This window comes from Arachis stenosperma, chromosome 1 (assembly GCF_014773155.1).
Source record: "Arachis stenosperma cultivar V10309 chromosome 1, arast.V10309.gnm1.PFL2, whole genome shotgun sequence".
NCBI classification, from domain to species: domain Eukaryota; kingdom Viridiplantae; phylum Streptophyta; class Magnoliopsida; order Fabales; family Fabaceae; genus Arachis; species Arachis stenosperma.
The window spans coordinates 75,477,491-75,621,669 of NC_080377.1; the positions used below are offsets into that span (position 1 = coordinate 75,477,491).

Consider the following 144,179-nt stretch of genomic DNA (forward strand, 5'->3'; position numbering starts at 1 on the left):
AAAATTTTCGTTTTTGCATGTTCTTAGTCCCTTTCTGATTCATAAAAATTCTAAGTTTGGTGTCCTCTTTGTGTTTTTCCTTTAAAATTTTCGAAAAATTAGTGTTTGATTTTCTAAAAATTTTAAGTTTGGTGTCTTTTTGTGTTTTTCTCTTTCCTCTTTTCAAAAATCAAATCTTTTTCATAAAAATTTTCAATCATATCTTTTTAATTGCTATTTTCAAAATCGTTTTAATTACTTAATTGATTCAGTTCTCAATTTGCTTTGATCTTATTTTCTTTTTGATTTTCGAATTTTTATTTTAATTTTCTTTTGTTTTATTTTATTTTTTTCGTTTAACTCAAAAAAAAAACAAACAAAATTTATCTCTTTGCAATCATTATCATTTCCCTTTTGTCCATTATGGACTTAAGTGGAATTAATCAGTCCAAAAGGACTCTGGGGTCATATGCTAACCCCATTACAGCTGCATATGGGAGTAGCATCTGTACACCTCCCATCAAAGCAAGCAGCTTTGAGCTAAATCCTCAACTCATTATCATAGTGCAGCAAAATTGCCAGTATTCCGGTCTTCCACAGGAAGAGCCTACTAAGTTTCTGGCACAGTTCTTACAAATTGCTGACACAGTACATGATAAAGAGGTAGATCAGGATGTCTACAGACTATTACTGTTTCTATTTGCTGTAAAAGATCAAGCTAAAAGGTGGTTGAATAACCAACCTACAGCAAGCATAAAGACATGGAAACAGTTGTCAGACAAATTCCTGAATCATTTTTACCCTCCAAAGAGGATGACACAGCTAAGGCTGGACATCCAAGGCTTTAAACAAGAGGATAATGAATCCCTTTATAATGCCTGGGAGAGGTATAGAGGTATGCTTAGAAAATGCCCCTCTGAAATGTTTTCAGAGTGGGTACAGTTAGACATCTTCTACTATGGGCTTACAGAAAAAGCTCAGATGTCTTTAGACCACTCAGCTGGTGGATCCATACACATGAGGAAGACAATTGAAGAAGCTCAAGAGCTTATAGACACAGTTGCTAGAAATCAATACTTATATTCTAGCAATGAATTCGTCCCAAAGGAGGAAGTCATGGCATTAGTCACTGACCCTAATCCTCAAGAACAGATAATTGAGCTTAATCAACAACTACTCCTGATGACAGAACAGTTAGCAGAATTTAAAGAGATGCTCTATGAAACTAAAGTTCCTAACAAGAGCATAGAACTACAATTGAATCAGGCAAAACAACAAATATCTAAACAGATAACAGAGGAGTGTCAAGCAGTTCAACTAAGGAGTGGGAAGACACTGAATACCACTGCTCAAAAGAGCAAAAAACCAAACAGGGAACGATTGACAGAGGACAACCAAACCACTGTTCAAAATCCCTCTGAGGACAGTAAGAGCCCAGAGAGGAATATTGTTGGCGTTCAAACGCCAGAAAGGGAAGGAAAGTTGGCGTTAAACGCCCATTCCTTGCCCAGTTCTGGCGTCTAAACGCCAGAAAGGGAAGGAAAGTTGGCGTTAAACGCCCATTCCTTGCCCAATTCAGGCGTTCAAACGCCAGAAAAGGAAGAGAAGTTGGCGTTTAACGCCCAAACTTCACCCATTCCTGGCGTTCAAACGCCAAGGGAGGATCAGACACCTGAGAGTGCTGACAGTAATCCCTCTAAAAAGGCTTCTTCAACCACTTCTGTAAGGAATAAACCTGCAGCATCTAAGGTTGAAGAATATCAAGCCAAGATGCCTTATCCTCAGAAACTCCGCAAAGCGGAACAGGATAAGCAATTTGCCCGCTTTGCAGACTATCTAAGGACTCTTGAAATAAAGATTCCGTTTGCAGAGGCACTTGAGCAAATACCTTCTTATGCTAAGTTCATGAAGGAAATCTTAAGTCATAAGAAGGATTGGAGAGAAACTGAAAAAGTGTTTCTCACTGAAGAATGCAGTGCAGTCATATTAAAGAGCTTACCAGAAAAGCTTCAAGATCCTGGAAGCTTTATGATACCCTGCACATTAGAGGGTGCTTGCACCAAGACAGCCCTATGTGATCTTGGAGCAAGCATCAATCTAATACCTGCATCCACTATTAGAAAGCTTGGGTTGGCTGGAGAAGTCAAACCAACCAGGATATGCCTCCAACTTGCTGATGGCTCCATTAAACACCCATCAGGCATAATAGAGGACATGATTGTCAAGGATGGACCCTTTGCTTTTCCAACTGACTTTGTGGTGCTGGAAATGGAAGAGCACAAGAGTGCAACTCTCATTCTAGGAAGACCTTTCCTAGCAACTGGACGAACTCTCATTGATGTACAAAGAGGGGAAGTAACCCTCAGAGTCAATGAGGATGAGTTCAAGTTGAAAGCTGTAAAAGCTATGCAGCATCCAGACACACCAAATGACTGCATGGGCGCTGACATTATTGACTCTCTGGTAGAAGAGATCAATATGGCTGAAAGCCTAGAATCAGAGCTTGAGGACATCTTCAAAGATGCTCAACCTGATCAAGAAGAACCAGAGGAGGCAAAGGAATTTTCGAAAATTCCTCAGGAGGAGGATAAGCCTCCTAAGCCTGAACTCAAACCACTACCACCATCCCTGAAATATGCATTTCTGGGAGAGGGTGACACTTTTCCAGTGATTATAAGCTCTGCTTTAAATTCACAGGAAGAGGAAGCACTGATTCAAGTGCTAAGGACACACAAGACAGCTCTTGGGTGGTCCATAAGTGATCTTAAGGGAATTAGCCCAGCTAGATGCATGCACAAGATCCTATTGGAGGATAATGCCAAACCAGTGGTCCAACCACAGAGGAGGCTAAATCCTGCCATGAAGGAGGTGGTGCAGAAAGAGGTCACTAAATTACTAGAGGCTGGGATTATTTATCCTATTTCTGATAGCCCCTGGGTGAGCCTTGTCCAAGTTGTTCCCAAAAAGGGAGGCATGACAGTGGTTCATAATGAAAAAAATGAACTGGTTCCTACAAGGACAGTCACAGGGTGGCGCATGTGTATTGACTACAGAAGGCTCAACACAGCCACCAGAAAGGATCATTTTCCTTTACCATTCATAGACCAAATGCTAGAAAGACTGGCTGGCCATGATTATTACTGCTTTTTGGATGGCTATTCAGGCTACAACCAAATTGCAGTAGATCCTCAGGACCAAGAGAAGACAGCATTTACCTGCCCTTCTGGCGTGTTTGCCTACAGGAGGATGCCTTTTGGTCTGTGCAATGCACCTGCAACCTTTCAGAGGTGCATGCTCTCTATCTTCTCAGATATGGTAGAGAAATTTCTGGAAGTCTTCATGGATGACTTTTCAGTATATGGAGACTTATTTAGCTCCTGTCTTAATCACCTAGCACTTGTCTTGAAAAGGTGCCAAGAGACTAACCTGGTTTTAAACTGGGAGAAATGTCACTTTATGGTGACTGAGGGAATCGTCATTGGGCACAAAATTTCAAGCAGGGGAATAGAGGTGGATAAGGCAAAGGTAGAGGTAATTGAGAAATTACCACCACCTGCCAATGTTAAGGGAATCAGAAGCTTTCTAGGGCATGCAGGATTCTACAGAAGGTTTATAAAGGATTTTTCGAAAATTGCAAAACCTTTAAGTAACCTGCTAGCTGCTGACACACCATTTGTGTTTGACACACAGTGTCTGCAGGCATTTGAGACCCTGAAAGCTAAGCTGGTCACAGCATCAGTCATCTCTGCACCAGATTGGACATTGCCATTTGAATTAATGTGTGATGCCAGTGATCATGCCATCGGTGCAGTGTTGGGACAGAGGCATAACAAACTTCTGCATGTCAATTACTATGCTAGCCGTGTTCTAAATGATGCACAGAAAAATTACACAACCACAGAAAAAGAATTACTTGCAGTGGTTTATGCCATTGACAAGTTTAGATCCTATCTAGTGGGATCCAAAGTGGTTGTGTACACTGACCATGCTGCTCTTAAATACTTACTCACAAAGCAGGATTCAAAACCCAGGCTTATAAGATGGGTGTTGCTTCTGCAAGAGTTTGATATAGAAATAAGAGACAGAAAAGGGACAGAGAACCAAGTGGCTGATCATCTGTCCCGAATAGAACCAGTAGCAGGGGCGTCCCTCCCTTCTACTGAGATTTCTGAGACTTTCCCAGATGAGCAACTCTTTGCCATTCAGGAAGCTCCATGGTTTGCAGATATTGCAAATTTTAAAGCTGTAAGGTTTATTCCCAAAGAGTACAGCTACGTGCAGAGAAAGAAATTAATTTCAGATGCCAAGTACTACCTCTGGGATGAACCATATCTCTTTAAGAGATGTGCTGACGGAGTGATCCGCAGATGTGTACCCAGAGAAGAAGCACAAAGGATCCTATGTCACTGCCATGGATCACAGTATGGAGGGCATTTTGGAAGTGAGCGAACAGCCACTAAAGTCCTCCAATGTACTGGCCTACTCTCTATAAAGATTCCCGAGAGTTTGTGCGTAACTGTGACAGTTGCCAAAGAGCTGGTAACCTGCCTCACGGATATGCCATGCCTCAACAAGGGATATTAGAGATTGAATTGTTTGATGTATGGGGAATTGACTTCATGGGGCCATTCCCACCATCATACTCAAACACTTACATTCTGGTGGCAATGGACTACGTATCTAAGTGGGTAGAAGCAATTGCTACACCCACTAATGATACCAAGACTGTACTGAAATTCCTCCAGAAAAATATCTTCAGCAGGTTTGGTGTTCCCAGAGTACTAATCAGTGATGGGGGCACTCATTTCTGCAATAAACAGCTATACTCTGCTATGGTTAGATATGGAATCAGCCATAAAGTGGCAACTCCGTATCATCCACAGACAAATGGGCAAGCTGAAGTCTCTAACAGAGAGCTAAAAAGAATCCTAGAACGGACTGTGATAGCCCGGAGAAAGGATTGGGCAAAGAGCTTGGATGATGCTCTGTGGGCATACAGAACAGCATTCAAGACTCCTATAGGAACCTCTCCATACCAACTGGTGTATGGGAAGGCCTGTCATTTGCCTGTGGAACTGGAACATAAAGCCTACTGGGCAACCAGATTCCTAAACATGGATGCACAGTTAGCTGGTGAAAAAAGATTGCTCCAGTTAAATGAGCTAGAGGAATTCAGACTCAATGCCTTTGAAAATGCAAAAATTTATAAGGAAAAGGCAAAGAAATGGCATGACAAGAAGTTGTCAACCAGAGTCTTTGAGCCAGGACAAAAGGTTCTGCTCTTTAACTCTAGGCTCAAATTGTTTCCAGGAAAACTCAAATCCCGGTGGAGGGGTCCGTATGTGATTACAGGAGTCTCACCATATGGGTATGTTGAGCTTCAGGATATTGATTCTGACAAAAAGTTCATTGTTAATGGACAGAGAATCAAGCATTATCTTGAAGGCAATTTTGAGCAGGAATGCTCAAAACTGAGACTTGAGTGATTCTCAGTGAAGGTCCAGCTAAAGACAGTAAAGAAGCGCTTGCTGGGAGGCAACCCAGTCATTAGGAGGTTGTATGAATTGTCCTTACAGAGGCAAGTATCAAAAATGAAGGAATTCACAGAGTTACAGAAGGATTCAGCTCAAAAAGCAGAGAAAATGAGCTTACTGGCGAAAAAACGCCAGTAAAGGGCATTTTGGGCGTTAAACGCCAGAATGGGTACCATTCTGGGCGTTTAACGCCAGTAATGGTACCATTTTGGGTGTTAAACGCCAGAATGGGCACCATTCTGGGCGTTTAACGCCAGGTGTGCAGCATCCTGGGCGTTTTGGAAAAACGCCCAGTAATAAAGGATTTCTGGCGTTTAACGCCAGCCAGGGCACCTGGCTGGACGTTAAATGCCCAAAAGGGGCAACAAATGGGCGTTAAACGCCAGAATGGATGCTATTCTGGGCGTTTAACGCCAGCAAGGTGGGGGGACCACAAATTTGTTTTCAAACCAAATTTTTTCAAACTTTCCTTTTCTTACCCATACTTTTCTACAAAATCACACTTCAACCGTTCATCATTCACTTTCAAATCTTCAAAAATCAAAACCATTCTTCAAATCTATTTCAAATCAATTCCAAATATTATTCAAAAAACTCACCCTTTTCTCAATTTCTTTCCATATCTTCTCAAATCTCCTTTCAAATCTCTCATTTTTTTTCGAAAACTTCCCTCCCCACCTTATAAATTCACGTTTGTCCCCATCATTCCATCACACCATTCGAATTTCCTCTTCCTCCCCCTCTCTTCTCTCTTCTCTTTTGCTTGAGGACAAGCAAACCTCTAAGTTTGGTGTGCTTTTCCGTGATCACTAAGCCAAGGTTTATCAAGATCATGGTTCCTAAGGGAAAATAAACCAATTTAAGAGGAAAGAAAGAGACTAATCCAAAGAATCTTTGGAATCAAGAGAAGTTCTTAACTAAAGAACATGAAGACCATTATCACAAAATAATGGGTCTGAGGTCAGTGATCCCGGAAGTTAAATTTGATCTGAAAGAAGATGAATATCCGGGGATCCAAGAGCAAATTCGAAACAGAGGATGGGAAGTTCTAACCAATCCTGAGATAAAGGTTGGAAGGAACATGGTTCAGGAATTCTACTCAAATCTGTGGCTAACAGATAAGCAGAGAATGACTGGAACTGCTTACCATACCTACAGAACTATGGTCAGAGGGAAAGTTATGTACTTCCATCTGGACAAAATAAGAGAAATCTTCAAACTACCTCAACTGCAAGATGATCCTGACTCCTTTAATAGGAGGATGGTGAGAGTAGATAAAGGGTTGGATCAAGTTCTAGAGGACATATGCCTCCCTGGAACTAAGTGGATAACCAATTCAAAGGGTGTCCCAAACCAACTCAAGAGGGGAGACCTCAAGCCAATTGCAAGAGGTTGGCTAGACTTTATTGGGCGTTCCATATTGCCCACTAGCAACCGTTCTGAGGTCACCATCAAGAGGGCAGTGATGATTCATTGCATTATGCTTGGAAAAGAAGTGGAGGTCCATCATGTGATTGCTTGTGAGATCTACACAATTGCAAATAAAAATTCCACTGAAGCCAAACTGGCTTACCCAAGCTTAATCTCCTTGCTCTGTAAAGAGGCTGGGGTGAAAATGGGAGTAGATGAATTCATACCCATTGAACATCCAATCACCAAGAAGTCAATGGAAGGACAAATGCAAGAAAACTCTATCAAAAGGAGGGCGCAGGAGTTCCTCCCTGAATTTCCTGAAATTGGCTACTGGGCCAGCCTAGAAGCATCTATCACCAAGTTGCAAGAAACTATGGAGCAACTGAAGGAAGAACAGCAGAATCAGAACTACATGCTCTGCAAATTGCTGAAAGAACAAGAGAAGCAGGGGCGTGAACTCCAAGAGATGAAACGCCAAAAGCTCTCCTCTCAAGCTGAGGGAGCATCCACTTCTCAAAATCAAGGTTGTTGAGTCCTAACTCTGTGAAAACCTCTATCATTAGGAGCCTATTTTTTTCGTTTTTCTTGTTTTGCTTTCTATTTTTATTTAGTCTCATCCTATATCTATTTTTGAGTCTTGTTCTTAATTCATAATTAATAAAACTTAAAGTTTATGCCTTAAAGCTATGAATGTCCTATGAATCCATCACCTCTCTTAAATGAAAAATGCTTTAATCACAAAAGAACAAGAAGTACAGGATTTCGAAATTTATCTCTGAAACTAGTTGAATTAGTTTGATGTGGTGACAATACTTTTTGTTTTCTGAATGAATGCTTGAACAGTGCATATGTCTCTTGAGTTTGTTGTTGTGAGAATGTTAAAATTGTTGGCTCTTAAAAGAATGAGGAGAAAGAGAACTGTTATTGAGGATCTGAAAAATCATCAAATTGATTCTTGAAGCAAGAAAAAGCAGTGAAAAAAAAATTTCGAAAAAAAAAAGAGAAGAAAAGAAAGAAAAAGAAAGAAATAAAGTTGTGAACCAAGGCAAAAAGAGTGTGCTTAAGAACCCTGGACACCTCTAATTGGGGACTCTAGCAAAGCTGAGTCACAATCTAAAAAGGTTCACCCGATTATGTGTCTGTGGCATGTATGTATCCGGTGGTAATACTGGAAGACAGAGTGCTTTGGGCCACAGCCAAGACTTATACACTAGCTATGTTCAAGAATCAATATACTTCACTAGGAGAATCAATAACACTATCTGAGTTCTAAGTTCTTATAGATGCCAATCATTCTGAACTTCAAAAGATAGAGTGAGATGCCAAAACTGTTCGGAGGCAAAAAGCTACTAGTCCCGCTCATCTAATTGGAGCTATGTTTCTTTGATATTTTGGAGTCTATAGTATATTCTCTTCTTTTTATCCTATTTTGATTTTCAGTTGCTTGGGGACAAGCAACAATTTAAGTTTGGTGTTGTGATGAGCGGATAATTTATACACTTTTTGGCATTGTTTTTACTATGTTTTTGGTAGTTTTAGTTGAGTTTTTAGTATATTTTTATTAGTTTTTAGTTAAAATTCACTTTTCTGGACTGTACTATGAGTTTGTGTGTTTTTCTGTGATTTCAGGTATTTTCTGGCTGAAATTGAGGGTCCTGAGCAAAAATCTGATCCAGAGACCGAAAAGGACTGCAGATGCTGTTGGATTCTGACCTCCCTGCACTCGAAGTGGATTTTCTGAAGCTACAGAAGCCCAATTGGCGCGCTCTCAACGGAGTTGGAAAGTAGACATCCTGGGCTTTCCAGCAATATATAATAGTCCATACTTTGCCCAAGATTTGATGGCCCAAACCGGCGTAGCAATTCGGCCTCAGAAATTCCAGCGTTAAACGCCGGAACTGGCATAAAACTTGGAGTTAAACGCCCAAACTGGCATGAAAGCTGGCGTTTAACTCCAGAAAAGGTCTCTACACGAAAATGCTTCATTGCTCAGCCCAAGCACACACCAAGTGGGCCCGGAAGTGGATTTTTCTGTCATTTACTCATTTCTGTAAACCTTAGGATACTAGTTTGCTATTAATAGGATCTTTTGACATTGTTCCTGTACCTCATGACACTTTACATGTTTTCTTTGTGTACCTTCCACAGCATGAGTCTCTAAACCCCATGGTTGGGGGTGAGGAGCTCTGCTGTGTCTTGATGGATTAATGCAATTACTACTGTTTCTTATTCAATCATGCTTGCTTCCATTCTAAGATAATACTTGTTCTTAACCCGGATGAATGTGATGATCCGTGACAATCATCATCATTCTCAACTATGAACGTGTGCTTGACAACCACCTCCGTTCTACCTTAGATTGAGTAGTTATCTCTTGGATTCTTTAATCGGAATCTTCGTGGTATAAGCTAGAACTGATGGCAGCATTCAAGAGAATCCGGAAGGTCTAAACCTTGTCTGTGGTATTCTGAGTAGGATTCAATGACTGAATGACTGTGACGTGCTTCAAACTCCTAGCAGGCGGGGTGTTAGTGACAGACGCAAAAGTATCAATGGATATTATTCCGGCCTGACCGAGAACCGACAGCTGAATTCCGCTATGCTGTGACAGAGCATATGCAATCGCTTTCACTGAGAGGATGGGAGGTAGCCATTGACAACGGTGAAACCCTACATACAGCTTGCCATGGAAGGAGCCTTGCGTGCTTGAAGAAGGAGACAGTAGGAAAGCAGAGATTCAGAGGATGGAGCATCTCCAAACCCCAACCTATTCTCCATTACTGCAATACAAGTAACCATTTCATGTTCTTCTGCTTTTTACAATTAATCCTGATAATTTCTGATATCCTGACTAAGATTTACAAGATAACCACAGCTTGCTTCAAGCCGACAATCTCCGTGGGATCGACCCTTGCTCACGCAAGGTATTACTTGGACGACCCAGTGCACTTGCTGGTTAGTTGTGCGAGATTGCAAAAGTGTGATTGCAATTTCGTGCACCAATGTTCAAACCTTCAAACAAAAAGATGGTGAATCCCTCTATGAAGCTTGGGAAAGATACAAGCAGCTGACCAAAAGATGTCCATCTGACATGTTTTCAGAATGGACCATATTAGATATATTCTATTATGGTCTCTCTGAATTTTCGAAAATGTCATTGGACCATTCTGCAGGTGGATCTAATCACCTGAAGAAAACGCCTGAAGAGGCTCAAGAACTCATTGACATGGTTGCAAACAACCAATTCATGTACACTTCTGAGAGGAATTCCGTGAATAATGGGATACCTCAGAAGAAAGGAGTTCTTGAAATTGATGCTCTGAATGCCATATTGGCTCAGAACAAAGTGTTGACTCAACAGGTCAACATGATCTCTCAAAATCTGAATGGATGGTAACATGCATCCAACAGTACTAGAGAGGCAGCTTCTGAAGAAGCTTATGATCCTGAGAACCCTGCCATGGCAGAGGTTAATTACATGGGTGAACCTTATGGAAACACCTATAACTCATCATGGAGAAATCATCCAAATTTCTCCTGGAAGGATCAACAAAAGCCTCAACAAGGCTTTAACAATGGTGGACGTAATAGGCTGGGCAATAGCAAGCCATATCCATCATCTTCTCAGCAACAGACAGAGAATTCTGAACAAAACACCTCTAATTTAGCCAATGTAGTCTCTGATCTGTCAAAGGCCACTTTCAGTTTCATGAGTGAAACAAGATCCTCCATTAGAAATCTAGAGGCACAAGTGGGCCAGCTGAGTAAAAAAGTCATTGAAACTCCTCCCAGTATTCTCCCAAGCAATACAGAAGAGAATCCAAAAGGAGAGTGCAAGGCCATTGACATAGTCAATATGGCCGAATGCACAAGGGAGGAGGAGGACGAAAATCCTAGTGAGGAAGACCTCCTGGGACGTCCCTCAAGCAAGAAGGAGTTTCCTATTAAGGATCCAAAGGAATCTGAGGCTCACATAGAGACCATAGAGATTCCATTAAATCTCCTTCTGCCATTCATGAGCTCTGAAGATTATTCATCCTCTGAAGAGGATGAAGATGTAACTGGAGAGCAAGTTGCTCAATACTTAGGAGCTATCATGAAGCTGAATGCCAAGTTGTTTGGTAATGAGACTCGGGAAAGTGAACCTCCCTTGCTCATTAATGAACTGGATACTTGGATTCAGAAAATTCTACCTCAAAAGAAACAAGATCCTGGCAAGTTCTTAATACCTTGTACCATAGGCACCATGATCTTTGAAAAAGCTCTGTGTGATCTGGGGTCAGGGATAAATCTTATGCCACTCTCTGTAATGGAGAAGCTGGGGATCATTGAGGTACAACCTGCCTTGTTCTCATTACAATTGGCAGACAAGTCATTGAGACAAGCTTATGGAATAGTAGAGGACGTGATAGTAAAGGTTGAAGGCCTTTACATCCCTGCTGATTTCATAATCTTAGACACTAGGAAGGAAGAGGATGATTGCATCATCCTTGGAAGACCTTTCCTAGCCACAGCAGGAGCTGTGATAGATGTCAACAGAGGTGAATTAGTCCTTCAATTGAATGGAGAATACCTTGCGTTTAAGGCACATGGCCATCCCTCTGTGACAGAAGAGAGTAAGCATGAAGAGCTTCTCTCAGTTTAGAGTCAAGAAGAGCCCACACAGTCAAACTCTAAGTTTGGTGTTGTGAGGCCACAACCAAACTCTAAGTTTGGTGTTAAGACCCCATATCCAAACTCTAAGTTTGGTGTTGGCAACTATACAACATTGACCTGATCACCTTGTGGCTCCATGAGAGCCACTGTCAAGCTATTGACATTAAAGAAGCGCTTGTTGGGAGGCAACCCAATTTTATTTATCTAATTTTTATTTTATTGTTATTTTGTGTTTTATTAGGTACATGATCATGAGGAGTCACGAAAAAATCATAAAAATTAAAAACAGAATCAAAAACAGCAGAAGAAAAAAATTTTCACCCTGGAGGACGCACAGGCTGGCGTTCAACGCCAGTAAGATGCATCTGGCTGGCGTTCAACGCCAGAACAGAGCATCATTCTGGTGCTGAACGCCAGAAACAAGCAACATTCTGGCGCTGAACGCCAGGAATGTGCCCAGAAAGGAAAAACTGGCACTGAACGCCAGTAACAAGCATGAAACTGGCGTTCAACGCCAGAAACATGCTTTACATGGGCGTTGAACGCCCAGAATGTGCACCAATGGGCGTTTAAACGCCAGAATGATGCACGAAGGCATTTTACATGCCTATTTGGTGCAGGGATGGAATTCCTTGACACCTCAGGATCTGTGGACCCCACAGGATCACCTCAGGATTTGTGGACCCCACAGGATCCCCACCTACCATATTCCCACCTTACCTTTTAATCCTAATCATACTCTCCTAATCCTATTTCACTCTTCCCCATATCACACTTCCCACTACCCCATTCACCACTCACATCCATCCACTCTTCCCCATAAACCCCACCTACCTTCAAAATTCAAAACCAATTTCCCACCCATTCCCACCCTAAAAGGCCGAATACACACTACCCCCTCTCCCTATAAATACCCTTCCATTCTACTTCATTTTCACACAACACAACCCCTTCTTCTCACCCTTGGCCGAACCATCACTCCCCCTTCTCTACCATATTTTCTTCTTCTTCTTCTTCTCTTCTTTCTTCTCTTGCTCGAGAGCGAGCAATATTTTAAGTTTGGTGTGGTAAAAGCATAGCTTTTTTGCTTCTCCATTACCATTAATGGCACCTAAGGCCAGAGAAACCTCAAAGGGAAGACAAAAGCTTCCACCTCTGAGTCTTGGGAGATGGAAAGACTCATATAAAGCCGTCATAGCTCAGTGGTAGAACATGTGGCTGCAAATCAAGAGATCCCTGAGATACCTCAGGGGATAAATTGTCCTCCACACAAATATTGGAAGCAACTAAGGGTAGAAACACCAAAATTATTAGGAATCATTCAACAGAAGCAAGGAAGAGACATAGAGGAGCTCAAAGAGCACCATTGGACCTTCAAGAAGGCGCCACCCTCACTCAGGTGGATTCATTCCTTGTTCTTATTTCTTTCTACTTTTCGGTTTTTATGTTGTGTTTATCTATGTTTTGTGTCTCTACTTCATGATCATTAGTATGTAGTAACTATGTCTTAAAGCTATGAATAAATTCCATTAATCCTTCACCTCTCTTAAAAGAAAAATGTTTTAATTCAAAAGAACAAGAAGTACATGAATTTCGAATTTATCCTTGAATTTAATTTAATTATATTGATGTGGTGACAATACTTTTTGTTTTCTGAATGAATGCTTGAACAGTGCATATTTTTTATCTTGTTGTTCATGAATGTTAAAACTGTTGGCTCTTGAAAGAATAATGAACAAAGAGAAATGTTATTGATGATCTGAAAAATCATGAAATTGATTCTTGAAGCAAGAAAAAGCAGTGAATGGCAAAAAAAAATAGAAAAAAGAAGGAGCAGTAGAAAAAGCCAATAGCCCTTAAAACCAAAAGGCAAGGGTAAAAAGGATCCAAGGCTTTGAGCATCAATGGATAGGAGGGCCCAAGGAAATTAAATCCAGGCCTAAGCGGCTAAATCAAAGCTGTCCCTAACCATGTGCTTGTGTCATGAAGGTCCAAGTGAAAAGCTTGAGACTGAGTGGTTAAAGTCGTGATCCAAAGCAAAAGAGTGTGCTTAAGAGCTCTGGACACCACTAACTGGGGACTCTAGCAAAGCTGAGTCACAATCTGAAAAGGTTCACCCAGTTATGTGTCTGTGGCATTTATGTATCCGGTGGTAATACTGGAAAACAAAGTGCTTAGGGCCACAGCCAAGACTCATAAGTAGCTGTGTTCAAGAATCAACATGCTTAACTAGGAAAGTCAATAACACTATCCAAAATTCTAAGTTCCTAGAGAAGCCAATCATTCTGAACTTCAAAGGAAAAAGTGAGATGCCAAAACTGTTCAGAAGCAAAAAGCTACAAGTCCCGCTCATTTAATTATAATTAATATTCTTTGATATTTTGGAATTTATAGTATATTCTCTTCTTTTTATCCTATTTTATTTTCAGTTGCTTGGGGACAAGCAACAATTTAAGTTTGGTGTTGTGATGAGCGGATAATTTATACGCTTTTTGGCATTGTTTTTAGGTAGTTTTTAGTAAGTTCAAGCTACTTTTAGGGATGTTTTCATTAGTTTTTATGTTAAATTCACATTTCTGGACTTTACTATGAGTTTGTGTGTTTTTCTGTGATTTCAGGTACTTTCTGGCTAAAATTGAGGGACTTGAGCAAAACTCTGAAAAAGGCTGACAAAAAGGACTGCTGATGCTGTTGGAATCTGACCTCCCTGCACTCAAAATGGATTTTCTGGAGCTACAGAACTCCAAATGGCGCGCTCTTAACGGCGTTGGAAAGTAGACATCCAGGGCTTTCCAGCAATATATAATAGTCCATACTTCATTCGGAAATTGACGACGTAACTTGGCGTTGAACGCCAAGTACATGCTGCTGTCTGGAGTTAAACGCCAGAAAAACGTCATGATCCGGAGTTGAACGCCCAAAACACGTCATAACTCGGAGTTCAACTCCAAGAGAAGCCTCAGCTCGTGGATTGATCAAGCTCAGCCCAAGCATACACCAAGTGGGCCCCGGAAGTGGATTTATGCATCAATTACTTACTCATGTAAACCCTAGGAGCTAGTTTATTATAAATAGAACATTTAACTATTGTATTAGATATCTTTGGTCTCAGTTTTGTTTTATTCTTCATCCTAAGAGGCTATTGATCACGTTTTGGGGGCTGGCCATTCGGCCATGCCTGAACCTTTTACTTATGTATTTTCAACGGTGGAGTTTCTGCACACCATAGATTAAGGGTGTGGAGCTCTGCTGTACCTCAAGTATTAATGCAATTCTATTTTCTTTTATTCAAATCTCTTTTATTCTTATTCCAAGATATTCATTCGCACCCAAGAACATGATGAATGTGATGATTATGTGACGCTCATCATCATTCTCACTTATGAACGCGCGTGATTGACAACCACTTTTCGTTCTACATGCAACCGAGCTTGAATGTGCATCTCTTAGATTCCCCAACAGAATCTTTGTGGTATAAGCTAGATAGATGGCGGCATTCATGAGGATCCGGAAAGTCTCACCTTGTCTGTGGTATTCCGAGTAGGATCCTGGGAATCCGGAAAGTCTAACCTTGTCTGTGGTATTCCGAGTAGAATTCCGGTAATGAATGACTGTGACGTGCTTCAGACTCGCAAGTGCTGGGCGTTAGTGACAGACGCAAAAGAATCAAGGGATTCTATTCCAGTAGGAGCGGGAACCAACCAGTGATTAGCCGTGCTGTGACAAAGCGCGTGAGCGTAGTTTTCACTGCGAGGATGGGATGTAGCCTTCGGCCAGTGTGATGCCTCCAGACGATTAGCCATGCGAGTGACAGCCGCAGAGGACCATTTTCCCGAGAGGATTCAAAGTAGCCATCGTCGAACGGTGAACCCCTATACACAGCTTGCCATGGAAAGGAGTAAGAAGGATTGGGTTGAAGCAGTGGGGAAGCAGGCGTTCTTGAGCCATACAGTATCTCCATTCACTTATCTGAAATTCCCACCAATGAATCTGCATAAGTATCCCTTTTATTATTTCTTTTTATTTATTTTCGAAACCATAAACAAATTTAATCTGCCTAACTGAGATTTACAAGGTGACCATAGCTTGCTTCATACCAACAATCTCTGTGGGATCGACCCTTACTCGCGTAAGGTTTATTACTTGGACGACCCAGTACACTTGCTGGTTAGTTGAACGGAGTTGTGAAAAGAAAGTGTTGAGTTAATAAATGCACATACCAAAGAGCCAATAGTGTTGATCACAATTTCGTCCACCACATTCGCATTTTATTTAAAAAAAAAAAAAGAGCTGCGCGACGCGACCGCATTAGCGACGCGTCCGCGTCGCAGGAAGAGGTGAGAAAATAAAAAAAATGTACAGAGAGTCACGCCGGAGCGTGGCTGGAGGCGTGCCAATGGCACAAATCATCCCACGCGACCGCGTCACTGACGCGTCCGCGTCACATGGGATTCCTGGCCTACCACGCGATCGCACGCCCCACGCGGCCGCGTGCTCTGGATTTCGACGTAAAAGGGTGCACAACCAATTATTGTGCTGGAATGGTGCTGAACGCACAATTCTACCCACGCGGCCGCATGCTCCACGCGACCGCATCACATTCCTCTAAAATCCCACTCACGCGATCGCATGCCCCACGCGATCGCGTCACCCCAATTTTGGCAAATTTATCAATTTGAACAGAGAGTTGTGCAGCCGCGAGGCTGTACTCGCGCCAGAAGCACAATATGGGTTACACGACCGCGTGACTGACGCGACCGCGTCACCTACCTTACAGCGCAATCACGCGAACGCGTGCTCTACGCGGCCGCGTCGCTTGCGCCGCACAGCTCCACCAAAACTGCCAAATTATCTTATCTTTCTCTCCTTCAAATCCTAATTTTTCTTTTCCCTCCTTATTTCTCCCTTCTCCCTTCTCCCTTCTATCCCACCCTTCACTCTCTCTTTCTCTCACCTCCATTAACAAGGTTTTCTTTTTCTTTTCTTTCCCCCTTCTTCCCTTTTTATCATTCTTCTTATTTTAGATGTTATTTTCTTTTCTTTTCTTTTTCTTTTCTTTATCATTATTTTCTTTCTTCTTATTTCCTTTTTACATGGTGCTAGCATATTTACTTGAGCCATCACTCCTCATTATTTGCTTGTGGATTATTGTAATTTGTTTGGCACTTATATCTTATTCTCACAAAAGGATTGCTTGCATGTTTACTTTAATACTTTCTATGCCTTATTTACCATGCATGCTATGTGTTTGTGAAAAGGCCCATATGCCATCATGCACTTTTCTACATTATCCTATTCTACTACTCCATGCATGTTTTTCACAAAATTCCTTTACTATTTTATTAATCCAATTTAATTGCCAATACAAATTGTTAATTTGTTACGAAGTGATGCTTGAACTATGCTACTCATGCCCTTGCCGGCATGCCAATAATCATCTTGCATCTACTTCCCTTTTTATGCACCTATCCTATTTCCTTTCTTGATCTTTTCACATGTTGTCTAGACCATGTGTTTATTTCATTCATCTTCACCGTGCACTGTTTATTACCCATTACATCTCCTTCCTTTCTTTGTTTCTTTGGATCTAACTTACTTTCTCTTCCCTTTTTCAGAATGGCCACCAAGAAAGGCAAAGAGAAGGCTACCCCTAAACCCACAGCAAGAAAAGGAACGAAGAGAGCATTAGTGGCAGAACCTTCTTCAACTGCAGTCAAGCCCTCAACAAAGAGAATTAAAAGGATTATCAAGGTTGATGACAAGGAACGAGCCTTCCCAGCCAAGGACACTGCACGATTTCCAAATCGCTACTGTGAGCAGATGTTTCCTATTCTGGCAGCTCGAAATTACAACAGCGAACACCTTCTTATCCTTCTACCTCATATCACTCATTTTGTTGAGCCACAAATTGTACATAGACATTGGGGATTTTTACTGAGACAGCCACGACAGGTTAATCTTTCTTGGGTTGTTGAGTTTTACTCCAACTTCCACCTGCCGACTTTGCAGTCCATCTATTTACGCCAGAAGCAAGTCCCCATTACAGAAGAAGCCATACAGCAAGCCTTAGATCTCCCACCTGCTCCAGAAGGATTGGACGCTTTTCAGAAAGCCGCAACCAAGCGCCAGGCATACACTTTTGACTGGGACGCTGTTCTCAGAGTTATTGCTCGCCCTGGCAGTAAATGGATCTTCGGATACCATCGTTCCCGTCCTAAGGGAATCTCGGCTTCCGCCCTTACCTTAGAGGCTCACGTATGGGCACAGATCATGTCCCATTACATCTTTCCGAGTACTCATGAGTCCTCCTTCAGCGCAGACATGGCCGTTCTACTATGGTGTATCCTCACAGACCAGCCTCTCAATTTACCGCGACATATCCAGAATGCTATGGAACATGTGCAGATCGCGGGCAACCTACCTTTTTCCGCATTGGTCTTTGATCTCATCTCAGCAGCCGGAGTATCCTACAGAGCTGGGGACACCAAAGCCATTCTTCCACGGGATGATCAATATGTTCCTAACGGGAAATATCTCAGGCCATCACTTGCCACTACCAGCCAGTCCACAGAGGATGCTGCAGCTCCTCCACCATCTACCAGTCAACTACTACATCAGATACTGAAGCGGTTGGACCAACATGAAAAGAAAGCAAAGCTCCGTGAGCGCCGCAACCAACGCCGATTCAAACACCTCAGGGAGCTGCTTCGAGGAGATTGCAGAGACTCAGACACCCCGGACTCCACGTCCTTCACCAGCACAGGGAGCCATGACGGCCCCGACTGTGGAGACACTACCACCAGCCCACCATTGTTCCTGACAGATGGCACCAGGACGGTGCAAAGCCTTAAGTGTAGGGAGGTCGGTCAGTACCTGACTTTCGGAGGTAAATTCTCATCCCTAGCACCAATAAATTAGGATATTTTAGTTAGATTTTCTTTTTCTTAGAATAGTTTAGTTGCATGCATGTTCTACTTGATTGAAAAGACAGTAAGTTTCTTCTAAAAAAAATATCTTTAGAACAAAATTTCACTAATTCTGATCCTAATTTTTAGGATAAATCTGCTTGAAGTTGTATTTGGAACATGATTTTTGAGCTAAAGAACACACAACCTGTGAAAATTTGAGCCTTTATGCATGGTTACATTATTTAACCATAATTATTTTATTCTTGTGTGTTTACTTCTCTATGATTGTAATCTATATTTTGTCTCATCCTATATGTCCAATAGTTATTATGTTTATATGCTTCCATGTGATTGAGGCCATTATTTGTTTAAACTCACTTATCCAAATTAAGCCTACCATTTTAATTACCTTTGTCAACCACTTTGAGCCTTAAAATCCCATTTGTTCTGTATTTTACCACATTACTAGCCTTAAGCGGAAAAATAATTGTATATCCCAAATTGAATCTTTGGTTAGCTTAAGATAGAATTGTGTATGCTAGTTAAGTATGGGAATTTGTGGGAACAAAAATTATTAAGGGAATGTGTCATGATAATATAATGGGAATTTGGGTACCTACTCATGTGAAGCTATAAGAATTACAAATCTATGTGCATTGATAAGCTATGTTTATTTATATATATATATATATATATATATATATATATATATATATATATATATATATATATATATATCAATAAATGAATAAGGGGACAAAATTACCCCAATGTTAAATCAAAAATTCAAAGATCAATGCACATATGCAAAAAAAAAATATTTGATACATGAGTATGGAAGGTAAAAGGGAATTCTGGGTAGCTAGGTATGAATTCTAAAGTTGTATAAAATATATAGATTGGGTTAAAGCTGGGTTAATTAAAGATTCAATTTATAAGCTCACTTAACCATATATATATCCCTATCCTTACCTTGGCCCATTACAACCTTAAAAATACCTCATGATGTTTGCATTGGCATATTAATTGTTGTTGATTGGTTAGGAGAAAAACAAAAGTTAGAGAGCATAATTAGAGAAGGATAGAGTGATTAGCCTATACACTAGAGGGATTAGAGCATATATACATCATCAGTGAGGGTTCTATGCTTAAATTTTCATGTTTCCTGCTTTCATGAGTTATCTTCTTGCACTTCTATCTGTTTTACTGTATAGTGATAGAATTAATGGAATTTGATTTGTAATTGTTTTGAAGAGCTTATTTACTTTTGATCAAGTGGGCAAGAATCATATAGTTGCATTTGTATATATATAGGTTGTATTGCATTGCATGAATTTCTACATGTTCATACTCATTTATCTTATCTCCTTCAATTAAGCATGGGGACATACTAATGTTTAAGTGTGGGGAGGTTGATAAACCACTATTTTATGATTTATATTGTGTATAATTATGTGGTTTTATCATGATCCTTACCCACTTATTCATTAATTTAGCATGCATTTATATTTCCTTCCTGGAATTATTACATGGTTGAAAACTGCTTCCTAGAGACTTTTTATTATGCATTTTAGTTCTCCTTTATCCCATTCGATGCCATGATCTATGTGTTAAGTGTTTCAGGCTTTATAGGGTATGGATGAGTTGGAGATTGGAAGGGAAGCTAGCAAAAATGGAAGGAAAACAAGAAATTGAGGAGACAAACAACGAGAAGTGACGCGGCTGCATAGCTCACGCGTTCGCGCAGAAGAGGAGAAATCGCAGTTACGTGGCCCCATGGCTCACGCGACCGCGCGGAAAGGAAAAGCACAAGTGACGCGGAGGCGTGGACGACGCGAATGCGTGGCACGGAAAAACGCGAATGACACGTCCGCGTGGACGATGCGATCGCGTGACATGCGCGATCTGCATAATCTGCAGATTTTGCTGGAAGCGGTTTTGGGCCCTGTTTTGACCCAGTTCTCGGCCCAGAACAGCAAACTAGAGTCAGAGAACATGCAGAAACGAAGGACAACATTCATTCTACACAGTTTTGAGTTTTTAGATCTATTTTTTACTCCTCCTCTAGGTTTTCTCTCTACACAATTGATACTCTTAGGATATTATTTTTCTACTACTTTTGCATTGGGATATTGAGAAGAGTCCTTACCTCATCAAGACTTCGTCATTCTAGTTCGTTTTCTTTACTTGGCTTTACTCTTCCATGTCCTTTGCTTTGTTAATTTTACCATTGGAATATTATTAGGATTTATTCAATATAAGGATTATTCTTATTTTAATTGGATTATTTTTTATTTCTATTTACAATGTCTTTCTTTAATTTCTTCTCATATGTTATGAATTTTGCATTCACAATGAACGAGTAGTTCCCTAACTTGATGGGGACTTGATTGAAAGGAACCAATTGAGTTAGAAGGCTTGAAAGAAAGATTGTAATTAGGTTTACTGTTGGATTGCTTTCTAGTCACTAACACCAATCCCTTTTAATTAAGTGGGTTGCAATTTGTGAACAGATGTAGCATTCCAACTTGTTTGACTTTCCTTTGCCTAGTAAAGGATAACAAAACAGAATAACTTTTAATTATCAATTAATCTTGAGAGTATTCCAACTATAATAGAGATTCCAACTAATCAACTCCCAGTCAAGGCTTTTATTTACATTGTTCAAATTCATCAATTTAATTTCCTGTTATTCAACTCAAACCTTTTTGAAAACATCTGATTAATAAAATAGCACACCTTTCTGCAACTCGTTGGGAGACGACCTGGGATTCATACTCCCAGTATTTAAAATTTAAATTTCTGTGACATATTTCTAAATTGATAAGTGGATTTCCGGTGAGTTAAGAACTATACTTGCAACGTACACATTTTAATAATTTTTAATTCACCAATTTTTGCTGCATCAGCTGCCCTCGCGCTAATGGCACAAATCGATCCACGCGACCGCGTGGATGACGCGTCCGCGTCATTTCATAGAAGCGCTATCCGCGCGAACGCGTCACTCACGCGTCCGTGTCACAAGCACCACATAGCTTATCCAAATCAGCCAAATATCTTATCTTTTTCTTCCCTAAATCTAAATCTTTTCTTTCCCTTCTTATTTCTTTCTTCCTTCCTTTCTTTTTCTTTCTTTTTTCCTTTCAATTGGTGTTAGAAATTTATTTGGATCATTATTTTGCTTGTGGATTGTTAAGAAATTGCTTTACAATTATATATTATATTTTTTTTAAGGGTGCTTGCATGTTCAATTCAATACTTTCCATACCTTATTTAATATGCATGCTTTGTGTTTGTGAAAAAGCCCGTATGGCATTGTGCATTCTTAATTATTCTACCCTTCTACTCTAATGCCTGTTTTTCACAAAAACCTTTTTTAATATTTTATTAATTAAATATAATTATCAATACAAACGTTATTGTTAGTTTCTCACGACTAATAATATATTAAGGCTTTTAATGCTTGATTTACGCTACTCATGCCTTTGCCAGCATGCCAATAAACATCTTGCATTTAATTGCCTCAATTTATCATGCCCTGTTTCCATTGTTGTCCTAATTTCATGGAGTTGCGACCATGTGTTAACGACATTCTTCTTTATTTTGGCATGATTATTACTTGTACTGCCCTCTCCCTTGATCTATCCCTTTTACTTCATGTCCTTTTCTCTTCTCCCTTTTTCAGGTTGGCCACCAGGAAGAGTAAAGAGAAAGACTATACAACGAGCACCGGCTGAGGAACCACAACCCCCGCCCACCTGCACATCGTTGCATGCACCGAGGACGGTGCAATCTTTAAGTGTGGGGAGGTCGATACCGATCTCCACGGGTAAGTTAGTCCCTTCTCAACACCAATTTTTGTTTTTCATTGTTGCATTTGCATATTTGATTGCATATTTTCTTGATTTTGTGCATATTTTACCACTTGGTTGAAGTAAAATTTTCTTTTTCAAGAAAATTTTTATAGTATTTCACTAATTTGAATAAAACTTTTTGAAAAAAACTTGTATGAAGAAATATTATTTTGGAACATGGTTTAGAACTTGAACACACAAAACTAGTGAGATTTTAAGCCTATTTGATTGGTTGCATCTTATCAACCAATATTTTATTTTTGGTGTGTGTTATTCTCTCTAAAATTGTAATCTTTGTCTTGCTTAATTCTATATTTCCACTGTTTGATGTATGCATGCACTTATATGATTGAGGTCTTGTTTCACTAAACTTACATACCCATATGGCTTTACCCTTCCATTATCCTTTGCAAACCAATTTGAGCCTATTTTACCCATTTGTTCTTTACTTTAGCTCATTACTAACTCTAAGCGGAAAACAATAATATCCTTAATTTGAATCCTTAGTTAGCTTAGACTAGTAAAAGTGCTCACGATTTAAGTGTGGGGAAGTTGGATTTAAAAATATTTGGTTTGAGTAATTGGGTGTTGTATATTTTAGTGAAAATGTGCAAAATAATAGTTGAGCACATATTATTGCATTCAATACTTTAATCATATGCACTGAGAAAAATAAAAGAAAAAAAAAGAAGAGAAAAATAAAAAAAGAAAAAAAAAAGCAAATAATAAAAGGGGACAAAATGCCCCAAAGTAAGTGTTGGTATCAATGCATATGTACTGAACTCAAATTTAGGATGCATGAATATGTGGAAAACACAGTTAATGGGAAGTTAGATTCTGCATTTTAATTAAATGGATTGTCTTAAGTTAGGTGGAAAGTTTATGTTAATTAAGGATTCAGATTTTAGTCCACTTGGCCAAATACAATCCTACCTTGACCCTAACCCCATTACAACCTTTAAAAGACCTCTTGATTTGTGTATTGGTGCATTAAATTTTTGTTGATTGTTAGATGAAGAGCAAGCTATAGAAAGCAAGATTAGTAGAGAATTGAGAGAATTGACCCTAGACACTTGAGAGTTAGAATGATATACACTACCGGTAAGGGTTCACCGCTTAATTCTATGTTCCCGGCTTTCATGAGCTATCTTCTTCTTGCAAGTTATTTGTATTGTATTTTGTGATTTGAATTAGTGAAATCCAGTTCATATTTATTCTTGAAAGATATATTTACTTTTTCACCAAGTAGGTAGAATCATTTTAGCATGTAGTTGCATTCACATTTATAGGTTGCATTGCATGAGTCTTGCCTTTCCCTACTCATTTATTTGGTCTCCTTGAGTTTAGCATGAGGACATGCTAATGTTTAAGTGTGGGAAGGTTGATAAACCACTATTTTATGGTTTATATTGTATTTAATTGAGTGGTTTTATCAAGCTTTTCACCCACTTATTCATATGATTTGCATGATTTTACAATTCCTTCCTAGTTTAGTTCTATGATTGAAAACATGCTTCTTTGGTCTTAATTTAGCTAATCTTAATCCTCTCCTATTACCATTCGATGTCTTGATCTGTGTGTTAAGTGTTTCAGGCTTCATAGGGCACGAATGGCTTAGAGAATAAAGAGGAAGCGTACAAAAATGGAAGAAACACAAGAAATTGAGGAGATGACCAGCGAGAAGTCACGCGGTCGCATAGCTCATGCGACCGCGCGAAATGGAAGAAATCAGAGTGACGCGTTCGCGTGCCTAACACGACCGCACGGATTGGAAGCTGCACGAACAACGCGAATGCGTGGACGACGCGAACGCGTGACGTGCGCGATCTGCAAAATTACAAAAGTCGCTGGCAGAGATTCTGGGCCGTATTTCAACCCAGTTTTCGGCCCAGAAACACAAATTAAAGTCAGGGAACATGCAGAGACTCAGGAGGCTTTTCATAATTCATAATTTTTAGTTTTAGATGTAGTTTTTAGTGAGAGAGGTTCTCTCCTCTCTCTTAGGTTTTAGGATTAGGATTTCTTTAGTCATTAGGATTACTTCATCGTATCAGGTTCAATAATTTATGTTTTTCTTCTACTTTTATTTACTCCGATACTTTTATTTGTGTTTGATTTATGTCACCCAATTGGCTTATGAATATTGTCCATGTTAGAATTGACATCTTTATTTAATATAAATTGAGGTATTTCAGACTTATATGTTACTGATGCTTGGGCTCTATCTAAATTATTTTCATTCAAGTAGATTTTATTCCCTTTTGGCTTTGGTTGATTAATTGGTAACTCTTGAGTTGTCAAACTCAACAGTGGTTGAAATTTGCAGATTCTAGTTGATCTAGATCGCTCTAAAGCTAGTCATCTCACAGGGATTGACTAGGACTTGAGGATCAAACTAATTAGTCCACTTGACTTTCCTTTGCTTTAGTAAAGGTTAACTAAGTGGGATTAAAACCCAATTCTCATCACACCTGATAAGAATAACTAGGATAGGACTTCTAATTTCTCATATCTTGCCAAGAGTTTATTTTATAGTCATTTATTTATTTTTCTTGTCAATTAAATTACTTGTTCAACCCTTTTAAAAACCCCAAAATATACCTTTGCATAACCAATAATAAGAATATACCTCCCTGCAATTCCTTGAGAAGACGACCCGAGGTTTGAATACTTCGTTTATAAATTTATTGGGTTTGTTATTTGTGACAACCAAAACGTTTGTAAGAAAGGACTTTTGTTGGTCTGGAAGCTATACTTGCAACGGGAATTTATTCTGAATTCTAGATCACGCAAAAATCCTCTCTTCAGTAATTGCAATAGGAACTCTAATGAAGGTGAACAATAAAGGAGTTAATGTTGAATGATTAGAATAGGAAAGTAAATTAGAAATCCACACTAAGTGAAAGCTGCACATTGATTAGAATAGGAAAGTAAATTGAAAAACTCACATATCCAGAGGTTGAGACTGAATTTCTTCTTAAACCACAAGGATTTGTTCTTGAGGATCAGGTGTTGGGCTACTGATAATTAAACAAAAATTTCTTGTCAATAATTAAACAAAAATTATTACCTAAATTTAAAATACCAACGTAAGTATTTCAACTTACATAGTTGGAGGTTGTAAACTCTATTTTTTCTTTCTTTTTCATTCCATTTTTTTCTTCTAAAAATTGTAACCGCGGATTCAGGAGTATTTTTTCTAATAAAAAAGATACAAAATTCAAATCATCAACCAAGATATTCTAATTAAAAGCAGAAGAAGTAAATAAATGTTAAGAGGAATTACTTGATATTGCTCGGTGCATTTACAGACCGTGCCAAGCTCGTCTATGTTTGTAACACAAGTTCACTTTCATTGCCCAAATTTACAGTCGGCAGTCTAAGAAAAAAAATAAATATTATTCAGTAAAATCAAAGAAATTACATGAGGTTTTAGAAAAAGTTAGCAGAGAAAGAAAAAGAACTTTATATAAGAAACTCATTCTTACGTCTGCGATCAATCATATCATGCGTCCATCGAGTCATGGTTATCCAGAGCAACATTTGTTTTTCAACACCATCATTTTTTCTCTTCATTTTTTTCTTTTTGTTTTCTTTTTTCAGCACTTGTCTCCTCTACTTCTTCACTTCTGACAATTCATACAAAAAGTTTTGATTTAAAATCAGGATGAACCTTAATTAAAAAAATAAATGAACCGAAATTATTTCAAATTTGAACAAGCAGTCAAATAGACTCAAATCATAAAAAAAAAACACATCAAATGTATACATGTGACAAATATCATAGCTATAACTAACTTAACAAGCACACATGAACAAGTTCATCAAATCCAAGTGAAACTAAACCAAATGAACCTCAAATAAATTTAGAAATGAACCAAAATTATCAATACTTATCACATCATCAAATGAACCTCAATTAATTCACAAATAAATCAAAATAATTTCAAATTTGAACAAGCAGTCAAAAAGACTCAATCAATAAAAATAGAATATATATTTATAACAACAAAATAATCATTTATGAATCTTACTCGTCTTCGGATTCAGTTTTGGTTTACGAATCTGTCAGAACAATCTTCTTTTTTTGCTTTATTTTTTTGCCACTCTTTGTGGTTGTTTTCTCCATTTTTTCTTCTTCTCTGCAATACATACAAAAAATTTTGTTAAAATAAAAATATAAAATTTTAAATAAATAGATAGTTTTCAATAAGTGATAGTGAGAAGTATACTCAGATTCAGAAAAAGTTTCTACTTCCGAAGACGAATGCAAGATGACAAGTTTCTTTTTTTTTCTTTCTTCTTCTTTTTCTTTATTTCCCCTTCTTTTCTTCTATCCTCCCCCCTCAATTCTGCTCTTTTCACAATTCCCTAAAACAAAAACTTATTTAGTTAGCATAATAATTTAGAAGCATCTGAACTGAAAATTCAAGGAAAATAATTTTTTTATTTACCATTTCATTATTTATTTCAAAGGCAATCCGGTCAACTAGTCTCCTTCGTGTCCAATACGCCACCCATGGTGGCCTGGGAGCATCATCTGCTTCTGGATGAGGGAACTTCGTTTCATGGAAATATATTAACATAAACACAAAGACGCAGCCATCAACTGAAAGTTTGTGTCCTCCTCTCTGGGCTTTGATCCCCTTGATCAGGAAGCTCAACACATGAGACGTCCAATTCCATTGTCGGATTGTCTCCACATGAATGGCAGGTGGGTTATGGACCATGGAGACTGTGCTTACTGTTGTCGACAACAAGAAGCATTTCTGGATGAAGACAATGAAAGTCATCTTGAATTTCAGCAAGTTTCCCTCCCCTTTAACACTCATATCAATCATAGATTTTGTCAAAGATGCCAAAGTAGCACTTTTAAAGCTGTCAACAATCTCCTTCTGTTGCTCATTCAATTTGATGTATGCAAATTTTTAAGAAAAATGATCTCTTACAATATTTTAATATAAACAAATCAGTCAAAAAGGTTCAATCATCAACAAAAACACATGGAATTCATTTTTTGTATCCAAATGAATCTCAAATAAACTAAGGAATGAACCGAAATTACTTAGTGAATAAAAATTTTTGTCAATATTGAATGAATGAACCGAAATATTTTAATATAAACAAAATAATATAAAAATAACAAAAATATCAAAAAGGAAAAATACAAATGTAAAAGATGGAAAGTATAATACCACCTAAATTTAGGCCCAGCGCATCTCCTATCTTGGCAGGGGTTATGTAGATTTTGCCAAAGCCAGTGTCCAAGAATCCATAATAGAGATCAAAGCAAAGAATCAATTCCCTCAAGAGTTTGTGCGAGACATTCAATTCTGGGATATATCTCAATGTACCGAATTATATTTCTTCAACAATAACTTTCTTTTCTTCACTCAATTCGGTGAACACCCTAGCTATCGATCTTGTTGAGCTCAAATTGTGAGTTTTCTGCAAGGATTATATTACGTTATGATATAATTTTAATACAAAAATAGAGTTGATTTAATGTGTATATGCTTACATTATAATGCGGCTTCTCCTTTTTTGAGATGGTCATCTTTTCTATGCTGTAAGGAATAAAAAATTTGGTTAATACTCAACAGGTGAACCCCACTCAATTCACAAATGAACAAATTTTGGTTCAAATTTAAACAAAAACTAACCAAACAACCTTACATGAACAAGTTCAGCAAATTCAAGTGAAACCAAACCAAATGAACATAAATTAAACTAAGAAATGAACTTAAATTTCTTAAGGAATAACAAATTGGGTCAATACTTAACAGTAGCATCAAGTGAACCTCACTAAATTCACAAATGAACTGACTTTGGTTCAGATTTGAACAAAAAGTCATAAAGAGTCAATCAGCAAGAAAAACACATTCAATTCATTAATTTAATAGCAGCATAAAGTGAATCTCAATTAATTCACAAATGAACCGAATTTGGTTCAAATTTGAACAAAAACTAACCAAACAACCCCACATGAACAAGTTCAGCAAATTCAAGTGAAATACCAAACCAAATAAATGTAAATTAAACTAAGAAATGAACCTAAATTTCTTAAGGAATAACAAATTTGGTCAATACTTAACAATAGTATCGAGTGAACCTCACTTAATTCACAAATAAACCAAATTTATTTCATATTTGAACAAAACGTCATAAACATTCAATTCATTTTTTCATGCAAGTGAACTCAATTAAACTAAGAGATGAAGCGAATTATTTATTAGAACCAATAAACTAACAACACAGCTTCATTCGATGCCCTAGTTATGGAGAAAATAAGAAAAAATAGAATCGGAGAAACTCGATCTACTAAATGAACAAACTCAATCTACTAAACCTTAAATCTAACTAGTAGAAATGCGAGATTTGCGAGAAATTAACTGAAAATGATAACAATAGTTGTCTCAGTGCCTTGCGGAATCTGTGTTCTTGTTTTGTGTATTTTTTGTTGATGAATTCAAATGCACCACCAGATTTTGCAGTAGTTTTCGTAGGAAATTTGAAAGATTTTTTAGAGATTTTGAGAGAGATTTGAAATTCCTTGGTTGCAGTTTTAAGTTTGAGGAACGAACCATTTTTTATATTAGAGCGCGAATTGAAGTGGTAACATTTGGGGTTTCCGACGCGTGTAACCACTCTCTTTAATGAGAGTGGGTTTTTTTGGTGTTGCATATGCTTGGTTAGACTTGGATGCAAAAAGACTTGGATGTGTATCCCAACTAAATTTGGTATAGGGATCCAATTGAAAGGACAACAAAGTACAAGAACCTAATTAAAAATTTAGCAAAACTATAAAGACTAACAGAATAATTAAACCTATTAATTATATAGATATATTAACCTTTAAAACTAAACCGTAAACCAATGTTCTGAGAATCGGACTGGACCGACCGATCAAATTGGTTTGACCGTGAACCGACAGCTCAAACGGTTCGATTTACTAACAAAAACCGCTATTCTAAGAACCGGATACGAATCGCTGAATTGGTTGAGAACCGACCAGTTAGATCGGACCACAACCCAGCCAGTTTATGAGAAACGATGTTGTTTCCTTCATTGAAAGAAAAGGAATTGCCCGCGTTTGTCTGCCCCTCCCCCCTCTTTCCTTTCTCAGTTTCTCCAACTCCTTCCTTTAGCAAATGCCCTGGCCTCCACCAAAGAAAGCAAACCTTAGCCTCCACCAATCTTATCGCCATCTATTGGAGTGAGAGACTGTTGCTGCCACCTCCATCGCACTCAAGAACTTCTGTCTTCGTGCTATCGGCATTTGCTAATTCGCTCTCACCAACCCCTGTTCGCTCTCCATCCCTTGTTTGCTCTCACCAATCGCCTGGTCGCCATCGTCCGTCGCGCACAACCGCTCTACGTCGTCCGTCGAAGGTCAATGCTCACTACTAGTGCTTATTCTTCGTGTTTTTTTATTGTCTGTTCAGAAGTTAAATCCTCTTCGTGCTTATTCTTCGATGATCAGTGATCATCATTTTTTAATGCTCACTGCTAGTGTTTTGTGTTTTCATTTATTGATGATTATTGATTAATCGATGTGTTGCTGTTTTCTTTTTTTACTTTGTGCTTGAGTTAATTGGATGCTCTATCAGTGCATAGTGCTTGTTCTTGGTTGATTGGCTTTGCTCACTCTGGCTTGTTCCGACTTAATCTTGATTGATTAAATCTGTTACTGGCTTATTGATTGATGATAAATTGCTACTGATAAACTATTACTAACTTGTTCTTGCTGTTTTTTGCTATTTTTTTGTCTATTGTTAAATTTTGATAAATTGAAATTTTTTGGTTTTGTGCTTATTACTTCATTCAGTGTTTTTTTTTTTTTGTTATTAATTATTGTGCTGAGTTTGTTAAAATTAGGTTGAAAACTTTATTAATCTTTGTTAAAACATGTTAATTTTTTTTGTTAACCTTATGAAAACTATGTTAAAAACTTGATGTGCATCTTTTGGAGTTTGATGTATAATAAGTTGCTACGAACCTTTACTATTAGCATGATTTTTAATTTCTAATCTTGTAATATTAGAGTTTTTGTGAGTAGTCTGTGATACTGGTAATGGAAGCTGCTTAAAGGAATTTCAAGCTTTGAGGTTTTCTTCCAACCATGATGCTGATAACTAGGGTAACTTAATAATTGGACTATTCATTTTAGAGAGGAAAAACATCTACATAATTTTCATATTTGTTGATGAGCATTTGAGCTATTTATATTTGATGTTTGTAAAACAGATAGAATGCTTTTTATGAAAACCATGAGTAAGTTTAATGTTCTTCTCACGGATTGTTTTGCTTTGATTTCACTGAATACATGCATACATCTCAAACTTTAATATGTTTTGAGTCATAGTATTAATATATTTTGAATTATTTACTTGAAACTTTATTAGAGAGCAGCTCAAAGTTGGGAGTGGAATAGCTTGCAGCATTGAAAACCATCAACAAAATGAACTGGTGATGGAGGCAGTCATAATAATAAATAACATGCCAGTAGACAACACAGAGTGCTTCAAGAAGTATGATGATAAAACAGAGGTTTCTTAACAAGCTAAGTCTCTTGAATTTTATGTTTTAGAAGCCAAAGGATTGATCCTATTTTAAGTATCTTTCTAAAAATGGTTTACATGACTTAATTTGTAAATTTTTACCAATCATCTGAAAACACATTTGATTGAATGTTTTAAAAATATTTAATATTATCAATGTATTAACTATTAAACAAACAAATTTTATATTATAGCAACAAACATGTTTTATAATTTTTATTGTGTTGATAATTTATTGATTATTTTTTATTGGGTTGATGAGAGTTATTTTATAATTTATTTATTATTTTATTTTAAAACGATTTTTTTCGATTGAACTACAATTAAATTGATTAAATTAATAAACCAATAAATCAATAAATAGAGCGATTCAATGACTAATTCGGTTCTCAAAACCTTGCCCTAAACCATAATTCAAACAAAAAACATCAATAAATACACGATAAGTACTGAAACATAAACCATCAAATTTATTCCTGCACCATAAACAATAAGAAAAAATAAGTAAAAGAATTAACAATTTGTACCGTACAATTTAAGAAAAAGAAGCTGTAATTAACAAATTAAACAAACTTATAATGGAAAAAAATAAAAATATCACTAACACTATTTTAAGTTAACATAATGAGTCACTAAGCATTATACTTTTGATGTATTAAATGATATTTTTAATCAAAACAAAATATAAACCTAAAATAAGTTGTTTCAAATAATAAAATAATTTGTTTTATATATACACATTTTTTAAATATAAAAGAATTGAATTTTTCATTGATAATACAATTATAAATAACAAAGTGATCATAATAAAACGTAAACATAGACCCTAAATCTTAAATAATATAACAACCGACTATACAATATGAAACATAAACCGTAAAGTCAAAAATCCTAAATCACAAATTCAAAAACATAAACAATAATAAATAAAACCACGTATCATAAACACTAAATTCTAACACCTAATTATAACAACAAACTAAATACTCTCACCACAAAACAATAAAACAGAAAATTATTAATCATAAACCCTAATCTATAAATGCTTAACCTCAGAGATTGAATAAAAAAAAATTAAATCCTAAAATCTAATTTATAAATCATAAACCATAAAAAAAATTCCCACAACTTAAACCAAAGATCATAATCTTTAAATACAGAGCACTAAATACTCAAAAGTAAATCCTAAATCATAAAATATGGATCTTAAATCTAGATAGTTAACTATGGACACTAAAATAAATAAACCAACAATAGTCATATGGTGAGTATAAGATTTTGAAAAAATATCAAGTGTACCCAGAATACCAATATTTTTATTGTTTTAACTGTTGATTTTAATTAATATATATTATATATTTTTTTATAATTCAGATCAACCGTTAAAATAATTGAAATATCGATGTTTTCGGCACACTTAAAATTCTTCCAAAGATATATATACAATTGTTTTATATCTCACTTTCACCAGTTCTGACTAAAAGTATGCATAACAGGTAGCTTTTATAAGATCAAGGAAAATAAAACAGTGCCAATATTTGTGAGACAGTTGAAAATTAGCATGACACAATATTGTTGAAATTTAGAAAAAGGAGGATAAAAGTAGGCACCCATTGATAGTTATGTACTTTTCCAATGGCAATACAACAATTTTAAACCAATGCAATCATTCATACAAAAATATACTAAAATCAATTTCATAAATTTACATAATATGGGGAATAAATGAAGTGGAAATATATCACAAACTGTTATACATTCTTATCCGCTTTCCAACCACTAGCATTTGATTTAAGTATCAACTCCTGCTAACACTTGTTTTATTTAAATACGTTAACATCTAATTACATTAAATATTTCAGTCATATATGTATAAAAATAATTAAAAAAATATATAGGCATAATGCATGAAAATATATTATAGGAAAGATTGATATAAAAAAGTTAAAAATATAAACAAATATTTGAACCTAATAAATACAATCAAATTCTTTCGAATTTCAATTATTTAGCTAGGTTGTTAAAAGCAAATTTTTTAAAAGTCTAATAAAAATTGTTTTTTTAGTGACCTAAGTTATTAAAAATAAGTTTTTTAAAGGTTAGTAGAAAATTTTTTATCTATTTTTTTAATTTTTATTATTTATTCTCATTTTTTTATTAGTTTAGTTTTGAGATCAAAATAACACATTAAAAATAGAACATAAAAAACATAAATACAAAAATTAGTATTTTTGTATTTTATATTCGGTGATATATTGAATATAAGATAGAACAAAAATAATTAAAACTTTAATTTATTTATATTTTTTTCATACAAAATTTAAAATAAAAAAATAAATTATATCCCCGTCCAATACTTCTATATCTTTTTAATATTTCATAATACAATATTTATATTTATATATCATTTACTAAATATAAATTTATATTTTTGTGTCTATATTTTAATATTCTGTCCTTATAAACAAACGTAATCTAAATGTTTCAGCTCTTTCTGCCCCATAACAAAATCTTTTCTGGAATGCTTGGACAAGTTGTTATATAGTTCATCTTACGTATATAAAACGTAAGAATGGTAAAATGAGTTCAGGACAGATTTCATGCAAATATCCCTGCACAGTAATGAGATGGAGATAAAAGCAACCAACATGTGCCAATCTTTATTTTGAAGGTCGACTGAACTAAGAAGTAATTAAGAAAATGTTCAATCATATCTTGAAAAAATTAGGTATGCTATATATATATACAAATTTAATTACCCGTGCCATGCACGTGATAAGATTAAAATTATAATTTTAAATTATTTTTAAAATTAATTTGAATTATAATAATTTAATTAATATATTATACATTGTTTGATTTTTTTAATCTAGTGTTAATTAGATTAACTCTAAAATAGTTATTAATCGGTTTTAATAATCTACTTTCTTCAATAAATAAGACATATATATTGAATGTAATCATAAATATAATATAGTAATAGTCAAATCCACCAATAAATATATTGGCTATTATCACAATATAAAACAAATTAAATATAAAAGCTATTAGCACTTATAAATCTATAAAACTGTACTGTCTTTGATTCGTGTAAAGGTTTACTTATCAAATAAACTTAAAATATGAACAAAAAATATTTATAAAATGGTATTGAGAAAAATAAACAAATTAAATTCATTCATATATATCGTTATCATATTTATTATTTATTTATTAAAAAAATTAATATTTACTCCAATCAAATCAAATAATTAATATAATTAACTAAATTAATTAATTAATATAATTAATTATAATTAATCAATTCATATAAATTATAATAAATGGTGAAATTTGAATGTCTAATCAAATTAATTAATTGATATAATTAATTAATTACACTACTAGAAAATTAATTATTACAGACGGATATTTCCGACGGATTTTATCCCACGGAAATACAGACGAAATTTCAGAGGGATTTTTTGTCGAAAAATAAAACAAATGAATTAGCATAAATTACAGATGGAAAAAAAATCTGTCTATAATTCTGTCGAAAAATTTGATTTTTTTTCGTGGAAAATAGTTACAGACGGAAAATCCGTCTGTAATTAAATAGACAAAACGCTGTGTTTTATTAAATTATTACAGACAAAAAATCCGTCTGTAATTTAAACTTTTCCGTCGAAAAATATCAGATTAAACCTAATTTTTGCCGGCTCTTTCGAGCTCCATTCACACTCCACTCAACTAAAACGAGCTTCTTCCTCTCTCCTTCCACGAGCTTCTTCTTCCGCCGCTGCCGCCGCCGCTGCCGTCGCGTCTCCTCATCGCACGAGTTTTAGTCACATCCAATTCCTCGTGCTCCTTTTCCTACCCCTTCGCTTCATACACCTCCGCCAATTTCGCTCCCGGAGCCTCCCCCTCGTCCCTACGCGCTTCTCCTCCTCCTTTTGCCACCATCGGCGTTTTTCTTCCACCTCTTCACCACCGTGTCAAACATCGTCATCCGTGAGATTCTCCTCGGAGTAACCACCAGGCTCCCTCGGACAACACTCCACGGCTATAAAGAGGTATACTCTGATTTTATAATTCTGTTGCTTATGGCTCAATTTTTCTGTGCCAATTTTAGGTTTATCAATTTTTCTTTGCAGTTTCCATCTTCTCAAAATAATTTAGGGTTTTATTACAGAGACAGAGATGGCAAGCTTTCTGTGAAGGAACTCCAATCCTCTGATTCCATTAGATGAATATATGAATATTCGTTTGCTGTTATTGATTTTGTTTATAAGTATAAGTTATGATTAATTTCCATTAGATGGACTGTTTTTAAGTTTCTTATTGGTTTTCTTAGCCAACCATACATCTATCTTGGTTTGGCGCCATTGATAGTGATTGAGTGTGATCTAAGTGTTAAAATTATGGATCCGATTCAATTGTTATTCACCTCGTTCTTCTTGTGCTAATAAGATTTTGGTGCTTTTCATTTAGTTAGGTCGGAACTTTGCAGAACATACTCTTTCGGTGCGGTTGACCTCAGCTGGAAGACCGGCAGTTTCAGTTTGCTCTGCGGCAGTAGTAATACCTCTGCACTCCGTGATGAAGTATATATTTAAATGCATCAAATTTTCTGTCTCCAAAAAATTGAATCTTATAATCTTTATACTGGTGCTGATTTGGTAATTCATAAAGTATGTGCTTTGAAGCTGATTCATCTTTTATTTTGCAGCTAAATATGAATCATATTATATGTGGCAGAAATATGAACTGAGGAAATCACAGCCCTTCGTAGAATACTCAATTATATTGAGAGACAGAATTTTGTGGAATACTCAATTTTTTTATTTATTTATTGTCACAGGCTGCTCTCAAGGCTGGCAAACAAACACAGGATGGGAGAGATGAGGAAATCACAGCCCTTCGTGTGGAAATTGAGGTAATTTTTGAAGAAAGCATGCATTTCTTTTCATAGTTAGATTAATATATATATGGTGTACTCTGTTATTCGATGTGAAGTTATAGCCATCTTCTTTTCTTTGTCAGAATCTAAAAGATGATGCAGCAGCAGCTTTTGAACAATAGCAAGAAGCTTTCAATTGCATCTCTTGTGTATGGTTCTTTTTGTTCTTGATTATTTTCATGCCTTTAAGAAGTGTTTGATGTTGTGGTTGTAGTTCGGAATTGCTATTAGTATTATTTGTACATCTGAATTGAATTAGGAATTATATATTGCTACAACATATTTCACTTACAAAACATACAATTCATGCACTAAGTTAATTCATATGCATGACACTTCTCTATGCTAATTAACATCAGTATATATGCAGTGCACATGCAATATATGTATCTATAACGAGTATATATATATATATATATATATATATATATATAATCATGAGATTGTGCTTATTTCTGAAGTGTTGACACCTTTGCAGAGCATACTCTTTCGATATAATACCATTGTTTATATTAATGTATATTTGAGTTTGATTTTTCATTTGCTTAATATTTACAATAATATTTATTCTTCAATTTTTTTTTATCTTTTTTATTTCTCCCTGAGATATTTAGACTGCAAATTTAAATTTTATTTTCTTACAATGATATAAACCTTTTGATGAAACTCATTTTCAGATAAAAGCATTGCAACATGAACTTGTATAGAGGGCTGCTTTATTTAAAGGGACCAAGACCAACACTAAGATTGTAGTGGTATGTTTTTAACATACAATTCTGAGCTTCATTTAGTTTTGTACCTTAGAAAATGTTACATGTTAGAAAAAGGTGGAGATGAAGAATGGAAACTTGGCGGATGATGGAGACGATGAAGCAGGGAGCTAGCTATCACAAACAGAGGAACATCAATAATAGAAGAAGATCCATTAGGCGTAGATGTAAATGCTTGCACGGTGCTCATTCTCTCCTACAAATTTAAATCTATCAAATGTTTCTTTTCTTACACTTGTTATTTAATGGTTCTTGACTTGTTGTAATTTTAATGTGGTGAATGTCTTTCATGAAATCAAAGCTTGTGGTGAATGTTATTTAATATTTTGTGGCAGGATAGGGCATTTTGTTCCTTAAATTGACTAATTTCTTTTTGTCACTTGTGCATCATTTTCTATCAGCCAAAGCATCATACACTGAGTTTAGAATGAAGTTTGTAAATTCTAAGGTATAAACTTTGTATATTCCTGTAATTTGTGAAATCTGAAACATAATTTCTATGATTGTAGTATAGAATGAAGTTTGTTTATGAACTATATATTTGAATTGCTGAGATATTTTATCTGAAATTTGCATGCATATTCTAGTTCCTTCCTGTTCTTGTTATGACTTGATTTTGGCTCCTCCTTCTTGTCCTTGTCTGAGCAGGTATAGGGAGACCGAAGGAAGATTTTTCTTCCTGATTTAGGATTAGAAATAGGTGGTAATATGAACCTAGCCGCTGGCATTCAGGTGGCACAATTGGCTCTTAAGCATTGGCAAAATAAGAAGCAGCAGCAAAGGATTATTGTCTTTGCTGGAAGGTACAAAAAATTGTCCCTTTCTGAAATATTTAATTCATTTGTTTGTAGCTATTTTCTCATCTAATTATCTCATTTCATGGTTTCTAAAGTCCTGTCAAGCATGAGAAGAAAGTATTGGAGATGATTGGAAGAAAATTAAAAAAGAATAATGTTGCACTTGACATTGTCAATTTCGGCAAGGAAGATGAGGGGAAGACAGAGAAGCTGGAAGCACTCCTTGCAGCTGTGAACAATAATGATACCAGCCACATTGTTCATGTTCCAACTGGTACAAATGCTCTTTTTGATGTGCTTATAAGGTTTGTGAATTCAATTCATCTTATTTTATTTCTGTTTCTTACTTTTTAATAAAGATTCCCATTTGATCTAGGACTTCTTTGATATACATGTGAGTTAAGGAATTTGTTTATTATCTGCTCGGCTTCTATCCAATTCTGTTCTGTTTTCTTCCAATCTGATTGAAGTTTGGGGCTTTGGACTCTTGTGCTTTTTCTTTTAATCCTTTCCCCAATTATTTACTAGCTCACCAAATAGACATTGGCTCGTCCTTCATATATTTTCTTTGCCAAACCCAAGTAGCAAAAATGGCATGCTTTAGATGGCTCTCGTGAAATATTTGTCATACTTATTCTGTCATCCTATTTTATTTTTTTTTGTGTTAGAGGATTCATTGTTGCTCTGACTCTTTTTTAATTCTTTCCTGTAGTACAATAACAAATTTGATTTCCCTATTAAGAAGTAATTTTGTAACCTTGTTTTGTGGCAGCACACCTATTTTTACTGGCAATGGTGAAGGTGAAAGTGGATTTGCGGCTACTGCAGCAGCAGCTGCAGCTGGTGGTGTATCTGGATTTGAGTTCGGTGTGGATCCAAACTTGGACCCCGAGCTAGCTCTTGCTTTAAGAGTTTCAATGGAAGAAGAGAGAGCCAGGCAGAAAGCAACTGCAAAAAAAGCTGCAGAAAAAGCTTCTAAACAAGAGAAGGGTGGTGAGCAGCAAGCCAACCCACAAGATGCAACAATGACTGAGCGTGCTAGTGCATCAGCTTTAGAAGCTGAGACAAAGACAAATGATATGATGGTTGGTGCTATTTGTTCTTTTAGGCAGATTTATTTTTCTGTTTCTTCCCCCCATAGGCAGAAGAATTCATGCACATATGGCTGATGGATGCTTATTCATGTCCATTTTTTGAGAAAGAATTCAGTTAATCTTTCTGTAATTTGATGGCTGGAGTTCCAGGAGCAGGAGGATTTGATGTTGTCTTTGCTGTTACTTTGGGAGATTCAAGCAGCAATGTGACAAAAACATGGAGCTCACTCAATGTTCTTTCCCTTCTGGTTAAAGAAGATCCTTGTGGTGTTTCTTTAGAAAGTGCTGACCCTAGAACAAATGAAATCACTTCAGCTGTATCTTCAATTCATATTGAATAATTTATTGTAAATATTGTTTATTTTTAATTCGATGAATTTGTTTATTTTTTGAAATATTGTAAATATTCGAATATAAATTAGATAAAAATTTGTATTAAATTTATATTTATTTTGTATGAAAACAAGTTTAATTTGAAATTAGAAAAAGTAAAAAAATTCTATTTTACCTTACAGGCGGATTTACAGACGGATTTTCTGTTTGTAATCATGATTTTCCAAAGTTTAAATTACAGACAGAAAATCTTTCGGAAAATCCGTCTGAAAATCTGTCTGTAATTACCGATAGAAAATTCGTCTGAAAATCTGTCTGTAATTACAGACAGAAAATCCGTCTGAAAATCCGCCTGTAATTACAGACGAAAAATCCGTCTGAAAATCTGCCTGTAATTACTGACGGAAAATCCGTCTGAAAATCCATCTGTAATTACAGACGGAAAATCTGTCTGTAAGTTTGTCGCCTTCAGGAAATGGAGGGAGAATTTACAGAGGAAAAATCTGTCCGTAACTAGTAAAAATCCGTCGGTAATTTTCCGACGAAAAAAATCCGTCGGTAAATAATTTCCGACGGGGCTTTACAGAGGGACAAAATCCGTCGGTAATTTCGTCGGTAACCAAAAATCTGTCTGTAATAAAGACTAAATCTGTCTGTAAATCTGTCTGTATTAATCCATTTTCTAGTTGTGTATAATTGATTTGCTTTAACGAATTAAATGAAATAAATAAGAAAGCACCCCAAGAGCATGCCACAACAATTCTATCATTAAGTGCAAAAATTCGATTTTTATATAATAGAATAAATAGATAATAAAGATATTTTTTAAATTAGTATAATTATGCATTATTCATTAAATATTAATTATAATATTGTAATATAATTATAATAAAGATAATTTTCTAAAATAAATTTATTTAGAGAAATATAAATTGATTATTAATAACTAGTGTCATTATTATATAATTATCATATTATTATTATAATTAAAATGATTAAAAATATTTTCAATTGATAATTGATAAGTAGTTTAATAATGCATTAAATATTGATTTTATATAACTATAATAAAGATATTTTTCTAAATTAGTATAATTATGTATTATTACTTAAATGCTAATTATAGTATAATTATAATAAATATATTTTTATAAAATAAACTTAGAAAAGAAAATAGTGCATTCATTTTGGTGGAAAAATGAATTCATGAGGAATCGACACCTCACTTCTATTAGTTGGGAAAAAACCCAGTTTTGTCATATAATTAATGTGGACAGTATATATATATATATATATTATACTGTCCACATTAATTATATGACAAAATTTTAAGAAAAGAGATAAAATAGGAGATATATAAATATGTATAATATTATTGCTATATATGAAGCAGGTTTATATTGCTATAATTATAGAGACTTACTATAATTATATCAATTTTAATTATGACTGTAAATAAATAAAATAGAAAACAATAAAAATAATTTTTTTATAGTCAAAATTTACTGTAAATATAAAAAATAAAATCACTAATGATTAAAAATTTGATTGAGAAATAAAATTTCATCATCTAAATTTAATTTGTTAACTAATTAATCTTACGTCTATATAATATTATTATTATTATATACTGATTAAAATTGTGAATACATACTGATAAAATTATTACATATGAATGAGAATTAGAATTACATCAATTATATCAATTATTTGAATTCGAAATTATTATTATTATTATTATTATTATTATTATTATTATTATTATTGCATAATAGATTGTTAGTCACGTGAATTATTATTATGAAGTCATGTTAATTATGCTTGAAATTGATATAATTGCTATAATTGTCATATACTCTCAATCATATAGATTGTATCAATTTAACTATATCAATTATATTCAAATTATTAGTCAATTATTTTAATAAAAATTCTTGCTATAATTAGGTTATTACTATGTTATTATCTTGTATTAATTGTTATAATTAATTTAATAAAGATATTTATTCAGTATATATGTTATCTATATTAATTATATGCTAATATTTATAAGAATGAGTTAAAAAAAGTGATATATAAATATATATAATATTATTGTTATATAAAAAATAAATATAAATGGATATAAACTGTATTAAAAAAATAAAGCCTATATAAGGAATAACGAAAAACTCAAATAATTATTTATTGATTTTTATGGTTTTTATTACGCTTAATGAAAATTGAGTGATCTAAAAAATAAATATGGAGGTGATATGCATACGTATATTAATACAGAAAGAATATATATTTAGAAGCATTTTTCTATTATATCATTTATTTACTCACAGCCTTAAAATCTTTAAAAATATACAATTGTATTATCATTCAAAACACAAATTCATCCTTTATTTTCGTTAAATATTTAGATTAATTCAGTTTGATGAGTGTTTTAATAAAAGGATAGACTATTATTATTATTATTAAAATAAAAAAATATCATTAATTGATAGTTAGTTTAATAATATATTAAATATTAATTTGATATAATTATGATAAAAATATTTTTCCAAAATAATATAATCATACATTATTCATGAGCTAATTATTATGCAATTAAATATATTATTATAACATAATATTTACTTATTATATTTCTATTACACTTTGTATATATCATAAAAAAAATGCATGTTTCATTATTTTTTTTAAATAAAATCTGTTTCTATCGGCAAAAAAATTGTGTTTAGGTCAACAATTTACTATATGTTTAGGTAGATATTTTTTTTTTGAATATAATGAAAATACAATTAAAAAAATAAAAGATAAAAATAAATTTAAATATATCTGACACCACTTTATTTTATTAAAATATTTAAAAATAGCACATTTACGAAAAATACTCATAATATATAAATTGAGGCAATAATTTAAAATTCTCTAATATTAATTTAATCAAATATTAATATTAAAACAAAATTACTTAAACAATGTTGAATCTATTCTAGTCCTTAGTCACATATAGAATAAAGTCATTCTCGTAACGACAACCAACTGAAACAATATCGTAAATTTGAACATTTAGAATTCGTGCAAATTCAGACCATCCTCATGTTAAATAAACTTCATCATCCGCTATCCATGCAATGCGGCAAGGTATAGAATTGCCACACCGAAAAACCAAACTAACCCTTATTTCACTCAATGGCATTGCATGCATGCAAAAAAAAAGCCGGTAATTTCTGAAAAAAATCACAATATGTTATAAAATTATTCTAACAACGAAAAGTTTAAAATAAGAAAATTTAAATATATTACCAATCGTTGAAATTGTATCTCCAAGTTTATTACGAATTTAGCAAAATTGAACTTAAAATGAGGGAATTCAATCTCATTATGTGCTCCACTTCGAAGATTTTCGGACAGACGTAAAAAGCATGGAGGGGATGCAACTTAAACTTGCCCTATAAAGTTCCGTGAAAATAATTCCTCAATAAAAAATCAAGTTCCTCCCAAGAAAGCTAACTTTAACTACATTCTATTAGGTTGGTTATAATAGGTGAGTAGATCCAACCATTCTTCGGTAAAGTAGAGATTATTGCCCCTTCTTTGAACGCTTACATCCATGTAGTTAGAACCCGAATCAGTGAAGACAACTCGATGAGATATTTCATGGATGCGATGCATTGTAAACGATTATGGTAAAAGACAATTGAATTGAAATATTAGACGATAAGAATAACTTAGAGTAACAACAATTAATAAATTATCAAAAGAATAATATAATAGAATGAATATATGAAAAATATTATAAAAAATTATAAATTGTACCTTAAAATGATCAACTTTAATAAAAAACGAAAAATACATTTTCATTCTATGAAGTAGTAAAAAAATAATAATATAAAATTATGAGTTGACTCTCAAATTTAGATTCATATACCACAGAAAAATACTATATATAGACTTTAGTAAAACAAAAACAAATACGTAAATTACTTATTATTAAGGTAATTTTTTATTATATAGAGTAATTATGCCTCATATATTAATTTTGTTAAAATTATATAATTTTATCATATCATGATTATAATCATTATCTTCTATCATGATTAGAGAAATCTTGGATGATGAATAAAAATATTATACCTAATATACACATATTAAAATAGAAAAGGGGTAGAGATATATTATTATGCACGGGTTTAATAACTTAGAATGTTTGAAATAAATATCATAAAAAAATAGAATTATAACGGGTTAAAGTAATAAAAAATAACTTGTACAATTATTATATGCAAATACTAAAAATAATTTTACGTAATCCTATTATAATTTTTACGATTACCCGTGATAAATTATTATAATTTTAAGTTGTTACTTTATGTAGCGACCTTCAGTTTTAAAAATATAAATATAAATAAGTTATAATTTATTTTATAAAATTAGAATTCCTTATTTTTAAAAAATTATTTTATTATCAGTAATTGAACTAATTTTATAATAATTTGAATATAATCAAATCCATATTATTATTATTACTATTATTATTATTATTATTATTATTATAAAACATTGGATATAATTATCATGAGTATTATATGTACTATAAACTTATATAGTTTTGCCCCCTAGTATTATAAAATCATTGTTGTTATTAAATTACACTACGTTGTTATTATTATTATTATTATTATTATTATTATTATTATTATTATTATTATTATTATTATTATTATTATTATTAATTATAAAGTATGAAAATGAAAGATGGTTTATATTTTGGTAATACATCCATTATAGTTTATCCTTATCGTTATATATATATCATATTAATTTACTTCAGATATTATAAATATAATAATAATATCATTCATATAGTAATGATTATATTGGTACGCTAACAAAGGATTATGAAAAACAGTAAGAATGAGAACGGGGAAAAAAGAAAGAAACGAAGGAGCGTAACCGAGAGAGAAAGAGAGAAAACGGAAACTTCCACCAAACTTTTCCCTTCAATTTCTTGCAATCCGTAACTCCAATCAAAAATCTAATCCGGTAAAAGTATTTATATCTTTCTCCTCTACACGTTGGCACCACTTTTGAGCGGTGGAAGTTGACGGTGACGTAACTCCTCTATCGAGTTCGGCCAACAGGAGTTTTAGGAGGTACAGACGATTCTGGACGTTTTCTTTTTCGATAGCTCGATCAGAAAGCTTCTCTAGAGCTTTCAATATTTTGATTCCGTACAAAGGTATGGTTTTGGTTTCTCGTAGTTAATGTTTAATGTCACGTGAAAACTTAGGCTAGATGACCTTAAGATAGGAATGAACTGAGTGAATAATTGATGAATTGTGTATATGGTATAATATATGTGGTTTAGCTGTTATTAATAATTTGCTATTGAAGTTGGTTGGTTTTGGGAAAAGATTTGATACTGGTAATTGTTTGATTTTGAAATAATTTGTTACCGGAAATGATTTGAAGGATTGAGAGGTGTTTGATTTGATAGTTGGGACTCTTGAAGGGTGGCAGAAATTCGAGCTTTAGAGGAGATACTGCCAAAACTTCTATGAGAATTGGAGTTTGATTTGAGGTGGTATTTTAAAAAGAAAGAGAATATTATGTGGCTTGTGTATTTGAGACTATTTGTTGACCCTCTGTCGCAAGATGTGACCGGGCACTTTAACTCCCCGGATTCCCCCATGGGCATGCATATAAATATGAATACTGAATATTATTGAGCTTGGAGTTTAACTCCATGGAATACTATATCATTGAGCTTGGAGTGTAACTCCATGAATATTATTGAGCTTGGAGTGTGACTCCATGGAATATTATATTTGAGCTTGGAGTTTGACTCCATGGAATATTATTGAGCTTGGGGATGCGCACACAGAGGGACTGTCCAATGGTTAACTACCAGGACATGTCGGGTTGGCTATATAACTGACAGATGAGACTCATCGGCCATAGGACAGGCATACATCATATGCATTTGTTTGTTTGCTTGAGTGTGCATTGTTTTGGTTTGCTTAACTGTTTAATTCTGCTTATCCGCTACTTGTTCTACTTGCTGTAAATGCTTCTCTACCTGTGCTTTTCTTGCTTGAACTATATGTGTATGTTTTCTGAGAAATCCTTCTTGGCGAAGGTGTGAGGAGAGAGGATCGTTCCACCAATGATTCGGAGGATTAGAGGAGACAGAACGTGAATTATTAGGTTAAAGTTAGATTCAGAATTAGAATACCTTAGATAACTTACCTAATTTCTGGTTTAGTTGAATTCTTAAGCTGAAATCTGAGTGTCGAAGTTCTAGGAATGCCTCTGACTTTCCCGAGACTTTTTATAGTAACTATGCGGGCACCTTTACCATACTGAGAACCTCCGGTTCTCATCCCATACTATGTTGTTGTTTTTCAGATGCAGGTGGAGAGACACCTCGATGAGCATTTGGGTATCCTCCTTACGAGCGAAGAACTGTCTTTTGGACTGTCATATTTTGTTTTAGGCTATGTATATATGTTTATAGAATCTCCGCATGTATATTTTGTGTTTTGTCCCTCCTAGAGGTCGACTTGGAGATACAAGGGTTTACTTTGTGGTTAGAGTTTTATTTTGGGTTGTATATATATATATTTATATACTCTGGTCGGCCTTAGCTTCGCAGGTCGAGTCTAGAGCTTGCTATCTGAGTTTTGGAACTCTATTATGTATATATATGTGTTCAGTTATCTTTCGATTTTACCTGTCCGTTTTACGAATATCCATGCGAGTGTGTCACGATTTTCTGTTTATCAATTTGTTTAGCTTGTTCTTCAAGGCTCCTAGATATGATTTCACCCAACTATATCTATGTAGATATCATTTTCTTTTAGAGGTCGTAATACCTTGCCACCTCTGCTTTACGACTTAAGCGTAAGGCCCTGTGTGGTAGGGTGTTACATTATGGTATCAGAGCAGTTCGTTCCTATAGAGCCTGAGGGATGGAGTGATTATGCTTATGGGCATACTCTGGGTGTGTGTATGTGCTATTAGGATATTTGATTGATATATGTGGCATAAATGTTCATGAGCATGCATCTGGAACTTGAAACATTAAACTTGCGATATTGAGACTGATCAACTTAATATCACTTGTTTGGTGTGAACAGGGACCAAATGTCGTCTCGTGGATCCGAACGAGACATACGGAGAGGAAATCTCGAGGTTGAACCAGTGCAAGGACGTCGAGGTGGAAACCCTAGTGCTAGTACAAGTAACGTAAGTCGATACTATAGGTCAATGACCCTTACTGATTTCCTCAAGAGTGGTCCATCTCGGTTTAACGGAAACGCCAATGCCCTGGAGGCTGATCAGTGGTTTCGAGAAGTGGAAAGGTTTTTGTACACTCAGCATGTTCCTGAAGTACAGTCAGTAGAGATAGTGACTCATATGTTGGAAGGAGATGCTCAGAATTGGTGGCAAGAATTGTGTCATACCTTGCAGGTGGAGTTAACGGATGTCTCTTGGCATGGATTCAAGACAGAGTTTTATGGGAGATATTTCTTGCATGCGTTTCGCATTGCAAAGGAATTGGAGTTAATGCAGCTGAAGCAAAAGGATATGTCCGTTGCCGACTATACCCGTGAATTCGACAACCTGTGCCGTTTCTCAAAAACTTGTCAAGGAAATCCAGCTGATTATGAGGAATGGAAGTGTGCTCAGTATGAGAAAGGACTAAGGAGAGATATCTTTAATTACGTGTATCCACAAAAGTTAACAAATTTCACTGAGTTGGTTAAGAAGAGCCAGCTCGCTGAGGATTGCTCTATGAAGTGGACACTGCTACAGGAAGGCTTTGGTGAGACCACTCCAGAAGAGTCGCGCAGGTACGGATTGGGAATGTGTTTTCGATGTGGAGCACCGGGACATATGTCTAGGGATTGTTCGCGTGGGAGAGCCGTAGATGCGGGTTGGCCACGACAGGATCGAGGTAAGTATGATATCGAATGCGTAGAATGGATTTCTTCTGTGTAGAGCTAGGACCCTGCTTTCGTTTAGGTTACATAATCGAACTGAGAAGTTTAGGACTGGAAAGACTGGACATAGTTTTGAACTTGGATATGGACTAGGAGTTTAGGCCGATAGAAATATCTTTTTGATAACCGGTTAGGTGTCGAGAGAAAAAGTAAGTTGTGATAGATTTAGTGTTAGACACTGAACCAGTTTCGATTGTATTACGAAAGGTGGAACCATTAGAATCGGCAGAACTTAGGAGCTAGATGAAGCGAGTATTAGGGACAGTAAACCCGTCGTTTTAATACCAACCTGCCTTATAACCTTTCTGCGTCGAGTCTATCTTGTATCTTCCGCTTTGCGTAGATCTTTAAGCTATAAGAATATCCTGGATTTGCAAACTGAGCATGTCAAATCTTTTTGTTTTTCTTTGACATGTTTAAAAAAGGAAGTTACTGGTGCGCGAAATTGTGATCACTACAACTTCACACAACTAACCAGCAAGTGCACTGGGTCGTCCAAGTAATACCTTACGTGAGTAAGGGTCGATCCCACGGAGATTGTTGGTATGAAGCAAGCTATGGTCACCTTGTACATCTCAGTCAGGCAGACTCAAATGGGTATAGATGATGAATAAAACGTAAAGATAAAGATAGAGATACTTATGTATATCATTGGTGTGAGAGCTTCAGACAAGCGTATGAAGATGCCTTCCCTTCCGTCTCTCTGCTTTCCTACTGCCTTCATCCAATCCTTCTTACTCCTTTCCATGGCAAGCTCGTGTAGGGTTTCACCGTTGTCAATGGCTACCTCCCATCCTCGCAGTGAAAGCTAATGCACGCACTCTGTCACAGTACTGCCAATCACCGGTTTGGTTCCCTCCCCTACCGGAATAGAATCCCTCTTTTGCGTCTGTCACTAACGCCCAGTAGGTTACAGGTTTGAAGCACGTCACAGTCATTCAGTCATTGAATCCTACTCAGAATACCACAGACAAGGTTTAGACCTTCCGGATTCTCTTGAATGCCGCCATCAGGTCCTGCCTATACCACGAAGATTCCGATTAAAGAATCCAAGAGATATTCACTAAGCCTCAGATGCTTGTAGAACAAGAGTGGTTGTCAGTCACTTTGTTCATGGGTGAGAATGGTGATGGGCGTCAATCATCACCTTCATCAAGTTGAAGAACAAGTGATATCTTGGACAAAGAACAAGCGGAATTGAATAGAAGAACAATAGTAATTGCATTAATACTCGAGGTACAGCAGAGCTCCACACCTTAATCTATGGTGTGTAGAAACTCCACCGTTGAAAATACATAAGAACAAAAGTGATCATTGGTTTCGGCCCCAGAGAGGGAACCAGAAGAACCAAGATCTGATCTAAGAACTAGATGTCCAAAAGATTAAAAATACAATAGTAAAAGGTCCTATATATAGAGAACTAGTAGCCTAGGGTGTACAGAGATGAGTAAATGACATAAAAATCCACTTCCGGGCCCACTTGGTGTGTGCTTGGGCTGAGAAATGAAGTAATTTCGTGTAGAGACTCTTCTTGGAGTTAAACGCCAGCTTTTATGCCAGTTTGGGCGTTTAACTCCCATTTAGGTGCCAGTTCCGGCGTTTAACGCTGGAATTTCTTGAGGTGACTTTGAACGCCGGTTTGGGCCATCAAATCTTGGGCAAAGTATGGACTATCATATATTGCTGGAAAGCCCAGGATGTCTACTTTCCAACGCCGTTGAGAGCGCGCTAATTGGGCTTCTGTAGCTCCAGAAAATCCACTTCGAGTGCAGGGAGGTCAGAATCCAACAGCATCTGCAGTCCTTTTTAGTCTCTGAATCAGATTTTTGCTCGGGTCCCTCAATTTCAGCCAGAAAATACCTGAAATCACAGAAAAACACACAAACTCATAGTAAAGTCCAGAAAAGTGAATTTTAACTAAAAACTAATAAAAATATACTAAAAACTAACTAGATCATATCAAAAACATACTAAAAACAATGCCAAAAAGCGTACAAATTATCCGCTCATCACAACACCAAACTTAAATTGTTGCTTGTCCTCAAGCAACTGAAAATCAAATAAGATAAAAAGAAGAGAATATACTATAGACTCCAAATTATCAATGAAACTAAGCTCCAAATTAGATGAGCGGGACTAGTAGCTTTTTGCCTCCGAACAGTTTTGGCATCTCACTTTATCCTTTGAAATTCAGAATGATTGGCTTCTTTAGGAACTCAGAATCCAGATAGTGTTATTGATTCTCCTAGTTAAGTATGATGATTCTTGAACACAGCTACTTATTGAGTCTTGGCCGTGGCCCAAAGCACTCTGTCTTCCAGTATTACCACCGGATACATACATGCCACAGACACATAATTGGGTGAACCTTTTTAGATTGTGACTCAGCTTTGCTAAAGTCCCCAATTAGAGGTGTCCAGGGTTCTTAAGCACACTCTTATTGCCTTGGATCACAACTTTATTTCTTTATTTTTCTCTTTCTCCCTTTTTTTTCGTTTTTCTCCTTCTTTTTCTCTCTTTTTTTTTCTTTTTTTTGTATTCACTGCTTTTTCTTGCTTCAAGAATCATTTTTATGATTTTTCAGATCCTCAGTAACATGTCTCCTTTTTCATCATTCTTTCAAGAGCCAACAATTTTAACATTCATGAACCACAAATTCAAAAGACATATGCACTGTTTAAGCATACATTCAGAAAACAACAAGTATTGTCACCACATCAAACTAATTAAGCTAGTTTTAAAGATGAATTTGAAATCCTGTACTTCTTGTTCTTTTGTGATAAAAATAGTTTTTCATTTAAGAAAGGTGATGGATTCATATTCATAGCTTTAAGGCATAGACACTAAGACACTAATGATCATAAGACACAAACATGGATAAACATAAAGCACTAAAATTCGAAAAACAGAAGAATAAAGAACAAGGAGATTAAAGAACGGGTCCACCTTAGTGATGGCAGCTCTTTCTTCTTCTTGAAGATCCTATGGAGTGCTTGAGCTCCTCAATGTCTCTTCCTTGTCTTTGTTGCTCCTCTCTCATGATTCTTTGATCTTCTCTAATTTCATGGAGGATGATGGAGTGTTCTTGGTGCTCCACCCTTAGTTGTCCCATGTTGGAACTTAATTTTCCTAGGGAGGTGTTAATTTGCTCCCAGTAGTCTTGTGGAGGAAAGTGCATCCCTTGAGGTATCTCAGGGATTTCTTGATGAGAGGGGTCTCTTGTTTGCTCCATCTTCTTCTTAGTGATGGGCTTGAGGTCATGCCTTCTCAGTTGAACCGGCTTTGGATGCCATAAATGGTTATGGAAAAACAAAAAGCAATGCTTTTACCACACCAAACTTAAAAGGTTTGCTCGTCCTCGAGCAAAAGAAGAAAGAAGAGAGTAGAAGAAGAAGAAATGAGGAAGAGGGGAGTGAGTGGTGAAGAGGTATTGAGGTGATTGGTGAATGGGTGAAGAAGAGGAGAGGGTGGTGGGGTTGGTAGGGATCCTGTGGGGTCCACAGATCCTTAGGTGTCAAGGAAAAGTCACCCTGCACCAAATAGCATCAAAATCCACGTTTTGAGCCAATTCTGGCGTTAAACGCCGGGCTGGTGCCCATTTCTGGCGTTTAACGCCAGATTCTTGCCCTTTCCTGGTGTTTAACGCCAGTCTGGTGCCCCTTTCTGGCGTTAAACACCCAGAATGGTGCCAGACTGGGCGTTAAACGCCCAACTGCTAGGCTTACTGGCGTTTAAACGCCAACAGCATCTTCCTCCAGGGTGTGCTGTTTTTCTTCCTGTTTTTCATTCTGTTTTTGCTTTTTTCATTGTTTTTGTGACTTCTTATGATCATCAACCTACAAAAAAGATAAAATAACAAAAGAAAATAGTTAACTATAAAACATTGGGTTGCCTCCCAACAAGCGCTTCTTTAATGTCATTAGCTTGACAGAGGACTCCCATGGAGCCTCAGAAATACTCAGAACCGTGTTGGAACCTCCCAACACCAAACTTAGAGTTTGGTTGTGGCCTCCCAACACCAAACTTAGAGTTTGACTGTGGGGGCTCTGCTTGGCTCTGTTTTGAGAGAAGCTCTTCATGCTTCCTCTCATGATGATAGAGGGATGTCCTTGGGCCTTAAACACCAAGGATTCTTCATTCACTTGAATGATCAACTCTCCTCTATCAACATCAATCACAGCCTTTGCTATGGCTAGGAAGGGTCTGCCAAGGATGATGGATTCATCCATGCACTTCCCAGTCTCTAGAACTATGAAATCAGTAGGGATGTAATGGTCCTCAATCTTAACCAAAACATTCTCTACAAGTCCATAAGCTTGTTTTCTTGAGTTGTCTGCCATCTCTAGTGAGATTTTTGCAGCTTGTACCTCAAAGACCCCTAGCTTCTCTATTACAGAGAGAGGCATGAGGTTTACACTTGACCCTAAGTCACACAGAGCCTTCTTGAAGGTCATGGTGCCTATGGTACAAGGTATGGAAAACTTTCCAGGATCCTGCCTTTTTTTTGAGGCAGTTTCTGCCTAGACAAGTCATCCAGTTCTTTGGTGAGCAAAGGGGGTTCATCCTCCCAAGTCTCATTTCCAAATAACTTGTCATTTAGCTTCATGATTGCTCCAAGGTATTTAGCAACTTGCTCTTCAGTGATATACTCATCCTCTTCAGAGGAAGAATACTCATCAGAGCTCATGCATGGCAGAAGTAAGTCCAATGGAATCTCTATGGTCTCATTTTGAGTCTCAGATTCCCATGGTTCCTCATTGGGGAATTCAGAGGAGGTTGGTGCACGCCCATTGAGGTCTTCCTCTGTGGCGTCCACCTCCTCTCTTTCCTCTCCATATTCGGCCATATTGATGGCCTTGCACTCTCCTTTTGGATTTTCTTCTGTGTTGCTTGGGAGAGTACTAGGAGGGAGTTCAGTAATTTTCTTGCTCAGCTGACCCACTTGTCCTTCCAAATTTCTGATGGAGGACCTTGTTTCGTTCATGAAACTTTGAGTGGTCTTTATTAGATCAGAGACCATTGTTGCTAAGTCAGAAGTATTCTGCTTAGAACTCTCTGTCTGTTGCTGAGAAGATGATGGAAAAGGCTTGTTATTGCCAGGCCTGTTTCTTCCACCATTATTATTATTGAAACCTTGTTGAGGTCTCTCTTGATTCTTCCATGAGAAATTTGGGTGATTTCTCCATGAAGAATTATAGGTGTTTCCATAGGGTTCTCCTAGGTAATTCACCTCTTCCATTGAAGGGTTCTCAGGATCATAAGCTTCTTCCTCAGATGAAGCTTCCTTAGTACTGCCAGGTGCATTTTGCATTCCAGACAGACTTTGAGAAATCAAATTGACTTGTTGGTTCAATATCTTGTTCTGAGCCAGAATGGCATTCAGAGCATCAATCTCAAGAACTCCTTTCTTCTGACTTGTCCCATTATTCACAGGATTCCTTTCAGAAGTGTACATGAATTGGTTATTTGCAACCATTTCAATTAGTTCTTGAGCCTCTGTAGGCGTCTTCTTCAGATGAAGAGATCCTCCAGCAGAGCTATCCAAAGACATCTTGGATAGTTCAGAGAGACCATCATAGAAAATACCTATGATGCTCCATTCAGAAAGCATGTCTGAGGGACATTTTCTGATTAATTGTTTGTATCTTTCCCAAGCTTCATAGAGGGATTCTCCATCCTTCTGTCTGAAGGTTTGGACTTCCACTCTAAGCTTACTCAATTTTTGAGGTGGAAAGAACTTTGCCAAGAAGGCATTGACTAGCTTTTCCCAAGAGTCCAGGCTATCTTTAGGTTGTGAGTCCAACCATATTCTAGCTCTGTCTCTTACAGCAAAAGGGAATAGCATCAGTCTGTAGACCTCAGGGTCAACCCCATTAGTCTTGACTGTGTCACAGATTTGCAAGAACTCAGCTAAAAACTGATGAGGATCTTCCATTGGAAGTCCATGGAACTTGCAATTCTGTTGCATTAGAGAAACTAACTGAGGCTTAAGCTCAAAGTTGTTTTCTCTAATGGCAGGGATAGAGATGCTTCTCCCATTGGGAGTAGGTGCAGTAAAGTCACCCAGCACCTTCCTTGCATTGTTGGCATTGTTGTTGTTTTCGGCTGCCATGGGTTCTTCTTCTTTGAAGAATTCGGTCAGGTCCTCTAAAGAGAGTTGTGCCTTGGCTTCTCTTAGTTTTCGCTTCAAGGTTCTCTCAGGTTCAGGGTCAGCTTCAACAAGAATGCCTTTGTCTTTGTTCCTGCTCATAAGAAAGAGAACAGAAAAAGAAAAATGTGGAATCCTCTATGTCACAGTATAGAGATTCCTTGAAGTGTCAGAGGGAAAGAAGAGTAGAAGACAGAAGTAGAAAATTCGAACTTATCAGAAAAAGATGGAGTTCGAATTTTACATTAAGGGATAGTGTTAGTCCATAAATAGAAGGATGTGAGAAGAAGGGAAGTAATTTTTCGAAAATTGAGTAAAAGATTTTGAAAACATTTTGAAAAACACTTAATTGATTTTCGAAAATAAGAGTGGAAAAGAAATCAAGTGATTTTTGAAAAAGATTTTTAAATTAGAAATAAAAAAGATTTTATTGAAAACTATTTTGAAAAAGATGTGGTTAAGAAGATATGATTGGTTTTAAAAAGATGTGATTGAGAAGATATGATTTGAAAACAATTTTAAAAAGATATGATTTGAAAACAATTTTGAAAAGATATGATTTTAAAAATTAATGACTTGCCTAACAAGAAAAGATATGATTCAAACATAAAACCTTCCTCAACAGAAAAGGCAAAAAATGTTCAATCAAATCATTAATTGTTAGTAAGTATCTTTGAAAAAGGAAAGAAATTGATTTTGAAAACATTTGATTGAAAAGATATGATTTGAAAAAGATTTGGTTTTGAAAAACTTTGAAAACTTGAAAAAAATTGATTTTGAAAACAAAATCTTCCCCCTTTGCCATCCTGGCGTTAAACGCCCAGAATGGTGCACATTCTGGCGTTTAACGCCCAAACTTATACCTTTTTGGGCGTTAAACGCCCAGCCAGGCACCCTGGCTGGCGTTTAAACGCCAGTCTGTCTTCTTCACTGGGCATTTTTGAATGCCCAGCTTTTTTTGTGTGATTCCTCTGCAGTATGTTCTGAATCTTCAATTCTCTGTATTATTGACTTGGAAAGACACAAATTAAAAATATTTTTGGATTTTTAATAATAAGGAATAATCAAAATGCAAATAAAATCAAATAACAATGCATGCAAGACACCAAACTTAGTAGTTTGTATACTACTGATATTAACAAAATGAGAATGCATATGAGAAACAACAAAACACTCAAGTCAATAGAATTCAAAGATCAAAACAAGGAAATCATCAAGAACAACTTGAAGATTAGTGAAGACACATGCATAAATTCGAAAAATGCAAGAAAAACAGAAACATGCAATTGACACCAAACTTAAGATGAGACTCTAGACTCAAACAGAAAATATTTTTGGATTTTATGATTTTGTAATTTTTTTGTGCTTTTTTCGAAAATTATATGGAAGAGAAAATAAAGGTATCAAAATTCTTAATGAGAATTCCAGGAATCATGCAATGTTAGTCTAAAGCTTTAGTCTAAAGGAATTAGACATAGCTAGCTAAGCTTCAGCAAGACATTGCATTCAAGAGCTAAATTGATGATGATCAATCAGCTTTGGTGATGATAAGAACATCACCTTGAAACACTAGAATTCATTCTTAAGAACTCTGAAAAAAAGAAAAAAAAAATACCTAATCTAAGCAACAAGATGAACCGTCAGTTGTCCATACTCGAACAATCCCCGGCAACGGCGCCAAAAACTTGGTGCGCGAAATTGTGATCACTACAACTTCACACAACTAACCAGCAAGTGCACTGGGTCGTCCAAGTAATACCTTACGTGAGTAAGGGTCGATCCCACGGAGATTATTGGTATGAAGCAAGCTATGGTCACCTTGTACATCTCAGTCAGGCAGACTCAAATGGGTATAGATGATGAATAAAACGTAAAGATAAAGATAGAGATACTTATGTATATCATTGGTGTGAGAGCTTCAGACAAGCGTATGAAGATGCCTTCCCTTCCGTCTCTCTGCTTTCCTACTGCCTTCATCCAATCCTTCTTACTCCTTTCCATGGCAAGCTCGTGTAGGGTTTCACCGTTGTCAATGGCTACCTCCCATCCTCGCAGTGAAAGCTAATGCACGCACTCTGTCACAGTACTGCCAATCACCGGTTTGGTTCCCTCCCCTACCGGAATAGAATCCCTCTTTTGCGTCTGTCACTAACGCCCAGTAGGTTACAGGTTTGAAGCACGTCACAGTCATTCAGTCATTGAATCCTACTCAGAATACCACAGACAAGGTTTAGACCTTCCGGATTCTCTTGAATGCCGCCATCAGGTCCTGCCTATACCACGAAGATTCCGATTAAAGAATCCAAGAGATATTCACTAAGCCTCAGATGCTTGTAGAACAAGAGTGGTTGTCAGTCACTTTGTTCATGGGTGAGAATGGTGATGGGCGTCAATCATCACCTTCATCAAGTTGAAGAACAAGTGATATCTTGGACAAAGAACAAGCGGAATTGAATAGAAGAACAATAGTAATTGCATTAATACTCGAGGTACAGCAGAGCTCCACACCTTAATCTATGGTGTGTAGAAACTCCACCGTTGAAAATACATAAGAACAAAAGTGATCATTGGTTTCGGCCCCAGAGAGGGAACCAGAAGAACCAAGATCTGATCTAAGAACTAGATGTCCAAAAGATTAAAAATACAATAGTAAAAGGTCCTATATATAGAGAACTAGTAGCCTAGGGTGTACAGAGATGAGTAAATGACATAAAAATCCACTTCCGGGCCCACTTGGTGTGTGCTTGGGCTGAGCAATGAAGTAATTTCGTGTAGAGACTCTTCTTGGAGTTAAACGCCAGCTTTTATGCCAGTTTGGGCGTTTAACTCCCATTTAGGTGCCAGTTCCGGAGTTTAACGCTGGAATTTCTTGAGGTGACTTTGAACGCCGGTTTGGGCCATCAAATCTTGGGCAAAGTATGGACTATCATATATTGCTGGAAAGCCCAGGATGTCTACTTTCCAACGCCGTTGAGAGCGCGCCAATTGGGATTCTGTAGCTCCAGAAAATCTACTTCGAGTGCAGGGAGGTCAGAATCCAACAGCATCTGCAGTCCTTTTTAGTCTCTGAATCAGATTTTTGCTCGGGTCCCTCAATTTCAGCCAGAAAATACCTGAAATCACAGAAAAATACACAAACTCATAGTAAAGTCCAGAAAAGTGAATTTTAACTAAAAACTAATAAAAATATACTAAAAACTAACTAGATCATATCAAAAACATACTAAAAACAATGCCAAAAAGCGTACAAATTATCCGCTCATCAGTTACGTTAGCGTGAATCTTTTCCATTTTATGTCAATTTTCGAGGGCGAAAATTTTTGTAAGGTGGGTAGAATGTAGCGACCTTCAGTTTTAAAAATATAAATATAAATAAGTTATAATTTATTTTATAAAATTAAAATTCCTTATTTTTAGAAAATTATTTTATTATCAGTAATTGAACTAATTTTATAATAATTTGAATATAATCAAATCCATATTATTATTATTATTATTATTATTATTATTATTATTATTATTATTATTATTATTATAAAACATTGGATATAATTATCATGAGTATTATATGTACTATAAACTTATATAGTTTTGCCCCCTAGTATTATAAAATCATTGTTGTTATTAAATTACACTACGTTATTATTATTATTATTATTATTATTATTATTATTATTATTATTATTATTATTATTATTATTATTATTATTATTATAAAGTATGGAAATGAAAGATGGTTTATATTTTGGTAATACGTCCATTATAGTTTATCCTTATCGTTATATATATATCATATTAATTTACTTCAGATATTATAAATATAATAATAATATCATTCATATAGTAATGATTATATTGGTACGCTAACAAAGGATTATGAAAAACAGTAAGAATGAGAACGGAAAAAAAGAAAGAAACGAAGGAGCGTAACCGAGAGAGAAAGAGAGAAAACGGAAACTTCCACCAAACTTTTCCCTTCAATTTCTTGCAATCCGTAACTCCAATCAAAAATCTAATCCGGTAAAAGTATTTATATCTTTCTCCTCTACACATTGGCACCACTTTTGAGCGGTGGAAGTTGACGGTGACGTAACTCCTCTATCGAGTTCGGCCAACAGGAGTTTTAGGAGGTACAGACGATTCTGGACGTTTTCTTTTTCGATAGCTCGATCAGAAAGCTTCTCTAGAGCTTTCAATATTTTGATTCCGTACAAAGGTATGGTTTTGGTTTCTCGTAGTTAATGTTTAATGTCACGTGAAAACTTAGGCTAGATGACCTTAAGATAGGAATGAACTGAGTGAATAATTGATGGATTGTGTATATGGTATAATATATGTGGTTTAGCTGTTATTAATAATTTGCTATTGAAGTTGGTTGGTTTTGGGAAAAGATTTGATACTGGTAATTGTTTGATTTTGAAATAATTTGTTACCAGAAATGATTTGAAGGATTGAGAGGTGTTTGATTTGATAGTTGGGACCCTTGAAGGGTGGCAGAAATTCGAGCTTTAGAGGAGATACTGCCAAAACTTCTATGAGAATTGGAGTTTGATTTGAGGTGGTATTTTAAAAAGAAAGAGAATATTATGTGGCTTGTGTATTTGAGACTATTTGTTGACCCTCTGTCGCAAGATGTGACCGGGCACTTTAACTCCCCGGATTCCACCATGGGCATGCATATAAATATGAATACTGAATATTATTGAGCATGGAGTTTAACTCCATGGAATACTATATCATTGAGCTTGGAGTGTAACTCCATGAATATTATTGAGCTTGGAGTGTGACTCTATGGAATATTATATTTGAGCTTGGAGTTTGACTCCATGGAATATTATTGAGCTTGGGGATGCGCGCACAGAGGGACTGTCCAATGGTTAACTACCAGGACATGTCGGGTTGGCTATATAACCGACAGATGAGACTCATCGGCCATAGGACAGGCATACATCATATGCATTTGTTTGTTTGCTTGAGTGTGCATTGTTTTGGTTTGCTTAACTGTTTAATTCTGCTTATCCGCTACTTGTTCTACTTGCTGTAAATGCTTCTCTACCTGTGCTTTTCTTGCTTGAACTATATGTGTATGTTTTCTGAGAAATCCTTCTTGGCGAAGGTGTGAGGAGAGAGGATCGTTCCACCAATGATTCGGAGGATTAGAGGAGACAGAACGTGAATTATTAGGTTAAAGTTAGATTCAGAATTAGAATACCTTAGATAACTTACCTAATTTCTGGTTTAGTTGAATTCTTAAGCTGAAATCTGAGTGTCGAAGTTCTAGGAATGCCTCTGACTTTCCCGAGACTTTTTATATTAACTATGCGGGCACCTTTACCATACTGAGAACCTCCGGTTCTCATCCCATACTATGTTGTTGTTTTTCAGATGCAGGTGGAGAGACACCTCGATGAGCATTTGGGTATCCTCCTTACGAGCGAAGAACTGTCTTTTGGACTGTCATATTTTGTTTTAGGCTATGTATATATGTTTATAGAATCTCCGCATGTATATTTTGTGTTTTGTCCCTCCTAGAGGTCGACTTGGAGATACAAGGGTTTACTTTGTGGTTAGAGTTTTATTTTGGGTTGTATATATATATATTTATATACTCTGGTCGGCCTTAGCTTCGCAGGTCGAGTCTAGAGCTTGCTATCTGAGTTTTGGAACTCTATTATGTATATATATGTGTTCAGTTATCTTTCGATTTTACCTGTCCGTTTTACGAATATCCATGCGAGTGTGTCACGATTTTCTGTTTATCAATTTGTTTAGCTTGTTCCTCAAGGCTCCTAGATATGATTTCACCCAACTATATCTATGTAGATATCATTTTCTTTTAGAGGTCGTAATACCTTGCCACCTCTGCTTTACGACTTAAGCGTAAGGCCCTGTGTGGTAGGGTGTTACACTTTACCCACGTGATAATTTCAATATTATTATTATTATTATTATTATTATTATTATTATTATTATTATTATTATTATTATTATTATTATTATTATTATTATTATTATTATTATTATTATTAAATAATGAATAAGAATTAAAATTATATTAATATTTTTATAATTAATATAATTAAAATAACCAAAAATATTTAAAATTAATGTGCGTTATTAATATCATAAGATCTGATCATTTTATGATTAGAATCAAATATTCTTATCATGATTACTACGATCGGTGCCATTATCATATCATTATTATTATTATTATTATTATTATTATTATTATTATTATTATTATTATTATTATTATTATTATTATTAAAAGTATTTTTAATTGATAATTAAAAAGTAGTTTAATAGTGCATTAAATATTGTTTTGATATAATTATAATGAAGATATCTTTCTAAATTAGTATAATTATATATTATTCATTAAATATTAATTATAATATAATTATAATAAAGATATTTTTTATAAAATAATTTAGAATAGATAGAAAATTTTATTCGTTTTGGAGGGAAAACGGAGTCACGAGAGATCGACATGTCACCTTAATTAACTGGGAAAAAATCCAATTTTAGTATATTAAGTAGATAGATATATAAATAAAAGTCTTTTTGACTTACAAGTTATACAAGTTACTTTAAATTTAAGAAAAAAATACCTACACTACTCTTTTAGAATCAAGCGTCTAACGCATGCATCTTAATCACCCTTCTACAACAAACTACGATTCTGCAGAAACGTTCCAACTCCTCACGAAGAGTAGAAAAAATTAAGAAGAAAAGATACAAATCTCCATAAAAATTTACCAGAAAAAACGAAGAAACATTATTCAAGGTACTGTTTCCTGTACCTCATGTCTCATCCTTAACCAGCAAAACATTAAAAGATTTTAAGAAGAAATATACTGTCTCTCCTGTTTTGGGTGTATTTCTAAAATCCTTTGAGTGTTTTTTTAACCGTTTGGATGTATTTCTGTAATCCTTACCGTTTGGGTGTATTTCTATAATTATTTCTGAAGGTCTGTTATCTTCAAAACGATTTCAAATGTTGATTCCAGAAACTATGAAAATCGAAAAAAAAAAACGAAACAAAAAGTGAGAACACACTAAGGAGATCTAACAAATTTGACACGTTAATTGATTTAAATTAATTTAAAAATCTGTTTAAGAGGCACGTAACAGCGCATTTAGTAGATTTCGTTCTCTCATACTTATAAAACTTATAAATACAAAACACTTGTACACAGATATTTTTTCCAAAAAATCACCATTCTATATTGACAACTATCTCCGTAAAAATATTTGACAATAAATAAAGAACATATATCTAATCAATTAATTATATGAAAATATCAATTTTAAGTGTAAAATACTTGCACGAAACATCTCTCACCAAATATACTCATTGACTCATGAATTATATCTATATCTATTCCAACTACTGGAGTGGTATCCCAAGTGCAAAATAACGTGAACAGAAATAATTACCTCTGAAAATTACAAATAAGTTTTTGAAAGATTAAAAGCGTGACAACAATAATAAAAAATATAATATTTTTTTTATAATTAGTAAAATATTTTTATATTTATTAAATAATTTATATATTTAATCTCAATTTTTATAAAGATATTTAGATAATTATTTAATAAATAATAAAAAAATTTTAAGAAAAATTTAATCTTTAAACATTTTTTATTTTGTAAAAGTTTTTTGGTCAGTTACAATAAAAAATAAAAAAATTATCTGACATAAAATTTTTAAATTTTAAGAATAAAAATATTTTATTTTATTAATAATATTTGTAAAAAATATGTGCAGATTTAATTTTTAAAATATATATTAAAAATATATATTTAATATCTGATTTTTTATTTTTTTATTTTTTACTTTTCAAAACTTATTTGTTGATCGTATTTTTCGGATTATTTTTATCAGCCACGTCAATACTAGTACAATTTTATTATTTAACCCAATACTGTTTTAGTTTAAAATAAATCAACATATGTTTCGTCCTTATTAATTAATTGTTTAGGCAAAAGATTAATTATGACAAAAAAAAAATAATTAGTTATCACCAAGAATCGTCACTTCAATTCAATCCCATGAGCGCAAACCACTCCCTAGCTCGCATCAGTGTGGCCCATAGTAAAACCCGGATGAGGATGTGCTTTCTAATCAATAATAAACAAACACAAATTTGGATAAGCACGACGAATAATAAGGGAAGGACATAACTATTCTCGTTGACCGCTAAGTTGATCTACACAGTGTGTAACCAAATCATATCCATCCAGGTGTCACCATTACAAAAGCCAATGTAAGAAGTATGTGAATCCAACGATGGTTTATATTTGTGTTGAGTAGGTTAAGTGATCCTATATGGTTCAGTTATTTATGGGAAGGTGTTGGAGAAGAATGATCATGTTATAAGCTTGTCAACATTGCAGTTACACAGAGAAAAAGAGAAAGAAAATGATGGCAATGGATACACTGGTGGCAGAGGGTCCAAGAAGCCCAGAAGCGAAGCTTGGGTTGAGAGTGGAGGATCTTTGGGATGTTATGGAGCCACAGCTAAGTCCTACTGAGAAGCTTAATGCCTGCTTTGAAAGCATCCCAGTCTCTGCGTTCCCAATGGCTCCTTCAAACAAAGGTATGGTAGCAATAAGGATCTTGTTTTAATGCAAGAAAATGCTTCAAATTTATTCTGATGCGCTTTCAATTCAATCTGTTAAGTTTGGACTTCTGGATCATCATTTTGGTCCTACTCGGTTGAAGAGCAGTATAATATTTAATCACAACTCACAACCATGATATTATCCATTGATGTCTAAGCATGTGTATTTTTGTTTTATTTTATTTTTTGGTGTGTATTGTAGAACTTGAGATAAAATCAGATGCCACACTAGCCGAAGCTGTAAAAGTGCTGGCACGTCACAACATTCTGAGTGCACCTGTGGTGAATGTTGACGCACCTGAAGATGCAAGTTGGCTTGATAGATACATCGGAATAATTGAGTTTGCTGGAATTGCTGTATGGATTCTGCATCAGGTTAGACACATGTCAATTCACCTTTAATTCCCTCCTTTTTCACTGTAGTAATGTTTGAAATTATGTATAATTGAATCTAGCAGTGGCAAATATGAATGTCATATTTTGGTATGTATATGGTGATACACAATTTTGTTGCTATATAAGGGAGATTTGAATGTGATTGTGATTGTTCCTATCTATGCATGTTATAATATAATGTTTTAAATGCAATAATCGTGGACCATATGAAAATGGAATTAATTTAACTAACATTTTTGCACTAAGCCAATGTGGGTCTATGCTTTTTGGCAGTCTGAACCTACAACTCCTACAAGTCCATCCACTCCAAACACTCCAACCAGTGCAAGTGCTATTGCAGCTAAAGCAAACGGATTAACCTTTGCTCTAGAACTTGAAAATTTAGGCCTTGGATCTGCTGCAACTACTTCAGGGAACTTCTTTGAGGATCTCATTTCTTCTGAACCTTACAAGAACACCAAGGTCCATACTTGTCTTTGCAATTATTTCACCTATTTGTATTTCAACTGCTATTTGTTCCAGATATTCCATCTGTTTGATTTAGTCTTACATATTTGTCTATTTATTTCACTAGTTTTTCTTTTCTGGGTGCAAACAGGTCTGCGATATTTCAGGGACGTTCCGGTGGGCTCCATTTCTTGCTTTGGAGAGATCGAACTCGTTTCTAACCATGCTGTTGCTGCTTTCTAAATACAAGATGAAGAGTGTCCCTGTGGTGGATTTAGGTGCTGATAGAATTGACAACATTATTACACAATCTGCAGTGATTCATATGCTAGCGGAATGTGCCGGGCTTCAGTGGTTTGAAAGCTGGGGAACCAAGAGTCTATCTGAAGTCGGTCTTCCCTTGGTGACACCAGACCAAATCATCAAGGTTTGTAACGGAAAATGACTTGCATTATCATCAATCTAGAATATAAAATAGAAGACTTTGTTATTAGCATAATGCCATATTATATTTTACATACATTTGTACATTATAATCCTGTGTATACTATACCAACATAACCTTTATTGGAATATTTCATGCCATTGGAACTATGAGGGTAAATTTACATTAACCGCCTCTAAGATTTGGTGAGATACAACATGAGCCCCACTTGTCAGTGACATTGATCTCTCCAAAGCTTCAGTTAAGAGGAGGTTAGTAATATGTTTACGAGTGGGGTTTAGTGTCATTCTAGAAAATACAAGGATATTGAGCTTACTATTACTTAAATACAAGGATATTGAGGTTAGTACTATGTATATTTCTGGAAATAAAGGAGAGTCAAGTTCAATTCACTGAAAGTTAAGGAAGATGAGATTAATTTTCCCTAACTATCACCCATTAATGCTATCAACCTGGCAAATACACCCTGAGTTCGAAGATGTTTATTCTGCTTAGATACAAGATGGTAAGCTTTAGCTCTCTGCTGCATTGAACCATGTTAAGTAGAATTCTCAAAACTCTAGTAGATATGGAGAAAAAACTCTGTTAGATATCTTGAAAACAATATAAATTGTAGTTGTAGAGTGTTGCCACCTTCTCAGTGGAGTGTTGCCACCTTCTCAGGTATATGAGGATGAACCAGTGCTTCAAGCATTTAAATTGATGAGGAAGAAGAGGATTGGAGGGGTGCCTGTGATGGATAGGGATCAAGGCAAGGCAGTTGGTAACATAAGCTTGCGAGATGTTCAGTTCTTGCTAACTGCCCCAGAAATCTACCATGATTATAGGTGTGTCATTACATTAAGAGAATTTGGTTTCGTAGCTTATTTTTTTTCTTCTTTTAGAAGCTACTTCGTTTAGCTGAAAGGATGAAACAAACAACCTAAATTTGTGAGATAAAATTACATTTCCTTTATATGTGTTTCTTTACTTCGTTCACTGATCAGATGTTCTCTCAATCACAGATCTATTACAGTAAAGGACTTTGTGACAGCAGTTAGAAGCTACCTAGAGAAGAATAAAGATGCAAACCCAATGTCAAGTGAATTGGTTACATGTAAAATTGATTGCACGATCAAGGATCTGATTAAATTGCTTGATGATGAGAAGATTCATCGGGTCTATGTCGTGGATGATGATGGGAATCTACAAGGACTTATCACGCTGAGGGATATCATCTCAAGGCTAGTACACGAGCCACGTGGCTATTTCGGTGATTTCTTTGATGGTGTTCTTCCCCTGCCTCTGGATTGCCGGGTTTGACAACCAAACTGTTAATGAAGAATAACATGCTGTCTCAGTATCTTTTTTTATATATAATTATGTTCTAAAATGAAAAAAAAAATTACAAATAGATCTATGTGCTTCTCTTCAGGGTTGAAGATGGGAGCTTGGACTTTTGTAGTATTAGGCTGTGTGCAAGTTGCTTGCTCCGCATTTTGACCAGTGTCGTAGTGTGAGATTTTGAGTACTGTAAATTAACCATGACTTTTGTCAACTTCTGTAATTTAACAAACCCTTATTTTTTGGATAATTGAACAAGGTTCGATATTCAAAATGAATATAGTACTCAGAACCTAATGGAAATTGGAAAATTCATTACCATATCAATAGCAAGACTTATGACTTATCCATCCTCCTTTAGTTTGGAAAGAATATAACTCGTGAACTTGCAAAGTAAATCAAGAATTTGGGATTTCTCATTTTGCAGTTGCGATGTTAACATAACATATGAAGTTGGAAAAAGAAAAATGTTGGACATGTGACACTAGAAGAAAATAAGAGGAGAGCTGCTTTAGTTAAAACACTTTGTCGAATAAGACCAATCATAGGATATAGATCCACATACCCTAGGGCCAGAGGCACAAAGTGAGGAATTAAAAATAGAGGCTGTTCTAAATTGTCCCGGAATAGAAAGTTAACAAACATATAGCATCTAATAATGCTTGATGATAGGTGTTAGAAAATGAGTAAATGACATTATCATTGTACTGCTCACACTAACCATAACTTTCAACGACCAACCAACATAACATGTTCTCACGTTGTTTCATTCAGCAAATAAATATGCAACTTTCTTCATCCGATTCTTCTTGCTTCATTGACAATACTTTGATCATCACTTGAGCCTTTTCGTTAGCAAACTCAACATTTATCATATCCATAATCCAGTTTCTGCTCAACTATAGATTATTTCATTTCATCACTCTTAGACATAAGCATAGAGCAATAAAAAACTACAAGTACCGTTTGAGACACTAGACCTGTGAATATATACAAAAGATACTACAGTATTGACAGCCGAATGAAGGAAAAAAACGTGGATTTCATAAAACCCCATTGCACCTGAAAAACTAACAGCTATTTAGGAAAAACACATAACATACACAGGATAAGAAATCTTTTTTTTTTTTCCCAACTAATCCTCCTAAAATGAGTTCACCCTTTATAAACAACCTATATAGTCTATGTACTTTTTCTCCTTATGTGATGCAATACAGCAGGGGACCCTTCAAATAAATTCAATAAATAGGTATCAAGATCCTCTGGGGTATACTTAATGTATTTTCCAGCATGCCTTCCTTCTATTAGATGACTGCTAAACCTTCCCACAAACGAGCGGTACGCCGGAATCACCTTCTCCGAAATAGATAACTGCAGCTCTTCACGAAGCCGGTCATCCGGTACCTTCCAAGCTGTCTGAATCCTATAAATCTCTTCAAAACAGGCATTGAAACTCTTGAACCTCTCCTTCAAGGCCATCTTTGAGGCACTACTAAGACTAGAGCTCCCTCCAATTCCTTCATCCTTCAAACAAGCCAAGGCTCTGGTCCAAGAGGCCCTGAGATAGCCTGTAGCATACTGGCGAATCTGGCCACGGCGCTTCCGGATCCAATCATCCCCTAAGACCTTCCTGATTTCGGAGTCTCTCACTTTCCACACTAGGTAATAGAGATTGTTCATCAAGAATATCTGCTGCAGTGCGTTCTCCTCATAGAGCCTTGATTTTTCCTCAAGGTTAAACTCAAGCTCAGACATCAACAACAACGTTCTTTGTCCTAAGGGAGAAATGGCCTCTAGCTGGGAAACATCACCCTGGAAATCATTTTGAAACCGATAAAGATCCTCTTGTCTGATTTCCAAGAGCAAGTTCAAGGGCTCACTGTAATCCACAAGCAACTTTAGGTAGTTCATCACATATCGAGCCAACGGATGAACATCCCCTGTAATCACCAGCTTCTTGGAAGTCTCATTCCTAATACAATTCTCAAACTCGGCAAACGTCCCTATCACAGCATTGCCGAGTCCACTAAGCACTCCCCTGGCCTCACCAGCCACAAACTCATCAGAAACCATCGCCTCCAAATCAGGCAGAACATCCCTCGATGCCTCGTACATATCCAATATCCTGAACAATTTCTCCGGGGACCTCTTACAAATTGAGACAGCCTCCGCGAAATTCAGCAACTGCATAACACACCCTTTAGCAATCTCATTAAAACATACCTCTTTGACCTCAACCAAATCCCCAAACACATTTTCACAGAGCCTCTTCTCACCACTCAGCAAAACCCCAACACTAATCTTAAGAGCATGAACCCAATTCTTCATCTTCTCATCTAGAACCTTCCATTCAACCCTGTGAACCTCTTCGATACTCAACCTCTCGACACCAATAATAGCCAAGCACTCATCCAAAGCGTCACGCCTAACACCGCTATAAACCTGAAGGCACTCTCTTTCGTAACCAGACCTTATCATTCGAGTTACGATTTCTCTCAGCTCTGGAACCGCATCGGGATGCACCAAATCGATTGAAACGCCATCGTTTTCGTTTTCGTCTTCAAAGCTCGCGACGCGCTCGTGGAACCGGTGATTTGGGGTTTTGCCAAAGCTCTCCGAGCTTCCGTCGATTTCGGCGGTGGCGGTGGCGGCGCCGTCGTGTGAGGCGAACGAGAGTGAAACCCTATGCACAGAGCTGTAGAGGCTGTCGGCATCTAGGGGGACGGTGCTGCGGATTAGCACATGGCGGAGCTCGTGCTCGAGCCTTGTCATCGCGATCTGGATAGCCTTTTCGGCGCGGTCACACATGGCGGCTCGGCGAGGTGGCAACGGCGGCGCTAACGAGAGATTTTCATCGATCCACTGGATGATGTCATCAACGGCAGAGAAGTACTCTACTCCGTCGACATGCGAGTCAAGGATGGAGGTGGAGTGGCGCAAGGAATCGCCGCCGCCGGAGAAGGAGGCGTCCCAGCGGAGGATGACTTTCATGGCGGCCTCGAGGCGGTCAAGGTCTTCTTCTTGTTCCTCCTCATCGGCGGGAACGGCGTCGGAGATGGTGGACTTGGAGTCGTTGTCGGCGTCGATGAGGTCAGAAATGGTAGAGAGACGGTTATCGAAGGAGGAGAAAATGAGAAGCATGTCCTGGCGAACCTCCTTGGGAGTGTTGAGACTCATGAGGATCTGCTGCGCCGTCGCCAGAACACGATCTTCTCCGGCGCCGTCGAGGCTAGTGGTGGCCATTCCTCCTCCACCAGCGCGGTGTATTTTGTTCTTTCTGTTTCTCTCTTTTTGTTGGAGTGCGTTTCGGAAACTCGTAGGTTGTCTTATGTGAGGTGTTTGGGGAATTTGGAAGTGTCAGAACGCATAAGGTTCGAAGAATGAAGGCCAAGAAGCCTTTTATTCTCGGATAAGTCGGACTTTGTGGATGTGGATTCTTTTTAGATTCTTTTTTGTTTCATTTGTTTGCCTATTTATTTATTTATGTTTTTTTATTTCTAAAGAGAAAATCGATGAAGGGATAAGCCGAGGGAGTGTTGTTAGCCCTTAGCCGGCTAAGTTGTGGTTGGGGTTGAAGTTGTAGAGATTCTCACACACTGTTCTGCGCACCCCCATAGCATGTTTTTGTTTTCTGTTTCCCTATAAATAAACAAATAGTTAGTCTATAGATGATTTTTATTAACTTATAAATTTAGATGATGCTTAATTGATTATTATTATAGAGTAAATAACTATAGATCTTTTTCAGTCTCGTCTATTTATTTAAAAAATAAAATACTCTTTCACAATTTGACCATTTTTAATCAAATCATAATTATTTAAGTAATTAATCTAAATAATTTTTGTTATTAATCTAAGTGAATTTAATAAATTAATTCGTATATATTATCGTATTCTGTATAAGATAATATATAAAATTATATAAAATTTTTTTATTAAAAAAATTAAACCAAATATTATATTTATATTTTTTGTAACACTTTACCACGTAAAACTTTATATTTAAGTCGTAAATCAAAGATAGTAAGATATTACGATACTTAAAAACAAAAAATATACATAATATTTAAAGGATAATAATATAACTAGAAACCTGTGAAGAAAAGATAAATAATATCGACAGCCGTTATCAACACTCCAATCACATTAATGTAAATAAACGTTGTATATTGAAACAAAACATATATATATATATATATATATATATATATATAAAAGTTCCGGAATAAGATACATAATAATTATTTGTCTCGACATGCGAAGATATATATATATATATATATATATATATATATATATATATATATAAAAGTTCCGGAATAAGATACATAATAATTATTTGTCTGGACATGCGAAGAAAAAGTTGGTTAGAATATTACAAACTAAAAAGTATACAAAATAAAAATCATGTTTCTCAAAATAAAAACCTTTAAAAAGAAATATACAATAAAGTTTTTAAAAGTGAAAAAATGCTAAATACAAAATAAGCATCAACAAAAGTCTTCTTTGCTTCGCAAAAATAATCCTGCACACTCAGCGAGGTACGTCACGTCCTGCATCTGAAAAAACAGAAAATCCACGACGGGTGAGAATCCGAAGGTTCCTAGTAAGATAATAGTTCCAAATAAAGACTATATAAAAAAACATGAACCCACTAAGCAATTCTAATCTCCAACTTCATAGAAATTCAAGTCTAGGGTCCTAACTAATCCCAATAGGATCAATTTTTGCTAAAGTCTTAGTTCTATCAATTGCCTCTAATCTCAATCATTCTCAATATATCGTCATCTTTACTCCCAATATTCAATTGCCTAGTTCAATATTCAGTTCAGTAATATAAATCACAAATAATAATCAATATGGGATTAATTTGCTAAGTTTAACATACTCTGAACTATCACCAATCTCATTAATCCCAAGTCTCAAGTATCAATAATGAAATCATATACAAACAACAAGCAGAACAAAGCAAATACAGTTAAAGAGTAATTACAACAAATAGTACATTTAACCGTTAACAGAAAATCAATTAGGCAAACCAAAATAGTTATGTACACTCAAACAATAGCAAATAAATGCACATGATGCATATCTGTCCTACTGACCGTGAGCTCAGCTGTCGATTAAAATGCTAGAACCCAACATATCTGGTAGCTAACCTGGAAATTGTCTCTCTGTTATCCATTCCCGAAAGGTAATTGTTATATATATATATATATATATATATATATATATATATATATATATATATAGCCTCGCAGAGAGAGTGCCATGTACACCTTGCAGAGAGAGTACGTTGTTACCTTGCAACCAGAGAGAGATTGTGATACAGCAGAAAGAGAATCCTCAATCTAACTCGTCCACACCATAGCCAAGAATTGAAATCGAAAGGAATCTGACGATCGGGTTTTCTATCGGTAAAGAATTGTACAAATATAATCGCGTTGTAAGTATAGCTTCTAAACCAACAGAAAACCCTTTCGTACAAACGTTTGGTTGTCACAAGTAACAAACCCAATAAAATTTATAAACCGAAGTATTCAAACCTCGGGTCGTCTTCTGAAGGAATTGCAGGAAAGTATGATTTATTATTGGTTATGAAAAATAATATTTTTGGGTTTTTGAAAGGTTGAACAAGGAAAATAGATTGCAGGGAATTAAATCAATAGCAAAGAAAACTCTTGGCAAGGTATGAAAACTGGAAGTCATATCCTAGTTATCCTTATCAATGGTGATGAGAATTATATTTTTGCTCCCACTCAGTCAACCTCTAACTATGAAGGTAAGTCAAGTGGATAAATCAATTTAACACCTAAAGTCCTAGTCAACTCCTGAGGAAAGACTAGAGTTATAGGAATCTAAATCAATCAGCAAAGATATCAATTATCAATCACGATGAGTTTGACAACTCAAGAGTTACCAATTAATCAATCAGAACCAAGAATATAAGAAACTAAATAAAAGTCATATATCTGAAATACCTCAAATATTAATAAAAGAAATTAGATCCAACATGGAAAAGTTCATAAGCCAATATTAACAAACTAAAATAAAATAATAGAATAAATAAAAGTAGAAGATAAATTGAAGTAAAGGAACATTGAACCTGTAATTGAAAAGATGAAATCCTAATTCCTTTAAGAGGAATCCTAATCCTAAATCCTAAGAGAGAGGAGAGAACCTCTCTCTCTAAAAACTATATCTAAACCTAAAATTGTGTGTATGTTCTGATATCTTGAGTCTCTGCATGTTTTCTGACTTTAATCTGTGTTTCTGAACCAAAATCTGGGTCAAAATGTGGCCCAAAATCGTCTCCAGTGTTTCCTGAATTTTCTGCAGATCGCGCATGTCACGCGTACACGTCAGTCACGCGTACGCATCGTTTGACGATTTTCCTCTCCACGCGTGCGAGTCAGGCACGCGCTTGCGTCGTTTGCGCGAACTCCCATCCACGCGTACGCGTCAGGCACGCGTACGCATCACTGTGATATTTTCCAAATCGCGCGCACGCGTCTGCCTTGCGTGCACGTCGCTGTTCGCTGGTTGTCTCCTTTATTTCTTGTGCTCCTTCCCTTTTTGCAAGCTTCCTCTCCATTCTCTAAGCCATTTCTGCCCTATGAAGCCTAAAACACTTAATCACATAGATCACGACATCGAATGGTATAAAGAGAAATTAAAATACGTAATTAAAAGATCTCTAGGAAGCAAGTTTTCAACCATAGAACTAAACTAGGAAGGAATTGTAAAATCATGCAAATCATATGAATAAGTGGGCAAGAATTTGATAAAAACCACTCAATTAAACACAATATAAACCATAAAATAGTGGTTTATCAACCTCCCCACACTTAAACATTAGCATGTCCTCATGCTTAGCTTAAGGAGATAAAATAAATGAGTAGGGAAAAGCAGGACTCATGCAATGCAACCTATGAATGTGAATGCAACTTACATGCTAAAATGATTCTACCTACTTGGTGAAAAAGTAAATAAATCTTTCAAGAATAAATATGAACTGGATTTCACTAATTCAAATCACAAAATAAAGTACAAATAACTTACAAGAAGAAAATAGCTCATGAAAGCAGGGAACAAGGAATCGAGTATCGAACCCTTACTAGAAGTGTATGCACTCTAATCGCTCAGGTGTTTAAGGTTCAATTCTCTCAATTCTCTACTAACATTGCTTTCTAAGGCTTGCTCTTCTTCTACCAATCAACAAAAGTTTAATGCACAAATACACAAATCAAGAGGTCTTTTAAGGGTTGTAATGGGGTCAAGGTCAAGGTAGGATTGTATTTGGTTAAGTGGACTAAAATCTGAATCCTCAATTAACTTAAACTTTTCCCACCTAACTTAAGACAATCCATGTAATTGCAATGCAAGATCTAACTGCCCATTAACTATGTTTACCACAAATTCATGCATCCCAAATTTAAGTACAACTCATATGCATTGATATTATTACTTAACTTGGGGCCTTTTGTCCTCTTTTATTATTTGCTCTTTTTCTTTTCTTTTTCTCTCCCCTTTTTTTCTTTTTATTTGTCTTTTCTTTTGTTTTTCTCAATGCATACGATTAAGGTATTGAATGCATAAACATGTTCTCAACATTTTTCACATTTTCACAGAAAGTCTAACATACTCAATTCCCAAACCAAACGTTTCCAAACCCACTTTTTCCATACTTAATTCATGAGTACTTTCACTAGTCTAAGCTAATCAAGGATTCAAATTAAGGACATTATTGTTTTTCGCTTAGAGTTAGTGATGAGCTAAAGTAAAGAATAAAGGGGTAAAATAGGCTCAACATTGGTTTGGAAAGGATAATGAAGGGTTAAGGCCATATGGGTATGTAAGCTGAGTGGAACAAGGCCTCAATCATATAAGTGCATGCATACATTAAACAATGAAAATATAGAATCAAGCAAGACAAAGATCACAATTTCAGAGAGAACAACACACACCAAAAATAAAATATTGGTTGATAAAATGCAACCAATTCAAATAGGCTCAAAATCTCACTAGTTTTGTGTGTTCGAGCTCTAAAACCATGTTCCAAAATAAAATTTCTTCAAACAAGTTTTTTCAAAAAGTTTAATTCAAATTAGTGAAGTGCTATAAAAATTTTCTTGAAAAAGAAAATGTTACTTCAACCAAGCAGTTGGTAAAATATGCATAAAATCAAACAAACATTCAAATGCAACAACTAATTTAACAAAGAAAATTTAAACATTAGTGTTGAGACAGGAAGGTACTAACCCACAGAGATCGGTATCAACCTCCCCACACTTAAAGATTGCACCGTCCTCGGTGCATGCTAAGATGTACAAGTGGATGGGCTGCTCCAACTTATGCTTTTTCTTTAAAGATTGTGCGGTAGACTTGTTTGTCTCCCCAGTTAGAAGCTTTCCCTTTTCCTTCCTCGGTGGCCATCCTGAAAGAAGAGAAAAAGGAAGAAAAGTAACCCAGAAATAAAGATAAAAAAATAAATAAAATATGGATCTTAATGCCAAATAATAAAGGTCTCAATTACATGGTAGCTACAATATGCAAGTGAGAAAATAGTAGAAGCAAATGGTATATCAATAGTGCAAACAAGTTAAGAAGCACCTAAAATAATGCAGAAAATACGCAACAGATGAGTAAGAAGATTTTAACACCAATGTAAAAACAACAAATATAGAAAAGAAAGGGAGAAGAAGAGAAAGAAGAAAAGAAGGGAAGAAGGAGGAAAGAGTAAAGAGAGAAGAAGAAAAAGAATGAATAAGATGAAGAATGGAGATAATAGAAGAAAGAAAGAGAAGGAAGAAGAAAGAATTAAGAAAGGGGAAAGAAAAAAGATTAAGAAAAGATAAGATAGTTGGCACTGGGATGGATAAGCTGTGCGGCGCAGGTGACGCGGACGCGTGGGATGCGTGGTCTCGTGGTTTGGTTAGTGCTTCCAGCACCATTCCAGCAACATTCCAGCACAACTTTCTATCTAAATACATTTTTACGTCGATTTTGCAGGCCACGCGTGCGCGTGGGTGATGCGAACGCGTGGGGGCTGGGTTTTGCAAATTGCGCGGACGCGTCAGTGACGCGTTCACGTGGGCCAGTTTGTGCCTATGGCATGCCTCCATCTACACTCCTGCGTAACTCTCTGTTTCTTTTCTTCATTGTTGCGAAGTCACTATGACGCGAGTGTGTCAGCGACGCTGGCGTGTCGCATGCCTTAATCCCCCCTTTTTTTTATAATAATGCAGTATGCATAATGCAATGCTAATATGAATGTTATGCATGATTCCAGGTCCAATCAAAACTCAAAAACAAACAAAATAGACTAAAATTAAAACTGAAAAAGGGACGATCATACCATGGTGGACTGTCTCCCACCTAGCACTTTTAGTTAAAGTCCTTAAGTTGGACATTTGGTGAGCTCCCTGTTATGGTGGCTTGTGCTTGAATTCATCCAAAAATCTCCACCAATGTTTGGAATTCCAGTAGCCTCCGGGATCCCAAAGTAGGCGCAGAAAGCCTTCAAGCAAGTTGAAGCAATTGACAAGGCCCCAAAAGTGTTGATTGTTGGAATGAATTTCGGGTTCCCAAACCTTGCTTTTGCACCCGTCTTTGTGTAGATAATCATGATTCCATTCGGGTGGCACGCAATTGAAATTCTCACTACAACTTCCAAACAACTTCCTAGACCCATGCAATCGAGCTCTATACCAACCTTTGCATGTAGACTGATGAGCGGATAATTTATACGCTTTTTGGCATTGTTTTTAGGTAGTTTTTAGTAAGATCTAGTTACTTTTAGGGATGTTTTCATTAGTTTTTATGCTAAATTCATATTTTTAGACTTTACTATGAGTTTGTGTGTTTTTCTATGATTTCAAGTATTTTCTGGCTGAAATTGAGGGACCTGAGCAAAACTCTGATAGAAGGCTGACAAAGGACTGCTGATGCGGTTGGAATCTGACCTCCCTGCCCTCAAAATAGATTTTCTGGAGCTATAGAGCTTTAAATGGTGCGCTCTTAATGGCGTTGGAAAGCAGACATCCAGATCTTACCAGCAATATATAATAGTCCATACTTTATTTGAGATTAGACGATGTAAACTGGCGCTCAACGCCAGTTCCATGCTGCATTCTGGAGTCAAACACCAGAAACACGTCACGAACCAGAGTTGAATGCCAAAAACACGTTACAACTTGGCGTTCAACTCCAAGAAAAGCCTCTACACGTGTAACATTCAAGCTCAGCCCAAGCACACACCAAGTGGGCCCCAGAAGTGGATTTGTGCATCAATTACTTACTTCTGTAAACCCTAGTAGCTAGTTTAGTATAAATAGGATATTTTACTATTGTATTAGACATCCTGGATTGTATTTTTGATCCTGTGATCACGTTTTGGGGGCTGGCCATTCGGCCATGCCTGGACCAGTTTCACTTATGTATTTTCAACGGTGGAGTTTCTATACACCATAGATTAAGGGTGTGGAGCTCTGCTGTACCTCAAGTTTTAATGTAATTACTACTCTTTTCTATTCAATTCAATTTATTCCTGTTCTAAGATACCATTCGTACTTCAACCTGATGGATGTGATGATCCATGACACTCATCATCATCCGTCCTTATGAACGCGTGCCTGACAACCACCTCCATTCTACAAGCGAGAGCTAGAGTGTGTATCTCTTGGATTCCTGATGCACGACGCATGGTTGCACCTCGCCTGACAACCGATCCTTCCATTCCATGAGATCAGAGTCTTTGTGGTATAAGCTAGAATTGATGGCGGCATTCATGAGAATCTGGAAAGTCTAAACCTTGTCTGTGGTATTCTGAGTAAGATTCAGGGATTGAATGACTGTGATGAGCTTCAAACTCGCGATTGTTGGGCGTGATGACAAACGCAAAAGAATCAATGGATTCTATTCCAACATGATCGAGAACCGACAGATGATTAGCCGTGCCATGACAGAGCATTTGGACCTTTTTCACTGAGAGGATGGGATGTAGCCATTGACAACGGTGATGCCCTACATACAGCTTGCCATGGAAAGGAGTAAGAAGGATTGGATGAAAGTAGTAGGAAAGCAGAGATTCATAAGGAACACAGCATCTCCATATACTTATCTGAAATTCCCACCATTGAATTACATGAGTAACTCTATCTTTATTTTCTGTTTATTTATTATTTTTATTCGAAAACTCCATAACATTTATTATCCGCCTAACTAAGATCTACAAGATGACCATAGCTTGCTTCATACCAACAATCTCCGTGGGATCGACCCTTACTCACGTAAGGTATTACTTGGACGACCTAGTGCACTTGCTGGTTAGTTGTGCGGAGTTGTGACAAAGTGTGATTCATGTTTGAGAGTGCTACCAAGTTTATTGGTGCCATTGTTGATGATCACAAATCTGTGCACCAAGTTTTTGGCGCCGTTGCCGGGGATTGTTCGAGTTTGGACAACCGATGGTTCATCTTGTTGCTCAGATTAGGTAATTTTCTTTTTGTTTTGTTTTCAAAAAAATTTTTCAAAAAAATGTATCCCTATTTTCGAAATTTTTTTTTTTAAAAATTAATCATTCTATGGCTTCAGAATTTTTAAGAATGGATTCTAGAGTTTCATGAAGCATGTTGAATCCAAGTTGGCTGTAAAGACATATCCAAATCCTTTTGGAATGAGACTTCAACTAATCACCTCAATGCATGTAATGCCATCTGATGAGCGGATATTTTATACGCTTTTTGGGGGTAATTTCATGTAGATTTTAGTATGTTTTAATTAGTTTTTAATAGAATTTTATTAGTTTTTAGGCAAAAATCATATTTCTGGACTTTACTATTTGTTTGTATATTTTTCTGTGATTTCAGGTATTTTCTGGCTGAAATTGAGGGAGTTGAGCAAAAATCTGAGTTAGGCTGAAAAAGGACTGCGGATGCTGTTGGATCCTGACCTCCCTGAACTCGGAATGGATTTTTTGGAGCTACAGAAGTCCAATTGACGTGCTCTCAATATGGTTGGAAAGTAGACATCCAGGGCATTCCAGTAATATATAATAGTCCATACTTTTCGCAAAGATAGATGACATAAACTGGCGTTCAATTCCAGTTCCATGTTGCAGTCTGGCGTCCAGCGCCAGAAACAGGTTACAAGTTGGAGTTCAACGCCCAAAACACGTTACAACCTGGCGTTCAACTGCAGAAATAGCCCAAGCACGTGAGAGGCTTAAGTCTCAGCCCCAGCACACACCAAGTGGGACCCAGAAGTAGATTTCTGCACCAATTATCTTAGTTTACTCATTTTCTGTAAACCTAGGTTACTAGTTTACTATTTAAACAACTTCTAGAGACTTATTTTGTACCTCATGACAATTTCAGATCTGATTTACATACTCTTTGACGGCATGAGTCTCTAAACTCCATTGTTGGGGGTGAGAAGCTCTGCAGCGTCTCGATGAATTAATGCAATTACTTATATTTTTCCATTCACATATGCGTGTTCCTATCTAAGATGTTCATTCGCGCTTAATTATGGTGAAGGTGATGATCCGTGACACTCATCACCTTCCTCACTCCATGAACGTGTGTCTGACAACCACCTCCGTTCTACATCAGATTGAGTGAATATCTCTTAGATTCCTTAATCAGAATCTTCGTGTTATAAGCTAGATTGATGGCAGCATTCATGAGAATCCGGAAAGTCTAAACCTTGTCTGTGGTATTCCGAGTAGGATTCCGGGATTGAATGACTGTGACAAGCTTCAAACTCCTGAAGGCTGGGCGTTAGTGACAGACGCAAAATAATCAATGGATTCTATTCCAACCTGATTGAGAACCAACAGATGATTAGCCGTGCTGTGACAGAGCATTTGGACCATTTTCACTGAGAGGATGGGAAGTAGCCATTGACAACGGTGACACCCTACATAGAGCTTGCCATGGAAGGAGCCTTGCATTATGTTATTGAGTTGAATATTACTTTGCAGAACTTCAGAGGACAAAGCATCTCCAAAACCCCAACATATTCTCCATTGCTGCACAACAAGTAATTATTTCACGCTCTCTTATTTTTTTTCTAATAATTCAAACTGATAATTTTAATTGATATCCTGACTAAGAATAATAAAATAAACATAGCTTGCTTCAAACCAATAATCTCCGTGGGATCGACCCTTACTCACGTAAGGTATTACTTGGACGACCCAGTGCACTTGCTCGTTAGTGGTACTAGATCATCTTGATTTTGGGATTGGGATTAGAATTTTGTTCACCAAGTTTTTGGCGCCGTTGCCGGGGATTATTCGAGTTTGAACAACTAAAGGTGTATTTTGTTGCTTAGATTAGGAATAATTTATTTTTGTTGTTATAGAGTCATTAAATTCTGAGTCCTTTATTCCCTTTTCAAAAATTTTTCAAAAATATTATTTTTCTTTATCAATTTCTAATTTTTTTTCGTGAGTTTAGTGTCTTGTTCTAAGTTTGGTGTCAATTGCATGTTTTTCCTTGTCCCTTAATTTTTTGAATTGCATGTTCTTGTTCTTCCTTGATCTTTAAGTTGTTCTTGTCAATTTCTCTTGTTTGATCTTTGGTTTGTTTTGTTTTGTGTATTCTTCGTGTTTTTATGGTGCAATTTCAAATTATTAGTTTTCAAAAATAAATCTTTTTATATACAATATTAAAACACGTTACATTTGTAAATCAGTTGGCTAGAGCGTTGGCTTATGTTCTTGGCAATTGGGTATCTTTTTTTTTAAAAAAAAACTTTTTCAAAAAATTTTTTCTTTGATTAAATCTTGTACCAAACTTTAAGTTTGGTGTTTTCTTGTTAATCTCTCTTTAATTTTCGAAAATTTCATTGTGGTTTTCTAAAAATTTTAAGTTTGGTGTTCTTTCTTTTGTTCTTGGTGTTCTTGTGAATCTTCAAAGTGTTCTTGAGTCTTCTTTGTGTTTTGATCTTAAAATTTTTAAGTTTGGTGTTCCTTGGTGTTTTCCCTCCAAAATTTTCGAAAACAAGGAGCATTAGATCTAAAAATTTTAAGTCTTGTGTCTTTTATGTGTTTTTCTCTTTCATCATAAAATTCAAAATTCAAAAAAAAAAATATATTTTCTAACTATTTTTAAGCCATATTTTCGAATTTTTTTTATAAAAATTCAGATTTCAATTTCAAAATTTTTCAAATCTTATCCTTTTAAGATTTAAAAAAAATTATATTTTCCTTCTTAAAATATTTTCAACTCATAAATATCTTTTTCAAATCTTCACAATATCTTTTTCAAAACAAATTTATCTTTATCAAATATCTTTTATATCTTTTCAATCTTCAATTACATCTGTTTCCTATCATATTAATCTTTTACAAATCATATCTTCTATCTTATCTTTTCTTAAAATTTTCGAAAATATCCTAACCAATTTCTCTCTCCTCATTTTTTTTCGAAAATCTTCATAAAATATTTTTAAATTTTTATTTTTATTTTTATTTTCATTTTTATTTCGTTTTTTTTATTTCATTTCATTTTGTTTTATTTTATTTTATTATTTCAAAAATATAAAAAAAATTAATAAAATAAATAATATCAACATCCATATCATCTCCCTTGCTCCATCATGGAACTAAGTGGAATTGAACAGTCCAGAAGGACTCTGGGGTCATATGCTAACCCCACTGCTTCATATGGGAGTAGTATCTGTATACCCTCCATCGGAGTCAGTAGCTTTGAGTTGAATCCTCAGCTCATTATCATGGTGCAGCAAAGTTGCCAGTATTCCGGTCTTCCATAGGAAGAACCTACAGAGTTTCTGGCACAATTTTTACAAATTGCTGACACAGTACATGATAAGGAAGTAGATCAGGATGTCTACAGATTATTACTGTTTCCATTTGCTGTAAAGGACCAAGCTAAGAGGTGGTTAAATAACCAACCTAAGGACAGCATAAAGACATGGAAACAGCTGTCAGAAAAATTCCTGAATCACTATTTTCCTCCAAAATGGATGACACAGCTAAGGCTAAGAATCTAAGGCTTCAAACAAGGAGATAATGAATCCCTTTATGATGCCTGGGAGAGATACAGAGAGATGCTAAGAAAATGCCCCTCTGAAATGTTTTAAGAGTGGGTACAATTAGACATCTTCTACTATGGGCTTACAGAAAGAGCTCAGATTTCTCTAGACCACTCAGCTGGTGGATCTATACACATGAGGAAGACAATAGAAGAAGCTCAAGATCTCATTGATATAGTTGCCAGAAATCAGCATCTGTACCTAAGCAGGGAATCTTCCATCAACAAAGAGGCTAAAACAGTAACTACTGAACTCAGTCCTGCAGATCAAGCTACTGAATTCAATCAGCAATTAGATTTTCTAACAAAATAGTTAGCCGAATTCAAGGAGATACTACTAGAAACAAGAATGGCTAATATGAATATGGAAATACAGTTGAAGCAAACAGAACAGCAGTTATCAAAACAAATAACAGAAGAATACCAAGCAGTTCAATTAAGGAGTGGGAAAACATTAAATACCTCTCTTTAAGGTAGCAGGAAGCCAAGAAATGAGCAAACCACCCAAAATCCATCTGAGGACAATCAGAGCCCAGAAAGGAATGACTCTGGTGCCTAAACGCCAGAAAATGGGTGGAAAGCTGGCGCTGAACGCCCAAACCATGCTCAGTCCTGGCGTTCAACACCAGAAACAAGCAATGAATTGGCGTTGAACACCCAAAGGAAGCACAGTTCTGGCGTTCAAACGCCAGAAACAGGTAAGGAGCTGGCGTCTAACGCCACTCCAGCTTCCACCCCTGGCATTCAAACGCCGGTGGGAGATCAGACACATACAAGTGCTGATAACAACCCCTCTAAAAAGGCTTCTCAACCCACAGCAACTAAGGTTGAGGAATATAAAGCCAAAATGCCTTATCCTCAAAACTCTGCCAAGCGAAACAGGATAAGCAATTTGCCCGCTTTGCAGACTATCTCAGGACTCTTGAAATAAAGATTCCGTTTGCAGAGGCACTTGAACAAATACCTTCTTATGCTAAGTTCATGAAAGAGATCTTAAGTCATAAGAAGGATTGGAGGGAAACTGAAAAAGTTTACCTCACTGAAGAATGCAGTGCAGTCATCCTGAAAAGCTTACCTGAGAAGCTTAAGGATCCCAGAAGCTTTATGATACCATGCACATTAGAGGGTACTTGTACCAAGCAAGCTCTATGTGATCTTGGGGCAAGTATCAACCTAATACCTGCATCTATTATCACAAAGCTTGGTTTAACTGAAGAAGTCAAACCAACCCGGATATGTCTTCAACTTGCTGATGGCTCCATTAAATACCCATCAGGTGTGATTGAAGACATGATTGTCAAGGTTGGGCCATTTGCCTTTCCTACTGACTTTGTGGTGCTGGAAATGGAGGAGCACAAGAGTGCAACTCTCATTCTGGGAAGACCTTTCCTAGCAACTGGCCGAACCCTCATTGATGTTCAAAAAGGGGAAGTAACCCTGAGAGTCAATGAGGATGAGTTCAAGTTGAATGTTGTCAAAACCATGCAGCATCCAGACACCCAAAATGACTACATGAGCGTTGATATTATTGACTCTCTGGTAAAAGGAGTCAATATGGCTGAGAGTCTCGAATCAGAGCTAGAGGATATCTTTAAAGATGTTCAGCCTGATTTGGAGGAACCAGAGAAAATAATAGAACCTCCCAAACCCGAGCTCAAACCATTACCACCATCCCTGAAATATGCATTTCTGGGAGAAGGTGATACCTTTCCTGTAATCATAAACTCTACCTTAGAGCCACAGGAAGAGGAAGCACTAATTCAAGTGCTAAGGACACACAAGACAGCTCTTGGATGGTCCATCAGTAATCTTAAGGGCATTAGCCCAGCCAGATGCATGCACAAGATCCTATTAGAGGGTGACGCCAAGCCAGTGGTTCAACCACAAAGGCGGCTGAATCCAGCCATGAAGGAGGTGGTGCAGAAAGAGGTCACTAAATTACTAGAGGCTGGGATTATTTATCCTATTTCTGATAGCCCCTGGGTAAGCCCTGTCCAAGTCGTCCCTAAGAAAGGTGGCATGACAGTGGTCCATAATGAAAAAAATGAACTGGTTCCCATAAGAACAGTTACAGGGTGGTGTATGTGTATTGATTACAGAAGGCTCAATACAGCCACCAGAAAATATCATTTTCCTTTACCATTCATAGACCAGATGCTAGAAAGACTGGCAGGTCATAAATACTACTGCTTCCTGGATGGATATTCAGGTTATAATCAAATTGCAGTAGATCCAAAAGATCAAGAGAAAACGGCATTCATATGTCCATCCGGAGTATTTGCATACAGAAGGATGCCATTTGGCTTGTGCAATGCACCTGCAACCTTTCAAAGGTGCATGCTCTTAATTTTCTCTGATATGGTGGAAAAATTTCTGGAAGTCTTCATTGATGACTTTTCAGTATTTGGAGACTCATTCAGCTCCTGTCTTGACCATCTAACACTTGTTCTAAAGAGATTCCAAGAGACCAACCTAGTCTTAAACTGGGAGAAATGTCACTTTATGGTGACAGAAGGAATTGTCCTTGGGCACAAAATATCGAACAAGAGAATAGAGGTGGATCAAGCTAAGGTAGAGGTAATTGAAAAATTACCACCACCAGCCAATGTTAAGGCAATCAGAAGCTTTCTGGGGCATGCAGGATTCTATAGGAGGTTTATAAAGGATTTTTCAAAAATCGCCAAACCTCAAAGTAATCTGCTAGCTGCTGACACGCCATTTATCTTTGATAAGGAGTGTCTGCAGGCGTTTGAGACTCTAAAAGATAAGCTGGTCACAGCACCAGTCATCTCTGCACCAGACTGGACATTACCATTTGAATTAATGTGTGATGCCAGTGACCATGTCATTGGTGCAGTGTTGGGACAGAGACATGACAAGCTTCTGCACGTTATTTACTATGCTAGTCACGTTTTAAATGACGCACAGAAGAATTACACAACCACAGAAAAAGAGCTACTTGCAGTGGTTTACGCCATTGACAAGTTTAGATCCTATCTAGTAGGATCAAAAGTGATTGTGTACACTAATCATGCTGCTCTTAAATATCTACTCGCAAAGCAGGATTCAAAACCCAGACTTATCAGATGGGTGTTGCTTCTACAAGAGTTTGATATAGAAATAAGAGATAGAAAAGGGACAGAAAACCAAGTTACAAATCACTTGTCCCGAATAGAACCAGTAGAAGGGGCGTCCCTCCCTCTTACTGAGATATCTGAAACCTTTCCGGATGAGCAACTCTTTGCCATCCAGAAAGTGCCATAGTTTGCAGACATTGCAAACTACAAGGCAGTAAGGTTCATACCCAAAGAGTACAGTAGGCAGCAATCAAAAAAATTGATCACAGATGCAAAGTACTATCTTTGAGATGAACCATATCTCTTCAAGAGATGTGCAGACGGAGTAATCCGTAGATGTGTGCCTAAAGAAGAAGCACAGAGGATCCTATGGCATTGCCATGGATCACAGTATGGAGGACATTTTGGAAGTGAGCGAACAGCCACAAGAGTCCTCCAATGTGGCTTCTACTGGCATACTCTCTATAAAGATTTCCGAGTGTTTGTACTTAATTGTGACAGTTGTCAAAGATCTGGTAATCTGCCTCAAAGTTATGCCATGCCTCAACAAGGAATCTTGGAGATTGAGTTGTTTGATGTATGGGGTATTGACTTCATGGGGCCTTTTCCACCATCAAACTCAAACACTTACATTCTGGTGGCAGTGGATTATGTATCCAAATGGGTGGAAGCTATTGCTACACCCACTAATGACACTAAGACAGTGTGAAAATTCCTCCAGAAACACATCTTCAGTAGATTTGGCACCCCTAGAGTACTAATCAGTGATGGGGGCACTCATTTCTGTAATAAACTGCTCTACTCTGCTTTGGTTCGTTATGGAGTTAGCCACAGGGTGGCCACTCCATATCACCCACAGACAAATGGGCAGGCTGAAGTCTCAAATAGAGAACTCAAAAGAATTCTGGAACGGACTGTAATTAATCATAGAAGGGATTGGGCAAGGAGCTTGGATGATGCTCTGTGGGCATACAGAACAGCATTCAAGACCCTGGTGCGCGAAATTGTGAACTATACTTTTTCACAACTCTCATAATCCCTGGTAATGGCTCCAAAAACTTGGTGCGCTCAATACCATGGCATTACACAACTTCGCACAACTAACCAGCAAGTGCACTGGGTCGTCCAAGTAATAAACCTTACGTGAGTAAGGGTCGATCCCACGGAGATTGTTAGTATTGAAGCAAGCTATGGTCATCTTGTAAATCTTAGTCAGGCAAACTCAGATATATATGGTGATGAACGAAAATAACATAAAAGATAAAGATAGTGATACTTATGTGATTCATTGGTAGGAACTTCAGATAAGCGCATGAAGATGCCTTCCCTTCCGTCACTCTGCTTTCCTACTATCTTCATCCAACCCTTCTTACTCCTTTCCATGGCAAGCTCGTGTAGGGTCTCACTGTTGTCAGCAGCTACCTCCCATCCGCGCAGTGAAAGCTAATGCACACACTCTGTCACAGTGCTGCCAATCACCGGTTTGGTTCCCTCCCCTACCGGAATAGAATAACTCTTTTGCGTCTGTCACTAACGCCCAGTAGGTTACAGGTTTGAAGCACGTCACAGTCATTCAATCATTGAATCCTACTCAGAATACCACAGACAAGGTTAGACCTTCCGGATTCTCTTGAATGCTGCCATCAGTTCTTGCCTATACCACAAAGACTCTGATCTCACGGAATGGTTGGCTCGTTTGTCAGGCGAGCACTCGGTTGTCAGGCGATCAACCATGCATCGTGCAATCAGAAATCCAAGAGATATTCACTAAGCCTCAAATGCGTGTAGAACAAGAATGGTTGTCAGTCACCTTGTTCATGAGTGAGAATGGTGATGGGCGTCAATCATCACCTTCATCATGTTGAAGAACAAGTGATATCTTGGTAAAAGAACAAGCGGAATTTGAATGAAAGAACACTAGTAATTGCATTAATACTCGAGGTACAGCAGAGCTCCACACCTTAATCTATGGTGTGTAGAAACTCCACCGTTGAAAATACATAAGCATAAGGTCTAGGCATGGCCGAATGGCCAGCCTCCCAATGATCTAAGAACTAAAATGTCCAAAGATGATCTAGAGATCTAAAAGTAATCAAAAGATTTCTATACAATAGTAAAAGGTCCTACTTATAAGAAACTAGTAGCCTAGGGTGTACAGAAATGAGTAAATGACATAAAATCCTCTTCCGGCCCACTTGGTGTGTGCTTGGGCTGAGCAATGAAGCAATTTCGTGTAGAGACTCCCCTTGGAGTTAAACGCCAGCTTTAGTGCCAGTTTGGGCGTTTAACTCCCAATTAGGTGCCAGTTCCGGCGTTTAACGCTGGAATTTCTTGAGGTGACTTTGAACGCCGGTTTGGGCCATCAAATCTTGGGCAAAGTATGGACTATTATATATTGCTGGAAAGCCCAGGATGTCTACTTTCCAACGCCGTTGAGAGCGCGCCAATTGGGCTTCTGTAGCTCCAGAAAATCCACTTCGAGTGCAGGGAGGTCAGAATCCAACAGCATCTGCAGTCCTTTTGAGTCTCTGGATCAATTTTTGCTCAGATCCCTCAATTTCAGCCAGAAAATACCTGAAATCACAGAAAAACACACAAACTCATAGTAAAGTCCAGAAAAGTGAATTTTAATTAAAAACTAATAAAAATATACTAAAAACTAACTATATCATATCAAAAATATACTAAAAACAATGCCAAAAAGTATACAAATTATCCGCTCATCACAACACCAAACTTAAATTGTTGCTTGTCCCCAAGCAACTGAAAATCAAATAAGATAAAAAAGAAGAGAATATGCAATGAATTCCAAAAACATCTGTGAAGATCAGTATTAATCAGATGAGCGGGGCTTTTAACTTTTTGCCTCCGAACAATTTTGGCATCTCACTCTATCCTTTGAAATCCAGAATGGTTGGCTTCTTTAGGAACTTAGAATCCAGATAGTGTTAATGATTCTCTTAGTAAAGTATGATGATTCTTGAACATAGCTATTTATTGAGTCTTGGCTGTGGCCCAAAGCACTCTGTCTTCCAGTATTACCACCGGATACATACATGCCACAGACACATAATTGGGTGAACCTTTTCAGATTGTGACTCAGCTTTGCTAAAGTCCCCAATTAGAGGTGTCCAGGGTTCTTAAGCACACTCTTATTGCCTTGGATCACAACTCTTATTCCTTTCTCTTTTTTTTTTTTTTTTGAAATGCTTTTTCTTGCTTCAAGAATCATTTTATTGATTTTTCAGATCCTCAGTAACATGTCTCCTTTTTCATCATTCTTTCAAGAGCCAACATTCATGAACCACAAATTCAAAAGACATATGCACTGTTTAAGCATACATTCAGAGAACAAAAATATTGCCACCACATCAAAATAATTAAACTATTATAAAATTCAAAATTCATGCAATTCTTTCTTTTATCAATTAGGCACGTTTTTATTGAAGAAAGGTGATGGATTCATAGGACATTCATAACTTTAAGGCATAGACACTAAGACACTAATGATCATAAGACACAAACATGGATAAACATAAGCATTAAAATTCGAAAAACAGAAGAACAATAACAAGGAAATCAAAGAACGGGTCCACCTTAGTGATGGCGGCTCTTTCTTGCTCTTGAAGATCCTATGGAGTGCTTGAGCTCCTCAATGTCTCTTCCTTGTCTTTGTTGCTCCTCCCTCATGATTCTTTGGTCTTCTTTAATTTCATGGAGGAGAATGGAGTGTTCTTGATGCTCCACCCTTAGTTATCCCATGTTGGAACTCAACTCTCCTAGGGAGGTGTTTAATTGCTCCCAATAATTTTGTGGAGGAAGGTGCATCCCTTGAGGCATCTCAGGGATCTCTTGATGAGAGGGGTCTCTTGTGTACTCCATCCTTTTCTTGGTGATGGGCTTGTCCTCATCAATGGGGGTATCTCCCTCTATGTCAACTCCAACTGAATAACAGAGGTGACAGATGAGATGAGGAAAGGCTAACCTTGCCAAAGTGGAGGTCTTGTCCGCCACCTTGTAGAGTTCTTGGGCTATAACCTCATGAACCTCTATTTCTTCTCCAATCATGATGCTATGGATCATGATGGCCCGGTCTATGGTAACTTCGGACCGGTTGCTAGTGGGAATGATTGAGCGTTGTATGAACTCTAACCATCCTCTAGCCACGGGCTTGAGGTCATGCCTTCTCAATTGAACCGGCTTTCCTCTTGAATCTTGCTTCCATTGTGCGCCCTCTTCACATATGGTTGTGAGGACTTGGTCCAACCTTTGATCAAAGTTGACCCTTCTAGTGTAAGGATGCTCATCTCCTTGCATCATAGGCAAGTTGAACGCCACCCTCACACTCTCCGGACTAAAATCCAAGTATTTCCCCCGAACCATAGTGAGATAGTTCTTTGGATTCGGGTTCACACTTTGGTCATGGTTCTTTGTGATCCATGCATTGGCATAGAACTCTTGAACCATCTAGATTCCGACTTGTTGAATGGGGTTGGTAAGAACTTCCCAACCTCTTCTTCGGATCTCATGGCGGATCTCCGGATATTCACCCTTTTTGAGTGAAAAGGGGACCTCGGAGATCACCTTCTTCAAGGCCACAACTTCATAGAAGTGGTCTTGATGCACCCTTGAGAGGAATCTATCCATCTCCCATGACTCGGAGGTGGAAGCTTTTGCCTTCCCTTTCCTCTTTCTAGAGGTTTCTCCGGCCTTGGATGCCATAAATGGTTATGGAAAAACGAAAAAGCAACGCTTTTACCACACCAAACTTAAAATGTTTGCTCGTCCTCGAGCAAAAGAAGAAAGAAGAGAGTAGAAGAAGAAGAAATGAGGAAGAAGGGAGATGGTAGTGTATTCGGCCAAAGAGGGGGAAGAAAGGGTGTTTAGGTTGTGTGAAAATGAAGAGTTGAAGAAGGGTATTTATAGGAGAGAAGGGGGTGAATGGTGCGGCCATTATGGGTGGGTTTGGGAGGGAAAGTGGTTTGAATTTGAAGGGTGAGGTTGGTGGGGTTTTATGAAGGATGGATGTGAGTGGTGAAGAGAAAGATGGGATTGGATAGTGAGGGGTTTTTGGGGAAGAGGTGTTGAGGTGATTGGTGAATGGGGGAAGAAGAGAGAGAGTGATGGTAGGGTCCTGTGGGTCCACAGATCCTGTAGTGTCAAGGAAAAGTCATCCCTGCACCAAATGTTGCTCAAAATCACGTTTTGAGCCATTTCTGGCGTTAAACGCCGGGCTGGTGCCCATTCCTGGCGTTTAACGCCAGGTTCTTGCCCTTTACTGGCGTTTAACGCCAGTCTGGTGCCCCTTTCTGGCGTTAAACGCCCAGAATGGTGCCAGACTGGGGCGTTAAACGCCCAACAGCTAGCATTACTGGCGTTTGAACGCCAGTTTCTTCTCCTCCAGGTGTGCTGTTTTTCTTCCTGTTTTTCATTCTGTTTTTGCTTTTTTCATTGTTTTTGTGACTTCTTATGATCATCAACCTACAAAAAAGATAAAATAACAAAAGAAAATAATTAATTATAAAACATTGGGTTGCCTCCCAACAAGCGCTTCTTTAATGTCATTAGCTTGACAGAGGGCTCTCATGGAGCCTCAGAAATGCTCAGAACCGTGTTGAAACCTCCCATCACCAAACTTAGAGTTTGAATGTGGGGTTTCAACACCAAACTTAGAGTTTGGTTGTAGCCTCCCAACACCAAACTTAAAGTTTGACTGTGGGGGCTCTGTTTGGCTCTGTTTTGAGAGGAGCTCTTCATGCTTCCTCTCCATGATGACAGAGGGATATCCTTGGGCCTTAAACACCAAGGATTTTTCATTCACTTGAATGATTAACTCTCCTCTGTCAACATCAATCACAGCCTTTGCTGTGGCTAGGAAGGGTCTGCCAAGGATGATGGATTCATCCATGCACTTCCCAGTCTCTAGGACTATGAAATCAATAGGAATGTACTGGTCTTCAACTTTAACCAGAACACCCTCTACAAGTCCATGGGCTTGTTTTCTTGAGTTGTCTGCCATCTCTAATGAGATTCTTGCAGCTTGCACCTCTAAGATCCCTAATTTCTCCATTACAGAGAGGGGCATGAGGTTCACACTTGACCCTAAGTCACACAAGGCCTTCTTGAAGGTCATGGTGCCTATGGTACAAGGTATAGAAAACTTCCCAGGATCCTGCCTCTTTTGAGGCAGTTTCTGCCTAGACAAGTCATCCAGTTCTTTGGTGAGCAAGGGAGGTTCATCCTCCCAAGTCTCTTTTCCAAATAACTTGTCATTTAGTTTCATGATTGCTCCAAGGTATTTAGCAGCTTGCTCTTCAGTAACATACTCATCCTCTTCAGAGGAAGAATACTCATCAGAGCTCATGAATGGCAGAAGTAAGTCCAATGGAATCTCTATGGTCTCATTTTGAGCCTCAGATTCCCAAGGTTCCTCATTGAGGAACTCAGAGGAGAGTGGTGCACGCCCACTGGGGTCTTTCTCAGTGGCGTCTTCTTCCTCTCTTTCCTCTCCATATTCGGCCATGTTGATGGCCTTGCACTCTCCTTTTGGATTTTCTTCTGTATTACTTGGGAGAGTACTAGGAGGGAGTTCAGTAACTTTCTTGCTCAGCTGACCCACTTGTCCTTCCAAATTTCTGATGGAGGACCTTGTTTCATTCATGAAACTTTGAGTGGTCTTTATTAGATCAGAGACCATTGTTGCTAAGTCAGAAGTATTCTGCTTAGAACTCTCTGTCTGTTGCTGAGAAGATGATGGAAAAGGCTTGCCATTGCTAAACCTATTTCTTCCACCATTATTGTTGTTGAAACCTTGTTGGGGTCTCTCTTGATTCTTCCATGAGAAATTGGGGTGATTTCTCCATGAAGAATTGTAGGTGTTTCCATAGGGTTCTCCTAGGTAATTCACCTCTTCCATGGAAGGGTTCTCAGGATCATAAGCTTCTTCCTCAGATGAAGCCTCCTTAGTACTGTTTGGTGCATTTTGCATTCCAGACAGACTTTGAGAAATTAAATTGACTTGTTGAGTCAATATTTTATTCTGAGCCAATATGGCATTCAGAGTGTCAATCTCAAGAACTCCTTTCTTCTGATTAGTCCCATTGTTCACAGGATTCCTTTCAGAAGTGTACATGAATTGGTTATTTGCAACCATTTCAATCAATTCTTGAGCTTCTGCAGGCGTCTTCTTCAGATGAAGAGATCCTCCAGCAGAGCTATCCAAGGACATCTTAGATAGTTCAGAGAGACCATCATAGAAAATACCTATGATGCTCCATTCAGAAAGCATGTCTGAAGGACATCTTCTGATTAATTGTTTGTATCTTTCCCAAGCTTCATAGAGGGATTCTCCATCCTTCTGTCTGAAGGTTTGGACTTCCACTCTAAGCTTACTCCATCTTTGTGGTGGAAAGAACTTTGCCAAGAAGGCATTGACTAGCTTTTCCCAAGAGTCCAGGCTTTCTTTAGGTTGAGAATCCAACCATATTCTAGCTCTGTCTCTTACAGCAAAAGGGAATAGCATCAGTCTATAGACCTCAGGGTTAACCCCATTAGTCTTGACTGTGTCACAGATTTGCAAGAATTCAGCTAAAAACTGATGAGGATCTTCCATTGGAAGTCCATGGAACATGCAATTCTGTTGCATTAGAGAAACTAATTGAGGCTTAAGCTCAAAGTTGTTTGCTCCAATGGCAGGGATAGAGATGCTTCTCCCATAGAAGTCGGGAGTAGGTGCAGTAAAGTCACCCAGCACCTTCCTTGCATTGTTGGCATTGTTGTTGTTTTCGGCTGCCATGGGTTCTTCTTTGAAGAATTCGGTCAGGTCCTCTAAAGAGAGTTGTGCTTTGGCTTCTCTTAGCTTTCTCTTCAAGGTCCTTTCGGGTTCAGGATCAGCTTCAACAAGAATGCCTTTGTCTCTGCTCCTGCTCATATGAAAGAGAAGAGAAAAAGAAAATGTGGAATCCTCTATGTCACAGTATAGAGATTCCTTGAAATGTCAGAGGAAAAGAGAATTAGAAAGAAGAAGGAGAAGAAGAATTCGAACTTTAATTAGATAAGGTTCGAATCGTGCATTTAGAAGGAGTGGTACTCCATAAATAGAAGGATGTGAGAAGGAGGGAAGAGGATTTTCGAAAATTCAATCAAAAGATTTTGAAAACATTTTGAAAATTTGATTGATAATTTTCGAAAATTGAAAGTGGAAGAGAAATCAAGTGATTTTTGAAAAAGATTTTGAAATTAGAAACTAAAAAGAATTTGATTGAAAACTAATTTGAAAAAGATATGATAAAAAAAATATGATTGAAAGGTTATGGTCTTAAAAAGATGTGATTGAGAAGATATGATTTGAAAACCATTTTAAGAGATATGATTTGAAAATAATTTTAAAAGATTTGATTTTGAAAATTAGTGACTTGCCTAACAAGAAAAGATATGATTCAAACATTAAACCTTTCTCAACAGAAAAGGTAACAAATTTGAAATGTTCAATCAAATCATTAATTGTTAGGAAGTATCTTTGAAAAAGGAAGGAAATTGATTTTGAAAACATTTGATTGAAAAGATATGATTTGAAAAAGATTTGGTTTTGAAAAACTTGAAAAAAATTGATTTGAAAACAAAATCTTCCCCCTAGCACCATCCTGGCGTTAAACGCCCAGAATGGTATACATTCTGGCGTTTAACGCCCAAAATGCTACCTCTTTGGGCGTTAAACGCCCAACCAGGTACCCTGGCTGGCGTTTAAACGCCAGTCTGCCTTCTTCACTGGGCATTTTTGAATGCTCAGCTTTTTCTGTATAATTCCTCTGCAGTATGTTCTGAATCTTCAATTCCTTGTATTATTGACTTGAAAAGGCACAAATTAAAAATATTTTTGGATTTTTAATAATTAAAATGCAACAAGAATCAAATAACAATGCATGCAAGACACCAAACTTAGCAGTTTGTATACTACTGACACTAATGAACTGAAAATGCATATGAGACACACAAAATACTCAAGTCAATAGAATTCAAAGATCAGAGCAAGTGAATCATCAAGAACATCTTGAAGATCACTAAGACATATGAATGCATGCAATTGACACCAAACTTAGGATGAGACACTAGACTCAAACAAGAAATATTTTTGAATTTTATGATTTTTTTAATTTTTTTAATTTTTTTTTGTTTTTCGAAAATTAAGTAGAAAAAGAAGGTATCAAAATTCTTAATGAGAATTCCAGGAATCAGTGCAATGCTAGTCTAAGACTCCGGTCCAGGAATTAGACATGGCTTCACAGCCAGCCAAGCTTCCAAAGAAAGCTTCGGTCCAAAACACTAGACATGACCAAAGGTCAGCCAAGCCTTAGCAAATCACTGCTCCAAAAGCAAAATTGATACGAAACCAACAAGCTCTTGTGGTGATAAGTTGAAACCTCGGTCCAATCAGATTAGACATGGCTTTTCAGCCAGCCAGATTTCAACAAATCATCATGAAACTCTAGAATTCATCTTCAAGAATTTCGAAAAAAAAATACCTAATCTAAGCAACAAGATGAACCGTCAGTTGTCCAGCCTGAACAATCCCGGGCAATAACACCAAAAAATTGATGTTGTTGCCGGATCTTGGCACTGATGTTACCAAAGGCTTGCTTAAAACTAGAACAATCCCCGGCAACGGCGCCAAAAACTTGGTGCGCGAAATTGTGAACTATACTTTTTCACAACTCTCATAATCCCTGGTAATGGCTCCAAAAACTTGGTGCGCTCAATACCATGGCATTACACAACTTCGCACAACTAACCAGCAAGTGCACTGGGTCGTCCAAGTAATAAACCTTACGTGAGTAAGGGTCGATCCCACGGAGATTGTTAGTATTGAAGCAAGCTATGGTCATCTTGTAAATCTTAGTCAGGCAAACTCAGATATATATGGTGATGAACGAAAATAACATAAAAGATAAAGATAGTGATACTTATGTGATTCATTGGTAGGAACTTCAGATAAGCGCATGAAGATGCCTTCCCTTCCGTCTCTCTGCTTTCCTACTGTCTTCATCCAACCCTTCTTACTCCTTTCCATGGCAAGCTCGTGTAGGGTCTCACTGTTGTCAGCAGCTACCTCCCATCCGCGCAGTGAAAGCTAATGCACACACTCTGTCACAGTGCTGCCAATCACCGGTTTGGTTCCCTCCCCTACCGGAATAGAATAACTCTTTTGCGTCTGTCACTAACGCCCAGTAGGTTACAGGTTTGAAGCACGTCACAGTCATTCAATCATTGAATCCTACTCAGAATACCACAGACAAGGTTAGACCTTCCGGATTCTCTTGAATGCTGCCATCAGTTCTTGCCTATACCACGAAGACTCTGATCTCACGGAATGGTTGGCTCGTTTGTCAGGCGAGCACTCGGTTGTCAGGCGATCAACCATGCATCGTGCAATCAGAAATCCAAGAGATATTCACTAAGCCTCAAATGCGTGTAGAACAAGAATGGTTGTCAGTCACCTTGTTCATGAGTGAGAATGGTGATGGGCGTCAATCATCACCTTCATCATGTTGAAGAACAAGTGATATCTTGGTAAAAGAACAAGCGGAATTTGAATGAAAGAACACTAGTAATTGCATTAATACTCGAGGTACAGCAGAGCTCCACACCTTAATCTATGGTGTGTAGAAACTCCACCGTTGAAAATACATAAGCATAAGGTCTAGGCATGGCCGAATGGCCAGCCTCCCAATGATCTAAGAACTAAAATGTCCAAAGATGATCTAGAGATCTAAAAGTGATCAAAAGATTTCTATACAATAGTAAAAGGTCCTACTTATAAGAAACTAGTAGCCTAGGGTGTACAGAAATGAGTAAATGACATAAAAATCCTCTTCCGGGCCCACTTGGTGTGTGCTTGGGCTGAGCAATGAAGCAATTTCGTGTAGAGACTCCCCTTGGAGTTAAACGCCAGCTTTAGTGCCAGTTTGGGCGTTTAACTCCCAATTAGGTGCCAGTTCCGGCGTTTAACGCTGGAATTTCTTGAGGTGACTTTGAACGCCGGTTTGGGCCATCAAATCTTGGGCAAAGTATGGACTATTATATATTGCTGGAAAGCCCAGGATGTCTACTTTCCAACGCCGTTGAGAGCGCGCCAATTGGGCTTCTGTAGCTCCAGAAAATCCACTTCGAGTGCAGGGAGGTCAGAATCCAACAGCATCTGCAGTCCTTTTGAGTCTCTGGATCAGATTTTTGCTCAGATCCCTCAATTTCAGCCAGAAAATACCTGAAATCACAGAAAAACACACAAACTCATAGTAAAGTCCAGAAAAGTGAATTTTAATTAAAAACTAATAAAAATATACTAAAAACTAACTATATCATATCAAAAACATACTAAAAACAATGCCAAAAAGTATACAAATTATCCGCTCATCAGACCCCTACAAGGACCTCTCCATACCAGCTTGTGTATGGAAAGGCATATCACTTGCCAGTGGAACTGGAACATAAGGCCTACTGGGCAACCAGATTCCTGAACCTTGATGCCAAGTTAGCTGGAGAAAAATGATTGCTCCAGTTAAATGAGCTAGAGGAATTTAGACTCAATGCTTTCGAGAATGCAAAAATATACAAAGAGAAAGCAAAAAGATGGCATGATAAGAAATTGTCATCCAGAGTCTTTGAGCCAAGGCAGAAAGTTTTACTATTTAATTCTAGGCTCAGATTATTCCCCAAAAAATTGAAGTCCCGGTGGAGAGGTCCATATGTGATTACAAGCGTGTCACCATATGGATACATAGAGCTTCAGGATAATGATTCTAATAAAAAGTTCATTGTTAATGGATAGAGAGTCAAACATTATCTTGAAGGCAATTTTGAGCAAGAATGCTCAAAACTGAGGCTTGATTAAAGCTCAGTAATAGTCCAGCTAATGACAATAAAGAAGCGCTTGTTGGGAGGCAACCCAGCCATTTACAAAGTATTTGCTAATTAATTGATTTTTTTACAGGTATACGTCAGGTATCTTCAAGGTAAAATAGCAATTGCATGAATTCACAAGTTACAAGGGAATTTGGAAGCTCACTGGCATGAAAAAGCCAGTAAGAAATATTTTGGGCGTTGAACGCCCAAAAGAAGCACCCACTGGGCGTTCAACATCAGTGAGGGTAGTCATCTGGGCGTTAAACGCCAGAAAGGAGCATCTTCTGGGCGTTAAACGCCAGAAAGAAGCACCTTCTGGGCGTTTAACGCCAGATTGACAGCATCCTGGGCGTTCAGAAAAACGCCCAGTAACAAAGGACTTCCTGGCGTTCAACGCCAGAAAGAAGCAACACCTGGGTGTTGACCGCCCAGGAGAGGCAGCAATTGGGCGTTAAACGCCCAAAACATGCAGCGTTTGGGCGTTTAACGCCAGGATTGTAGGGAGGAGGTAATTTTGTTCAAATTTTTTCCAATTTTCACGTTTCAATTCATGATTTCTTGCATAAACATGTTACAAACTCTTATCTTTCAACTTCAATTTCAAAAATTTTTCCTAAACATATTTCTTGATTTTTCTTTAATTTCTTTTCAAATCTTTTTCAAAATTTATCTATCTTTTTGAATTCTTTTCAAATCTTTTTAATTTCTTCTCATATCTTTTTCAACTCATCATATCTTTTGAATTTCGAATTTGCCTCTCCTACTATTCCTCTCCTTTCCTTTCTTTTGCTTGAGGACAAGCAAACCTCTAAGTTTGGTGTGATTCGCCATGATCACTGAGCTAAAACTCATCAAGATCATGGCACCTAAGGGAACAGGAAGAGCAAGAATGTGACTTAAAGGAACTAAAGCATCAGAAATTATCTCTTGAAGGACCAAGCACCCCACAGACTAGAGGAACATCCACTTCCCAAAATAAAGGTCGTTGAGTTCTAATCTTTGCCTTAACTCTGTGATAACTGTTCTTATTAGGAATTTACCTTAGAAGTTATATATTAGTAGTAGTAATTAGTATCTCTACTTTGATTTTAATTCCAATTAAGTTATAATTTATTTTTCTCATCATCATCAAACATGAATAAAATAGTAGATTTTTAGAATAAAGAGGCAATATTTTTTTCGAGTTCTTAATAAGAAACATTCTAATTATTTATATGTGGTGGCAATACTTTTTGTCTTCTGAATGAATGCTTGAACAGTGCAGATTTTTGATCTTGTTGTTTATGAATGTTAAAATTGTTGGCTCTTGAAAGAATGATGAAAAAGAGAAATGTTATTGATGATCTGAAAAATCAAAAAATTGATTCTTGAAGCAAGAAAAAGCAGTGAAAAAGCAAAGGCTTGTGCGAAAAAAATAGAAAGAAAAAGAAAAAGCAAGCAGAAAAAGCCAATAGCCCTTAAAACTAAAAGGCAGGAGTAAAAAAGATCCAAGGCTTTGAGCATCAATGGATAGAAGAGCCCAAGGAAATAAATCCAGGCCTAAGCGGCTAAATCAAGCTGTCCCTAACCATGTGCTTGTGGCATGCAGGTCCAAGTGAAAAGCTTGAGACTGAGTGGTTAAAGTCGTGATCCAAAGAAAAAAGAGTGTGCTTAAGAGCTCTGGACACCTCTAACTGGGGACTTTAGCAAAGCTGAGTCACAATCTGAAAATGTTCACCCAGTCATGTGTCTGTGGCATTTATGTATCCGGTGGTAATACTGGAAAACAAAATGCTTAGGGCCACGGCTAAGACTCATAAAAGTAGCTGTGTTCAAGAATCAACATACTAGACTAGGAGAATCAATAATACTATCTGAATTCTGAGTTCCTATGGATGCCAATCATTCTGAATTTCAAAGGATAAAGTGAGATGCCAAAACTGTTCAGAAACAAAAAGCTACTAGCCCCGCTCATCTAAATTAGAATCTGAGCTTCACTTAAAACTCGGAGATTTTATTGCTCCTTAATTTCTTTTTATCCTATTTTGTTCATCTAGTTGCTTGGGGACAAGCAACAGTTTAAGTTTGGTGTTGTGATGAGCGGATATTTTATACGCTTTTTGGGGGTAATTTCATATAGATTTTAGTATGTTTTAATTAGTTTTTAATAGAATTTTATTAGTTTTCAGGCAAAAATCATATTTCTGGACTTTACTATGAGTTTGTATATTTTTCTGTGATTTCAGGTATTTTCTGGCTGAAATTGAGGGAGCTGAGCAAAAATCTGAGTTAGGCTGAAAAAGGACTGCTGATGCTGTTGGATCCTGACCTCCCTGCACTCGGAATGGATTTTTTGGAGCTATAGGAATCCAATTGACGCGCTCTCAATTGGGTTAGAAAGTAGACATCCAAGGCTTTCCAGCAATATATAATAGTCCATACTTTGCGCAAAGATAGATGACGTAAACTGGTGTTCAACGCCAGTTCTATGTTGCAGTCTGGCGTCCAGCGCCAGAAACAGGTTACAAGTTGGAGTTCAACGCCTAAAACACGTTACAACCTGGCGTTCAACTCCAGAAACAGCCCAAGCACGTGAGAGGCTTAAGTCTCAGTCCCAGCACACACCAAGTAGGCCCCAGAAGTGGATTTCTGCATCAATCATCTTAGTTTACTCATTTTCTGTAAACCTAGGTTACTAGTTTACTATTTAAACAACTTTTAGAGACTTATTTTGTACCTCATGACAATTTCAGATCTGATTTACATACTCTTTGACGGCATGAGTCTCTAAACTCCATTGTTGGGGGTGAGGAGCTCTGCAGCGTCTCGATGAATTAATGCAATTACTTATATTTTTCCATTCACATATGCGTGTTCCTATCTAAGATGTTCATTCGCGCTTAATTATGGTGAAGGTGATGATCCGTGACACTCATCACCTTCCTCACTCCATGAACGTGTGTCTGACAACCACCTTCGTTCTACATCAGATTGAGTGAATATCTCTTAGATTCCTTAATCAGAATCTTCGTGGTATAAGCTAGATTGATGGCAGCATTCATGAGAATCCGGAAAGTCTAAACCTTGTCTGTGGTATTCTGAGTAGGATTCCGGGATTGAATGACTGTGACGAGCTTCAAACTCCTGAAGGCTGGGCGTTAGTGACAGACGCAAAAGAATCAATGGATTTTATTCCAACCTGATTGAGAACCAACAGATGATTAGCCATGCTGTGACAGAGCATTTGGACCATTTTCACTGAGAGGATGGGAAGTAGCCATTGACAACGGTGACACCCTACATAGAGCTTGCCATGGAAGGAGCCTTGCATTATGTTATTGAGTTGAATATTACTTTGTAGGAATTCAGAGGACAAAGCATCTCCAAAACCCCAACATATTCTCCATTGTTGCACAACAAGTAATTATTTCACGCTCTCTTATTTTTTTCTAATAATTCAAACTGATAATTTTAATTGATATCCTGACTAAGAATAATAAAATAAACATAGCTTGCTTCAAACCAATAATCTCCGTGGGATCGACTCTTACTCACGTAAGGTATTACTTGGACGACCCAGTGCACTTGCTGGTTAGTGGTACGAGATCATCTTGATTTTAAGATTGGGATTAGAATTTCGTGCACCACCATCCTAAAGCTGGCTGTCTATTAAGCCATGTCCAACCCTTGGATTGGAGCTTTAGGCTAACATTGAAAGATTCCTGGAATTCTTCTTAAAAATTTTGAATTTCTTATTTTCTTTTTCCTATATATTTTTTTTTGAAAAAAAATAAAAGAAAATACAAAAAATGATAAAATCATAAAAACAAAAAATATTTTGTGTTTCTTGTTTAAGTCTTGTGTCATGTTTTAAGTTTGGTGTCAATTGCATATTCATCTTGTTCTTGCATTTTTCAAAAATTCATGCATTCATGGTGTTCTTCATGATCTTCAAGTTGTTCTTAGTAAGTCTTCTTGTTTGATCTTGATGTTTTCTTGTTTTGTGTTTTGTTGTTGTTTTTCATGTGCATTTTTGCATTCATGGTGTCTAAGCATTAAAGATTTCTAAGTTTGGTGTCTTGCATGTTTTCTTTGCATCAAAAAATTTTTCAAAAATATGTTCTTGATGTTCATCATGATCTTCAAAATGTTCTTGGTGTTCATCTTGACATTCATAGTGTTCTTGCATGCATCAAGTGTTTTGATCCAAAATTTTCATGTTTTGGGTCATATTTGTGTTTTTCTCTCTCCTCATAAAAAATTTCAAAAATAAAAAAAATATATTTTCCTTATTTTACTCCTAATTTTCAAAAATTTGAGTTGACTTAGTCAAAAAATTTTAAAACTTAGCTATTTCTTATAAGTCAAGTCAAATTTTCAATTTTAAAATCCTATCTTTTTAAAACTTTTTCAAAAATTAAATCTTTTTCATTTTTATCTTATGATTTTCGAAAATTTAAAAATATTTTTCAAAATCTTTTTCTTATCTTCATTTTAAAAATTGAAAACTTCACTAACAATTAATGTGATTGATTTAAAAATTTGAAGTTTGTTACTTTCTTGTTAAGAAAGATTCAATCTTTAAATTCTAGAGTCATATCTTTTAGTTTCTTGTTAGTCAAGTAATCAATTTTAATTTTAAAAATTAAATCTTTTTCAAAATATCTTTTTCTTAAAAATCATATCTTTCTATCATATCTTTTTCAAAAATTTGTTTTCAAAATATTCCTTCTAACTTCTTATCTTCTTATCTTTTCAAAATTAATTTTCAAATCTTTTTCAACTAACTAATTAACTTTTTGTTTGTTTCTTATCTTTTTCAAAACCACCTAACTACTTTTCCCTCTCTAATTTTCGAAAATCATCTCCCTCTTTTTTCAAAATTCTCTTTAATTAATTAATTGTTTCAAATTTTAATTTTAATTTTATTTCTCCTTTAATTTTCGAAAATCACTAACTCTTTTTCAAAATTAATTTTCGAAAATCTCTCTCTCTCTCTTCTTATTCTATTTATTTATTTATTTACTAACACTTCTCCTCTACTCAAGAATTCGACACTATCCTCACCCTTGTGTTTGGATTCTTACTTTTTCCTTCCTCTATTCCTTTCTTCTTCTACTAACATAAAGGAATCTCTCTACTGTGGTAAAGAGGATCCCTATTATTATTTTCTGTTCCCTTCTTTTTCATATGAGCAGGAGCAGAAACAAGAACATTCTTGTTGAAGCAGATCCGAAACCTGAAAAGACTCTGAAGAGGAAACTAAGAGAAGCTAAATTACAACAATCCAGAGACAACCTTACAAAAATTTTCGAAAAAGAAGAGGAGATGGCAACCAAAAATAATAATGCAAGGAGGATGCTTGGTGACTATATTAAACCTACTTCCAAGTTTGATGGAAGAAGCATCTCAATCCCTGCCATTGGAGCAAACAATTTTAAGCTGAAGCCTCAACTAGTTGCTCTAATGCAACAGAACTGCAAGTTTCATGGACTTCCATCAGAAGATCCTTATCAGTTTTTAACTGAGTTCTTGCAGATCTGTGAGACTGTTAAGACTAATGGGGTAGATTCTGAAGTCTACAGGCTCATGCTTTTCCCTTTTGCTGTAAGAGACAAAGCTAGAACATGGTTGGACTCACAACCTAAAGATAGCCTAGACTCCTAGGATAAGCTGGTCACGGCCTTCTTGGGTAAATTCTTTCCTCCTCAAAAGCTTAGCAAGCTTAGAGTGGATGTTCAGACCTTCAAGCAAAAAGTTGGTGAATCCCTCTATGAAGCTTGGGAAAGATACAAGCAGATGACCAAAAAGTGTCCTTCTGACATATTTTCAGAATGGACCATAATAGATATATTCTATTATGGTCTATCTGAGTTTTCCAAGATGTCATTGGACCATTCTGCAGGTGGATCCATTCACCTAAAGAAAACGCCTGCAGAAGCTCAGGAACTTTTTGACATGGTTGCAAATAACCAATTCATGTACACTTCTGAGAGGAATTTCGTGAATAATGGGATGCCTCAGAGAAAGGGAGTTCTTGAAATTGATGCTCTGAATGCCATATTGGCTCAGAACAAAATGTTGACTCAACAAGTCAACATGATTTCTCAAAGTCTGAATGGATGGCAAAATGCATCCAACAGTACTAAAGAGGCATCTTCTGAAGAAGAAGCTTATGATCCTGAGAACCCTGCAATAGCAGAGGTAAATTACATGGGTGAACCTTATGGAAACACCTATAATTCATCATGGAAAAATCATCCAAATTTCTCATGGAATGATCAACAAAAGCCTCAACAAGGCTTTAATAATGGTGGAAGAAACAGGCTCAGCAACAGCAAGCCTTTTCCATCATCTTCTCAGTAACAGACAGAGAATTCTGAGCAGAGCGCCTCTAGCTTAGCAAATATAGTCTCTGATCTGTCTAAGGCCACTTTGAGTTTTATGAGTGAAACAAGGTCCTCCATCAGAAATTTGGAGGCACAAGTGGGCCAGCTGAGAAAGAAAGTCATTGAAACTCCTCCTAGTATTCTCCCAAGCAATACAGAAGAGAATCCAAAAGAAGAGTGCAAGGCCATTGATATAATCAATATGGCCGAATGCACAAGGGAGGAGAAGGACGAAAATCCTAATGAGGAAGACCTCCTGGGACATCCTCTGAGTAAGAAGGAGTCCCCTATTGAGGACCTAAAGGAATCTGAGGCTCATATAGAGACCATAGAGATCCCACTAAACCTCCTTCTGCCATTCATGAGCTCTGAAGACTATTCTTCCTCTGAAGAGGATGAAGATGTAACTGGAGAGCAAGTTGCTCAATATCTAGGAGCCATCATGAAGCTGAATGCCAAGCTGTTTGGTAATGAGATTGGGAAGGTGAACCTCCCTTGCTCATTGGTGAACTAGACACATGGGTTCAGCAAACTTTACCTCAAAAGAGACAAGATCCTGGCAAATTCTTAATACCCTGTACCATGCGCACCATGACCTTTGAGAAGGCTCAGTGTGACATGGGGTCAAGTATAAATCTTATGCCACTCTCTGTAATAGAGAAACTGGGGATCATTGAGATACAGCCTGCCATATTCTCATTACAAATGGCAGACAAGTCAGTAAGACAAGCTTATGGAGTGGTAGAGGACGTGTTAGTAAAGGTTAAAGGCCTTTACATCCCTGCTAATTTCAAAATCTTGGACACTAGGAAGAAGGAGGATGAATGCATCATCCTTGGAAGACCCTTCCTAGCCACAGCAGGAGCTGTGATTGATGTTGACAGAGAAGAGTTAGTTCTTCAATTGAATGGGGACTACCTTGTGTTTAAAGCTCAAGGATCTTTCTCTGCAACCATAGAGAAGAAGCATGAAAAGCTTCTCTCAATACAGAGTCAAACAAAGCCCCCACAATAAAACTCTAAGTTTGGGGTTGGGAGGCCACAACCAAACTCTAAGTTTGGTGTTGAATCCTAACATTCAAACTCTAAGTTTGGTGTTAGGAGTTCACAACATTGACCTGATCACCTGTGTGGCTCCATGAGAGCCTACTGTCAAGCTATTGGCATTAAAGAAGCGCTTATTGGGAGGCAACCCAATTTTTATTTATCTAATTTTAATTTTATTTTATTTTCCTTTGTGTTTTATTAGGTTCATGATCATGTGGAGTCACAAAATAAATACAAAAATTAAAAACAGAATAAAAAATAGCAGAAGAAAAATTACATCTTGGAGGAAGGGCTTACTGGCGTTTAAACGCCAGTAAGGAGCATCTGGTTGGCGATCAATGCCAGAACAGAGCATGGATCTGGCGTTGAATGCCAGAAACAAGTAGCATCCTGGCGTTTGAACGCCAGGAATACACCCTGAGGAGAGCTGGCGCTGAACGCCAGAAACAAGCATGGAACTGGCGTTCAACGCCAGAAGCATGCTGCGGATGGGCGTTGAACGCCCAAAACAAGCATGAAGCTGGCGTTCAACGCCAAAAACAAGCATCAATCTAGCGTTGAATGCTAGGATTGCATGCAGAGGGCGTTTTACACGCCTCATTGGTGCAGGAATGTAAATCCTTGACACCTCAAGATATGTGGACCCCATAGGATCATCTTAGGATCTGTGGACCCCACAGGATCCCTACCTACCTCAACTCACCTTCTCTCCTCTTCACACAATCCAATAACACCCTTTCCCAAAAACCCTTCACAAGTCACCTCAATCTCTCTTCCCCATCACCTCTTCACCACTCACATCCATCCACTTTTCCCCCATAAACCCCACCTACCTTCAAATTCAAATCCTTTTCCCACCCAAACCCACCCTAAATGGCCAAACCTTAACCCCTCTCCCTTCACTATATAAACCCCTCCATTCTTCCTCATTTTCACACAACACAACCCTCTCTTCTCCTCCTTGGCCGAAACACTACCCTCTCTCCCTCTCCTCCATATCTTCTTCTTCTTCGTCTATTCTTTTTTCTTTTGCTCGAGGGCGAGCAATATTCTAAGTTTGGTGTGGTGGTTCAAGAGTTCTATGCCAATGCATGGATAACTAGGAACCATGATCAAAGTGTGAACCCGAATCCAAAGAAGTATCTTACAATGGTTCGGGGAAAATACTTAGATTTCAGTCTGGAAAATGTGAGGTTGGCATTCAACTTGCCCATGATGCAAGGAGATGCATGCTCCTACACTAGAAGGGTCAACTTTAATCAAATGTTGGACCAAGTCCTTATGGACATATGTGTGGAAGGAGCTCAATGGAAAAGAGACTCTAAAGGCAAGCCAGTTCAATTAAGATGACTGGACCTCAAGCCTGTAGCTAGAGGATGGTTGGAGTTCATCCAACGCTCCATCATCCATACTAGTAACTGATCCGAAGTTACTGTGGATTGGGCCATCATGATTCATAGCATCATGATTGGAGAGGAAGTAGAAGTTCATGAAGTCATCTCTCATGAATTCTACAAAATAGCCGAAAAGTCCTCCACCATGGCAAGGCTAGCTTTTCCTCATCTTATTTGCCATCTATGCTACTTAGCTGGAGTTATCATAGAAGGAGACATCATCATTGAAGAGGATAAGCCCATCACCAAGAAGAGGATGGAGCAAACAAGAGAGCCCGCTCATGGATCCCAAGAGACGCATGAGGAAGCTCATCATCAAGAAATCCCTGAAATGCCTCAAGGGATGCACTTTCCTCCCAACAACTATTGGGAACAACTCAACACTTTCCTAGAAGACTTGAGTTACAATATGGATCAATTAAGGGTAGAACATCAAGAGCACTCCATCATTCTCCATGAAATTAGAGAAGATCAAAGAGCAATGAGGGAGGAGCAACAAAGGCAAGGAAGAGACATAGAAGAGCTCAAGGAAATCATTGGTTCTTCAAGAAGAAAGCACCACCATCACTAAGGTGGACTCATTCCTTGTCATTATTTTTCAGTTTTTCGATTTTTATGCTTCATGTTTATCTATGTTTGTGTCTTTACTACATGATCATTAGTATTTAGTAACTATGTCTTAAAGCTATGAATCCTTCACCTCTCTTAAATGAAAAATGTTTTTAATTCAAAAGAACAAGAAGTACATGAGTTTCGAATTTATCCTTGAATTTAGTTTAATTATATTGATGTGGTGACAATACTTTTTGTTTTCTGAATGAATGCTTGAATAGTGCATATTTTTGATCTTGTTGTTTATGAATGTTAAAATTGTTGGCTCTTGAAAGAATGATAAAAAGAGAAATGTTTTTGATGATCTGAAAAATCATAAATTTGATTCTTGAAGCAAGAAAAAGCAGTGAAAAAGCAAAAGCTTGCAAAAAAAAAAGTGGCGAAAAAAAAATTAGAAAGAAAAAGAAAAAGCAAGCAGAAAAAGCCAATAGCCCTTAAAACCAAAAGGCAAGGGTAAAAAGGATCCAAGGCTTTGAGCATCAATGGATAGGAGGTCCCAAGGAAATAAATCCAGGCCTAAGCTGCTAAATCAAGCTGTCCTTAACCATGTGCTTGTGGCATGCAGGTCCAAGTGAAAAGCTTGAGACTGAGTGGTTAAAGTCGTGATCCAAAGCAAAAAGAGTGTGCTTAAGAGCTCTGGACACCTATAACTGGGGACTTTTAGCAAAGCTGAGTCACAATCTGAAAAGATTTGCCCAGTCATGTGTTTGTGGCATTTATGTATCCGGTGGTAATACTGGAAAACAAAATGCTTAGGGCCACGACCAAGACTCATAAAAGTAGCTGTGTTCAAGAATTAACATACTTAACAAGGAAAATCAATAACACTATCTGAACTCTGAGTTCCTATAGATGCCAATCATTCTAAGCTTCAAAGGATAAAGTGAGATGCCAAAACTGTTCAGAAGCAAAAAGTTACAAGTCCCGCTCATCTAATTAGAACTAGTATTCATTGATATTTTGAGATTTATAGTACATTTTCTTCTTTTTATGCTATTTGATTTTCAGTTGCTTGGGGACAAGCAACAATTTAAGTTTGGTGTTGTGATGAGCGGATAATTTATATGCTTTTTGGCATTATTTTTAGTAAGATCTAGTTACTTTTAGGGATGTTTTCATTAGTTTTTATGCTAAATTCATATTTCTGGACTTTACTATGAGTTTGTATGTTTTTCTATGATTTCAGGTATTTTCTGACTGAAATTGAGGGACCTGAGCAAAACTCTGCTAGAAGGTTGACAAAGGACTGCTAATGTTGTTGGAATCTGACCTCCCTGCACTCGAAATATATTTCTAGAGCTATAGAAATCCAAATGGCGCGCTCTTAACTGCGTTTGAAAGTAGACATCCAGAGCTTTCCAGAAATATATAATAGTCTATACTTTATTTGAGATTAGATGATGTAAACTGGCGCTCAAGTCTCAATGCCAGTTCTATGCTGCATTCTAGAGTCAAACGCCAGAAACACGTCACGAACCAGAGTTGAATGCCAAAAACACGTTACAACTTGGCGTTCAACTCCAAGAAAAGCCTCTACACGTGTAACATTCAAGCTCATCCCAAGCACACACCAAGTGGGCCCCGGAAGTGGATTTCTGCATCAATTACTTACTTCTGTAAACCCTAGTAGCTAGTCTAGTATAAATAGGACATTTTACTATTGTATTAGACATCCTGGATTGTATTTTTGATCATGTGATCACGTTTTGGGGGCTGGCCATTCGGCCATGCCTGGACCACTTTCACTTATGTATTTTCAACGGTGGAGTTTTGCGGACGCGTCATTCGCGTTTTTCCTTGCCACGTGTTCGCGTCGTCCACGCTTCCGCGTCACTTGTGCTTTTCCAATCCGCGCGGTCGCGTGAGCCATGCGGCCGCGTCACCGCGATTTTTCCTCTTTCACGCGAACGCGTGAGCCATGCGGCCGCGTCACTTCTCGCTGGTTGTCTCCTCAATTTCTCGTGTTCCTTCCATTTTTTCTAGCTTCCTTTCCAATCTCCAACTCATTCATACCCTATAAAGCCTGAAACACTTAACACACAGATTACGACATTGAATGGAATAAAGGAGAATTAAAATGCATAATTAAAAGTCTCTTGGAAGCAGTTTTCAATCATGTAATAATTTCAGGAAGGAAATATAAATGCATGCTAAACTAATGAATAAGTGGGTAAGGATCATGATAAAACCACACAATTAAACACAATATAAACCATAAAATAGTGGTTTATCAACCTCCCCACACTTAAACATTAGCATGTCCTCATGCTTAATTGAAGGAGATAAGATAAATAAGTATGAACATGTAGAAACTCATGCAATGCAATGCAACCTATATATATGAATGCAACTATATGATTCTTGCCCACTTGATCAAAAGTAAATAAGCTCTTCAAAACAATTACAAATAAAATTCCACTAATTCTATCATTATGCAGTAAGATAGATAAAACTGCAAGAGAATAGCTCATGGAAGCAGGGAACATGGAAATTCAAGCATTGAACCCTCACTGATGATGTATGTACGCTCTAATCTCTCTAGTATATAGGATAATCACTCTATCCTTCTCTAATCATGCTCTCTAACTCTTGTTCTTCTCCTAACCAATCAACAACAGTTAATATACCAATGCAAACATCATAAGGTCTTTTCAAGGTTGTAATGGGGCTAAGGTAAGGGTAGTGATACATATATGGTTAAGTGAGCTTATAAATTGAATCTTTAATTAACCCAAGCTTTAACCCAACCTATATATTTTATATAACCTTATAATTCATACCTAGCTACCCAGAATTCCCTTTTACATTCCATACTCATGTATCAATTTTATCATATGTGCATTGATCTTTGAATTCTTAATTTAGCATTGGGGTAATTTTGTCCCCTTATTTATTTATTAATTTTTTTTAATATAGACATAAAAATAAATATAGCTTATCAATGCACATAGATTTTTAATTCTTATAGTTTCACATGAGTAGGTATCCAAATTTCCATTGTATTATCATGACACATTTCCTTAATAACTTTTGTTCTCATAATTTCCCATACTTAACTAGCATACACAATTCTATCTTAAGCTAACCAAAGATTCAATTTGGGATATACAATTGTTTTTCCGCTTAAGGCTAGTAATGTGGTAAAATATAGAACAAATGAGATTTAAAGGCTCAAAGTGGTTAACAAAGGTAATTGAAAAGGGTAGGCTGATCGGGGTAAAATTTGTCTCTCAACAAATTCCCATTCGGCAAGTGTACCGAATTGTCGTCAAGTAAAACTCACAATAGAGTGAGGTCGAATCCCACAGAGATTAATGGATTAAGCAATCAATGGTTAATTGATTATCCTAGTTAGACGATTCATATTTGGATGAGGAGTAGCAGGAATTGTAAATTGACAGAAAAGTAAAGAAAGCAATAAAGTGCAGAAAAGTAAATGGCAAGAAAAGTAAATGTAATAAAATGAACATTGGGATCAAGAGATATTGCAATCCTCCGGATCAAGTTCATTCTCATCTCTTCCTCAATCATTCATTGATCTCCTTGGCAATCTTAAGTGATCGAATTACAATTACTTGTAATTCAATCTCTCAAATCTTGATCAATAGCCAATTCCTTGGTCAATTGCTCATGAGAAGAGATGAAGCATGGTCACTGATTATACCACATGCATTTTCCAAATCAAGTGTTGGAAGGATTATAGTCACATATCCATCCACACCCAATTTGGTCCAGCATGAGAAAGCATTTCTAGCATGATCTCTTCATTCCTCTTTCAAGGTTCAGAAAAGATCCAAGTATGAATAGTTTCTTTTCCAAGATAACTACCCAATTGGATGAAGATCGAAAGCTCTCTAGTAAAATCAAGAGAAAAGAAAGAAGAAGAAGAAGAAGAACTACACTTAATCCATTAAATCACAATAGAGCTCTCTAACCCAATGAAAAGAGTTAGTTGGTCATTGCTCTAACAAAATAGAAAAGAAAGAAAGTGCATAAAAGTAGAGATGAAGATTAAAACTGAAATTGAAACTTCAAAATTCATAAAATGAAAAGTACAAGAAAAGAAAGAAAAGTGTGTGAGGGGAGGGAGTCCGAAGACCCCTCCATTCCAGGATGCCTTCAATGTAAAGACTAAGGCCTTTATATAGGCTCTCCTAAATTACAAAATGAAATTAAAAGCAAATTACAATTAAATGAAAATTCCTATTCTAGATGCTTCTTGTGGTCTTGATTGGTTGACAATTGTGGGCTTGCTTGCTTGGGCTTTGAAGTGGACTTGAGAGAGAAGTGAGTCAAGTTGAGGTCCAGGTGCTAAAGTTAGTGCTAAAGTTAGCCACTCTAACGCTACAAGTGTGGCGTTAGTGCTAAAGTTATTGTGGCTAACGTTGCACTTGCTGCCCAGTTGGTGTTTTTGGGGTTTAAAAGATGCCTCTTGTTTGTGCTCCAATTTCATGCCCACTATAGAGTATTATACATCGTTGAAAAGCTCTAAATGTTAGCTTTCTAACGCAACTAGAATCACTTCAATTGGACCTCTGTAGCTCAAGTTATGCTCCTTTGAAGTGGACATGGTCGCTGGTATATATGCCAATGTTACTGAAAATGTTGAGTCTCAATAACGCCAGAGATTTCCAGTTTTTGAAGCTCAAACTTAGTGTCCACCCCATACTATTATATATTGTTGGAAAGCCCTAGATGTCTACTTTCCAATGCCTTTGGAAGCGCATCATTTGGAGCTCTACAACTCGAGTTATATTTCTTGGAAGGTGAAGAGGTCAGTAGGCCTTAATATAGGTTGATACCATGTTCATCATTGCACTTTTGGGGCAGGTTTTCTCCCTCAACTTTAGTGTCAACCATGTAGTGCCATATATGATTGGAAAGCTCTAGAATCCTACTTTCCAATGCCACTAGAATCATCTCATTTGGAGCTTTGTGGCTCAAGTTATGCATGTTTGAAGAAGGCATGGTCAGGCTGCCAGGTGGGACTTTTGCCCACGTTAACTTCCACGTTAACTGAGTTAACGTGGGTGTTAACGTGACTCATTGTGGCTTGTGCGGCTCCTTCCAACGTTAGTGACAATATTGAGTATCACTAATGTTGGCCATCACATTCTTTCATCCACGTTAGCTTCCACGTTAACTAAGTTAACGTGGAAGTTAACGTGGCTTCCTTGGGGGTTGTGTGGTTGCTTTCAACATTAGTGACAATGTTGGGTGTCACTAACGTTGTCGACCACCCTTGCTTCTTACGTTAGCTCCCACGTTAACCAAGTTAACGTGGGAGTTAACGTTGCATTTTGCACTTAGGCCAGCATTAGTGACAATGTTGAATGTCACTAATGTTGGCTTCCTTCCCCCTTTTAACATTAGAGGCCACGTTAACTAAGCTAACGTGGACTCTAACGTGGCCACTTATGAGCTTGGTCCAACGTTAGTGATAATGTTAAGTGTCACTAACGTTGGCTCCATTTCCTTTCTTCAAAGTTAATGCCACTAACATTCCAACTTTACTTCCTTCCACATTAGTGCCCACGTTAGTGTAACTAACGTAGCCACTAACGTGGCTCTTCTCTGCTTCTTTTTGCCTGAAATCAAACAAACAGAGTGCATCAAAGTCTTGCTCTTAATCATGGGATCATGCATCATCCAATTTATCATATAATTCATGCAAAATCCTCATGAAATCATGTAAAGTGCACAATGTATACTTGAATCAAGAAGTAAGTGAAATTCTACCCAAAACTAGCTTATTTCCTAAGAAAATACATGAAACTACCTTAAAAACAGTGAAGAAAAGGTCAGTGAAACTGGCCAAAATGCCCTGGCATCACAACACCAAACTTAAAGCTTGCTTGTCCCTAAGCAAGTATTGGAACAAGAGAATGACGAATGGAATGCCAAGAGTAATGAGTCATTCTTGTGGAAGTCATGTCCCTGGTTTTATGGTGGTTTCATGCATAGCAACTTAGGTTCATTCCTGGCTTTCAGACCTTTATCATGTCCTAGAATACTCACTGTGACTGCATACCATGAGACTTTTATTAATTGATCCTTTTGTTGTTAATTCAGGGTTTATTTGTGTTCTTGGTCTAGGTGTTCTGTAAGGGGGCAACTCTTTAAAATAAGCTTTCAGCCAACACTCCCGAACTAGTTGGTTCAAGGTGCTAGGTGTTGAAGCACCCCTAAGGACTTACTTGCTCAAGTCTCTCCCCATACATACACACCACAGGCATATAGTTTATTTATTTTCTTTTCTTGAGACCTTGGTGTCCAGCACCTCTTTGGGTTACTAAATGCTTTGTAGTGAGGGTTACTCTTGATAGTGGACTTTCAGCTGATAATCCCGAGTTAGTTAACCCAAGTTACCAAGTGATAAGGCACCCCAAAGAGCTTATTCATCCAAGTAGATCCCTCACACATGAGCACCACAGACACATGCCTCAAGCTCAAAACCATTGGTGCCTAGCCTTATTGCTTACTCTTTTTCTTTTGTTTTTCAACCTTTATTGTTCTTCCCCTTTTTCTTCTTAGGATCTTCTTATTTAGTTAGTCTCATGGGGTGTGTCTCCAGCATAGTATTCATGACAGATAGTTGTCCTCCCACCTTGTGGTTGAACCAACTTAGCTAACTTATGACCACACCACAAACTCAGGAACTTATTCCATAGTATGAACTCCCTCTGGTCTTTTATAAAACACTCATTCTCTTTTCATTTGATTCAAAAGGGACAAGCATACAAGTAAGCAAAGTAAGGATGCAGTAATGACATTTAGACTAGAAAACACAGCCTTAATCAATAAAATATTTAAAAGACAGAATTGACATGCTTATTCACAAGGAGCAAGCACACATACATACAAAGAACTTAGAAGACAATCATGCAAATTAAAGTGCTGGAAATAAGTAAGAGGAGAAAGGAACTTTACCACCTTGTATTTTATCTTCATTGTTGTTGCCCTTCTCCTCCTATTCTTCCTCTTCCCACACCAGACATAGAATGATTGCTTATACTCAAGCAACAATTAAAACAGTGGTGATGGGGTCCATGATGGATCATGAATGTCTTAGAATAAAGTGTGAGTATGCATGTGTTTCAGCAAGCAAGGTTAAGGATACAATAAAGACACAAGAGATACAAACTGAGACATTTTGATTGCATTAATAAGTGGTGTTGGCATGGTACTTGCTTGAAAGATAAGTGGCAACACCAAACTTAGTGTGCCACTATCAATTTAGAATGTTGCAAGTACCCAGTGAAGATTGAAAATCAAATTGTTGCATAGCAACACGAAACTTAGAATGCAATCGTATGCCAAATTATTGAAAGCAAACTAAGCAAAGCAAGGAAATGTTACCTATGGTTGGGTTGCCTCCCAGCAAGCACTCTTTTAATGTCATTAGCTTGACATGTTGTTCATGACTTTCTTCCTCTTCTTCTAGTTTGTTAAGAGGAATGACCTCAAGAGGAAAGACGAGCCAGTTAATGCCCCTTGTTTTGAGTGCCTCTCTCCAGCAAGCCTTCTTCTGTTGTTAGCTTATGTAAACTTGCTTGATGGGGTAGGGGTGGGATGGCTTTTGGTTGCCCTTTTCTTCTTTATGGATATTGTCCTTCTTTTCTTGGTCACCATCCTCTTTTTAGTGCTCATGTTGATTGCCTTCACCACCTTAGTTTCAGTACTTGGGTGTTGTATGAGGGTTGGAGCAACATCTTCATCAAGAACTTCTTGAATTGGTGGTTCGATGAACTCACCCTCTATGCAACTCTCTGTTTTATTGGAGTAGTGTGGACTTCCTTGATTGACTTCTTCCCTTTCTTCTACATGATGTTGCATTGTGTCCTTTGGGAGTGAGTTTGCATGTTCCTCATCTTTTATTGCAATTTCACTTGACACAGGGACCTTTTGTTTTTGTTTTTCCACTTCCTCACCCACAAATTGGTCTTCATTCTCACTGTTTGATGGTTCTAAGTTTCCCCTTGTCTGCTCTAAGGGCCCATTCATCTTCTTGAGGATGATTTCTTTCCAAGATTGGGGTCGTGTGTATCTTTCCACGAGTTTTCTATGTATTTCTACGTATGAAGGTTGAGAATAATCTTGGTGACATGGATGTGTTGTGGTGAAGTTGTGCTGAGGGGTGTGGAATGAGTTGTGTGATTGATGGGATGACTTGTATGGACTTTGTGTTGAGGCATCATCAAGTGATGAAGAATTTAGGCATGTAAAACTTGGAGGTGAGGTTGTATAATTGAGAGGTGATGGCTCTTGATGAATGGGGTATGAATGAGTGAAATCTCTTTGATTATGATCTTCCCAGCCACAACTTGAGTAGTGATCAATTTCACCAAAATATGGATCATTTTGTGGCTCTGGAAAGTACTCCATTTCATGTTCTTGATATTCCCACCCACCATGAGCATAGTAAAGTGAATCATTCTGGGGTGGTGGAGAGTTTCTCATGAAACTTGATTGCCTGAAATATGACGGATGCTCCTTTCTTTCCTGCAGAAAGCTATGTCTCAAACAATAATCACCAAAAGATGATGGATGCTCCTTTCTTTCCTGCAAAAAGCTCTGTCTCAAACAATAATCACCAAAAGATGATGGATGCTCCTTTCTTTCCTGCAGAAAGCTCTGTCTCAAACAATAATCACCAAAAGATATTGGAATCTCCATTGTCACGGATGAGGAAATTCCCAGTGAGGCAATATCACAAACAGTTGGTTAGAAAAAGAAAATAAAGAAACAAAAGAAAGACAAAAATAAAAGAAAAGTGTCTAATCTAGTAAATCAATCAACCGGCAGTTTGTTAATCACAGTTAATCCCCGGCAACGGTGCCATAGACTTGATCGGGGTAAAATTTGTCTCTCAACAAATTCCCATTCGGCAAGTGTACCGAATTTGTCGTCAAGTAAAAACTCACAATAGAGTGAGGTCGAATCCCACAGGGATTGATTGATCAGCAACAACAACAACAACAACAAAGCCTTGTCCCACTAAGTGGGGTCGGCTACATGAATCAAACGACGCCATTGTGCTCTGTCATGTATCATGTCTACAGAGAGCCCGTTTACATGTAGATCCCGTTTAACCATCTCATGGATGGTCTTCTTAGGTCGTCCTCTGCCTTTTGCCCTTTGTTCATCTTCCATCTCATCCACCCTCCTGACTGGATGTTCTATCGGTCTTCTTCTCACATGTCCAAACCACCTGAGACGCGATTCAACCATCTTTTCCACAATGGGTGCTACTCCAACTCTCTCCCTTATATCTTCATTCCTTATTTTATCCAATCGCGTATGACCACTCATCCATCTCAACATCTTCATCTCTGCCACACTCAGCTTATGTTCGTGCTCCCCTTTAGCCGCCCAACACTCCGTACCGTACAGCATAGCCGGTCTTATTGTGGTGCGATAGAATTTACCTTTAAGTTTTAAAGGCACTTTTTTGTCGCATATAAAACCAGATGCACTCCGCCATTTTGACCAACCTGCTTGGATCCTATGATTTACATCTTGTTCAATCTCTCCATTATCCTGTATGATACACCCAAGATATTTAAAACTTTTAACTTTTCTTAGGATGTTTTCTCCAATCTTCACCTCTATATTGGGGTTTTCCCTTCTCAGACTGAACTTACATTCCATATATTCCGTCTTGCTACGGCTTATGCGCAGACCATACACTTCTAAAGCTTCTCTCCATAACTCCAACTTCTTATTTAGGTCTTTCCTTGACTCTCCCATAAGGACGATATCATCGGCAAACAGCATGCACCGTGGCACAGGCTCTTGGATGTGCTCTGTGAGTACTTCTAAGACTAATGTGAAAAGGTATGGACTTAAGGATGATCCCTGGTGTAATCCTATACCAATAGGGAATTCCTCCGTCACACCACCTTGAGTCTTCACACTAGTTGTGGCCCCATCATACATGTCTTTAATTGCCCGAATATATGCGATCCTTACTCTCCTCTTTTCTAAAACCTTCCATAAGACCTCTCTTGGTACCCTATCATACGCTTTTTCCAAATCAATAAACACCATATGTAGATCCCTTTTATTACTACGATACCTCTCCATCATCCTTCTTAATAGGTATATCGCTTCAGTGGTAGATCTTCCTAGCATAAATCCAAATTGGTTCTCTGTTACTTGTGTCTCTTTTCTCAACCTCCGTTCTATCACCCTTTCCCATAACTTCATAGTATGACTCATAAGCTTAATCCCTCTATAGTTTCCGCAACTTTGTATATCCCCCTGATTGATCAAGCAACTTTAATTAGAGGAATAATCTAGTTGAACGAATCCATGAATAGAGTTGATAATTGCAGAAATTAAAATGGCAGGAAAGTAAATGACTGAAGGTAAATAGCAGAATTGTAAATGGAAATGGGAGAATTGCTCATAAAAGTAAATTGCAGAAAATAAAGAGAATGGGTAAGATCAGAAATGGGGAGTTCATTGGGCTTAAGAGATGTTGCATTCTCCGGATCAACTTCATTTTCATCTCTTCCTCAATCAATGTACTCATTGATCTCCTTGGCAATCTTACGTGATTGAATCACAATTTCTTGCAATTCAATCTCTCAAATCTAGATCAATAGCCAATTCCTTGGTCAATTGCTCATGAGAAGAGATGAAGTGTGGTCACTGATTATACCACATGCACTTCCCAAATCAAATGCTTAGAGGGTTATAGCCACATACCCATCTACACTCAATTTGGTCTAGCATGAGAAAGCATTTCTAGCTAATCTCTTCATTCCTCTTTCAAGGATCCGAAGAGATCCATGTTTGAATAGCTTCTTTTCCAAGATAACTATCCAATTGGATGAGGATCGAAAGCTTTCAAGTAAAATCAAAAGGAAAGATAGAAGAAGAATAAGAAAATTAGTATTGATCCATCAAATTACAACAGAGCTCCCTAACCCAAAGAAAGGGTTTTAGTTGTTCATAGCTCTAGAAATAAAAATCAAAGATGGAGAATACATGATAAAGCTAGAAGTACAAAGAAAGTAAATACAAAGAGTAGTTCTCTGTTCTAGCTCCTTCCCAAAAAGTTCCTCTCTCTTTCAAAACTACTCCTATATATACTACTATTCTCAGCTTCTAGTTAGCTCTTCAAGTCTTGGGCCTCTGGATCTTTGAACTTGAAGCAATTCCTTTCTTCAATTGGGCTTGGCTTACTTGCAGAGAGATAATGTGAAGTGGGCATAGACTTTAGCTCAAGACGTTAGGGGTTTCTATCATTTAGTGAGAATACAAGTTTGAGAACGTTAGTGACACTTAACATTGTCACTAACGTTGCCATGCACCCCTTTGCCTCACGTTAAAGCCCACGTTAACTGGGTTAACGTGGCTTTTAACGTTGCCTTGTTAGCCTTCGAGAACGTTAGTGACACTCAACATTGTCACTAACGTTCAAGTGTGCCCCTAGGTCTCACATTAGAGTCCACGTTAACTAGGTTAACGTGGCTTCTAACGTGGCCATTCTTAGCCATCCCAACGTTAGTGACAATGTTGAGTGTCACTAACGTTGGCTCATTCTTCATTCCTCATCGTTAGCTTCCATGTTAACCAAGTTAACGTGGAAGTTAACGTGGCTCTTGGGGGTTGTGTGGTTGCTCCAACGTTAGTGACAATGTTGAGTGTCACTAACATTGTCGACAACTCTTCCTCTCTTACGTTAACTCCCACGTTAACCAAGTTAACGTGGGAGTTAACGTGGCTTCTTGCACCTTAGGCCAATGTTAGTGACAATATTGAGTGTCACTAACGTTGGCTTCTCTTCCCCCTTTAACGTTAGAGGCCACGTTAACCTAACGTGGCCATTTGTGAGCTTGCCAACGTTAGTGGCAATGTTGAGTGTCACTAACGTTGGCTCTACTTCCCTTCTCCACGTTAGAGTTCACGTTAACTTAGTTAACGTGACTCTTTAACGTGGGCATTGATGGCTTTTGAGAGTGTTTTTGGCAATTACTTTTCTCCTTAACTTTGCAAGTTACCTCCCATTCCTTGCTTCCTTTGGTCCTGAAATCAAGCAATAGAGTGCATCAAAGTTCTAGTCCAAGTCATGGGTAATGCAATATACAATTTTGTCATTAAAATCATGCAAAATCCTCATGAAACAATGTAAAATGCACAATGTATGCTTGAATCAAGGTCTGAGTGAATATCTGGCCAAAACTAACTTATTTCCTAAGAAAATGCATGAAATTACCTAAAAACAGTAAAGAAAAGGTCAGTGAAACTGGCCAAAATGCGCTGGCATCATAGGCTTAATTTGGATAAGTGATTTTAAACAAATAATGGCCTCAATCATATGCAAGCATACAAACATAATAAATATTGGACATATAGGATGAAACAAAATATAGATTACAATCATAGAAAAGTAAATACACAAGAATAAAATATTTATGGTTAAATAATGTAACCATGCATAAAGGCTCAAATCTTCACAGGTTGTGTGTTCTTTAGCTAAAAAATCATGTTCCAAATACAACTTCAAGCAAATTTATCATATAAAAGAAATTTTTTAATTAAAATTAGTGAAATTTTGTTCCAAAGATAGAGTCTTAGAAGAAACTTATTGTCTTTTCAATCAAGTAGAACATGCATGCAACTAACCTATTACTATGAATGAAATAAACAAGTAAAGATGTAAGATGAATGAAATAAACACATGGTAAAGATGAATGAAATAAACACATGGTCATGACAACATGTGAAAAGATCATTAGAGGAAATAGAACAAGTGCATGATAGGATAAGTAGATGCAAGATGATTATTGGCATGCCGGCAATGGCATGAGTATCATAGATCAAGCATCACTTCGTAACAAACTATCACGTTTGTATTGGCAATTAAATTCAATTAATAAAATAGTAAAGGAAATTTGTAAAAAACATGCATTGAATAGTAGAACAGGATAATGTAAAAAAGTGCATGATACCATACGGGCTTTTTCACAAACACAAAGCATGCATGGTAAATAAGGTATAGAAAGTATTAAAGTAAACATGCAAGCAACCCTTTAAAGAAAATAATATATAATTGCCAAACAATTTGCAACAATCTACAAGCATATAATGAGAAATAATGACTCAAATAAATTTCTAACACCATATAAAAAGGAAAGAAGAATAAAGAAAATATAGATAATGAAAAGAAAAAGAAAAGAAAAGAAAATAACATATAAAATAAGAAGAATGATAGAAAATGAAGGAGGAAAGAAGAAAATAAAACCTTGTTAATGGAGGTGAGAGAGAGAAAGAGAGTGAAAGGTGAGATAGAAGGAAGAAGGGAGAAGGAAGAAATAAGGAGGGAAAAGAAAAATTAGGATTTGGAAAAGAGAAAGATAAGATATTTTGGCAATTTAGGTTGAGCTGTGCGGCGCAAGCGACGCGGCCGTATGGGGCACGCGTTCGCGTGATTGAGCTTGAATTTAGTTGACGCGGTCGCGTCGGTCACGCGGTTGTGTGACCCATGTTATGCTTCTGGCGCGAGTGTAGCCTCGCGTCTGCACAACTCTCTGTTCGAATTTATATATTTGCCAAATTTGGGGTGACGCGATCACGTGGGGCATGCGATCGCGTGAGTGGACTTCAGAAAGGAATGACGTGGACGCGTCGGTGATGTGGTTGCGTGATAGGAATTGTGCGTCCAGCACCAATCTGGCACCACTCTCGCACAATAATTCGTTGTGCACCCCTTTATACGTCGAAAATCAGGGCACGCGGCTGCGTGGGGCACGCGGTCGCGTGGGAGGCCATTATTCCCATGTGACGCGGACGCGTCAGCGACGCGGTTGCGTGGGACGATTTGTGCCACTGGCACGCCTCCAGCCACGCTCTAGCGTGACTCTGTTCGTTTTTATTTTCTCCCCTCTCCTTTCGACGCGGACGCGTCGCTGATGCGGTCGCGTCGCGTGGCATTTTTTTTTTGGAGAAATAAAAGTATGTAAATGCAGATGCACGAGGGTACTGATAAAGAGAAGAGTTATTGAATAGGAAAAACTAAAAATAAAGAAAAGAACGATCATACCATGGTGGGTTGTCTCCCACCTAGCACTTTGCTTTAACGTCCGTAAGTTGGATGCTCCACTAGCTCAATCTTCTGCTATGTGGGGATCTTTCAAGAGGAAGACCTCAAGCTCTTTATTTTTCTGCATCTTCTCGCCATGGTACAGCTTCAGACGTTGTCCATTAAACTTGATAAGTTCAGAGCTTGAAGGATGGCTTAGGTGATAAACTCCGTATGGTTCGGCCTTCTCTACTCTGTATGGACCTTCCCATCTTGATCTCAACTTGCCTGGCATGAGCCTCAGTCGAGATTTGTAAAGGAGGACTAAATCCTCAGGTTGGAACTCTTTTCTCTTGATGTGCTGATCATGTACAGCCTTCATCTTCTCCTTGTATATTCTTGAGTTCTCATAAGCTTCTAGGCGAAGGCTCTCCAGTTCTTGCAGCTGCAACTTCCTTTCAGCTCCGGCTTTCTCAATTCCCATGTTGCACTCCTTGACTGCCTAAAAGGCTTTGTGCTCTACTTCAACTGGGAGATGACAAGCTTTTCCATAAACTAAGCGGAAAGGACTCATCCCAATAGGTGTTTTATATGCTGTCCTATATTCCCATAGTGCATCTTGTAGCCTGGTGCTCCAGTCTTTTCTATGAGGTTTGACTATCTTCTGCAAGATACGCTTTATCTCTCTGTTTGACACCTCGGCTTGCCCATTGGTCTAAGGGTGGTATGCTGTTGCAACCTTATGAATTATCCCATGCTTCTTCATTAATCCTGTTAGTCTCCTGTTACAAAAATGGGTGCCTTGATCGCTCACGATTGCTCGTGGTGATCTAAAGCGGCAAATAATATGGTTTCTCACAAAGGAAACAACAGTGTTAGCATCATCAGTGCGGGTAGGAATTGCTTCCACCCATTTGGAAATGTAATCCACAGCTAACAATATATAAAAATAACCATTAAAATTTGGAAATGGACCCATGAAGTCAATGCCCCAAACATCAAAAATTTCACAGAAAAGCATAATTTGTTGAGGCATCTCATCCCTCCTGGATATATTACCAAATTTTTGGCATGGGAGACAAGATTTACAAAACTCAGCGGCGTCTCTAAAAAGAGTAGGCCACCAGAATCCATAGTCTAAGATCTTTCTAGCTATTCTTTGAGGGCCAAAATGTTCTCCACTCTCAGATGATTGACAGGCCTCTAAAATGGACTGGAATTCTGATTGAGGTACACAACGTCTAATTACCTGATCAGCGCCACATCTCCATAAATATGGGTCATCCCATATATAGTATTTAGACTCGCTTTTCAGCTTGTCTCTTTGATGCTTAGAAAAGTGTGGAGGAAATGTGAGGCTAACTAGATAATTAGCTACAGGTGCGTACCAAGGGACTACCTCAGATACTGCTTGCAGGTTATCAAATGGAAAATTATCATCTATAGGAGTAGAATCATCCTTAGTGCTCAAGGCGACTCAGGTGGTCTGCCACTAGATTCTGGTTACCACTCCTATCATTTATTTCTAAATCAAATTCTTGTAATAGCAGTATCCAACGTATGAGCCTTGGTTTAGACTCCTTTTTAGCTAATAGATACTTTAAAGCTGCATGGTCCGAATACACTACTACTCTAGTACCAAGTAAATAAGCTCGAAATTTATCCAGAGCAAAAACAATAGCAAGAAGCTCTTTCTCAGTAGTAGTATAATTGGACTGGGCAGTGTCTAAAGTCTTAGACGCATAAGCAATAACAAAAGAATCCTTACCTTCACGCTGAGCCAGTGCTACTCCTACTGCATGGTTAGAAGCATTGCACATGATTTTGAATGGCTGGCTCCAGTCTAGTCCTCCCACAATTGGAGCTTGAGTCAGGTCAGTCTTCAGCTTATCAAACACTTGTTTGCAATCCTCACTGAACTTGAACTCAATATCCTTCTGCAGTAATCTGGATAAGGGAAGTGCTACCTTACTAAAGTCCTTAATAAATCTCCTGTAAAAACCTGCATGGCCAAGGAACGAACGGACTTCCCTCACAGAGGAGGGGTAAGGTAAACTAGAAATAACATTCACCTTTGCTGGGTCTACAGAAATGCCAGTACCAGATACAACATGTCCTAGTACAATCCCTTGTTTTACCATAAAGTGACATTTTTCAAAATTTAGTACAAGGTTTGTATTGACACATCTATCTAATACTCTAGATAATCCATCTAAGCAAAGGATAAAAGAATAACCATAAACGCTAAAATTATACATAAAAACCTCCATACAAGATCAGAGAAAAGACTCATCATGCACCTTTGGAAAGTAGCTGGTGCATTGCACAAGTCAAAGGGCATTCTCTTGTAGGCATAGGTCCCAAAAGAACATGTAAAAGTGGTCTTTTCCTGATCCTCAGGAGCTATATGAATCTGGAAATAACCTGTGTAACCATCTAAAAAGCAATAATGTGATTTACCTGACAGGCGATCCAGCATTTGATCAATGAATAGAAGTGGGTAGTGATCCTTACGGGTAGCTTGGTTGAGACGCCTGTAATCAATGCAGACTCTCCAAGCGTTCTGTACTCTGGTTGCTACGAGCTCTCCATGCTCATTCTTCACTGTAGTGACGCCAGACTTCTTGGGCACCACTTGCACTGGGCTCACTCATTCACTGTCTGAAATGTGATAGATGATACCTGCTTCCAATAGTCTGGTTACTTCCTTCTTGACAACCTCTAAAATAGTGGGGTTCAATCTTCTTTGGGGTTGACGGATAAGTCTTGCTCTTTCCTCTAAAAATATTCTGTGCTCACATACTTGAGGGTTGATGCCTACTATGTCTGCCAAACTCCACCCAATTGCTTTCTTGTGCTTCCTCAGCACACTAAGTAACTGCTCTTCCTGCTGAGAAGTGAGGTCCTGTGCAATGATAACTGGAAACTTCTGCTCGTCCTCAAGGTAAGCATATTTGAGGTGTGGAGGGAGGGGTTTCAATTCCAACTTCTGGTCATGGTCTGGCTCTGGATTATCTGGAACTGGTGGCAGTGGTAGAGTACCTACATTGTCCTCAAAATTCCCCACACTTGGACCTTGTCCTATGTACTTATCCTCAAACTCTTCCTGGTGAACTTCAGCTACGGTTTCATCTATGATGTCACACTGGAAGATAGAATGATCTTCTGGAGAGTGCTTCATAACTCCATTCAGATTGAAGCTTACTACTCGGCCGTCTATTTTAAAAGAGTATGTGCCTGCAAAAGCATCTAATTTGAACTTCGAGGTCTTCAAGAAAGGTCTTCCGAGTAGGATTGATGATGGCTTCTCTGAGTCATTTTGGGGCATCTCCAGGATGTAAAAATCAATGGGGAAAGTGAGACCTTTAATTCCCAGTAATACATCTTCAGCAACTCCAGCCACTGTAATAATACTTTTATCTGCTAACACAAAACGAGCTGCCGACCTTTTTAAGGGAGGGAGCCTTAAAACATCATATACAGATAAAGGCATTATACTAACACATGCTCCTAAATCACACATGCAGTCAGAAAATATCACACCTCCAATGGTACAGTTAACCATGCATGGACCTGGATCACTACATTTTTCAGGTATATTTCCCATTAAAGCAGATATAGAACTTCCTAAAGGAATAGTTTCTAATTCATTAATTTTGTCTTTATGTATACACAAATCTTTTAGAAACTTTGCATATTTAGGTACCTGTTGAATGACATCAAAAAGGGGAACAGTTACCTCAACCTTTTTGAAGATTTCTACCATTTTTGGTTCAGGTTCCAACTGCTTCCTGGGTTTCCTTGCAAGTTGTGGAAATGGAATAGGAACGGCGTCCTCTATAGTGTCTGCGCCCTTTGGTGTTTCTTTCTGTGATTTGGCGTCTTCATCTTTAACCATGTCCTGTATGCTCTTTTCTTCTTCAACATCTTCTATTTCCACTACCTCTTCAGCTGAGGTGTGTTCAGGTGGATTTGGCTCTTCCTGATTCCTCTCTTGCAGTGTGGTTCCGGACCTTAGGGTGATGGCATTAATACCACCCTTTGGGTTGGGTAATGGTTGAGAGGGGAGTCCACCAGAGCTTGAGGACTGGTTGTTGGAGTTGTTCATTGATCCAGTCTGTGAGACAAGGGCTTGCAAAGTAGAATTCAAACCATTCAGAGTAGAAGTAAGGTTATTTTCCATGGCCTGTTGTCTTTGATCAATGGCTTGTAGTAATTCATCATTAGGAGATGAAGAGGGGTAAGTGATCTGAGAAGTCTGCTGAGATGCTTGAGGCTGTCTTAAATGAGGTGCTCTGTAGGACTGATTCTGATTCTGCTGCCTGAAGTTGTTATTGTTATTCCACCTCTGATTTCCATTGTTATCTCTGCCTCCTCTGTTATGATTATCTCTCCAACCCTGATTAAAATTATCTATCCATCCTTGGTTAGAGTTATCCTGCCATCCTTGGTTATAGTTGCCACCTTGATTGGGGCGGTCATGAAAGTTATAAGTGGCTGCTACAGTGTTATCTTCTGGTTGGAGTTGCGGACACTCATCGGTATAGTGACTGTAATCTGCACAGATTTCGCATACTCTTTGTGGAACCAACTGCTGGCTGTGCTGTGGTGGAGAAGGTTGAACTTGCTGAGGCTGTTATTGATTCAGTTGCATCTGCTTCAGCAAGTTAGTCGTTTCACATAAGCTCTGAGCTATAGCAGCAGTCTCTTTACTAGTGGACACCTCTGCAACAGCTCTTAACCGACTTTGTTTCTGCCTGTGATTCCTAGTAGAGTCAGCTAAGTCGCTGATCAATTGCCATGCTTCTTCCGTAGTTTTGTACTTTTTCATAGAACCATTGCTAGCACCTTTCAGTGTAGTCCTATCTTGAGATTTCAAACCCTGTGTAAAGTAGCCGAGCAAAACTATCTTGTCAATCATATGATGGGGGCATGCTTCTCGAAGATTATTGAAGTGTTCCAAGTATACATAGAGGGTCTCAGATTCATCCTGAACGATCATAGACATGTCCTTCCTCAGCTTATCAGCAACTTCAGCTAGAAAGAATTTCTCCAGAAACTCTCTCCTAAGTGTATCCCAGTTGGAAACAGTTGCTCCGGGTTGAGTGTAGTACCACTCTCTTGCCTTTCCCTCCAGAGAAAATGGGAAGGCTTTTAATAGAATGGAGATTTCATCAGTGCCATCACGCTTATGGTGGACGAAATTGCGATCACTACAACTTCGCACAACTAACCAGCAAGTGTACTGGGTCGTCCAAGTAATAAATCTTACGCGAGTAAGGGTCGATCCCACAGAGATTGTTGGTATGAAGCAAGCTATGGTCACCTTGTAAATCTTAGTCAGGCAGACTCAAATGGGTATAGATGATGAATAAAACATAAAGATAAAGATAGAGATACTTATGCAATTCATTGGTAAGAACTTCAGATAAGCGAATGGAGATGCATTGTCCCTTCCGTCTCTCTGCTTTCCTACTGTCTTCATCCAATCCTTCTTACTCCTTTCCATGGCAAGCTTATGCAAGGGTTTCACCGTTGTCAGTGGCTACCTCCCATCCTCTCAGTGAAAACGTTCCTATGCTCTGTCACAGCATGGCTAATCATCTGTCGGTTCTCAATCAGGCCGGAATAGAATCCAGTGATTCTTTTGCGTCTGTCACTAACGCCCCGCCCTCAGGAGTTTGAAGCACGTCACAGTCATCCAATCATTGAATCCTACTCAGAATACCACAGACAAGGTTAGACCTTCCGGATTCTCTTGAATGCCGCCATCAGTTCTTGCCTATACCACGAAGACTCTGATCTCACGGAATGGCTGGCTCGTTTGTCAGGCGAGCACTCGGTTGTCAGGCGATCAACCATGCATCGTGTATCAGGAATCCAAGAGATATTCACTCAATCGAAGGTAGAACGGAGGTGGTTGTCAGTCACACGTTCATAGGTGAGAATGGTGATGAGTGTCACGGATCATCACATTCATCAAGTTGAAGAACAAGTGATATCTTGGAACAAGAACAAGCTGAATTGAATAGAAGAACAATAGTAATTTCATTAATACTCGAGGTACAGCAGAGCTCCACACCTTAATCTATGGTGTGTAGAAACTCCACCGTTGAAAATACATAAGTGATAGTGTGATCATTGGTTTCGGCCCCAGAGAGGGAACCAGAAGAACCAAGATGTCAAATACAATAGTAAAAAGTCATATTTATAGGGAACTAGTAGCTTAAGAATTACAATGATGAGTAAAAGACATAAAAAATCACTTCCGGGCCCTCTTGGTGTGTGCTTGGGCTGAGCATTGAAGAATTTTCGTGTAGAGACTTCTCTTGGAGTTAAACGCCAGCTTTTGTGCCAGTTTGGGCGTTTAACTCCCACTTTGGTGCCAGTTCCGGCGTTTAACGCTGGGAATTCTGAAGGTGACTTTGAACGCCGGTTTGGGCCGTCAAATCTTGAGCAAAGTATGGACTATTATATATTTCTGGAAAGCCCAGGATGTCTACTTTCCAACGCCGTTGAGAGCGTGCCAATTGGGCTTCTGTAGCTCCAGAAAATCCACTTCGAGTGCAGGGAGGTCAGAATCCAACAGCATCTGCAGTCCTTTTCAGTCTCTGAATCAGATTTTTGCTCAGGTCCCTCAATTTCAGCCAGAAAATACCTGAAATCACAGAAAAACACACAAACTCATAGTAAAGTCCAGAAAAGTGAATTTTAGCTAAAAACTAATAAAAATATACTAAAAACTAACTAAATCCTACCAGAAACATACTAAAAACAATGCCAAAAAGCGTACAAATTATCCGCTCATCACAACACCAAACTTAAATTGTTGCTTGTCCCCAAGCAACTGAAAATCAAATAAGATAAAAAGAAGAGAATATGCAATGAACTCCAAAAACATCTATGAAGATCAGTATTAATTAGATGAGCGGGGCTTTTAGCTTTTTGCCTCTGAACAGTTTTGGCATCTCACTTTATCCTTTGAAATTCAGAATGATTGGCTTCTTTAGGAACTCAGAATCCAGATAGTGTTATTGATTCTCCTAGTTAAGTATGATGATTCTTGAACACAGCTACTTTATGAGTCTTGGCCGTGGCCCAAAGCACTCTGTCTTCCAGTATTACCACCGGATGCATACATGCCACAGACACATAATTGGGTGAACATTTTCAGATTGTGACTCAGCTTTGCTAGAGTCCCCAATTAGAGGTGTCCAGGGTTCTTAAGCACACTCTTTTTGCCTTGGATCACAACTTTATTTCTTTCTTTTTCTTTCTTTTTCTCTTTCTCTTTTTTTTTTGTATTCACTGCTTTTTCTTGCTTCAAGAATCATTTTGATGATTTTTCAGATCCTCAGTAACATGTCTCCTTTTTCATCATTCTTTCAAGAGCCAACATTCATGAACCACAAATTCAAAAGACATATGCACTGTTTAAGCATACATTCAGAAAACAAAAGTGTTGCCACCACATCAAAATAATTAATCTGTTATAAAATTCAAAATTCATGCAATTCTTCTCCTTTTCAATTAAGAACATTGTTTATTTAAGAAAGGTGATGGATTCATAGGACATTCATAACTTTAAGGCATAGACACTAAGACACTAATGATCATAAGACACAAACATAGACAAACATAAGCATGAAAATTTCGAAAAACAGGAAAATAAAGAACAAGGAGATTAAAGAACGGGTCCACCTTAGTGATGGCGGCTTGTTCCTCCTCTTGAAGGTCTTATGGAGTGCTTGAGCTCCTCAATGTCTCTTCCTTGTCTTTGTTGCTCCTCTCTCATGATTCTTTGATCTTCTCTAATTTCATGGAGGAGGATGGAATGTTCTTGGTGCTCCACCCTTAGTTGTCCCATGTTGGAACTCAGTTCTCCTAGGGAGGTGTTAATTTGCTCCCAATAGTCTTGTGGAGGAAAGTGCATCCCTTGAGGCATCTCAGGGATCTCATGATGAAAGGGGTCTCTTGTTTGCTCCATCCTTTTCTTAGTGATGGGCTTGTCCTCATCAATGAGGATGTCTCCTTCTATGTCAACTCCTACTGAATAACAGAGGTGACAAATGAGATGAGGGAAGGCTAACCTTGCCAAGGTAGAAGACTTGTCCGCCACCTTATAGAGTTCTTGGGCTATAACCTCATGAACTTCTACTTTTTCTCCAATCATGATGCTATGAATCATGATGGCCCGGTCTAGAGTAACTTCGGACCGGTTGCTAGTGGGAATGATTGAGCGTTGGATAAACTCCAACCATCCTCTAGCCACGGGCTTGAGGTCATGCCTTCTTAGTTGAACCGGCTTTCCTCTTGAATCTCTCTTCCATTGGGCGCCCTCTTCACAAATGTCAGTGAGGACTTGGTCCAACCTTTGATCAAAGTTGACCCTTTTTGTGTAAGGATGTTCATCTCCTTGCATCATGGGCAAGTTGAATGCCAACCTCACATTTTCCGGACTAAAATCTAAGTATTTCCCCCGAACCATTGTAAGCCAATTCTTTGGGTTCGGGTTCACACTTTGATCATGGCTCTTGGTGATCCATGCATTGGCATAGAACTCTTGAACCATTAAGATTCTGACTTGTTGAATGGGGTTGGTGAGAACTTCCCAACCTCTTCTTCGAATCTCATGTCGGATCTCCGGATATTCACTCTTTTTGAGTTTGAAAGGGACCTCAGGGATCACCTTCTTCAAGGCCACAACTTCATAGAAGTGGTCTTGATGCACCCTTGAGATGAATCTCACCATCTCCCATGACTCGGAGGTGGAAGCTTTTGTCTTCCCTTTCCTCTTTCTAGAGGTTTCTCCGGCCTTGGATGCCATAAATGGTTATGGAAAAACGAAAAGCAACGCTTTTACCACACCAAACTTAAAAGGTTTGCTCGTCCTCGAGCAAAAAAAGAAAGAATAGAGGAGAAGAAGAAGAAAATGGAGGAGATGGAGGAGGTTGTGTTGTTCGGCCAAAAAGGGGGAGGAAGTGGTGTTTAGGGTGTGTGAAAATGAAGGAGTGAAGATGGGTTTATATAGGGGTGAAGGGAGGGGTAGGGTTCGGCCATTATGGGTGGGTTTGGGAGGGAAAGTGGTTTGAATTTGAATGGTAAGGTAGGTGGGGTTTTATGAAGGATGGATGTGAGTGGTGAAGAGAAGATGGGATTTGATAGGTGAAGGGTTTTTGGGAAAGAGGTATTGAGGTGATTGGTGAATGGGTGAAGAAGAAAAGAGGGTGGTGGGGTTGGTGGGGATCCTGTGGGGTCCACAGATCCTGAGGTGTCAAGGAAAAGTCATCCCTGCACCAAATGGTATGCAAAAATGCGTTTTGAGCCAATTCTGGCGTTAAACGCCGGGCTGGTGCCCATTTCTGGCGTTTAACGCCAGGTTCTTGCCCTTTCCTGGCGTTTAACGCCAGTCTGGTGCCCCTTTCTGGCGTTAAACGCCCATAATGGTGCCAAACTGGGCGTTAAACACCCATCTGCTAGCCTTACTGGCGTTTAAACGCCAGTAGGTTCTTCCTCCAGGGTGTGCTGTTTTTCTTCCTGTTTTTCATTCTGTTTTTGCTTTTTCAATTGATTTTGTGACTTCTCATGATCATCAACCTACAGAAAACATAAAGTAACAAAGGAAAATAGATAAAATATGACATTGGGTTGCCTCCCAACAAGCGCTTCTTTAATGTCAGTAGCTTGACAGAGGGCTCTCATGGAGCCTCACAGATACTCCGAGCAATGTTGGAACCTCCCAACACCAAACATAGAGTTTGAATGTGGGGGTTCAACACCAAACTTAGAGTTTGGTTGTGGCCTCCCAACACTAAACTTGGAGTTTGACTGTGGGGGCTCTGTTTGACTCTGATTTGAGAGAAGCTCTTCATGCTTCCTCTCCATGGTGACAGAGGGATATCCTTGAGCCTTAAACACAAAGGATTCTTCATTCACTTGAATGATTAGTTCACCTCCATCAACATCAATCACAGCCTTAGCTGTGGCTAGGAAGGGTCTGCCAAGGATGATGGATTCATCCATGCATTTCCCAGTCTCTAGGACTATGAAATCAGTAGGGATGTAATGGTCTTCAATTTTCACCAGAACATCCTCTACAAGTCCATAAGCTTGTTTTCTTGAATTGTCTGCCATCTCTAGTGAGATTCTTGCAGCTTGCACCTCAAAGATCCCTAGCTTCTCCATTACAGAGAGAGACATGAGGTTTACACTTGACCCTAAGTCACACAGAGCCTTCTTGAAGGTCGTGGTGCCTGTGGTATAAGGTATGGAGAACTTCCCAGGGTCCTGCCTCTTTTGAGGTAATTTCTGCCTAGACAAGTCATCCAATTCTTTGGTGAGCAAAGGGGGTTCATCCTCCCAAGTCTCATTTCCAAATAACTTGTCATTTAGCTTCATGACTGCTCCAAGGTATTTAGCAACTTGCTCTTCAGTGACATACTCATCCTCTTCAGAGGAGGAATACTCATCAGAGCTCATGAAAGGCAGAAGCAAGTCCAATGGAATCTCTATGGTCTCATTTTGAGCCTCAGATTCCCATGGTTCCTCATTGGGGAACTCAGTGGAGGCCAGTGGACGTCCATTGAGGTTTTCCTCAGTGGCGTTCACTGCCTCTCCTTCCTCTCCACATTCGGCCATGTTGATGGTCTTGCACTCTCCTTTTGGATTTTCTTCTGTATTGCTTGGGAGAGTACTAGGAGGGAGTTCAGTAACTTTCTTGCTCAGCTGTCCCACTTGTGCCTCCAAATTCCTAATGGAGGACCTTGTTTCAGTCATGAAACTTTGAGTGGTTTTGATTAGATCAGAGACCATGGTTGCTAAGTCAGAGTGGTTCTGCTTAGAATCCTCTATCTGTTGCTGAGAAGATGATGGAAAAGGCTTGCCATTGCTAAACCTGTTTCTTCCACCATTATTATTGTTGAAACTTTGTTGAAGTCTCTGTTGATCCTTCCATGAGAGATTTGGATGATTTCTCCATGAAGAATTATAGGTGTTTCCATAGGGTTCTCCCATGTAATTCACCTCTTCCATTGAAGGGTTCTCAGGATCATAAGCTTCTTCTTCAGATGAAGCGTCCTTAGTACTGCTTGGTGCATTTTGCATTCCAGCCAGACTTTGAGAAATCAAATTGACTTGCTGAGTCAATATCTTGTTCTGAGCCAGAATGGCATTCAGAGTATCAATCTCAAGAACTCCTTTCTTCTGATTTGTCCCATTGTTCACAGGATTCCTTTCAGAAGTGTACATGAATTGGTTATTTGCAACCATTTCAATTAGTTCTTGAGCTTCTGTAGGCGTCTTCTTCAGATGAAGAGATCCTCCAGCAGAGCTATCCAAAGACATCTTGGATAGTTCAGAGAGACCATCATAGAAAATACCTATGATGCTCCATTCAGAAAGCATGTCAGAAGGACATTTTCTAATCAATTGTTTGTATCTTTCCCAAGCTTCATAGAGGGATTCTCCATCCTTCTGTCTGAAGGTTTGGACTTCCACTCTAAGCTTACTCAATTTTTGAGGTGGAAAGAACTTTGCCAAGAAGGCATTGACTAGCTTTTCCCAAGAGTTCAGGCTTTCTTTAGGTTGTGAGTCCAACCATATCCTAGCTCTGTCTCTTACAGCAAAAGGGAATAGCATAAGTCTGTAGACCTCAGGGTTAACCCTATTAGTCTTGACAGTGTCACAGTTTTGCAAGAATTCAGCTAAGAACTGATGAGGATCTTCCAATGGAAGTCCATGGAACTTGCAATTCTGTTGCATTAGAGAAACTAATTGAGGCTTAAGCTCAAAGTTGTTTGCTCCAATGGCAGGGATAGAGATGCTTCTCCCATAGAAGTCGGGAGTAGGTGCAGTAAAGTCACCCAGCACCTTCCTTGCATTGTTGGCATTGTTATTATTTTCGGCTGCCATGGGTTCTTCTTCCTTGAAGATTTCTGTTAGGTCCTCTACAGAGAGTTGTGCCTTAGCTTCTCTTAGCTTTCGCTTCAAGGTCCTTTCAGGTTCAGGGTCAGCTTCAACAAGAATGCCTTTGTCTTTGTTCCTGCTCATATGAAAGAGAAGAGAACAAGAAAATATGGAATCCTCTATGTCACAGTATAGAGATTCCTTGAGGTGTCAGAGAAAAAGAAAAATAGAAGGAAGAGGTAGAAGAATTCGAACTTAATCAGATAGAGTTCGAATTGTGCATTGAGAAGGAGTGGTACTCCATAAATAGAAGGATGTGAGAAGAGAGGAAGAAATTTTCGAAAATTAAGTGAAAGATTTTGAAAACATTTTGAAAAACTTTAATTGATTTTCGAAAACCAAGAGTGGGAAAGAAATCAAGTAATTTTTGAAAAAGATTTTTGAAATTAGAATTTAAAAAGATATGATTGAAAACTATTTAAAAAAAGATGTGATTAAAAAGATTTGATTGAAAAGTTATGCTTTTAAAAAGATATGATTGAAAAGATATGAATTGAAAATAATTTTAAAAAGATTTGATTTAAAAAAAAAATAATGACTTGGCTAACAAGAAAAGATATGATTCAAACATTAAACCTTTCTCAACAGAAAAGACAACATACTTGAAATGTTGAATCAAATCATTAATTGATAGCAAGTATCTTTGAAAAAGGAAAGAAATTGATTTTGAAAAAGGTTTGATTGAAAATATATGATTTGAAAAAGATTTGATTTTGAAAAACTTTGAAAACTTAAAAAAATTTGCATTAAAAACAAAATCTTCCCTCTTGTGCCATCCTGGTGTTAAACGCCCAGAATGGTATCCATTCTGGCGTTTAACGCCCAAAATGCTACCTTTTTGGGCGTTAAACGCCCAGCCAGGTACCCTGGCTGGCGTTTAAACGCCAGTCTGTCCTTCTTCACTGGGCGTTTTGAACGCCCAGCTTTTTCTGTGTAATTCCTCTGCTGCATGTTCTGAATCTTCAGTTCTCTGTATTATTGACTTGAAAATAGAACCAAGATCAAATAAACAATGCATGCAAGACACCAAACTTAAAATAAGACACTAGACTTGACAAGAAACATAAAATATTTTTGGTTTTTTGTGTTTTTGTAATTTTTTTTTTTTGCTTTTTCGAAAACTATATGGAAAAAGAAAATAAAGGTATCAGAATTCTTAATTTGAATTCCAGGAATCATTGCAATGTTAGTCTAAGACTTCGGTCTAGGAATTAGACATGGCTTCACAGCCAGCCAAGCTTTCAAAGAAAGCTTCGGTCCAAAACACTAGACATGGCCAATGGCCAGCCAAGCCTTAGCAGATCATTGCTCCAATAGCAAGATTGATAGAAATCAACAAGCTCTTGTGATGATCAGTTGAAACCTCGGTCCAATAAGATTAGACATGGCTTCACAGCCAGCCAGACTTCAACAGATCATCATGAAACTCTAGAACTCATTCTTAAGAACTCTGAAAAAAAAATACCTAATCTAAGCAACAAGATGAACCGTCAGTTGTCCATACTCGAAACAATCCCCGGCAACGGCGCCAAAAACTTGGTGGACGAAGTTGCGATCACTACAACTTCGCACAACTAACCAGCAAGTGTACTGGGTCGTCCAAGTAATAAACCTTACGCGAGTAAGGGTCGATCCCACAGAGATTGTTGGTATGAAGCAAGCTATGGTCACCTTGTAAATCTTAGTCAGGCAGACTCAAATGGGTATAGATGATGAATAAAACATAAAGATAAAGATAGAGATATTTATGCAATTCATTGGTAAGAACTTTAGATAAGCGAATGGAGATGCATTGTCCCTTCCGTCTCTCTGCTTTCCTACTGTCTTCATCCAATCCTTCTTACTCCTTTCCATGGCAAGCTTATGCAAGGGTTTCACCGTTGTCAGTGGCTACCTCCCATCCTCTCAGTGAAAACGTTCCTATGCTCTGTCACAGCATGGCTAATCATCTGTCGGTTCTCAATCAGGCCGAAATAGAATCCAGTGATTCTTTTGCGTCTGTCACTAATGCCCCGCCCTCAGGAGTTTGAAGCATGTCACAGTCATCCAATCATTGAATCCTACTCAGAATACCACAGACAAGGTTAGACCTTCCGAATTCTCTTGAATGCCGCCATCAGTTCTTGCCTATACCACGAAGACTCTGATCTCACGGAATGGCTGGCTCGTTTGTCAGGCGAGCGCTCGGTTGTCAGGCAATCAACCATGCATCGTGTATCAGGAATCCAAGAGATATTCACTCAATCGAAGGTAGAACGGAGGTGGTTGTCAGTCACACGTTCATAGGTGAGAATGGTGATGAGTGTCACGGATCATCACATTCATCAAGTTGAAGAACAAGTGATATCTTGGAACAAGAACAAGCTGAATTGAATAGAAGAACAATAGTAATTGCATTAATACTCGAGGTACAGCAGAGCTCCACACCTTAATCTATGGTGTGTAGAAACTCCACCATTGAAAATACATAAGTGATAGTGTGATCATTGGTTTCGGCCCCAGAGAGGGAACCAGAAGAACCAAGATGTCAAATACAATAGTAAAAGGTCCTATTTATAGGGAACTAGTAGCTTAAGAATTACAATGATGAGTAAAAGACATAAAAATCTACTTTCGGGCCCACTTGGTGTGTGCTTGGGTTGAGCATTGAAGCATTTTCGTGTAGAGACTTCTCTTGGAGTTAAACGCCAGCTTTTGTGCCAGTTTGGGCGTTTAACTCCCACTTTGGTGCCAGTTCCGGCGTTTAACGCTGGGAATTCTGAAGGTGACTTTGAACGCCGGTTTGGGCCATCAAATCTTGGGCAAAGTATGGACTATCATATATTGCTGGAAAGCCCAGGATGTCTACTTTCCAACGCCGTTGAGAGCGTGCCAATTGGGCTTCTGTAGCTCCAGAAAATCCACTTCGAGTGCAGGGAGGTCAGAATCCAACAGCATCTGCAGTCCTTTTCAGTCTCTGAATCAGATTTTTGCTCAGGTCCCTCAATTTCAGCCAGAAAATACCTGAAATCACAGAAAAACACACAAACTCATAGTAAAGTCCAGAAAAGTGAATTTTAGCTAAAAACTAATAAAAATATACTAAAAACTAACTAAATCCTACCAGAAACATACTAAAAACAATGCCAAAAAGCGTACAAATTATCCGCTCATCAGCTTAACAGTAGAACAAGCAGTCTGGAAATACCTAAGATGCTTGATAGGCTCTTGAGCAGGTAAGCCATGAAACTTGGGCATCAAGTTGAGTAGTGAAGACTTTGTTTCAAAATCTACAGCTACTGTTGGGTGGTGCGCCTGGAATGGTTAGAGCGTAAAATTAGGGGCTCCTTCCTCCGGGATAGTGACTCTTCTGGGCGCTGCCATGTCACCTGCACGTAAATGAACTGGATCAGTAGAGAGGGAGCTTTTTTCTTCCTTAGACGACGGTTTAGGTTCGTCCTCAAAGAGGAGTCGCTGACGCCGAGCTTGCCTTATACGTGAAAGAGTTCCTTCAATCTCAGGGTCAAATACTGGCAAGCTTGGATCAGGAAGTGAACACGTCATTTAACGAAAGAAACGTACAGCTCATAGTGATAGAATGAAAAGAAAAATTGCAATAAAAATAAATACCAATCAATAAATTAGCATCAACTCCCCGGCAACGGTGCCAAAAATTGATGCGGCAGAAATTGGTGAGTTAAGAATTTATTAATAGGAATACGTTGCAAGTACAGTCCTTAGCCAGCCGAAAATCCGCTTATCAATTTAAAAGGGGTTGTCACAATATTGAAAATTAAAATACTGGGAGTATGAATCCCATGTCATTTTCCAACGAGTTGCAGAAAGGTGTACTATTTTATTAATTAGATGTTTTCAAAAAGGTTTGAGTTGAGTAAACAGGAAATTAAATTGGAGAATTTGAATAATGTAAATAAAAGCATTGACTGGGAGTTGATTAGTTGGAAGCCCCATTATTGTTGTATTACTCTCTAGATTAATTAATAATTAAAGGTTATCCTGTTTAGTTATCTCTTACTAGGTAAGGGAAAGTCAAACAAGTTGGAATGCTACGTCCGTTCATAAGTTGCAACCCACTTAATTAAAAGGAATTGGTGTTAGTGACTAGAGGGCAATCCAATTATAATCTTTCTTTTAAGCTTTCCAACTCAAGGGTTCTTTTCAATCAACTCCCCATCAAGTTAGGGAACTACTCGCTCATTGTGAATGTAAAATTCATAACATATGAAAAGGAATTAAAGAAAGACATTGTAAATAAAAATCAAAATAATCAATTAAAAATAAAAGTAATCTTTGTATTAAATAATCCTAAAAATATTCCAATGGTAAAATTAAACAAAGCAAAGGACATGGAAGAGTAAAGCCAAGTAAAGAAAATGAACTAGAATGACGAAGTCTTGATGAGGTAATAACTCTTCTCAGTATCCCAATGCAAAAAGTGGTAGAAAAATAAAATCTTAAGAACTATGAATGTGTAGAGAGGAAAACCTAGAGGAGGAGTAAAAACTAGATCTAAAACTAAAACTGTGTCGAATGAATGTTGTCTTCTGTTTCTGCATGTTCTCTGGCTCTAGTCTGCTGTTATGAGCCGAAAACTGGGTCAAAATAGGGCCCAAAATCGCCCCCAGCGAATTCTGCAGATTATGCAGATCGCGCACGTCACGCGATCGCGTCATCCATGCGGACGCGTCATTCGCGTTTTTCCCTGCCACGCCTTCGCGTCGTCCATGCTTCCGCATCACTTATGCTTTTCCAATCCGCGCGGTCGTGTGAGCCATGCGGCCGCATCACTGCGATTTTTTCCTCTTTCACACGAACACGTGAGCCATGCGGCCGCGTCACTTCTCGCTGGTTGTCTCCTCAATTTCTCGTGTTCCTTCCATTTTTGCTAGCTTCCTTTCCAATCTCCAACTCATTCATGCCCTATAAAGCCTGAAACACTTAACACACAGATTATGGCATCGAATAGAATAAAGGAGAATTAAAATGCATAATTAAAAGTCTCTAGGAAGCAGTTTTCAATCATGTAATAATTTTAGGAAGGAAATATAAATGCATGCTAAATTAATGAATAAGTGGGTAAGGATCATGATAAAACCACACAATTAAACACAATATAAACCATAAAATAGTGGTTTATCAAGTTTCTACACACCATAGATTAAGGGTGTGGAGCTCTGCTGTACCTCAAGTTTTAATGCAATTACTACTATTTTCTATTCAATTCAATTTATTCCTGTTCTAAGATACCATTCGTACTTCAACCTGATGGATGTGATGATCCGTGACACTCATCATCATCCGTCCTTATGAACGCGTGCCTGACAACCACCTCTGTTCTACAAGCGAGAGCTAGAGTGTGTATCACTTGGATTCCTGATGCACGACGCATGGTTGCACCTCGCCTAACAACCGAGCTTTCCATTCTGTGAGATCAGAGTCTTCGTGGTATAAGCTAGAATTGATGGCGGCATTCATGAGAATCTGGAAAGTCTAAATCTTGTTAGTGGTATTCTGAGTAGGATTCAGGGATTGAATAACTGTGACGAGCTTCAAACCCGTGATTGTTGGGCGTGATGACAAACGCAAAAAAAATCAATGGATTCTATTCCAACATGATCAAAAACCGACAGATGATTAGTCGTGCCGTGACAGAGCATTTGGACCTTTTTCACTGAGAGGATGGGATGTAGCCATTGACAACGGTGATGCCCTACATACAGCTTGTCATGGAAAGGAGTAAGAAGGATTGGATGAAAGTAGCAGGAAAGCAGAGATTCAGAAGGAACATAGCATCTCCATATACTTATTTGAAATTCCCACCATTGAATTACATGAGTAACTCTATCTTTATTTTCTGTTTATTTATTATTTTTATTCGAAAACTCCATAACATTTATTATCCGCCTAACTAAGATCTACAAGATGACCATAGCTTGCTTCATACCAACAATCTCCGCGGGATCGACCCTTACTCACGTAAGGTATTACTTGGACGACCCAATGCACTTGCTGGTTAGTTGTGTGGAGTTGTGACAAAGTGTGATTCATGTTTGAGAGTGCTACCAAGTTTATTGGCGCCATTGTTGATGATCACAAATTCGTGCACCATAGACCTTGAGCTACCAACCATAATGAACCTAGGCTTGTGTTGCCAACCACTAACCATCTCTCTTTTATTCTTAAAGCCACAAAGACCTCTAAGTTGACCATCTGTCTCAAGTAAAGCATATTCAAGTGAGCTAATTAATCTTAGAGATAAGAGATTTACCCACTTGAATGAAGGGATGGATGGTGATGGCTGTGGGGGAGAGGTCTCCAACAACTTTGGCGAAGTGATTTCCAGCTCCATTCCCTTGAATTCTTCCTTGACAATTTCCACCTCTTTGCAAGCTTCTTCAATATCAACCTCTTCCTCTTCGTAGCTTTCTTCCAATTTGATCTCTTCTTCATTGTTCACCAAGAGCATGGGAGGTTGTGCTTCTTCTTCTTTAATCTCCATGTCAAGTCCAATAGGAGAGGATTCAAATGTAGATAAGAATTCATTAATGATTGAATCCATCTCTTGATCATCCTCTTCAAAGTCTTCAACCATGATATGCTATGGAGGTTGTACACCCTCCTCAACATCGAATGCAACCGTCTTGGAAGGAGACTCTATGTCTTGACTTTCCCATGGAGGTTCAGCATCTCTTAAGTCTTCAACCACTTCTTCCTCTTCAATGGCAGGCGTAGCTTCTTCCAGTTATTCCAATACAAAATCGTGCTGCTCACTGTCCACCAGAGTTTCTAACTTCTCCTTCATGCCACGTTCTTCAGTAGATTATCCACATGAAGCCATGGGGTTCCTTGAATGTCCAAACGTCGGGAAAGTAATCGATTTATCGCTTGATCCAGTTGGCGAAGGGTTGCATGAAGTTTTTCCACTGTTTCCTTGAGACGATCCCTTGATTCTTGTTGCGCTCGGCTATCAGAAGTAGGATCATAGTGCTCTTGGATTGATGGATATGGAGATGGTGAATATTGAGGTGGTGGTTCTTGGGAATAATTGGGTTGGAATTGGGGTGGTTTTATATATGGTTCATATGGCTCATAAGGTGGTTGGTATGGTGGTTGAGGGTTAGGGTAATATGGAGGTGAATGGTGGAAAGGGGCTTGTGAGTATAGTGGTCCAAAGTCATGTTAAGGAGGGGGTTCATAGGCATATGGTGGTGGTTGTTGATAATCTAAAGAGTGCTCACCATAGCCATTGCCTTCATATTCATCACAGAATGGTTGTTGATAGTCCATTGGAGGTGGTTGTTGCCATGAGGGTTGATCAAGTCCTTGTGGCTCCTCCCATCTTTGATTGTCCCATCCTTGATGCAAGTTGTCATTATAATCTCCTCTTCCTGCAATATAATTGTAACCAGACTCATAGCCAAAGGGGTGAGAGTTCATAGTAGTAAGAGAAAATAAAAACAAAAACTGACAAAAAGAAAAGAAAATATTTTGAAAAGATATGATTTTTGAAAAAAAGATAAAATAAGATTTTGAAAAAGATATGATTTTTTGAAAAAAAGATAAGATAAAAAATTTAAAATTAAAAATCTGAAATTTTTTTTTTGAAAAATATTTACAATAACCAATAATAAGGCACACGTTTGCAATTCCCCGGCAACGGCGCCATTTTTGACGATCGGGTTTCCTATCGGTAAAGAATTGCACAAATATAATCGCGTTGTAAGTATAGCTTCTAAACCAACAGAAAATCCAATAAAATTTATAAACCGAAGTATTCAAACCTCGGGTCGTCTTCTCAAGGAATTGCAGGGAAGTATGATTTATTATTGGTTATGAAAAACATTATTTTTGGGTTTTTGAAAGGTTGAACAAGGAAAATAGATTGCAGGGAATTAAATCAAAAGCAAAGAAAACTCTTGGCAAGGTATGAAAACTGGAAGTCCTATCCTAGTTATCCTTATCAATGGTGATGAGAATTATATTTTTGCTCCCACTCAGTCAACCTCTAACTATGAAGGTAAGTCAAGTGGATAAATCAATTTAACACCTAAAGTCCTAGTCAACTCCTGAGGAAAGACTAGAGTTATAGGAATCTAAATCAATCAGCAAAGATATCAATTATCAATCACGATGAGTTTGACAACTCAAGAGTTACCAATTAATCAATCAGAACCGAGAATATAAGAAACTAAATAAAAGTCATATGTCTGAAATACCTCAAATATTAATAAAAGAAATTAGATCCAACATGAAAAAGTTCATAAGCCAATATTAACAAACTAAAATAAAATAATAGAATAAATAAAAGTAGAAGATAAATTGAAGTAAAGGAACATTGAACCTGTGATTGAAAAAATGAAATCCTAATTTCTTTAAGAGGAATCCTAATCCTAAATCCTAAGAGAGAGGAGAGAACCTCTCTCTCTAAAAACTACATCTAAACCTGAAATTGTGTGTATGTTCTGATATCTTGAGTCTCTGCATGTTTCCTGACTTTAATCTGTGTTTCTAGGCCAAAATTTGGGTCAAAACGCGGCCCAAAATAATCTCCAGTGTTTTCTGAATTTTCTGCAGATCGCGCATGTCACACGTACGCGTCAATCACGCATACGCGTCGTTTGACGATTTTTCTCTCCACGCGTGCGCGTCAGGCACGCGCTCGCGTCATTTGCACGAACTCCCATCCACGCGTACGCGTCACTGTGATTTTTCCAAATCACGCGCACCCGTCAGCCATGCGTGCACGTTGCTGTTTGCTGGTTGTCTCCTTTATTTCTTGTGCTCCTTCCCTTTTTGCAAGCTTCCTCTCCATTCATTCCAGCCCTATGAAGCCTGAAATACTTAATCACACGGATCACGGCATTGAATGGTATAAAGGGGAATTGAAATACGTAATTAAAAGATCTCTAGGAAGTAAGTTTTTATCCATAGAACTAAACTAGGAAGGAGTTGTAAAATCATGCAAATCATTTGAATAAGTGGGCAAGAATTTGATAAAAACCACTCAATTAAACACAATATAAACCATAAAATAGTGGTTTATCAGAATCCTTAACCTCCTATCCATTTTTTCAATATAACATGAGTGAGAATCCTCAACCCTTCTTGTCCACCCTAACAAGAGAGAGAATTTTCAACCTTAACTTGTCTATGCGTGAGCGAGATCAAATCACCGTCCTCATCGTAGGCGGGACAAAACCACTATCGCACAACATTAATAACGCAAGCGTGACAAAACCCACATCCTTGCCAATCAATAATCATTATTAACCAAACCTATTATCATTGTCAAATTTATCATTAATCATAGTCGTTAGTATATATCTCAATCATAGTTTTCATCTTAAACCTCATATGAATCCTCACTTTTTGATCTAAGTCTCTAATCAATTCAATTCAATCCTAGTCATAATCTTAACTAGCCTCGTAAAGCATAACTCATGATAACCCCATTTGTGTGTGTGTGTGTGTGTGTGTAATCAGAGAGAATCCTCAACCTCTCCAATTCGTGAGCGGGATTAAACCACCCTCCTCATTGTGGGCGGGACAATACCATCATTCCTACAACATCACATCGCAACTACAAATAAATGGGATGAAATCACCGTCCTTACCCGGTGCAGGTGCCAAATCAAATACACAAGCGTGACAAAACCCACGACCTTGCCAATTCAGTTAAAGACCACATTCATTCAAAATCATTTACTCAAATCCATTTCATAAGTTATGACATTCAATAATCCTAATTCTTTATCAATTTATCAATTTCATTATTTCGTGAGCGGGACAAAGCCACCGTCCTAATCGTAGGCGGGACGAACTTCCATCCCACAACATTCTCATCCGGTTATCCAAGGGTTTGTCTGGCTATAATTCAATTCAATTTGTTATACTCCTTCTGGTATATTCAATGCTTACTAATTAGTTATTCAACTCCATACGGAGGTTAGAGAGGGATATAAACAGACTAGGAAGGCTAGATAGTTCAAAATAATCATTTTGGCCAAAACAAGGTAGTCGTGCGTACGCACGCCTCGCGTATATGCGCGGAATTTGGTTCGGGAAAATTGGAAATTCGCAAGCGATGCATACATGGTCATCGTTCAAGCACGAGAATTCAAGTGCATGCGTAGGCGGCACCTGTGTGTACGTGCGGGAGCTGCCTCTACCCCAAATTTTGCAAAATTTGAAATTTTCAATTTTCAACCCCAATTTTCAAACTTATATAACTTTTGCTACAAAATTTATTTTTCATCTGTTCTTTGACGATTTTAAATTTATCATCACCAGCTTTAATTCAAGATAGGTTTCACTCAATTTCAAGTTTCATGCATCAAGTTATGTCCTGTCGAAGTTGGCCAAAAACCACTTTTTACCAAATTCTTCTGCATCACTCAATTTCACAAATTCTCAAATTTACCTTTTTTAAAGCAAATCGTAGACCAATTCCTAAGTCTACTCTACACTCAATCATCAATCCCAAATCACATCCTAGCCATTCAAGGGCTAATCAACCAATTTCGATTTACATCAATTCCGTTCAAAAACCATTAATCAATCAAACCACAACAAAATCAAAGCATATAACTCAACCATCATACCATAACCCAATTCAACATATCTATACCAACAACTTACCAAAACTTACCTAATTATGGCGCCAAACACTACGAATCCGGCGTTTGCCGCCAGTAGCGCAAACCAGAGTGGTCCCCACGTGATTCAACACCGAATCTCTTGCTCCAATTTGAATTTTTAATCAATTTTGAATTAAGAAAAGATATTTTTAGGTTTTATAATTTAAATGTTGTATCAATTAGGATTAGATATAAAAAGAGAAGATATCTTGGCCTAAGGCTTCTTCTTCTCTTCTTCAAACTTTTACAATTTTCTTTACTAGAATTTTTTTGCACCATGAGCAACTAAACCTCAATTGTTAAGGTTAGAAGCTTTGTTTATTTTGATGGATTAATGTTAGCGTCATTCTACTCTTAATTAATGCACTGATTTAAATTCAAGGATTGTTTTCGTTCTTCATCCTAGGAATTAGAGTATATTGGAAGATAACTCTTTTTCTAATTAAGTTGTTATTGAATTTTGGAAAAGTTAAATCACTTTAATAACAGTTTAAAATAAATTCCTCATAACTCTCTAACTACTTGGACTTAACGTGATGCGTGATATATAATCATCTTATCTTTGGGTACTTAGAGTTTGTATGGCTCATAAACTAGAATTGAACTTAATCCTCTAATTGAAATCAAGTGATCAGAGAATTAGTAGTTAACTAGGTTAGAGGAGATTAAATTACTAATTAAAGTTTGCCATGAATTAAAACCTTTGCATGATTAAAGTAGTTAATAAGAATTATTAATCCGGAAAATTAGTCACCTCCAAAGCCTTAACTATTATATTTTCACCAATTGTTCATTACTTACTTTCTTAAATTCTCTGATTCATTTATTTATGATACTTGGAACACAAAACACTCAATTTGACTTGTCTGACTAGTCTAATCATTCGGTTATTGTCGCTCAATCTATTAAGCCTCGTGGGATCGACACTCACTCACTTGAGTTATTACTTGGTACGACCCAGTGCACTTGCCAATAAATTTGTGGTATTCAAAAATTCACATCAAGAGCCAACATGGGTTCTTCTTTGGAGGACGCCAACAGAATGAAGAGTGAGCCCCTGACTGTGACAGACGGCGTGGGTGGCTCACTCCTTGTGGCGGTGAGGTTAGGATTTTCGTTTTTGTTTGGAGAGAGGAAGGAGATAAAAGAAACCAGAGAAGGGGCTCTAAGGTTGGGAGGAGAGGATTATGTGCTTCACACGTGCCCCTGATTGCGATGGGACGGCGACGGTGGCTCACTTCTTGTGGCTTGCGGCGGTGAAGCTAGGGTTTCCGTTTCTTTGGAGAAGATGAAGGAGATGGGATAATTGGAGAAAAGGTTGGTTCTATTTCACACGTGCTTTCTTCTTTTTTTTCCTTCAACGCGAAACGGCATCGTTTCATGAAAACCGGTCAGGTCCCAATTTGGTCCGACCAACCGATTTTTGGTTGGTTCGGTAATTTAAATTCAATTTTAGATTAGTAGTTTTGCATGACCATTTAAGTTGATGGTTTACAGTTGAACCGGCTAGTCCAATTTCAGAACCATAAGTATAATAAGCATTTTATTATTTTGTACAAAATATTATTAATTTTAATTTATATATTTATTATTATTGGGTATTAAAAATAAAAGATATTTATATTATTATCATTTTTCTGACCTTCCTCAACTCCAACTGTGATTAGGCCTAAAAGCTCGCTCATCGCATTGGAAACAAATATAATTTAATCAGTTCTTATCTAATAGTGCTATACATTTACATAATAATAGGAGAATTAACTTTAACGAATTAACGGTATGGTGTTTGATCACCATAGGAGTATTTTTACACAAAGTTATTAATCAATCTTGTATGGCTTTTTATGAAAATAATATATTCAACATGGATGTTGTTTGTTAGGGAAAAGATAATAAATTGACAAAGAAAATTCATTACAATGGGTATATTCATTTTAACAAATATTCTTCTATTTAATACTGTAAAATATGCAATGGCTACCTAAATTAATACAGGTTCAACTTTCATTGGTAGCGGTAGAATGCCTAAACTGAGACTATAGCATTCATCAAACAAACAAACAATGAAACACTCATTCATGCTTTCTCATTTTAAGTACATTTATACATAAAAGAAATTACACATAAAAAAAGAAGAAGAAGAGTTGAATTATAGTAAGAGTGATAAAAATGACAATTCTTATAATTTTGTTTGGCCATCTATATATAAGACCAGAAGACCATGATTATTTAATAAAATTAATTTATATTTTTTTGTATTTAATTTAAATAAGTAAGAAATTATCTTATTTTAGTTTAGTTCTTAAATATTAGTTAAAAATATCTCAATTGTTTATTTTATTCATAGATTTATTATTCTAATGACTAATAAATTAATCGAATCAATTAATTAATACGCATAATTAGTGTAATTAATTTAGTTTAATACATTAAAAGAAATAAATTTACAAATACTACTAGAACATTTAAAGAAATAAATTAAAAAATACTACTAAAATAAATTAATATAAATTATAATAAATTGTGTGATATATAAATATTTAATCAAATCAATTAATTGATACAATTAATTTATTATAATAAATTGTATTTAATGAGTTAAAAGAAGTAAATTGAGAAACACTCTCTACGTCAACTTTATCATTAAATGTATAAACCTGATTTTTAATAGATATAATAGATAATAACTAATAGATATGTTATCCTTTATTAGATGCCACTTAGACTAATTAATTGGACAATTAGAAATTGATTAAGAATTTTAAAATTTTAAAAAATTATTTTGTCTTTCGAATAAATGGTTGGAGACTAAAATTTTTTTTTTCTTATTATTAGTATTAGATAAGTGAATATCTATTCGAATTCTTGATAATTTTGTTGAAAGACTACGAGGCCCTAAATAAAAAAAATACCCATTCCAATCTTTGATATTTAATTTTGTGAGACTGTTTAGTCTCTCTATCAATGATCTCTCCAGATCATGCTTATATGACACGTTAATCACTAATATATCCTCAATTTAATTATTATAAGTAAAAACAACTTAAAAATCACTAATATTTTTTAGTTTTATACAGTAAATATAGCTAATATATTTAAAAAAGACAATAACAAAAAAATTAAACGGTCCTGACAATTATCCTCTAAAAGATAACAAAATTCCTAACAACAAAAATTTGTCAATCCTAATTGGTTCTTAATAGATAAATCAACAGTTTACCATGTCATATATATTTATTTCGTTAATACAGACAAAAAAATATTAACAAAAAAACTAATCAATCTCACTAAAAAAAATCAAAGACCAAAAAATATATTTTTTTTTCTTTAAAGATCTCGTTGTTATTTAAGGTAATTATTAGACTCATTTATGAATTTTTTTTTTTTAATATTATGATGTTAGAATTGAAATTATTTGGAAACTTGCATGACATCTATCTAGTTTGTGAGAAGCTTCGGCAGCCAGTCAGCCATCAAAAAACAAGAAAAGAAAAATAAATACCGCTGATATTAGAATTGAAAGTTGAAGTGTGTAACACGAACCAATAAGTAATCTACTTGACCACCTAATAGTATATTTGTGGGAGAAGTTGATTCCGTCAAATAGATGAGAACCCAACCACTGTACACATTGAAAGATCAGTTTTCAGTTTAGTTTTATATACCATAAATCTATTATACTGAGATGACCATTTATAGATTGATTGGTCCATCATACCTTTAAAGTTTTCTTTTTGTAGATTCTTTTAGTTAATCTCATGTATATCATCAACTTGCTGGTCAAAGGTCCATCTCAATCTCATTCAATATGCCACTTTCCGATTAATATTTCCATCCAACTTGGGCCCTGAGCCAAGAATTT

The 144,179-nt window shown here is 37.3% G+C and overlaps 3 protein-coding genes and 4 non-coding genes across 7 annotated transcripts; 5 read left to right on the forward strand and 2 right to left on the reverse strand.

Annotated features, from left to right (window-relative positions):
* Positions 1 to 45,978: 45,978 nt before the first annotated feature.
* Positions 45,979 to 46,836, forward strand: LOC130981217 (uncharacterized). The gene has a single exon (XM_057904830.1). It carries the CDS (start codon positions 45,979 to 45,981, stop codon positions 46,834 to 46,836), a length of 858 nt encoding a protein of 285 aa, XP_057760813.1.
* Positions 46,837 to 52,443: 5,607 nt separating this feature from the next.
* On the forward strand, positions 52,444 to 52,551 carry LOC130949128 (small nucleolar RNA R71). The gene has a single exon (XR_009073333.1). It is a non-coding gene; the product is annotated as a small nucleolar RNA R71 (small nucleolar RNA).
* An 8,622-nt stretch (positions 52,552 to 61,173) lies between these two features.
* LOC130962746 (SNF1-related protein kinase regulatory subunit gamma-1-like) lies at positions 61,174 to 64,538 on the forward strand. Its single transcript, XM_057888919.1, has 6 exons — positions 61,174 to 61,592; positions 61,819 to 61,991; positions 62,286 to 62,474; positions 62,611 to 62,886; positions 63,568 to 63,731; positions 63,909 to 64,538. Exons 1-6 carry the CDS (start codon positions 61,415 to 61,417, stop codon positions 64,204 to 64,206), a joined length of 1,278 nt encoding a protein of 425 aa, XP_057744902.1. The 5' UTR covers positions 61,174 to 61,414; the 3' UTR covers positions 64,207 to 64,538.
* A 711-nt stretch (positions 64,539 to 65,249) lies between these two features.
* On the reverse strand, positions 65,250 to 67,622 carry LOC130962737 (exocyst complex component EXO70B1-like). Its single transcript, XM_057888912.1, has one exon. It carries the CDS (start codon positions 67,468 to 67,470, stop codon positions 65,410 to 65,412), a length of 2,061 nt encoding a protein of 686 aa, XP_057744895.1. The 5' UTR covers positions 67,471 to 67,622; the 3' UTR covers positions 65,250 to 65,409.
* Positions 67,623 to 89,648: 22,026 nt separating this feature from the next.
* On the forward strand, positions 89,649 to 89,756 carry LOC130951314 (small nucleolar RNA R71). Its single transcript, XR_009073921.1, has one exon. It is a non-coding gene; the product is annotated as a small nucleolar RNA R71 (small nucleolar RNA).
* Positions 89,757 to 99,964: 10,208 nt separating this feature from the next.
* Positions 99,965 to 100,068, reverse strand: LOC130954284 (small nucleolar RNA R71). The gene has a single exon (XR_009076241.1). It is a non-coding gene; the product is annotated as a small nucleolar RNA R71 (small nucleolar RNA).
* A 29,045-nt stretch (positions 100,069 to 129,113) lies between these two features.
* LOC130956781 (small nucleolar RNA R71) lies at positions 129,114 to 129,221 on the forward strand. Its single transcript, XR_009077205.1, has one exon. It is a non-coding gene; the product is annotated as a small nucleolar RNA R71 (small nucleolar RNA).
* The last annotated feature ends 14,958 nt before the right edge of the window (positions 129,222 to 144,179 follow it).

Coding starts and splice junctions, on each gene's coding strand:
- LOC130981217 (XM_057904830.1), top strand. CDS start 45,979: ATGTCGTCTCGTGGATCCGAACGAGACATACGGAGAGGAAATCTCGAG.
- LOC130962746 (XM_057888919.1), top strand. CDS start 61,415: ATGATGGCAATGGATACACTGGTGGCAGAGGGTCCAAGAAGCCCAGAA. Junction 61,992..62,285: donor CTGTATGGATTCTGCATCAG/GTTAGACACATG, acceptor GCTTTTTGGCAG/TCTGAACCTACAACTCCTAC. Junction 62,475..62,610: donor AACCTTACAAGAACACCAAG/GTCCATACTTGT, acceptor GGGTGCAAACAG/GTCTGCGATATTTCAGGGAC.
- LOC130962737 (XM_057888912.1), bottom strand. CDS start 67,470: ATGGCCACCACTAGCCTCGACGGCGCCGGAGAAGATCGTGTTCTGGCG.